The 111,138-nt window shown below is 44.4% G+C and overlaps 2 protein-coding genes across 4 annotated transcripts; one reads left to right on the plus strand and one right to left on the minus strand.

Annotated features, from left to right (window-relative positions):
• Positions 1 to 21,819: 21,819 nt before the first annotated feature.
• Positions 21,820 to 93,551, minus strand: LOC139053006 (kinesin-like protein KIF20A). 3 transcript variants are annotated; one of them, XM_070530142.1, is made up of 13 exons: positions 93,468 to 93,551; positions 91,390 to 91,522; positions 86,452 to 86,603; positions 85,261 to 85,467; positions 81,084 to 81,305; positions 78,443 to 78,976; positions 73,323 to 73,678; positions 58,575 to 58,743; positions 45,793 to 45,917; positions 44,359 to 45,003; positions 39,366 to 39,678; positions 28,171 to 28,286; positions 21,820 to 22,591 (listed from the first exon to the last, which is right to left on the minus strand). In XM_070530142.1, the coding sequence occupies exons 1-13, from the start codon at positions 93,546 to 93,548 to the stop codon at positions 22,468 to 22,470; spliced, it is 3,177 nt and encodes a 1,058-aa protein (XP_070386243.1). In that variant the 5' UTR covers positions 93,549 to 93,551; the 3' UTR covers positions 21,820 to 22,467. The 3 variants fall into 3 exon arrangements, with proteins under 3 accessions (XP_070386243.1, XP_070386244.1, XP_070386245.1); XM_070530143.1 differs by having other exon boundaries at positions 93,326 to 93,507; XM_070530144.1 differs by lacking the exon at positions 93,468 to 93,551 and adding an exon at positions 92,331 to 92,410.
• Positions 93,552 to 95,952: 2,401 nt separating this feature from the next.
• Positions 95,953 to 101,951, plus strand: LOC139053011 (uncharacterized). Its single transcript, XM_070530148.1, has 2 exons — positions 95,953 to 96,566; positions 101,761 to 101,951. Exons 1-2 carry the CDS (start codon positions 96,038 to 96,040, stop codon positions 101,949 to 101,951), a joined length of 720 nt encoding a protein of 239 aa, XP_070386249.1. The 5' UTR covers positions 95,953 to 96,037.
• Positions 101,952 to 111,138: the final 9,187 nt, after the last annotated feature.

Genomic DNA, 111,138 nt, shown 5'->3' on the forward strand with positions numbered 1-111,138 from the left:
CTCGACGTACTTGCTGGACGAGAGCTTCTTGTCCCGCCAGGGTATCGCCGGTCAGCTGTACCTCCCACCGCTCAAATTGCGTGCTAGGCGTCTTTAAGTGTTGAGGTTTGCCCCCGCACCCCCACGAGATGTGGAAGAGTGTAGGGCGTGTGTCGCCGCACCAGGGGCAGATGCCGCTATATGTATGTGGGAACATTTTACTGTATTTGTGTAGGTTAGGAAATGTGTTTGTCTGAATAAGTCGGAGAGCTACGGCATCTTCAGTGCTGAGCTTTCTGTGAGGCGGAGGATAAATCCTGCGGTTGAGTCGCTGGATCTCGAGTCGGTCGCAGTAATTGGACGGCAGGGGCATCACGAATCGTCATCACGAATCGTCTCATCAATCTGCTAGTCAAGTATCTGCTGAAGTTCGTTTGGAAGTCAACTATGTGCCATTTTGCGAATGAAAACTCTACACGGCGGAAAACACCCATGGCAGGCAACACCCATCACATGTGTTTGGTGGCCAAAGCTTCAAGGCACGTAGAAAAACAATTCTTGTGTGGTGGGGTGTCCAAATACGAACAAAAACTCGCTGGCGGCATGGTTCCACTCGTTTCCTACGAGGCCTCCTGTGCGGGCGTGACAGCAGCCATGGATCGCCAGTGTGGGTGAAAAACTTGTTGCCATGCTTTCTTTCCGACCTCTCGGTCTTTGTTGCACTCAATGTTTACACAAGTACACAACAAAGTTGATACCGATGTACCCATGTTATGGTTCCGTTTTTCCGTCGTGCAGTGTATGGACTAAAGGCATTTCGCTTAGGTTGTGAATGCTACTTGCTGCTTCTTTGCCATGTTATGTGTTGCTGCTGAGGCTTGCAAGCAGATTTTGTTGGCTTTATGCAACTTGTTAAACCGTCACACCAGCAGTCACGCAGTTCATGTTCTTGGATGAATCTTATGCATTGATTCGCACATGTTGAACTGCTGCTAGTTGCTTCATGCAAAAATGTTGATTTTTTTATGTACAAGGTTTTTTTTCCTCACCTTGCTTTTAGTGAGGCTAAATTGTGCTGTTTTTTAACAGCTTGATTCTTCTTTCCTGAGTTCAGCCTCGATATTGTGGTTACCTTTAAAGAGGTAGCTCAGGATGAGAATTGCTGGTGGCTGCTGTATATGGTGTTACTGTTTGATTCTCGCTGAAAACTTGGCATCATGTTTGTGAAGTCAAAGCTTGCTACTGTCTCAGCAGACTTACCACATAGAGTGCTTTAATTCACTGCTGAGTGCCTTTTGTAATCATTTAAATTTTTTTTAAATACCTTTTGTGGCGTAAGAGTGCAATGTTTATGCCAGAGAGGACTAAACCCGGCCTTGCTGCCAATCTACCTTGGCCAGCATTGCTCTGCCTTTAAATATATTTTAGAAGAACTTGTTGGTTGAGTTGCTGCATATTAAAAATTCAAACTGCATGAAGTAACGACCACAGAGAGAGCATGAAACAAGGACAGGTGCAGACATGCAACTCACATTTATTCCACAAGGACCACATATAAGTACCACCCATAAATACACCACTGCGCAAGTGTGGCAAAACCAATAAAAAAAAATCTCTTCATGCAACATGCAATCCAACTACACTCTTTGATAAACCTCATCTCATTGTTGTGCAGATAAACTGAGGTATCTCTAATACAATGAAGTTCCTTCTTTCTTACATGGTATGCCTTGCATATCTCCCTTGTTTTGCTATCATGGCACTGACACAAAATCTTTACTTCTTTTAGAAGCGGCTTACACTTGCAAGCCGAGAAGTGGATGAGAAGGTGCACACTTGTGTTATTCTTAATTGACAATTCATGGTCACGCAAGTGCAAATTCAGGCACGTTCCAGTTTGGCCTACGTCGACTTTGCCACACAAAAAAAGGTATTCAATAGACTACCCCAACACAGCAATCTGTGTAGAAATTGGTGTGTTTTTTTTCTGCACCCCCTGCAACGTATTTCTACTTCCTGTGTGGAAACATAATCCAGCAATCTTGCCAGGAGCCACGAATGCCACCTCAACTCCATGTATTGTTTCACAAACTTCATTAAGTTATACGACGTCTTGTGAACATGAAGCACAACTTCACATTTCTTATCTTTGTGTTCCCTTACAGTTTTCACTAACAGCGTTTTTTGCTTTTTTATTTTCTTTAGCACTGCCTCTGCTACTGCTGAAATGACTGATTGCAGGAAACCTGCTTCCTGTAACCTTACAATCTGCATATCAAAGCCTTCCTGCACTTGGTGCATGCATGACTTCTTTAAGGCTGGCGGCTGGCGCGATACAGTGGGTGGCTAGCACACATGGTTGTCACAGAAGGTTACAGCATTGTCTAAGAACTGAATTTCGTTATCCTTTGTTAGTTCATGGGCAACGTCAACCCTTTGCCAAGGTGCTGAAAGACGTGTAGTACATCTGCAATGGCACCATCAAAAGTGCAACCGGCTTGCTTTCTTAAAAGCACAATAAAATCCTCTGCTTCACGAAAAGCAGTAACAACCTGTTTACAGTTGATCCCTTCACTCGTTGCTGCTCTGTCAAATTCCAACAAGAAAACATCGCACAAGATAGAAGCAATGCAAGATCCTATGGATATGCCGTTTCTGTACGTAAAAGCTTTCTTCAAACGGGATAAACGTAGAGCTGAAGTAAAACTCAAGCAACGCTAAAAACCGAACGGTCGACCCGGCAGAATTCTGAAAAGACAATCTGCCAATAACTGCAGTACATTTTTGAACACCCCGAAACAATGAATTGAGAGGGACAGAATAAAACAAATCTTTTAGGCCAATGTAACAAGCATGACCAATGTTGTCGTTTGACTGTATAAACTTTGTATTATCTTCCAAATTATTTCTTTCGAACGGGTCAAAAACACTTGCATAAACCTGCTTACTTCGTTCTGCCAAGTTTCTCTTCTGCTCAATATAGAATGGGAGGGGATGTCATATTTGTGCCTCTTGGCCGTCAAAAATGCACTCAAGCTGTCACCTTTGCTTTTGTTGACTGAGGAAGCCAGTTTGCACAGTTCCATTTCCCTGCACATGAAAACAGCCTTTGCATTTATCTTTGAGGCCTTCACTGACGCAGGTTTGAAGTTCTTTTTGAGGGCAGTTTTTGCCTTCTACTAAAAAAAGCCCCAACGGCATTGTGACAAACGCTTATTCTTTATCCTGCCTTAGTAGCACGAGGTGGTTGTGTCTAAAATAAACATGACGATACCTGATGTAGGGTCCTTTCGTTTTGGTAGTTCTTCAGACTTCCCGACCGTCTTGGTTGGGCTGTCCACGCCGTTCAATCAACACCTTTTCTGATCCTCTGTCTCCGCTTACTTGGCCATACGCCGGCTGAGGGTCAGTCATTCATGCACTTCTTTAAATATATTGGGTGGCTTATATTTTGAGCAACATTCTCAAAACATTACTGAAAAGTTGGTCAAACTTTCACTTTGTATGTTTACAAGCGGGTCACTAAGATAATTTCAAATTGAGAAAACACTAGTGGGAAGGGTAATAGCATTGCCAGTGCAGCACGAACTTGCATTAGTATTCACCCATGCTTTTCTTTGTTGACAACGATGTTTAGGAATTTCACCATTGCTTTTTCTAGTGTGGGAAAGGAGGTGAAGGAAGCGGAAAAAAAATGTGGGAAGAAAGAATGCTCGGAAAGCCAGCGCTATCTATGTATAGGAAATAAAAACAGGAGATAAAAAGAGAGCTCTTATTTGATAACTCGCGGGGCAGCTCACTATTATTCGAAGCTTGGACGGGGGTTTTGAGAACGAAAACATAAGGGGCTAAATTTGAAGACGTGGACCTCTTGTGCAGAGCTTGCGGAGCCGAAATTGAGACCAGAGAGCATATAGTGCTGAGATGCACAGACCTTCGCCCGACCCTGGCTGAGGGAACAGTGACAGATATGGAAGGGGCATTATTTTTCCCGGGGAACGAGGGCATATAGACGAGAAAAGAGTGGCAGTAACGAAGGGGAGCCTAGAGGATTAGAGGAGGAAGTCAAGGGAGAGGTAATTCCATAAATCGCGGAGCTAATGTTTTCTATACTATTTTAGATATTTATATTGGGGGTAAGAGGGGGGTGAAAACTAGTTTAAGGAGAAGGGGATATAAAGAGCAAAAATTGGAGGGGAAGCAAAAGGCTAGGTAGCGCCAGCCGCCGCCCATTAGAACGGGTGTAGCCGCCATCCATCCATCCATCCATCCATCCATCGGTCGTGATCAAAACAAACTACACGTGCGCACGTGTCATTTTGACGTTCGGTTCAGTTTCACTCGCGATGCGTTTCGTTTCAAAACATCGAACAAACTGCTGCGTGTCGCTTTAGGAGGGAAGAAGCCTTGCTTCGAACTTGCGTTTAATGCGATCAAATCGACGACCCAAACACCGGCTGCAATGCAACGCAGGCGACAGCGTGACAGGATGGGCGTGATGCTGCTCCTAAACCATGTATTGTTTGAAGTTGGGGTAGAAACCATTCCACCGGTCACGCTATTGACTGTACTCGCTCAAGCGTGCGTTTTCCTCCAACTTTTCGAACTGCCCTGGCGCGACATCTACGGCGCTTGCATTAGTGTTGACACCGTTCTTTTCAAGAAACAGTGGATGCGCATCTTCTACGGGGCGGTTGAACACGGCGACAGTCTGCACCTGTATTACAACATGGTTTCCTTCATTTGGAAGGGAAAGCTTCTCGAACCTGCCTTCGGGAGCGCGCAATTCGCTTACATAATCATCCTCTTTACTGCACTCTGTAGCGTTGTGTTCGTAGGTTTAAACTATCTGTTGGCCACGTTCATCGACGTTTCGTTCGACTACCACTGTGGTGTCGGCTTCTCCTGCGTTATCTTCACCCTCAAGGTACTTAGCAATTACTACTTCCCCGAACAACGTCGGCGCGTTCTGGGCATCATCGTTGACTTGCCCTCCGGACAAATCGTCTGGGTAGAGCTGGTGCTCCTTCAGCTTGTCACGCTGAATGCCTCTTTCGTCGGTCATCTCGCCGGTATCCTAGTCGGCGTCGCCTACGTCTACGGAGTCATCACGCCCATCTCCGACCTCCTCTGGAACCTCCTCGGCCAACAACCCGTGCGCCTCACGCGACCGCGACATGACCGTCGGCGTGAACCTGGCCGGCTGGCTTCGTTGCCCTACGGGGCTATCCTTGTGTCGGCGGTGCTCGTCATGTTGCAATTGGACCTTGTGCCGCACCACTGGAAGAAGCTGATGAACGGTCCGTGCGTCACTTCTTCACTCGTGATAGATCATCGCCAGTGGAAGCTGTTGTTCCTCCCGGCATTGCACTCCACGGAATATCTGCACATGGTCTACACGGTGCTGTCGTTGATCGGCCTCGGCTCCTATCTTGAACGTAGGATGGGTGTCAACCGCTTCCTAGGCGCACTCTTGGGCCTCACGGTCACCACCAACTTCGCTTTCTGTCTGATGACATATTACATCCTGCCTAACTATAAGGAGATTGCCCGTGTGCATGCCTTTGAAATGCACTATAAGTGCTTCCTTGGTTTGACGTCTACGCTGATTGCCATGAAGGGCCTCTACGCCGCTTATTAGCCTAGGGACAGATACTTGTTTTTGTTCTTTTTGGTTCCAGTGCCCAAGATATTAGGCGCCGTTTTTGAAGTTGCACTACTTCATTTTATATTGCCCCATGTGTGGATAGTGGGCAACCTAATAGGTTTTTGCATTGGACCCTTGTTGGTAATATTATCAGGAATTTCTTAGTAACTGCTGTGTGCTTTTTTTTGCCTAGCATCATTGTACATATTTGTCATGTTGCAGTTCCCCTTCACACACTATTCATGGACTAATGAAGCAATGCCACTTTTTGTGATACTGGCATGATTTAGCGTGTACACTCAGTTGAAGGCCTATGCCATTTTTAATGGAGGATATATAGCACTGCCAACATGCTCGCGTTCGTCATCCGTTAAAATACTTGATGGAAACTACTTTGTGCTTCACTGAATGAAACGAGCCAACTTTTTGCACTTTTGAGTGACATAAAAAAATATTGTTGGACTTGAAGGTTACAGAGTGAACAAAGTATTAGATTCAATGCATGTTTAATCAATGATGCATGTCACATATATTGGCAACCAGGTCATGTCTGAACACAACTGTACATCATACTTCTTATGTCCAACTATTAGCTATAATTTGCTGGTCAAATAAAGACTTTGTATTTGCATTGCTGTCACAATTTGTGACCTTAATGAACACAACAAATTTTAAAGAACCCGATAGCAAAAATGAAGCCAAGCTGTGCAGCTAACAAGCTTTCCCGTAATTTATTCTCTGCGTAAAGGTGACCTCGTAGCTCAGAATAGCATGTGAAGGCACTGTCATATTCATGCATTGTAGAATTGATAGTGTAATAGCCTTGCTACATGTGTACCTTTACTGTTCTTAATGGGCCAGTGCTCACGTCAATGTGAAAGCATGATGCCTATATGTGGAGTGGCAGCTTTGCAACATCACAAACTCGCTAGAGGGTTTTGGTCTGTTCCCTTACATAGTGGATTTTGCAGAACTCTGGAGACTAAAGCCCCTTTCACACGTTTCTGCCAACCTGGTGCCTCCATGGATGGAGGGATGGATGGAAAAATTGACAGCCTGGGGACAATTTCATTGGCATTTTCTTCGAAAGATGGCACAGTAAAATAGTCACTTAGCCTCCTTGAGCTAATCAGGCATTATATATACATGCATAGCAATGTAGCATATTGCCTGTCTCTACATTACAACCTACATTTTTATATTGTAGTTAACTATGCCAGTAACATCTGATTATATGAACTTCTTGCCTGCTTTATTTCCAATCATATGCTGATGATGTCTTGCTTATCTCAACTGCTGACCAATGAACTCCTATTTATTTTTTTTCACTCTCTTATGGAATCTTTTAATCCCATTCCTCATCCCTATACAGAGTAGCATGGCAGAAGTTGTATATGTGCCCGCAAAAATGTGTTTTTATACTGTAAAGCAGTGATTTGGGCTTGTTGGTAAGACATCGTGAGGTTTATAGCGCGTTAAAAAGACAAGGACGAAGGTGAGACGTGACACACACAGGCGCTAACTTGCAACAATCTTTATTTCGAGCAAGGGACCCATACATATATACAACTTTTTCGCGACATCATACATGCGCTGTTTACAAAATACCTTTAAACATTATTGCGCAGGTACGACAACTCTTTGTGTGTCCAAACCATCCATTGCCCTTTCCCACAAAGAGTTGTCGTACCTGCGCAATAATGTTTAAAGGTATTTTGTAAACAGCGCATGTATGATGTCGCGAAAAAGTTGTATATATGTATGGGTCCCTTGCTCGAAATAAAGATTGTTGCAAGTTAGCGCCTGTGTGTGTCACGTCTCACCTTCGTCCTTGTCTTTTTAACGCGCTATAAACCTCACGGTGTTTTTATAATAGTCTCTCTCTTCCTTACAACTAGAAATATGCTCATTTTCAGTGCTTGTAGGCTTTTGTAAGTCTTGACATGTTATTTCACGACATATCAGTCACAACATATGCTGTGATACATAATATTGTATACTTATTAATGTGGTTTCAATTAAAATGATATTAGCTCAGAGAGTTGAGAATTCCTATGTGAAACTTTAAGGAAACACCAGAAGAAACGTGAAATAAAGTAATTATTTGCTACTTTTTGTATAAGTACTGAAATTTTTTAAAATCCGAAACATTACAGAATATGCACCTTGTTCCTAGTTCCCAACTTCTGTAAGTTCGACCATACCAGAAGATTATTGTGCAGATTTGGGGGCGCAAATTTTAGCCACACCGATGCCCATGCCATCCAGGAAAGCCATGGACAGCCTTTTTGTAAGTCTGAAAACAAATAAGCACCCATAATTCAGGACACATTTGTTTTCATTCATGGCAACAACCACCTGGTTACCTTACTCCATTCTTTAGTCTATCAAAATAATGGCTGTTAGGTTGGGAAGCATGCACAAGCCTCCTCATACCTGATTACTGTGTTCATTAAGCTTTTCTGTGCAAGCATGCTGGTCTAGTCGTGCACTGTGAACTACCACTGGAGCCTTCACATGCTTTGTAGAGTACCTGTACAGTACTGTGCAGTAATGAATGAGGGCCTTTGCACAAGTGGTGTTCAAAAAGTAAGAAATTGGACTGCTAGTCAAGTATCTGCTGAAGTTCGTTTGGAAGTCAACTATGTGCCATTTTGCGAGTGAAAACTCTACAAGGCGGAAAACACCCATGGCAGGCAACACCCATCACATGTGTTTGGTGGCCAAAGCTTCAAGGCACGTAGAAAAACAATTCTTGTGTGGTGGGGTGTCCAAATACGAACAAAAACTCGCCGGCGGCATGGTTCTACTCATTCCCTGCGAGGCATCTCGTGCGGGCGTGACAGCAGCCATGGATCGCCAGTGTGGGTGAAAAACTTGTTCCCATGCTTTCTTTCCAACCTCTTGGTCTTTGTTGCACTCAATGTGTGCACGAGTACACAACAAAGTTGATCACGATGTATTCATGTTTGGTTCCGTTTTTCCGTTGTGCAGCGTTGGGTTAAAGGCATTTCGCTTAGCTTGCGAATGCTACTTGCTGCTTCTTTGCCATGTTATGTGTTGCTGCTGAGGCTTGCAAGCAGATTTCGCTGGCTTTATGGAACTCGTTAAACCGTCACACCTGCAGTGACGTGGTTCATGTTCTTGGATGTATTTTATGCATTGATTCGCACATGTTCAACTTCTGCTAGTTGCTTCATGCAGAATTTTTTTTATGTACAACGTTTTTTCCTCGCCTTGTTTTCAGCGAGGCTGAATTGTGCTGTTTTATCAGAATGATTATATGCAAGTGCTTTCTTAGCAGCTTGATTCATGCCCTAGTACAACCTCGAAATTGTGGTTAGTTTTAAAGAGGTAGCTCAGGATGAGAATTGCTATTAGCTGCTGTATTGGCATTACTGTTTGATTCTCGCTGTAGACTTGGCGTCATGTTTGTGAAGTCAAAGCTTGCTACTGTCTCAGCAGACTTACCACATAGAGTGCTTTAATTCACTGCTGAGTGCCTTTTGTAATCATTAATTTTTTTTAAATACCTTTTGTGGCGTAAGAGTGCAATGTTTATGCCAGAGAGGACTAAACCCGGCCTTGCTGCCAATCTACCTTGGCCAGCATTGCTCTGCCTTTAAATATATTTTAGAAGAACTTGTTGGTTGAGTTGCTGCATATTAAAAATTCAAACTGCATGAAGTAACGACCACAGAGAGAGCATGAAACAAGGACAGGTGCAGACTTGCAACTCACATTTATTCCACAAGGACCACATATAAGTACCACCCATAAATACACCACTGCGCAAGTGTGGCAAAACCAATAAAAAAAAATCTCTTCATGCAACATGCAATCCAACTACACTCTTTGATAAACCTCATCTCATTGTTGTGCAGATAAGCTGAGGTATCACTGATACAATCAGGTACCTTCTTTCTTACATGATGTGCCTCGCATATCTCCCCCCATTCTGCTATCACGGCACTGATACAAAATCTTTACTTCTTTTAGTAGTGGCTTTTAGGAGTGGTGCGCACTTGTGTCATTCTTAATTGACAATTCATGCTCATGCAAGTGCAAATTCACGCACGTTCCAGTTTGGCCTACGTAGACTTTGCCACACGGAAGAGGCATCCGATAGACTACCCCAACACAGCAATCTACGTAGAAATTCGTGTTTTTTTTTCCGCACCCAGGTAATATATTTCTACTTCCTGTGCACAAACATAATCCAGCAAGCTCGCTGGGAGCCAAGAACACCGCCTCAACTTCATGTATTGTTTCACAAACTCCTTACAGTTATGCAACGTCTTGCGAACATGAGGCACAATTTCACATTTCTTATGTTTGTGTTCCCTTGCAGTTTCACTAATATTGTTTTTGCTTTTTATCTTCTTTAGCACTGCCTCTGCTACTGCTGAAATGACCGATTGAGGGAAACCAGCTTCCTGTAACCTTACAATCTCCATATCAAAGCTTTCCTGTACTTTGTGCATGCATGACTTCTTTAAGGCTGGCATGATACAGTGGGTGGCTATTGTCCACTTCACCATTTTCGAATGAGCCGAATGGTAGGGCGACAGTTTCTTTTGGGACCTTCGGTTATATTTCCAGCACACATGGTTGTCACAGAAAGCTATAGCATTGTCTAAGAACTGAATTTCGTTATCCTTTGTTAGCTCATGCGCAACGTATAACCCTTTGCCAAGATGCTGAAAGACGTGTAGTACATCTGCAATGGCTCATTCATATGTGGAACTGGCTCGCTTCTTTAAAAGCACAAGAAAGTCTTCTGCTCGATGAAAAGCAGTAGCAACCCGTTTATGGTTGATCCCTTCACTCGTTGCTGCTCTGTCAAATTCCAACAAGAAAACATTGCACAAGATAGAATCAATGCAAGAGCCTATGCATATGCCATTTCTGTACTTAAAAGCCTTCTTCAAACTGGATAAACGTAGAGCTGAAGTAAAACTCAAGCAACGCTTAAAACCAAACGGTCAACCCGGCAGAAATCTGAAAAGACAATTTGCCAATAACTTCAGTACATTTTTGAACAGCCCGAAACAATGAAATCAGAGGGACAGAATAAAATAAATCCTTTAGGTCAATGGAACAAGCATGACCAATGTCGTCATTTGACTGTATAAACTTTGTAATGTCTTCCAAGTTATTTCTTTCGAACGGCTCAAAAACACTTGCATAAACCTGCTTACTTCGTTCTGCCGAGTTTCTCTTCTGCTCAAAATAGAATGGGAGGGGATGTCATATTTGTGCCTCTTGGCCGTCAAAAAGCCGTCACTTATGCTTTTGTTGACTGAGGAAGCCAGTTTGCGCAGTTCCATTTCCCTGCACATGAAAACAGCCTTTGCCTTTATCTTTGAGGCCTTCACTGACACAGGTTTGAAGTTCTTTTTGAGAGCAGTTTCTGCTTTCTAGTAAAAAAAGCCCCAACGGCATTGCGACAAACGCTTATTCTTTATCCTGCTTTAGTAGCATAAGGTGGTTGTGTCTAAAAAACATGACGATACCTGATGTAGGGTCCTTTCGTTTTGGTAGTTCTTCAGACTTCCCGACCGTCTTGGTTGGGCTGTCCATGCCATCCAATTAACACCTTTTCTGATCCTCCGTCTCTGCTTACTTGGCCATACTACAGAGGCTAGAAGGTTTTCCTAGTGTCGTGAGCGGCCGCCATTACAAAGGGCCCCTGTGAAACCAGTTTGGATGCACTGCGTAGGGGGCGCTGCAGCTACCAGGCGAGTAGCTTTGGCCGCGCTGTTCTATGCGCGCCGTTCGCCCAGCCAGTTGGCAAGTGCGCGCGGGCTGGGATTTGTGCGTGATTTGTTTGTGCCTCTCGATGCACGTGTGATAATGACGACAAAAAAGGTCGCACGTGTTTCGTGCCACTCTGCAAAGGTGGCTACAAGACGTCGAAAGAAAAGAAAAAGTGTCGTTACACGCCCCGTCCGACTCATCGGTTGCAAGAAAGGGCTCGAAACATAACGCGAGATGACAAGGCTCTCGACGAAACCTGTGGCGTGTGCTCAAGGCATTTCGACGAACGCTACGCTCAAAGGACGAGATAAATTGCTACTTTGTCCCGGCTGTTCGATTGAGCGTCTCTCACCTGGCCAACATACACAGTATGGAAAAGCGTACTTCTCGAAAACCTGCACTGTGACGACGTCCGACATGCAATACTTGCCTACGATGCAAATACTCAAGAAAGCTTATCTTGAACCAGTTCAGCAGGCAGCATAAGAAACGACTAGCAACTTTGAAACAAATTAAATGCAAGGAAGCGAAAATCCCTTGACTTATTCCGCCCCCCCCCCCCCAAAAAAAAAAACTTTCAATAAGACCGTCAAAGACCTCCGGGCACTCACGCAGTCCATGCCAACTATTGTGCTGCTTTCCGAAACCAGGCAAAGAGATTTTTCTTAAATCGTGTATAAACCAGTTAGGAATTTGTTTCCTTTGTTCTTTTTTGTCAAGTGAAAATATTTGTCATGTGAACATTTTTTTTATTGTCGTATAGGAGATCCAGTTAGGATTCCCTGCTTTGTTTTTTCTTTTCTTGGTCAAGTGAACATGTTTGTAGGTATTACACATAATTAATTAGATTGATTTGAATGTACAGTGTATGTACATTGCTGTATGAATTATAATCTTCCTGTAAAAAAAAATTGTACTTCGCAACTTACCATGCCGAAACTGTGCCTGCGTGAATTCAGGGTGTCTAGGGCCTAGTCAGGTGACCACGTGTGTCACCTTTAGCCCTCTTCACCCGGAAAACTGTATATTGTGTAAATTTCAATAAAGTCAAAGTCAAAGGAGAAAATCGAAAGCCTTGTCCCAAAGCAGCGCCTTGGTGTGAAGGCATATTTTTCGAGGCAGCTTCCAGAAAGTCAACCCGGGGCATGCGGTTCTATCAGCTGTGGGTGTTGGAATGTATCCTCATGCGGATGAGGAGCCCACAGGTCCTGATCCGCATTTGCAAAGGATACGTCAGAAACATCGACATGACAGAACGGTTTGTAAAACTAATGGAAAGACTAATTTTTATAATGTCGTCTAGAATCCCATCAAAAGGCCTTCGTGCTGATTCAAGGAAGTGCACAGTTCTTGAATGAGTTTATTGTTTTTCTCAACGAATGAGAGGAATATGCTGCACAGCATGGTGACGGCTTTTTAAGTGCAGGAACTGCCCTTGGGCTGCGTGTAACGCTGCAAAGCACGCTGCCACTTGTAAAATACCTGACCACGTCCCTGCAATACAAGTACTTGTTGACAGCAAACCTAAACCAAGACAGGATGGAGAATGTGTTTGGTATTGCGTGCCAGTGCTTCGGTTGCAATGAGCATCTAATGGTGGGGCAGTTTTCGATAATTATCAACAACCTGGCTTTCTACAGCCTCGCAAAGCCTCCAAAAGGAGCAAAGGTACCTGCAGAAGTAGTGACTGCCCTCTTGCAACCATCTTACGTCCCCAAAGAAAAAAAATGCGCGAATAACTGAACTTGTCGATAATTTACTGGATGGCGGAAACTTGGCTTCTGCTGCATGCAAAGGTGCTCGAGGAGCACAGCAGCCTGAGCGATCCTCAGGGCTGTGTTGACAAAAAAAAAAGTGACAGCAGACTAATTTTTTTTATGTAGCTGGGTATGTTGTCAGAAAAATCCTTAAAAGATTTCCTTGCCTTGAATGTGCAACTTGTTTCAGCACTTTTTCTTTGCAAGCCGAGTTAAACAACAATGCCTCGCTTACTCGAAATTTTGACCATGGAGGCTTAGTTTATCCATCAAGGCCAATTGAACAGCTCATAGCAAAGCTTGAGGACGCATTTACGGTGTTTTTCAGTCGCAATAAGCTACACGCAGATAGCATGGTCAGCTTTCTGCATTTTCTTCAGGGACGTGAGCTTCAAGGTGTGAGCTGCGAGGAGCATGGAGGAGCAGCCTCATTTTCAGCTGCTGAAAATGAGGCGCTGTCGGTAGCCTCGCACAGGGCACTTCGCACAAGGAAAGGCATTAGTATATTGTTGCCATGGAACCTTGTGTAATAAAGACATTCTACCCTGCAATTTGTCCCGCTTCATTTTCTCGTTTCAGTATGATGTACAAGCTGTGTTTTTACGCTTCTTTACGGCGCAGTAGGTCGGGCCCGACGTGACGCTTGTATTTGCTCCTGCCGCGGCACGCTGTCGGTGTTACAGCTAGTCCGGGTCGAATCTAAATGACAAGAAACCCTGTGGCAGAGTTTGCGCTGTCTTTAGCACTTTAACGCCTTGTCAAGGCAGTGACAGCAGCACACACACGATCAACCGACTGAACCAGAGAGCACTACCCCTAAGGGCTTCTTGCGCCCGCCCGCGCGCCAGCGGGCGGTAGCGCCATCTGCCTTGCGCATAGCAAGTTATTTCAGCTGCGCCGGCTCGGTCGTGTCACTAGGAAAACCTTCTAGCCTCTATAGCCATACTCCGGCTGAGGGTCAGCCATTCATGCACTTCTTTAAATATATTGGGTGGCTTATTTTTTGAGCAACATTCTCAAAACATTACTGAAAAGTTGGTCAAACTTTCACTTTGTACGTTTACATGCGGGTCACTAAGAGAATTTCAAATTAAGAAAACGCTAGTGGGAAGGGTAATCGCAATTGCCAGTGCAGCACCAACTTGCGTACCCATGCTTTTGTTTGTTGACAACGATATGCATTTACGTTAAGAATTTCACAATTGCTTTTTATGTGGCGATTTTCATAGTGGTTATTTGGACAGGCCATGCATATTCAGTGGTTGCAAGATCAGTACAATGTGTGCCAGCATCGCGTCATGCAGAGTCTGATGTACATACGTACCATACAAGCCCGAGGTGGGAAGTTGAACAGTGATCAAGCTGAAGACTGAATGATAGATTATTAACAACACATTCTATAATTTACTGTTGCAGTATCTCTATGAAATGGGCTTGAATGCTTTTAGTTATAAATTTCATACTGCCGTTATGCTGCGTGGCAACCCAAGCGTAACAATGTGTACTTATTATTGACGTACAGAAACAGTAATGCAACAAAAGTAGAATGTAAAAAAAAGACAATTTAAACACGATAAGGACGCAGTCAACAAAATGAAACAGCTACATAACAGAAGTTCCACTTAGTAACTAGACTTCATTACACTTGTCTGCAGGACGCACCTGGCACGTGTGCAGACAGGGTTGTCACAAAAATCCGGTAACATCCGATACAAGTCGGCTCTCATGGAGACCCATGCCTTTCCTGCAGCTGTTACTGCAGAACAGTCTGGCACGCAAACAGAAGAGCAATTACAGCCGCGAACTTCAGCCATCCTTGCTGCAAAACGGGTCACCTTCTGCTGTCAGTCTGCTATGGCTCCTGAGCATCGACAATACTCACACAGTCTGCAAAACGACACAGAGCCCGAGCAGCCAATAAACACCCCATATTGATGATGATGTTATCAGGCGCTGCCAATTCGGACAAGCATTCCTGCTAACTTTAAAACCACATCAAAATGTGTTCTAGGCAAGATTCACCATTAATACTCCTTCAGATGTACCTATGTATGCAGGTGCACACTGGGGCACCCTGATGTGCTGCTTCATCCAATTACCATCACCCCGGGGCTGCTCGGTGCGATTTGCCAGATTTGCCATAACTGAAAGCAGCGTCTCCAGCAGTCCGGACAGTCTGGAATGACAAATCGAAGTGGTCTACTTTTTGCATGTGCAGTCAGCAAAAGCATACCTTTCGATATTGTTTCCATCGTGGGGGCATAGATTTGGACACTCTTTGGTCAAGTAAGAAGTGAAGAGAAGCAAAGCATGAACAAAACGGGACATGTAGTCCAACCGAAATTTGCGTGATCAGTGACAAAAGATCAGATTTTGAGACTTTCATCTTTTGTGCCACATACGATTCATGAGTGGTTGGTGGATGGCTGTATTGTACTTCCAACGTTTCGTGTGCGATTTGGCTTGGTTGACCTACATAAGGCAGGCTTGTTGCGGAAATAAACTTGTGGGTGGCGCCGGTCCTGTCGTTTGTGTCCTTCAGTCCTGGTCTTTTACGCCTTGCCTTTACTCATTCAAGCATGAACCAACCAGCCCAAGCAAGAGTTTTACTATCCTGTCATACACTGTACCAATTTAACCTCTCAAGATTGACATCAAGAACCTTGTTTTATTATTCTCCTTTTTCTCTTGTCTACAGGAAAAGCAGTTTTGTCTTTTTTGGGTCACTACACATCACACAGTTGACATCATCATTGGGAATAAAATTTTCTAATTGCCTTATAATTCGACAAGATCGTTATAAGTTGTCAGACTGTCCCTGGTGTCCAACTCATCTTTTACCTTTTACCTGAGTCGCCGAATCTTCCCCCCGCCTCACCCAAAGTTCAGCCGGGCGCAGGCTACCACCCTGCGTCTACTACAAACAAACACGTACCCTTCACCCGCCCGCCTCCACCTTATATTTCCGGACGTCTACACTACCCCCAACTGCCGGTGCTGTGGAATTCACCCGGCTACGCTTTTGCATATGCTATGGGAGTGCCCAGCACAGTACGCACAGACTAACACCACGACTCTCTCGTCGAGGTTGCATGAGGCTCTGCGGAGCTCCACCCTCGACGACCAAACCTGGGCGACCCAGCACGCCCGCGAGGCGGCGGCGAGGCAAGCCCTCGACGTCCCTTCGTGGGAGGCGTAGGCCCGGCCATCATAAAGTGCTGGTTTTGCAATAAAAGTTTATTCCTCCTCCTCCTCCTTATAATTCGAGAAATACTGCACCCCTTAGTGTAAAAAAATCTATTGACAACTGTACTTATTTGAATAAAAGATTGAATTTCGATACAACGAAGCAAATTACAAGTTTACTTACTTCATTACATTGAGCTTCGACTGTATATACCCAAAGGTATTACTGGTACAACTGAAAGTGATTCCCAAGAGGAATTTCAGGAACTTTATTCTTAATTATTTTGTGCAACTAATAGCTGTAGTAACATCGCTGTTGAAAAGATTATTTGGCAGTGTATGAAATTGTCTACAGCTGCAACAAAAATGTATTTTCAAAACATAATAAAAAACCATGCTTTTCATTTATAAAAGAAAGTGAGTTGACTAAGAACATTTCTACCATGGCCAAGTATTAGCAATGAGATGCAGCAAAAAAAGAAGAGCTTAGCATAGCAACTGACACTACAAGACATGCATTAACAAGAAATCAATTACAAGCTACATAAGAACATTCTACAGTTGGAACTGAAAAGAAAAACGGGCAAAAATTGAACAAAAAAAATTTGGTGGACACTTAAGCCTTGCCTTTAAGAGCGGCACATGACAGCATTTAAAGATACCCAACTGCTTCTCACGCTTGCCGGCAACTACAGCTTATGTTACCGTAATGTTTACTAGGAAACGCTCGCGGTGAACGTTACGAAGAGGAGTGGGTGAGCTTTCTGGTAGAAACGTGGCCTCTTGTGTGTCGCAGATGCTAGTGCCATCTGGATGTTGCTGCAAGGAACCGAGCGCAGTGCACTGCTCTATGAATGGTAGAAACTCTAGAAAAGGGGTTTGGTATATTTGAGTGTCCACGTAACAAAATCACGTGTTCTTTTATGTTCAAATTACAATCAAACACCATCATGCCCGTAGGTTGTGTTTAGGTTGTATAGTACATGTTTTCTGACGCATTTTACTTCGAGGAATTTATCTACGTAGTTCAGCGACGCTTCTGCACCACACTGAGGGGCCCTGCATAGTTGTGGTTTGCAATGACTTTTTGCAAAATGAGGTCCGACGCAAGATGCTGACATCGGATTTTACGAGACACAGGGGCCTTAATGTTATTGCGTTAAAATTGTAGGATAGGAGCTGCAGCTAGCTTTTACTGGAACTAACTTTGTTACAATATGTATTCCAAAAAGTTGTCATACAAATCATTTTTCAAGCAAGCTTTTTTTTCTTTAAGACAGGACAAGTGCAAAATTAAAAGTGTTACAGTTCACTTGTTTGGTTGTTAGTATTAGGTATTTGGAAATATGGTGTCAGATGCAATGCCGCTCTAACGACTTTGTGGCGAGCATTGCGAAATGTTGTCCCCACTTCAATTTAAGTAACAGCTGAATGCTGTAGTTGTGGCATTCATACTTGGTTGATCAATGGTTGCAGCACAAAGAATACGGGAACACGAAGCACCGAAGCACATGATCACGCCTCTGTACTGCATTTTGTTTATTTTGCACTCACCATAAATGCAGAACAACTTGCATAACTAAACATATATTGCAACAATTCATGCTTTGCCCTAACTTTGGAACCTTTACTCACATGCACAAAGCCAGATTTAGTAGAGCATCTTTCCTAAGACATGTTGGGCATTGTTGCTTAAGTTTAATAAGCTGTTTGAAGCTGATGTACAGTTGTATTCCCGCCAAAACTAGGCCATCTTGGAAGCCAGAAAGCAAACTGACTGGCACTGCTCTGCGGCTCCTATGACCAAATCCAAATATTTCAGAGATGTGCACTACAACAGTACAGAACCATGTACAGCTGTTTATTATTTAATTAGTTTCGTTCATTAGAGCAACAACATGTGGCTTTCTTGTTCTGACCACTTCTCAGGCAGTGTCACATGCATAGAGAGGGTTTGCATTCTTGAGCATGTTGTGTTTTTAAAACATCGTCTACATCATACACTCTAGTCAGATCATGTGACTAATGGTTAAGCCATGTGTTTTGTTGCTTTTTGCCTTGGCTTTTCTCTCTTTACCTCTTATGCATAGTGCTCAGTGAAACACTGCCCAGCTTAACAGTGCTGACAAAGTGTAACATCATTGCAAGTGGTCTACCTGCACTTGCCAGCCTTTTAACAGCCAGGAACTGCCTCTGGTACTGGCGGCACTTCTGAAACTTTAGAGTGAATTTTAAATGGCACACATTTAATGCCACTCTATGGCTACTACAGACGTGGCCTTGTTGGGTGCTCCCTTTGGGAAGTTGAGAGTTCGAACCCCTGCTGCCGCTAGTTAGCCACCGGTTATCCAAATAGGTACAGGTGTAACCCTGCCCGACACTCGGTTTTCTTTAGGGATGAAATGTCCTGGAAAAGGAGCCAGTGCCATGTAAATCTCACCGAACAATGTGGGCTCGACAAAACCCTGAAAAAGGGCATCTGGACCACTTCCATGGTGGCACTTTTTCATGTGGTGTCTAAAGGCACTTATTAAAACACCTCTTTCCAAGCACTGAGGCACTGCAATGGCGAATACCAGAACAGACGTACGTTTATACAGCTAAACCTAGGTATAACGAACTTTAGTATAATGAAATTCTCAATATAATTATTTAAGATTTTAAAACCATGTATGTTGATTATAAATATAACGAAGTTTGTTTACTCACTATTTCAATACAATGAAATTTCACTGCAGCACTGAAGGATTACGGAGACAACATATGGAAACTTGCACGAACACAGATGGTCAATTGGTTTAATTATATCTGGAAGTTGCAAAAGCACCTCTTAAATTGCATGGTGCATGACCATGAGTGACCATAGATGCAGGGCAGTGTCATGTTTCATACAAAGTCGAAGCTATTTTTAAATTCTTGGGTTTTAAGTGACAAAGCCACATTCCGATTATGAGGCAAACCGTAGTGGGGGACCGCAGATTAATTTTGACCACATGGCGTGCACCCAATGCACGGTCAATGGTCCTTTTTTTTGCATTTTGCCTCTATCAAAATGCGGCCGCCACGGCTGAAATTTGATGCTGCAACATGCTTAGCAGCACAACGCCAAAGCCACTGAGTAACCGTGGCAGGTAAAAGTCCAAGTGCGATGACATTCTAACATGCCCCGTGCATTGTGTGCTTTAGGTGAGAGCAAAAGCGTAAGAGTATGCCGGTAAGAATGGTGGCTTGACGAGTGCAGTCTTGCCACGCAAGCTAGTGAAAAGTAAGAGAAGGAACGAGCTCACAGTAACGCGATCAAGAGCACACAAAGGGGGTGGGGAGGTTAGCATTCGTCTGCATTGCAAATAAGAAACAGCTCAAACGCCCTCTTATAGTCATGTTTCCCTCTGATCGATGTTTAGCCTCTACTGAGCGAGCCGTCGCTGAAAGTTTGTGATGTAAACGTCATACCATTGCTTCACACCGCTATTAGAAGAGTGCTCACAAGTGCACTTATGCATGACTTCAGGCAGATTTGCCACACATTATTGCGATACTTGGGAGCTTTCAGAATGCTTAGACCATCCAGGTTTAATTTGAGATATTATAGCCAGTCTCATGCTTGGCAGCTCTTTTGCAAGAATGGGGCACCGCTTCAAACCTAAAGCATTTAGTAGCTCAAATGGCAATTTGAACGGATACCTCGATCTCTAACCTCACGCACAACGTTGTGCAGTTTAGGGGGAGCATCTTACTGATATAGTGCCTCACTGTTGCCTGCATTAGTGTAGCTGGCATTTGTATTTGCTTGATCACATTAGTGGCTTCGATGGCAATTTTAATCCAGGCCTTAAGCTCCAACCAGTTTAGAGTGGGTTCCCCAACATAGCAGCACTGCCAAATCCAATACCTGGACTAGAATGAACTTTTAGTCAACAGCAAATTTCCTTTTCAAGGCGTCTTTTCAGCTTTCTGCAACTACCCGAGTGGACCCCAGCTTTTCCTTTCATATTGTAGGTACACCAGAATTGCAGCGAAAGGTGCACATGCTTTAATTGAACTCGCAAAAAAACATGTGAAATCTTGGTTCAGAACATTGTTACGTAACAAAAGTTCTTGAACTCTCCAAAAGTTTCAAAGGTAGTGGCTGACTGGCACTCAGTATTGCCCAGTCACAGTTTGGGAAAGAAGCAGCAAGACTTATCCTAATGCGAGGGTTGTGGGGCTAGTTGGTGCATAGCTTTCAAAGGATGAAGTGCCAACAGTGACGGCACACTAGGAAGGAACAAAGACCAGGACAAGGCGCTACTTGCAACTTATTGAAGTCAAAGGTGGCCGATTATATAGCCATGGGGAGAGGGGGACGAAAAAAGAGGAACACTGATTATGTGAATGCACACATGCGAGAACACTGGAGATATACATGTATGAAGGAAATCACAATTATTCAAAATTTAAAACTTGTCTAAAAACATGCTTTCGTTCAGAGACATGGTGCTGACACAGGCGTCCACTCTTTTCTTAATCTCGTTGACCTCCAACAACTCGCGCACCACAGAATTTTTACTTTTAAATATGATTGTTGTATCATGAAGCCTTGCTTCACATACTTGTTTATTCTCATTCCCACAGGCCTTGCAATAAAGTGGCAAGTTTGAACCACAACCATTTTTCAATGAAAGCTTATGCTCGTGCAGGCGTTCATTAATACGTCGGCCAGTTTGGCCGATGTACTCTTTCCCACACTTCAGCGGTATGCAGTACACAACACCTTTTTCACACTTAACAAAAAGGTTCATATGTTTAATAGAACGGCCTACTTTCTTAGTCATCAGAACCAATCAGGCGGAACAAAGTAGCAAGTTTTCGGGGCGCAGAAAAAAACCACAGAAATTTTATATTTCACGGCGACCTGTTTAAGATTATGCGCCACTTTATGAGAATACGATATTACCACTGGCTTAGCTTTCTTTTCAAATGCTTGACCTTCACTGCTTATTTTTCTTTTTTCACCTTTTGCAATAACCCTTGCGAAACTGCTCTTAAAACTAAACAAGGAAAGCCAGCCTTCCTTAACTTCAATATCTGTTCATCAAAGCTTGCTTGTGCCTTACGACAGCACGATTTTTCAAGGGCAGATTCAAAGCACATAGTGGTAATCTCACGTTTTACAGTCTTGGAGTGTGTAGACTCTCACGACAACAATTCCTTGAGGGCATGAGGTTGGTACATCCAGGAGGAACCTTTGTCAGTAAGGGCTATGTCAAGATCTTAAAACTGCAAGCTGTTATCCTTGGCTAGTTCAAAAGTAAAATCTAAGCCTTTGCCTTGCTGTTTAAAACCGGACAAAATGCCCTGCACAGTATGCGAGTAAGTCATGTGAGATTGTTCCGTCAATAAAAAAAAATCAACATACCCAAAAACCTTGAGCGCCTTGCCTCCGTCAAACACCTTGGATAGCACTGTATGTCCACAAGGAAAATATTGCAAAGTACGGGAGCCACGCAAGAGCCAATACGAATTCTTTTATTTTGCACACAAAACTGGCCTCAGGTTTAGTGTCAGGTTTAAATGTGTCCGGTTTAAAAAAATAAGCGATTCTTGCAAAAGTTGCCCTCTATGTTGTTCTTCATAGAAGCATGTTTCTCAGAACAACAATCCACAGGCATGCATTTTCTTGCAATTACAGTCATTGAGGAGGTCGACAGATATCTGTGGCTACTAACTGCGTGTAACGAGCAATGAAGGAACACATGGCTAAAAAACTGCATTGAAATGTTAAATAAAAATATGGCATGTTAAAGCAATTACATGGACTATATACAATGAACACAATGCAAGAACATAATATGGCAAACAGCGAAAAAATTAGAAAAGATTTAAGGGGCAGCACCCGTGTCATCTGTCCCCTTAATAGTGTCCACTTTTCACGCTGTTTGCTACAGGTTAAACCAACAAGCCCGGCTAACATTTTACAATGCAAGGGCTGACCCAACTGGTTGGTGCCCCAGTTTCAGCTCAGACTCTTCCCTGCTGGTGTGGGATGACTCTGCCCTGCTGGTGCATGCATTATACTGTGTGAACTATATTAACATGCATGTCAATCACTAAAATTTATTTAAAATGCTTTTAGAAGCAGCTGTTTCTTCTTTCGACTCATTGCTTAGGCTGCCTCCGTGCATTTGTCCTCCGTGTAGCAGATGGCTGCTGTTCATCGCACTCCACAAGGTCGGCATCCGTGGAGAGTAGCTGGCGTCGACTGCGTGTGCGTGTGGCCACACTGCACATACCAAGCAGTTTCTTGTTGCTTATTCACAAAAAGAGTAACAATGAAGAGTCGTAACGCTATCCAAAGCATTAGGGTCTCCAAATACACAATTTTGCTTCATACAACAAATGGCGAGTTGGTAAATAAATTGTCTGCATAGTGCTCAGTCAAGCACTGCCCAAATTAACAGTGCAGACCGAGTGCATATACAGTAGCTATTAAAAGCTGGCAAGTGGTCTAGCTGATGTGCACTCACCAAATGCACTATGCAAAATATAGTGGAAAAAATAGAAAGAACTGACAAGGATAACCAGCGACTTACATATGGCTACTCCAAAATTCCGTACACATCTGGCATAAAAAAAGTACAAGTTCTTAGATTTTCACTTTCAGCCCACACATGCGTTAGTGTAGATGGCTCATTTCTGTTTTGGTTTCGCACAGTCACCGAGATCATCACAGGTAGCCCACCAATAAATTTATTGCCGTTTACTTCTATTCCTTTTTTACCATGTTCACTCTGGCAGCAAATTTTTGGAGTCTCAATTCCGTTGCGTGATGACTCACTAAAGGGTCACTTGTTATATCTCTGGTGCGTTGTGACCCACTGGCGAGAAACCAGGAAAATAACCTTTTAATAAAATTTCCACTTTTGAAACAAGGGTGGACAAGCAACAGTGGCAATGCTCAATGAAGTGCCCACTCCATGCCAACATTTGCACTGAAGAAGTAGCAATAAATATACATCTAAGCAGTCAGTGTCGATTTGCATGAATGGCGCAACTACCACAATTACCCCATTTTCCCCCCAACTAGATTCTCTAACCTATCATGCCGTCATGAGTCACAGGCAAAGCATGCGCGAACATGTGAAGAAGACAACGATGCACATAAAGGCAGATGTGCTCTGGAGACTGCTTTGAGGACCACAGACCAGAGAGGGGATGTTCGAGTTGGCTGGCGATAGCTCCAGCTCCTGAGCCCCGACTACATCGCCGTGGCTGTGCTCCATGGCCCCAGTCCAACCCCATGCAGCCGTAACTGGCCCCTACCCAGTGCCACAGAGGCAATCACGTGGCCATATCAGCAGCCCAACGCCTGACTGGCCCGCACTACGTCCTGTGCCACGCTGGTCTTGGCAGAGGACAACAACCCCGTCACCCGTAACAGAGGTCGACAACTACACCGCGTCGGAACCACGCAGGCCAACGAATTACGCAATGCCACACCAACATCTGCCACTATTGATGATGTTCAGAACATGCAATTCTTATGGACGAGGTGTCACTTCGCCAGTCAAAGTAGAAACAATATACAGCTATCGTTTTTTTATGTACGTACATACAGTCAAATCTCGATATAATGACTCACGTGGGAGTGCCGAAAATCATTCGTTATTTTGAAATATCATTGTAATGAAAAACTTGCAGTTATAAGCAAGTGGACAAACCTAGCAATAAAAATGATGTGCCCGACTGTCCCAACGTGGGAGCGACCCACAGCGCGCCGAGTCGCGTAGCTCAGTACCTTTATTAAAGTTCTGCATCCATCCATCCATCCAACCTTGAGAGTAGATGCGAGACAAGCATATTCTCAAAATAAAAATGTCCCGGACCCAGACGAATTCTCCCTCAACTGTGAAGCTTTTCTTTCGAGGAACCCGCATAGGTTTCTTTTGTAGCACTTAGCTACGTTTGGGTGGATGTCTCACTTTCCCTTTATTAATTACTTCTCTCTACCTTGGGGGTTTCCACAGAAATAATACATACAAAATGTTTCACTCCCTTCAAAGCTGCTTTATTTGAAGAAATCAGTGATTCTCTTCTGGTGTGTGCAGCATGCACGACCAATTAGGAATGCGTCTACATCTTCCACTTTACACAATACCTCATCGGGTACATTATTGCACTTTGCGATGAAAGTGCAGACTTTGTTCATGTGCACTAAAACATCAATGTTCGATGCGATCTCACCTTCTGTGTTTAGTGACCCACAGTCGTCTTCCTTCGGGTCGTCATCATCACTGGAGACGTCGTGAATGCAGTTAACTATCCCTTGGGTTGTCAGGTTTGCCGCTGTTAGTGCTGCACTGTCCCTCTCCACGTAGTCATTGAAGGAAGAGAAGGCAGGTAGCAGTTCTACAACCTCAGACTACAGGTCTCCTGTGTTGTTGTCGGTCACCTCCAGGTCACTTTCAAGCTGCACAGGCACTTTGACAAGCCTTGCTTTTCGCCAGCAGTTGCTAATGATGGATGCCTTCAAGTTCCACCAAGCTACTGTGAGCATTTTCGCAGCCTGACGAATACTGATTGCAGTTGGCTGCTTTAGGTTAAGGTTGATAATCACCGCTGCACAAGGCACTTACGAAATTCGACTTTCACACTCTTTATAATACCCTGGTCTAGGGGTTGCAGCAAGAACGTGTTGTTTGGTAGCAGAAACTCCAAGCGAACGTGTGTCAAGCGAACATTCACAATGTGAGCAGAGCAGTTGTCGACCAGTAGAATTCTTCGGTCATCCCTCCTCATTTGGTCGTTGCATTTGATGAGCCACTCGGAAAAGAATTCTCTGGTCATCCAAGCTCGTTTATTGGCATGATAGTCATATGGTAAGAACACATTTTTCGGGCAGCGAGGCTTTGCGTACTTGCCGATGACGAGTGGTTTAATTTTCTTCATGCCAGTTGCATTACAGCAGAGCAGGACTGTTACGCAAAGATGTGAATTTTTTCCCTCATTTGCACTGCTTCCCTTTGAAGTGCATCGTCCCGTCTGGCAGGAGCTGATAAAAACATGTGGTCTCATCCGTGTTGAAAACATTGTTTTCAGAGTACGATCCAGCTACCTCTAGGAAACGATTATTGCGCCAGGAATCTGCACCTTCTTTGTCAGCAGCCTTTTGCTCCCCTGAGACTAGCTACCAAGTTATTCTGTTCCTCTGGTGGAAACGAAAAAGCCAACCAGCACTGGCGTCGAACCCGGTTATTTCAAGTGCATCGGCAAATTCACAGGCTTTTTTTTTGACGCATTGGGCCAGATACGGGAACGTTTTGCAGTCTGGCATCTTTGAACCATGTGAGAACAGCTTGGTTCACATTTTGAAAGTTTCCCAGTTGCAGCCGTTTCCTTGTAGGAGTGAGTTGCGATTCCCGGTGAAGCTTGACAATCTTGTCTCGGGCTTTCAAAACGGTCCAAAAGTCAATGGAGCAATGCCACGCTTTCTGCACACAATGCTTTGTTTTTTCCCTGCGTCGATTTCCTGCAATATGTCCAATTTGTCCTGCAGCGAAAACTGCGTTTGCTTGTTCTTGGCACCGTCGCTAGCTGCATTCATCGTTGTATCTTGCCATACATCGCCAAACCTTTGTCGTGAAGTTCTCGGTGAAGTTTGTGGTGAAGCAGTTGGCACTCGACATGGCGATGGTAGCTACTGCACTCTCGGTTTCTGTTTCACGCAAGAGTTGCGGCGCTGTTATTTTTAGCCGAATTCATAATACTGATGTTCCTCGGTTAAAAGGGGAAAATAAACTATATGCGCTATTCTGAAATATGCGCTGTATTGAAATTCGTAGTTCTGAAATATTTATACATTGAAAATACAGGCAATCTGGTAGAGATTGTTAAAATAATCGTAAATTTGAGAAATTTGTTAATGTGGGGTTCGTAGTAACGAGATTTGACCGTAGATAGTTTTCTGAATGCCTCAGATTCGGGTTTATTGATTAAAAAAAATAAAAGTGCTTAACCTTTTCGGGGTTTATTTTGCGCGAGCCTAATTTGCTGGTCATCTGTGTTTTGGGCTTAAATTGTTCCTTGAGATAAATGTTCTTTAGTGCATTTGCACTGTGTCTCTATCAATTTTTAGAATGCTGAAATTCGTGACACATGCAAGTGCTGCTAAGTGGGCAAAGTGTTTTAAGTTAGTTGACCACCACAGTGGCTATGGAATTTTGCAGCTGAGCACAACGTAGTAAGTGCTATTTACAGTTGTGAACATGCAAGCTAAATATTACTGCACTGCATGCCGCAGGGAATTTGCAATCTCATGTCAAACACAGCGAAAAATCACTTGCTCTGGCTTCCAAAATATCGCTATGCCGCGTCATTGCAAGCAGCTGGATACGCCAACCCAATTCGCCGATTTCATAATTGTGAGGCCATTCTCAGTAATATATAACTGTTAATATTTAGTTAAATAAATTGAACATATATACGCACCTGCCAGCCTTGGGACTTCAAAATTTGGGGGGGTGGGAGTAAACTGACTTGACTAAAGCCGTCATTATGCAATGCATATTAGACCTCTCTGGCTCTTCCACACTCCTCAATGCATGTCTCAATCTGCAGCGAACTGAGTTAGGCCAACACTGGCTACTCACAAATGGCTGGTATATTATAATGACTTCAGGTAGCTACCTGGTTCAATGGCAATTATGATGAGCATGAAAAAAAATTGGTCAAGCAAAGACTGGCCTGCATTGTGGCTTAATTAGCAACAAGTGAAATAAGCCACTGCACACCGTCAATTTATTAGGAGTCGTGTTGCATGATGCATTCTTTTCCTTGGTTGCGGCGGGGCTGGAGTTTATTGGAAGATTTATGGCCTTGGCAGTGCCCAAACAACTGGGAGTCTCCCAGGCTAACTGGGAGAGTTGGCAGGTATGTATATATGTATGCGATCTCAAAATGACAAAAAAAAAATCGCTTGATCTTTGTACTTCCGGTCCACACATGGCAACTGCACCTGCTGCGTTTAGCCTACGATATATCAGCTGCATGCTGCATAGCTTTGTCTAGCGCGGCTGCTATGGGGTGCCACGACAAGCGCTTTTGTTGTTAAGACAATGTTATGGCGGGGCTTTATCGCCTCTGCTTCTCCCCTGTGTAGCTTCCACAGTGCTAGTGGAGACAAAAAAATGTTTGCGAAAAAATTTTTAAAAACCCAGGGGAGCTCATACTTCAATGTGTTGTTATCACTGGCTTTACTCAACAATCAAATATAACAAAAACAGACGTTTCGCCACCTATGTAGGTGGCATCGTCAGTACGCAAATGGCTACAAATGAGAAAATACATCCTATTTATGTATGATACTGCCATAAACATCCGGCAAGGGGCCACAGTTAAAATTGCATGCAGATTGAATAGTGGCCCCCTGCTGGATGTTTACGGCAGTATCATACATAAATAGGATATATTTTCTAATTTGTCGCCATTTGTGTACTGACGATGCCACTTGCATAGGTGGCGGTACATCTATGTTTTTGTTCTATTTTATTGTTGAGTAAAGCCAGTGATAACATGTTGAAAAAAAGCTGCTTGCGGCACGAGATTTGCGAGACGATGGCCTTGAATAGCGAGGCCATTCTACGATTAGAAAAGTGTCTCGGGGCCTCTTTAATGGACAGGAGAGCCTATAACAAGGCTAAGATGATAATGGATGCGAACACCTCAGGCTGCTTTATCTGTAATGTATTCGAACCAAGTTTACAATTAATGGTAAAGAAAAAAAATATATGTGAAACACCCTTAAAAAGAAGGGGGGGGGTCTTTAGCAAAATAAAAAGTCAAGTGAAGTGCACCATTCCTCACCTGCTACTCGGGCCACGGGAAAGCATGCCAACTACAAAGTTGCCAACACGTTTCAGCCGCGATGATTCTGCATTGTCATCAGCCAGGACAGCACGGCCCTTTGAGTCCTCCTCCTCCTGAGTCAGCAAGAAGCGAATGCACATGCGCATAGTCACTAAACATGTGGTCACCAAAAAGTTCGAAGATAGGCATCCCAGTGTGCTATGATGTGCGTTTGGGATGTGCGTAGCACATCCCAAACACTGGGATGTGTCCCAGTGTTTGCTATGTATGTAGTAGTCACATAATGGTTTTTGTTTTTGAGGGCAATGACTTAAATGAAGCCAATTTCTGAAGTAGCTCTGTGCTTTCCATGTATTCTGCATGTGAAATGCAACCGACTCGGCAGCAACAAAGCAATGCAACCGTCTAAAAGTTGTTCTCGCCGTTCGGCAGGAATTGCTCCCGGCTTATATTGGTGTAAGGAACGAGTCGTCGCTATCACAAATTCCCAAAGGCCGACTGCCTGCTGAAATCAACTTGACGGCCATGTTACACTATGTTATCTTGTTTGTAGTGTGGTAGCTACGTATGTATTCTGCCTTGTATCGTCCTCCAAGCGGCAGTAGCATTACAGCATTTTTTTCAATTTGTTTATACCTTCTTATTTTATATAATTTTACATAACAGAAAACAAGCTTTCGTTAGTCTTAGGTGGCAATATAAACATTGATTTTTTTTTCATCATCATCTGAACAATGTGAAATGCAGAGCGTACTGAAATGCAATAGTTTTCATAACTTCATATGAGAGCCTACACGACCACTTACATAGATGTCGCACTTCATGTTTTTATTACTAACGTATGTTAAAAATTTTTATCATATGCATGCCAATATCATGTTGAGATCAATGGCACAGAGAAAAGCTTGTGATAATTTCATTGCCACTATTAAACCAATATACAAGGAATCCTTCCGATACACATGCGTTAAAAGCCCAAAAAGGCATGCAAACTATCAATAAACAAAGTGTTTGCAACTCGTACAGAGAAAGGACTTCATAAGTGTTTCCTTCAAAGCAAAAATTTACACGATCTTGTTCTATTTAAGGCCTACTTCAGTAAGCTTATGTTGCATCTGAGATGAGTAAAGAACAATTACATGCACGGGTTGTTTACAGCAATATCTTAAAAAGAAGCAATTTAACATGGAATACATAAAGATGAAAGGCTTTCTGGTATAAGACTTGCAAATTGTTTCAATAATCACTTTGCATCCTTGGTACACAGTACACACGATCCTGCTTGTCTGAACCAACTAAGTCCTCAAAACACTCAAACTGCATTTTCTGTTCCCTACAAATTCCAATGAAATTCAAATACTTTTTCTTGCTATATGAAACAGCAGGTCACGAGAAGCACGCGATTGTACGCGATAGATTGTATATTTAGCTCTTGTTTCAAGGATGGTATTTTCCCCAAGCGCATCCAAAATGCTACAGTGACAGTAATTCACAAAAGTGGAGATAGAAATGATTTATTGAATCATTGCACATATTGATACTTCTGATATTCTCAATGTGATTGGAAAAGGTAATACATCTGTGAATGTCCATCTTTTGTGAGAAGCATAAGCAGCCAGCATGGTTTTTGTAAATCACACTTCACCAAAACAGTGCTTATCCTAAATTTATTTGAACAAAAAGAATTTGCATTTTGTATTTATGTGGACTTTTCTAAAGCATTCAACAGGATTAATCACTATATATTACTTGCCAAGCTTTGTGTACATGGTTTCTGGGGTGCATTTATTAGCCTCATAAGGTCCTATTCAAGATTTCGTCATCGACAGGTAGTAGTCGAACAATTATTGGTTACTAAAGCTATTCCTGCAGGTGTTCCTCAGGGTAGCAAGTTAGGACCACTGCTTTTTCATTTATACATTAACAAGAATGTCAACATTAGTGGTAAACCCACCTTTGTTGGTATATGCAGATGACACTAGCCTATTTTTAGAGGAACATGCGTGTTGGAGATTCGAACCCAAATTGATCCTTGCCTACAGTTCTTACACCATTGGACCCTCTAATTCCCTCCAAATTAACACTGACAAAACGAAAGCTTAGTTTTTTTTTTTAGATCCGGAATCTCGTGCTACTGTTCTTAAAGTAGGATCTGCCTTTATAGAAACTGTACCTCGTGTTAAGCACTTGGATGTTCTCTTTGAGGGACACCTACAGTGGAATGATCATGTTGGTTCTGTTGCAGTAAAAATTTCAAGAATAGGGATTCTTTTCAAAGTGCAGAAATTTATTTCCTTAGTGTATCAAAAAACTATTATTCATTGTTTAAATCTTATGAACTATTGTTTCTAGGGTGGGGCACAACTTTTTTTCCAACCCCAGAAAGCTATGTACTATCCAAGAACATGCTGCACACAATATTGTCCTCCGAACCTATTTTTGAGGCGTTTAAAATAATACCCATAACAGAATAGTGTCATAATGTGTTACTTAAGAGATACAAATTTAGCTTTAAAAAGAATTCCTTTCTTGTTGCGCTAGCCAAGATAAAACATAAAACTATGTGACATGATATGATAGATATACACAAAACTATATGTATATATATATATATGTATGTGTGTGTGTGTATGTGTGTGTGTGCGATTCCTGAGCAGCTGGAGATTGGTTTATACAAAAATATGTACAAATCATGGTCGATAAATGCTTTTTATCGATTACCCTTTCTATTGAATTCATACAATTATTCTGTCTGTTAGGAGACCGATTTCTGTTTCTTTTGTCTGTATTCAACCTTAGAAAGCAAGTTGTAGAATGCTTTAATTTTAAAAGCCTGTAGGAGGCTTTTTGTCTACGTCCCCTTCATTATCTGAATGATGTAAGTAAATATTCCTGTCTGTGGTTTTTCTTCCTGTACCTGAAATACCAGTACTGTCAAGCATCCCGGGTAAAGGGTCCATATTAAACAGCAAAATTCAAAGAATAATTTGCAATTTGTAGTATGCTCTGCTGGTGTATGCTCTTATGATGCCTGAACGCCAAACTATTAAAAAATTTTGGATGGCGTAAGACATTGCATTTCAGATATGTAAATATAAAGCAGGCTTCATGCAAAATTTCATTTTGAATAGAAGTGGATGCACTACACAAAGTTAAAAAAAAATAGATGTTTTGGTTCTGAAACTAGGAAAGAAAGAAAAGCACACGCTACCACTACTGCTTACCAGAAAAATTTAAAACCCAGAATGTTGACAACAAGTGCTACTCCTTCCCATGACCTAAAAGCTTTGGCGACACCCGCAGAGTACTGAAAATCTCAGAAGCCATGGTCCGAGATTTGCACTATATCCGCTAGTCACAATGTGTACACTTTGTCTGCTTAGGTTTCACTGGAGGAAGGCATTCCAGGGCAGTATTCTCACTAATTTTGGGGGATGTGATCGCTTTTGCATGACTCGGCACCAAACATGCTGGCGTCTATAAGCGACAGTGTTCTTGGCACAGTGCCAAGATAGCATGATTGCCACTGTGCAAGAAGCATATTGCCTAGAGATGCCAACGCTTCCAATACAGAGTCACACAAAGTCTCACGAAAGTGGTAGTATTGCTGACCGACGTGCACTGCATATATAGCATTTGTTGCATGAAGTGGTACTTAAAGTGGCAGTGTTGCCATCGCATACTTCTTCAAAAGGAATAGAAAGGATTATTTGCACTACTCTAAAAAAGTTTTACACACAAGCGCAATTTGTCTAATGCCCAATTCGGCTTTTGCACAGGAAAGTCAACAGAAACAGCTCTGGTAATGCTAACGGAATGCATACATATAAAAAAAATTCTAAAAAAAAACAAATAACGCTAGGCCTCCTGTAAACTTGAACAAAGCATTTGACTGCCCTAGTCACAATATCCTTGCAATGAAACTTCATGTATAGCATTCGCGGAAAATCTCGAGCTGATAATGTCCCATGTTCAAGCTCACTGCCAATGTTTAGGTGGCTATAAAGTTCTGTCACAAGAGGTGTGCCCCAAGGGAGCAGTCTTGGCCCTCTCTTAGTCAATGCTTATGTTAACAGCCTTGAACGTGTTGACAGGGCAGTAAGGTTTATTATGTATGCTGGCAGAAGTACTATTCTTTTTGGTCATGACGTGAAAGCATTAACACAATTTAATGATGTTCTATCACAGCTTTTGCCTAGATCCCAATTTAACGAAAAAGATTAGCTCAGCAAAAACAAAACAATTTTTCATGCAAATAATAAGCCATGTAATATGAAAACCACCTATTATAGCTTTAGCAAAGTCACTGGCCTTGTTGGTGGTTTGCATCGCTGACAGTCTCGGCAAGTCTTGTAGCGAGCGATGTCAGTGGTTAGGTGCAACAAGTAATACTTCTGTACTTCTATGTGCACTAGTTGAGGTGTTTGTAATCGTGACTGAAGTTCGTCAGCAGCACCTTCGCTTTCCCTCCATGCAATCGAGTTATTCCCCTTGTGATGGAAGTGTTACGGTCAAGCAGCAGATGTTCGTTGCCCTTGACAACGCCTATGTCTGGAAGCTATGTAGGGCAGAAGCCTCGCTGAAAAGTTCAGCATCTCGGCGGCCACAGTAGACTATGCTATGCAGTGCGCTACTGTTATCTTGGAGGCCACACACAGCAGATGCAGCTACATGCAATTGTCGCTGAGAAGCCTATTCAGTGTTATTGCTTGGTCCATGAACAGCATTGTCGACTTTGATTTTTAAAGGGACCCTGAACCACCCTTCCGGCTTGGTGAAGTAACATAGTCCACGGGTAGCATACATTGTTGTGAACATCTCGGCCAAAGTTCTACTGTCGTACGCGGTCCGTGGAGCTCGCAAGCGGAGCGCAAAGTTACCTTTCTCTCAAACACTTTCGTTTCAGAAACCCCATGATCCTCGCTCCCTTCCATGTGCTTTATTTCGTCATAAAGCACACTCCAATACGCGGCTGCTATTGGCTGCTGCGCTCGGCTACACCACGCCCGCCGCTAGGTGCGTCCACGAGTCCAGTGGCTAAGCACACTGCGGCTCTCTGAGGACAGCCGCGTTTGGCTTACGTTTCGTGCGGCATAGGCACCAAATCGGAAATTTGAATTGCGCACCTCGGTGACGTCTCCGTCGTAGCCTTCACAGTGCAAGGCATTGGAGAAGAAAGGGGAGCACAGCTGAGGCAGTGTTTGATTGCCGATAACTTCGCTTCAGCTGAACGCATTGAAATACTTTTTGCGGCAAAGTGGTTCTAAAATAGCCTATCTTTACTTCAGATGTCTTTCTCCACTTCGATAAAAAGTGGTTCAGGGCCCCTTTAAGTTTATGACTACGCCATATTGGCCCAAGAAGTCCATGCCGAGGATTACATTCTGTGAACAACACTGCAGGATTACGAAGCTCGGACGGTAAGTATGGTTATCAACAGCGACTCTTGCTGTACAGATTCCACCCAGTCAGCATCAAATTTCAGGGACTTCCCAAGCAGTCATTACTTTCCTCAACTTGGTAGCGAATGGTCCACTGACGACAGTAGCATGTTCCTATGTCGATTAGAGTGGTGTCGTGGCCATCGATAAGCTTGTCGAGGTTGGTGGTTTTCGGTTTAACTTGCAGTCAGGCTGTGGCATTGGATTACAGCTACATTGCATTCTTCAATTACCATTGAATTGTACCAACAGGTCTTTAGGTAGCGTATTCTTGAATTCAAGGCCTAGTCTTGGAGTTGGCATGTCGTTGCTACATCGTTGGGATGTTTCTTGCATAGTCTGACTTTTCAATGAAACAACAGCACCTCCATTGGTTACTGCTTTCAGTTTTCCGGTTAAGGGTTGATAGATGGGCATGGGTTAGGCCAGTTTATGGTCAGCGCTGCGTCAAGAGATAGCGACCTTGTGATGGCAAATCTAAAGGTCACCAAGGTTTCCACTGAGTCACTGCCACATAGAGCTGTAACGTGATCTTGTGGCCTGCATTGGATGCGGCACACCGACGGCAAAGCCTTGTAGTCCCATCTTGTGGTATGGGCATTGGTACATGGTTTATACAGAACATTTGACTCAGTATTCAAGGACAATTCAAGGATGCCAAAGGTCAGAATTCAAGCAGGGCAAACAAACCTTATTTGTACACATACACTGAAAAGTAGTGAAATCGTCTTGGCTGCAATTTCTTGCAGCTGCTAAGTTGGACACGCACTTCAAGCTCTACAGGCCACTTTTCCAAGTAGACTTTCCTACTGTAATGATTGCAACTGCCTTCTGGCATGATTTTAGTAGTGTCTGACTCCAGCCAAAGATACTATGCCAAATGGCAGGCTTACTTTCCTTACTTCCTTATGCCAAATGGCAGGCTTACTACCTTACTTTCTGCCAGGCATTTATAGAGCCCATGGCTCTAAAATAGAGCCATGATGTCTGCGGTGTGATCAAACTAGCTAAACAACAAAACGGTGGCACAGCTTGGTCACTTTAGGTGTCCTTGTTTAGCTCCACGATGGCAACAGTGATTTAAACAAGCCCATCATTGGTGACTGCGGACACATCACATGGCATTCATTTAGCCACACTCTATAAAAATATAAACTGTATCTACTTGATTCTAACGAGCACCGATTTTCCACGACAAAAAATTTAAAAAATGAGAACCTCGATTGTAATGCACACCCATTTTCCATGACCAAAAAAAGAAAAAAAAAAGAGTACAATAGTGCGCACCTCGTGTTTTTACACAGAAATACTATTTTCTCTCATTTGGAAAAAACAGATTTAGTCCCAATACACTAAAAGTTGCGATGAATAAAGCCGCAAATGGAAGCAGCGTACCTTGCCGCCAAGATCAGACGTCGCTATCAGGCAACTCCTTATTGCTATCAACAGACCAAAACATTTTATTCTCGGTGCCATTCATGGCATTTGAAATCCCGCACTATTTAAAGGCCTTGTTGACCATGGGAGACGAGATCATGCACCATGCATCTTTCACCCATCCAGCAAAGTCCTGCAGTGAGGCACGCTTCATTTTATTGGCGAGCATGAATTTATGGCAGCCACTGACAAGCCATTCGGTGTAGAGTGCCCGAATTCTATCATTCACTGGCTTGTTCAAACAAACATCGAGCGGCTGGAGCTGCGATATCATGCTGCCGGGTATCATGATAAGGTCGGTGTTGCATGCAGCCAGCTTTTCCTTGATGCGCTGGTCAAGGTGGCGCCTGAACACTCGAGCACAAGCATCCCACACAGACCCAAATTGCCGCCGGGTCACTGCCGCCGGGTCTCTTCCACCAAACGTTATCAATCCAGTCAGCGACCAAGTCTGCAGTCATCCAACCTTTTTCATTTGCGCACAATCATGCCACTCAGAAACACGATTCCTTTTGGGAGGGTCTTCCGCCTGAAGATAAGATACGGGGCAGCTTGTGCCCATCCTCAGTGCAACAAAGCATTGCGGTGACTAGTTTTTTCGTGGCTGGAAGACAAAACGTGCACTTGCTTCACCCCCTTCATTTCAACGGTTGTGATGGCAGGCATGTCAAAGTAGAGTGACATCTGATCGGCATTTCCAATCTGTCCGAAGTGGTAGCTGTTTCTATGGCGCAACTTCAAAACGTACCGCTGAAAATTGCAATTTCTCTTCATATTCTTCGGGCAATTTTTGGCATACCCCTGTCTGCCTTCGAAGAGAAAAGCCTTTTCTTTTCATAAAATTTGATAGCCAGCACCTGCTCTCTCTGAAGTCACTCCGCATCAGCCCTTTCCGTAGGGCTAAACACCGTCCGTACTTTGAGCAGATCGGTCGTCACAGGCCGCTGTGCCGCTTGCTGCTTTTGCACGTATTCTGCGAGCAGCTCTTCTATTTCAGCGAAGTGGCCCTGCTTTGGTCTACTGAAACTCTTCCTTGTTGCTTTGCTGGCAAATATATTCTACTTCTCTTTGCGCCAGTCCCACACGCAAGTTTCGGGAACTCCGAACGCCCGTGATGCGGCCCGATTTCCGTCCGTCTCCGCGCACATGATAACTTTCCTTTGAACCCTTTGAGGGTCTATGATGTAAATGTACGGCACCGCGAACAAGTCCAAAGTGGTTGATGCCATATATTTACAGCGCTGTCTGTACGTATAAAAAGTACTCAAATTTCCTGACTTATTCTATTCTGTCATGTGCTGCCACTATGAGGGAATACAAGGAATTTTTTTCGCCCGCCTCCCTCTCTCAGTTTTCATTGCATGGTTTATTTTAGCACTAGTTTGCTCCCGCACATCTTGATTGAGGGCGAGGACCAACGGAGTCGCCATTTGTCAGAAGTGCCTCCCTTGCGTAGGATGAGGGATCACACGGCGCACTCCTTGTAGATTTCACTTACGGCGCTCAATAAAAACATAACGCGGCAGCCCTCCTGGACATTTATGCAAGTACTCTCAAAACGACGGAAGTTGTTGACTGTCGATATAATAATCTTGGGCAAACTGAAAGCAGAGTCATTTACAGACACTATCACTTTGCCGAACGCGTGCAGTGAACGCCACTGCGCGCGGTCGCCACGATTGAGTCTCCCGAATCGGCTTCTTGCATGAAAGGTAGGCAAATGCTAAGAGTAAACTAAGTGAAATATGTTCTTATAGTGGGCTGTCTGTATAACCAAATGGAGCACAACAGAATGAAGCCTCAATGCAGCGATCGCACGAGTTCGCAGTGACCGAATGCGCGTCTGCACGCATGTCTGCACACAATGTTTTGCTTTCGCTGTGAGTGCGTTTACGTACTGTGCCGTGAGCTTTAGGCCACAGCATATGAGCATTTGACAATACACTAGCGAACCATTGTTGTGTGGACGCTATCAGAACTGTTCAAAAACAATTTCATTATAGAGACTTCAATATCTACGGCGACTGATGTGCCGTCGTGACGATTCAATCTTTTTTTTTTCTAAATTCTTGGACATTTCAATATTTCTGAAGTTACGTCGCACTGTATGTTTATTGGTCTTCTCAGTGTACGATTTCCCTCTGCTTCTTTTTCATATTCCAGTGCATTAATTCATAACATAAACATGACCATATGCCATGCCTTTTCTTTAATGTGCGTCTTACCATTCCCGTTCCGTTCCAGTGAACTTGCCAGTGTCTAATAACAAGTTCATAGACTAAACCGTCATGACAGCCAGGCAGTGGGTGCGGGCGGGCGTCTCAGTGCACATTTTCTGCTATTCACCGAACATCGTAGTCCTGGCACCGTGGCAGAAATTTCGCGTTTGTGCTTGCTGCACACCCAAGTTGTAGCCGATAGCTGTCTGCGGGTTCTAAGTTTTGCGCGCCAAGCTTCATGCAGCTCCTTGCCCTGCGGCTATGTGTGAATAAGGCTGACAGCGGGCTCCGTTGCGTACGTCCGGCACTGCAGCACTGAGCAGTAGCCTACCATGCTGCATGCCTCCAAAGGCAGCCACTACCTATTATATTACTTTCAAATGTTGTCAAGGAGACACCGACGGCGGTAAAGCCTCACTACTTAATCAGAACCGCAGTGCAAATGGGACTTTAAAGTTTCATTTTCAGCTTGCTTCGAAGCTTCTGAAGCAGCCGAAGCAGCCAACGTGACCACCGTGTCCATGTGATCCCTCCAGCCAAGTCACGTCGACAGTGGTGCAGCTTTTCCAGTGGTGGAGCTCGCCCCCAATAGTACCACTTGTGCATTGGCGTGTGGGCGGCCGCGCTGTTTTGGCTTCTTGCGCTTGCAAAACTGATGGCTATCTGGTTACTAATTGCTCAAAGGGTGACCGCTTGTTTCTTGCTTGTTTAGTGCTCACTGGGGCGCACGTAGGAAGGATGCCATCAAGCATGCGTTTCCTATGGTTTTCTTTTTTTTTTAGACTCATGAAAACTAATTGCCTTTGGTTGGCGATAAGATGAAGATTAGCGGAAGTTTGTCACACGTTTTGCTTTTTTGACGGACACACAACCACACAGTTTTCTTGAGTGCGTGCACCTACGCAGTTCTATTACGCTATGGATTAAGATTACGCTATTAGTGTAAGAGCAGGAACATTTGAGCCTTGCGAAAGATCCTAGTGTGTGCATTTTCAAAGCCTTAAACTATAACAATGCATCAAATTTTTAATTCTTATGAATTTATTTCCTTTTTTATTGTTATTCATGAATGAAGAGTACATATATACCAACGCAAAATATTTTTGTCACACTTTACGGTCACCCTAGAAAAATGAAGGTAAATTTTCTCAAAATAAGTCCCTAAGAAGAATTGGAATCCAATGAAAAAATCAACCCTCAAAGGGTTAAATGCGGCATCACGATGGACTCTGTCTTCCCAGTCGGCGCTTCCATGCTGATTGAATAAACGCAGAAAACAGGAAGACAGGTGGTACACTAGATTACACCAGCGCCTCGTTACACGTGCAACATGGAGGTATGCACATGGAGGAAGCTACGGCAGCTAGGCTAGAAGAGCGCATGAGGTTACCATTTTTCTAATGCCGATGGCGATATGGTAACGTGGATTTAGAGTTGTACTCGATTCTAATGTGCATTGAATTTTTGGACCTGTTTATCGAAAAAAATTGCATGTTCGATTCAACTAAGGTTGTTTCCTGTTGAGCAGTGTCCATGCTATAGCCTCTATACAGAGTTTGTTACTTATCCAGGTGGTGCAAATGAACAGGTTGCCTATATAAAGGCTTTCTGTTGTTTCAAAAAATAATGTTGTTCTGTGTTGTCCTGTCCTTTCTTTTCTTGTGCATCTTGCGCAGCGCAGTTATAGTTCAAGTGCAAATCAACCAGTCCAAGAAAATATTATTGCCAAATAATCTGAACCCCTAAAATCTGGATCACCAGAAATGTGCCGTTGCTGCCACCATATCAAAACAGTAGCTGAATCTGTCAGCCTCACATCTGGCATGGGCCCTTTGTTTCAGATATAAGGTCGGAGAAGGTGACTTCAAGACCAAGCATTCTGTAAGGAAACCTCGCCTCATAGTATTTGAATAAATATGTGAACAGATTTGGCCAAAGCAAAATGTCATTAAGATAGCCTTTAAAGGTACACAGCACATGATGAAATTAAACACAGATTTCACTAGCACATATGAGCAGGAGTCATGCAAGCCTGTTTCCCTCGCCCTGAAGCGATGGAAAGCCAGTAATGAATAGAAAGAGAACAGCTGCTCACCCGTCGGTCCTCCGGAGGCACCGCAGACTTCTTTGTGCTACTTGCACGTGGGGTGGGGACTGGAGTCTTGAAGTCCGCTTCACTGTCCGATGGCTCTGATGGTGCCACTGACCGAGCCTTTGCCCGAGTGGCTCGAGTTGTACGCCCGGTGTTTCGCGTTGTGCGACGAGTGCGACGCGGGCAGTTTTCATTGGCCTCCTCTTCCTCTACATTCTTCTCAGTGGCAGTGGCCGACTTGAGAGCCTGGCGCAAGCTAGAGAGCTCTTCCTCCTTTGCTTCCATGGATGCCATGGCAGCTTGGTGCGACTGCTCACTGTCAAGGAATCATGCAGAGCAAGCAGAGTCATGAAAGAGTGTCACAGTTTAGACAAATAATTGGGGTATTTCTCTACCATTGACAGATATAGCTATGACGAAGCAGTGTGAACCGACAACTGTATCGGTCAGCTTGCTTCTAGTAGTTGCAGAAGCAAGCAGCTTTAACACTAGAAGGTGGTGCTTCTCAATATTAATGACATTGTGTATAGTCCATTATGAGCTTTTCTAACACTTGCACTGAAAACACGGATGTCTACATGCTGCATTTCTGGGAAATGCGGTACCACTTGTGTCATTTCCTGCGGTACAGGAACAATTAATGCCCAAGCAACACATGCGTTATGCAAGGTACTGTGAAAAGAGGCTTCGAGTCAACTTCAACCCCGTAGGCTTCTTTAATGTGCACCGAAAGTGTGGTACACGAGAGCTTTTCATTCTTTCCCAGTTAAAATGCGGCTGATGTGACACCGAGTCTCCTGGTGGGACCATAGTGTCCCACCATGGGACACTATTCATGAATCTTGTGTAGTGCAAACAGACAGACAGTCAGACAAATCAGGTGCTACGCATTAGAGACCCCTGGAGACAAGAAAAACATACTAAATAATGTGCATGTGTACTGCAACAAATCAGTTGCAGGTGTAGCACACAGGGAGTCTGATGCCATTGTAGTGCAAAGAAAACAGACAACCTGCTTGCAAATCCAGCTTCACAAAGGATGTCAACCAACTTGCCATAGAACAAGTTATTTTGAGTTACCTCACAAATACACAGCAGACATGACCTAGGTGTGTGTGCTTGTCACTTTTACATATGAAGCGCAGCTGTTAAAAGAACCTTCTCCAAACTCCGTTGCAATAATATAGATACACACTAAAAGTAGCTTAGAGTGCTGTCCAGGAAGCTATCTACCCCAATAAATTTTTTTAAAAAAGAAGGATTTAGCAATTAGTAGAGACAGAAGCCAATGAAATGCTGAAAGATGATAGTGCCAGAAGGTGGGTTACTCGCAGCAACACAAACTAACATTTTTTTAAAACATCCTGCAAATGACATTCCTCCCTTGCCTCCTTTCATACCCAAGCTAAGGGCCACGATGATTTTTTTTTTTTTTTTCAGAGGAGATAGCTGTTAAGGTTCACATCCCTAGTTGCTTTGATATCTGCCAGTGTCTTTTGCTGGAATCTCTGAAGGCATGGGTAAAATATTAAAGAAACAAGAAAAATTCACAGTGCACAGCTGGGATCACCCACAGATTGCAAGTAAAATATTCTACCTCCAGGCCACTCCACCTATGCTATAGCCAAGAATGCTGTGCTTGGACAATACTGTCCCTGACCTCTCAAGTGCTTGATGAAACCATTGGCTGATACCATGCTCTGCTGCTTATCCAAGAATGAGCGCCGAGGCTCAAATGATGCCAGTGGCAAGGACCAATAGGCTGGATGTGAAAAACAAAGCCACCCACACAAACGAATAAAGCAACACTGAAAAATTATTTTTATTCCCAAAAGGAGACTGCTCACGCACATCTGCAAATGCACTCAGTTTATTCTGCCTGATTTATTTATTTTTTTTAACGCTTTCGGAGTCCACCTAGGGGCTCCGACAATATACACTACTTCAGTCAACCATCAGATTTTACGAAGGATACACGTATAAATAACTGACAATCTTGGCCCGGAGATCAGATTTAACAATCGATCATTGTGCTTCGAGTGCTGTTTTCCTAGGCATAGGCGAGCCAAATAAAGGATTGAGTTTAAGTCATGGCTTTGGCAGTGTCCCATTCTTCACTGTTATGACAATGTGACACTATGTTGGAGACTCAATCATCCCCACAGGATCTGCACACCATGCTTGCTTGTTTGCAATGCTCAAACCTGGTGAAGGGTGCTTTATATTGGCTTTTTCATGTGGGCAGGCTACTACAGCTTAACGAAAACAATTTTCTCCTCCCACTAGGGACTTTGTTGTTTGCCAATTCCTGCATATACAGTGTTGCATTTGCACATAATGTAACCACGAATACGGTCAAACCTCAATATAACAAACACAGATACAACAAATTATTGGATATAACAACGAAAACAAATTTTGAAGCCAATATCAGCATGTCGCAAATGCATATGCTTATAATGAATATAGAATATAATGAAGGTATTTTCGTGTCAGATCCGACTATTAAAACAAGGTTCAACTGTACTAATGTGAAGGGAAACTTTCAGTCTCTCGAAAAACTTAATAACGTAACACGAGGTGATGCTCCAAAGAAATAGAAAATGTCGCATAAAAACGGATGCCCATAGGACATTATTCATTGTTGCTGTGAACTGCCATCACAAAATGAAGTGAAGGGACAAGTATGGATGTCGTCTTGTCACCAAGAACGGCGTTGTCTCCATGACACCACCAATGTTATGGGCAAACAGCATTTCTGAAACGCCCGCGACATAAACGAACACGGCAAAGCCTTTCATGGATTGTGCAATGATGCACTGTGAGACTTCGAAGATTACTCGTGTGACGCACCTGCACAACAGTGCTGATCATCTTGCTCAAGGTGGCAATTTACGTGCCATAACTACGGGGACACGGGTCTTAACCCTTTAACCACCAATTTAACTTCCAAGAAAAGTACCAAAATTTCAAATTTTTTAAAAGTAGTCATAATTTTTTTCATGCAATTCTGATTCTGAAAATATATTACATCATTGATTTCTGCTTAGAATTATCACAGAAATTAAAAAAGAAATAAAACTGCTGTTTAGGGCTGCTTTCCCTCAATGCATGCCGTGGTAATGGTTCAGAACGTACTGAAAGAACGTACTGAAAGTCTAAGTATTCATTTGATGCAATACACGGTAACACATTGAAAATTGCACAGATGTTGCTTCATCGTAACAAAAGCTTTCATAATTAATAGTCGCTCTTTGTGTGGTAGATTTGGTTCGAATGGTTTGTGTGGATTTGGTAGAATGGTTCCTCTCCGTGACGATTATGTCAATGATGCCCCAGTCAACAAATGAAAGCAGCCAAGAATGTCATTCTCATTAGTAGGCTGCCGCAAGATTCGGGGCACTGAAGAGAAGGGAAACCGCGGAGGCGCAAGTGGCGGGTTATCGGTATTCACGCACTGCTTCACATGTGCACTGCTCAGTGCATCACCGTCGTCGTCATCGCTGTCCTCATCGCCGTCGCTCTCATCGTCATGTGAAGCAATATCCAGGGTAAAGACAACGTCTGAATCGCTGTCGGACACAAATTCCATGTCGTCACTAACGCTGCTTTCTGTACTGCTCCAAGAAGCACTTCTTTTTCTTGGAGCATCACCGCCACTGGCATTCCTGGGAAGCGCCATTATGAAATGACTGTTGCCAGGCTTAAAACACATGCGAAAGGACACGAAATGCGTTTTTTTCTTAGACAACTAACACAAGAGTCCAACACAAGAGTGGTGAGATGATGTTGAACATTACCTCGCGTGCACCACTGCTGTTTGTCTGCGTAGTAGACAAAACACAAAGGGAGAGGTGTTTGCTTGGTGCGTTGTGCGCCACATTTCATAACCTCTGGGAGGGTTCAGCATTGTCACTGCCTCACATGGCACATCGCATTGTGGAAGAAAAATTAAACTTTTATCGGATTATGAGGCAGGCCGTAGTTGGCACCATGGTGTTTTTTAATGCGTCTCTAAACCAAGGTGTACGGGCGTTTTTTATTTCACCCCTGTCGAAATGCGGCTGTCTCGGTTTCATGCTTTTCGTGTAGCTACTGCACCCCTGCTGCACATTATACAATGAACATACGAGTTCATGATGTAAATTTCACCTAAAAGCCAATCAGGCTCATAGCTCCTTGCAAAGTAAGCTTTGGTGGCAAAACTTGCTAACAATGAATAATGTGCTATATTGTTGTGCCCATTACTTCATCATACAGTTTTACATCAGTATAATGAAGTCGCATCAGACACAAAAATACATTAACTGTATCCAATATTTATTACAGTTAAAACTCGGCCTAACGAAACCCAATTTTAAGAAGTTCCCGCTCGAACAAAGAAATTTCCATTCCCCGGCAAGTACCCATAAAGTTCAATGTTATCATCCACCTGAATTAACATAACTAGCTTGCATTACACCTGATTTAACAAAGACTTTTTAGAAATAAATCAGTTAAATAAAGCTGCGATTTATTTCTACTTTTGACACACAGGTTTTTCTTTGAGCGCGCGCTCTAACGGTAATGCGTTAAAACATCTTGGAACCCTGCTCACGGCCCTAGTTTTATTTTGACGAGGCTGCACGCCACACCCATGCACGGGACAACGGACTCTGCAGTTGCTAGATTTCTTACGTACCAAATGATGCTAGGGGTGGCAGTAGTTGGGCTGCCCTTGCAGGCCTTTTACACGCGCAAGCATGGGTAAGCGGCAAATACAATGCTGTGGTACGCATTGGGTGTTGCTACGTTACAATTTTAGATTTCGAAGGACCGAAAAATCCTTACTCGATTTTCCAAACTTCCCGATTTAACTAAATGATTCGAGGGTGGTAATCACTTTAAATCGAGCTTCAACTGTATATCAATGTTTAACTGCATCCTAGGTTGAACTGTACACACTATTCTGTAAGAAAAATAAAGGTGTTGGTATGAATGGCTAGTGCCCACTCACCTGGCCAGCAGCTCCTTGCGACAGCTTTGGAGGTCATCTTGCACTGCCTTTAAGCACAACTCAGCCTCTTGCCGAGATTCTGCCATGCTCTGAGCCAACCTGCGGGCCTTCTCAAGTTCCTTGGCAATGGCACTGCTTTGCTTTTCTGCAGATGCTCTCAGCGCAGCCTCCTTTTTGGCTTCATCTTCGCTGGCACGTGCTCTCTGCTCAGCAACACTCAAGGCCTCGGTCCTGTCGTCAAGCTGCTCTCTCAGCACATCCAAGGCAAGTTCACGCTCTTGGATGTCGCAAAGCATCTGCTCAATCTTGCAGTTAGACTCTGCAGCCATCTGCTGCATGTGGTCATTGGCATGTTGTAGCTCTTCCAGATGCCGTGCTAAGCCCTCCTGCTCAGCCTCCTGCATTGCGAGCTGAGCGTCGTTCAGCTGTTCGAGAGCTCGTTCGGCCGAAACCTCAGCATCCTTGCAGGCATGCATCTCATCGACCAAGCGAGAGTGTGTCTCTCTGAGGTGGCTGCGAAGGTCACGCAGCTCGCTTTCTACTTCAGAGAGTCGAGCCTGTGCTTTCAGTGTGGCAGCTGCTGGAGGTACATCGCCAAATTCCTCAGTCTGTGTTTCCACCTCAACTGTTGTGGGTGCAGGAGGGCTGTAAGCAAGAAAGGCGCAGCACATGTTAGAATATCCAAGAAATCGTGCGTTGCTGGTTACAGCCCGAGCCACATCCTGTGATTTGCATCAACACTAGGAGCGTAAACTCCACTGGCTGCTCTGCGAACAAGGTGGCAGCTAATGGCATAATTGTGAAGGGACCTGTATGATCAAGGGTTTCGGAAGTCCGAAGAGCTTTATAAAGTCATTTTTATCAGTAACACTTTAGCAACAGTCAGGCACTGAATTTTGTTCCGTCATGCCCATTCTGCCAATTTCAAATGCTCCGTGTCATTTGCCCAAATGGCAATCAATGGCAGCTGCACAGATTAGAAGGAACACCTGTACTTTGCAAACACAAAGTGCTCAGAAGTTCTTGAGATATTTTTACTGAATAGTTCTGCCAAGTTACTAAAACTTTATTTGAACAATGCCAGCATGGTGCTATCTTCCCTCAAAATACTTGGCATGGCAGCCGAATTCCACTGCAATATCAGTTGTCACCTGCAGGCGATGTCAGAAGTGCCATCGATTTCGGAGCACTACAGCATGCTGTCTAGAACCATGCTAAAGTAACATAACCACAGATGCAATGAACAGGTTAGAACAGGTGGTCATTCAGTGGCAGAAAAAAAATGGTAACTGACGCTGAATGCTCATGCTTTCTTATCAGTCAGGGAAAAAACTTTTGCTGTGAAGGTCAGCTTAATGAACCAGCAGTGAGTCCTTTCCACTGAACAATCAGCAAAGGATCACATGCATAAATTAGCAAGAAGTGCACACTCACTGGCGCTCTTCAGCCACTGAGACATCGTGCACAGCCTGTGCGTTCAGCTCCTTCTCAAGTTTAGCAATTCGGTACTGCGCTTCTTCGAGCTTCCCCAGTAGGTCCATGGTTGAGCCTCGCTCAGCCTAGGAAAGGATGAAAGGAGCACGGGAGAATGAGACTCAGTAAACATGTTAGTGGTTCAGTTAAAAAAACCTGTGCGGAATACGACTGAATTATGCCCTTTAGGGCAGTGAGGGGCTGAAAGGTCACATATCAAATCGACATGCCAAGTCCAGTAAAACTTGGCAGGATGCTTTGTATTGTTATCAGCACATGTAAATTTCATTACCTTATTACAAAAGAGAAAAAAATTACGCATGTCCCACTGAGTGAATGAGTGCGCCTCCTTAAGAAAACCATCTTTCTAAAACCTTTTCCGAATAAGTATCTTCTGGATGCCCTATAGTACAGGATAGTAACAGCCAGTAGTAATTTTATTCCTTTCTCTGCAGTAACTGCATCACTTGAAAACTAAGTTTTGTTTTTGTTAATGTGATCCAGAAATGTAATTTCAAAGTTGCTCCATCAAGAAAATGTTAGACATCTATGGTCTTGTCCCTCACAAATCTTTAGCCTAAAAATAATTTTGAAAACAGTTTTTATAACTTTCGTTCCAAAACGATAGTTCGAAAGTGCAAATTGGAAGAAAAGTGCAAGATGAGAAAGAATGATTAAAACATGTCAAAACGTGCCATCTTATTCAGGAAATAGTGCTATTTCACCTGCTGCATAGGTTTCACCTGCTGCACTTAGCATGAAACTCATTGTGCCAGTTACGAGGGACACTCAAAGTTTGTTGAAAATTTATGGTACTAATACAGACAAACCTGGCAGGTATTAAATGAGTGCATGTTTCTAGTTTCAAACTCAATATAAAGATTGTGATTTACTACATAGTACAGCGAAACAACCCTAGGACATCATACTGACAAAAATGGCTGCATGCACCGGTAAAGTTGGTTGAAGCATTAGCACTGGGTTACGCAAACAAACGAAATCACTTAATCGAATTGAATAGCGAGCATTCAAATAATTTCATTCATAAGAGACCTACGCAGTGCCACATGTGTATGCTGTCAAGCCCACTGTGATCGACACTGTCCAAGCAAGCATTTCACTTCATTTTCAGCGCAAAATAAGTGCCAAGCACGCTACGGATAGGTCGCCCTGACTGATGCCACAGCAGATTTCATCACTGCGAGTGCTTCCCTACTTCAACCCGATGCAGGGATTGCCCACACGGCGCCCAAACGCCACTATTTCCAGAATGGCACCATGTCAGCTGGGCCCGCCTGTGTCGGTACAAGGTTCGTCCGGGTCGACAGAACTGACAGAAATGATAATGCAACGCTCACAGAGGTCACGACAACAACAACAACAACAACAATAATAATCAGCCTGGTTACGCCCACTGCAGGGCATAACCATACTCCCACTTCGTAACCACTCCCATACTTCTCCAACTACCCCGGTCATGTACTAATTGTGGCCATGTCGTCCCTGCAAACTTCTTAATCTCATCCGCCCACCTAACTTTCTGCTGCCCCCTGTTACACTTTCCTTCCCTTGGAATCCAGTTCGTAACCCTTAAAGACCATCGGTTATCTTCCCTCCTCATTACATGTCCTGCCCATGCCCATTTCTTTTTCTTGATTTCAACTAAGATGTCATTAACTCACGTTTGTTCCCTCACCCAATCTGTTCTTTTCTTATCCCTTAATATTACACCCATCATTCTTCATTCCATAGCTCGTCGCGTCATCCTCAATTTAAGTAGAACCCTTTTCGTAAGCCTCCAGGTTTCTGCCCTGTACGTGGGTACTGGTAATACACAGCTGTTATGCACTTTTCTCTTCAGGGATAATGGTAAGCTGCTGTTCATGATCTGAGAATGCCTGCCAAACACACCCCAGCCCATTCTTATTCTTCTGATTATTTCAGTCTCGTGATCCGGATCTGCAGTCACTACCTGCCCTAAGCAGATGTATTCCCTTACCACTTCTAGTGCTCCGCTACTTATTGTAAACTGCTGTTTTCTTCCGAGACTGTTAAACATTACTTTAGTTTTGTGCAGATTAATTTTTAGACCCACCCTTCTGCTTTGCCTCTCCAGGTCAGTGAGCATGCCTTGCAATTCATCCCCTGAGTTACTTAGCAACGCAATATCATCAGCGAATCTCAAGTTACTCAAGTTACTCCATTAACTCTTATTCCCAATTCTTCCCAATCCAGGTCTCTGAATACCTCCTGTAAACACGCTGTGAATAGCATTGGAGAGATTGTATCTCCCTGCCTCACGCCCTTTATTGGAATTTTGTTGCTTTCTTTATGGACTACGGTGGCTGCAGAGCCGCTATAGATATTTTTCAGTGTTTTATGCGAAGCATATTACGAGAGCTCAACCCAGCTCCTCGGGCGCGGCAGTGTCGCCTTCAATACCACGTGACACCGTGACGTCACGACAGAGGAGAAACGGGGCTCCAACTCGCGCCGTCGCTCCCGGCGTCGCAGCGGTATATAAGCAGCTGCGCTTGCCTCTGCTAGACACTCACGAGGCGAGATGCCTCCTGGATACGGAGCTGCTCGTTGGAGTGAGAAGCAAAGGTTGCGGCGTGCTACAGAGACTGATTTTTTAGGTGGCTTTGGCTCAACTCTTGCAAGATGGGCTGGGTGGGAATCGAACAAGGGTCTCCGGAGTGTGAGACGGAGACGCTACCACTGAGCCACCAGTACGATGCTTCAAAGCGGTACAAAAGCGCCTCTAGTGAATGCGGTGTTGCCTTAGAAACGAGCCGTTTCTAAGGCTCAGGCGTGCGTCACTTGCTCAGGCGCACATTTCGTTGCCGCGCCGAACGCTGCGTTGCTCGACGGTCACCGCGTCCAATGCGGGGCGCGTAGTCGCTGCGCTGTAGCCCATTGTCTTACATCCCTAGGCGGGTCGACGGGAACGCTCTCGCGTTCCACTCTTGAAGGTGAAGCAGAGTAACGCACGAGTTGTTTCTTCATCTAGCCGAACCAAATATAGCCAAGAAACAGTAGTTCACCAGGCTAAACTGTGCTTCAACAACTAAAATAAAGGCTAGTATACTTCGCATCCTGGGCTTAACCTTAGCTAAGCCACAGCCATTTTTTTTACGTACGGCTCGTCTACACCCTGATTGCGTAATGCGTCCATGACTGCCGAGGTTTCGACTGAATCAAATGCTGTCTCGTAATCAATGAGAGCTATATATAACGGTTGGTTAAATTCCGCACATTTCTCTATCACCTGAGTGATAGTCTGGATATGGTCTATTGTTGAGTAGCCCTTACAGAATCCTGCCTGGTCCTTTGGTTGACAGAAGTCTAAGCTGTTCCCGATTCTATTTGCGATTACCTTAGTAAATACCTTATAGGCAACGTTCAGTAAGCTGATCGGTCTATAATTCTTTCAAGTCTTTGGCGTCCCCTTTTTCATGGATTAGGATTATGTTAGCGTTCTTCCAAGATTCCGGTATGCTCGAGGTCATGAGGCACTGCGTATACAGGGCGGCCAGTTTTTTCTAGAACAATCTGCCCGCCATACTTCAACAAATCTGCTGTTACCTGATCCCCTCCAGCTGCCTTCCCCATTTGCATAGCTCCCAAGGCTTTCTTTACTTCTTCAGGCATTACTTGTGGGATTTCCAATTCGTCTAGACTATTCTCACTTTCATTATCGTCATGGGTGCCACTGGTACTGTATAAATCGCTATAGAACTCCTCTGCCACTTGAATCATCTCATCCATATTAGTAATGATATTGCCGGATTTGTCTCTTAAGGCATATATCTGATTCTTGCCAATTCCTAGTTTCTTAATCACTGCTTTTTAGGCTTCCTCCGTTCCTGAGAGCATGTTCAATTCTATCCATATTATACTTCCTTATGTCAGCTGTCTTACGCTTGTTGATTAACTTGGAAAGTTCTGCCAGTTCTATCCTAGCTGTAGGGTTAGAGGCTTGCTCACATTGGCGTTTCTTGACGAGATCTTTCGTCTCCTGCGATAGCTTACTGGTATCCTGTCTAACGGAGTTACCACCGACTTCTGTTGCACACTCCTTAATGATGCCCGTAAGATTGGCGTTCATTGTTCCAACACTAAGGTTCTCTTCCCGAGTTAAAGCCGAATACCTGTTCTGAACCTTGATCCGAAATTCATCTATTTTCCCTCTTACCGCTAACTCATTGATCGGCTTCTTATGTACCAGTTTCTTCCGTTCCCTCCTTAAGTCTAGGCTAATTTGAGTTCTTACCATCCTATGGTCACTGCAGCGCATGACAATAATAGCAGTGCGTATTTCGTAAAGTTTGAAAGCAAGCGCGAAGATCAGGCCGATGAGCCACTGATAGGTATGTGGATTGCGTTGAATACCCTGAGACGAACTTCAAACCTCTTCAATAGCCGTCTAACTGGACACATGGTCTCGAGACCGAGTACTGACGAGCCACCTGACCGAACATATTAGCAGCAAGCATTCCATGGCTGCTTGCAGCCCGTTACCACATTGACCAGTGGCATCGCATGAACGTGCTGACCCTTTAGATTTCAGAATCTTTGACAGGTGGCAAATCACACATGCACTGACGGCACCTGCTCTTTACCGTCAGCATTGGCTACACGTAGAGCAGTGATCAAGTTACGTAACATGCAGTCACTTTGCCTCTTGCACAGACTGACCTTATAACTCACGGTGTAAAGTTGGACAGCCCCTCTGTATTGTGCAGAAGGGCTTGAGAGCAAAACTTTTTATGGAGCAAGTAGACTGCTGAAAAACAGGTCCACTATATAGCTGAGAACCTTATTGGTATTCAGTTGAACAGAACAATACTAATTCATTAGGTTGTGAGAAAAAAAGAACTTGATTCTGTTCAACAGAAATTCCAATCATAATATAAAATTTAGAGACCTCCATATAAGCAGAACCTTGTTGACATGTTCCCGCTACATACGTTTTCCTGCTGCCAATGTTCGCAATTGAGAACACAAAAAATGACCCAATAGAGTTACGGTTATTTTTACCAGTTCATATGTTCCCAGAAAAGACGATTTTTCGGCACCAACGTTCACTACGTCGCCAAACTGCGATCGCGTCATACATTTTCTGGCCGCTATATTCCACATAAACAAGAAACTGCACAAGGCCCGGGCGACTAAGAACAATATGCAGCTGCTTGCCGTGGCAGCATCACCGCAATACTTGCCTTTGGTACCAGCAAATCTCCGCTCGGGTCATCGCACACCGCATTCACAGCCATCACCGCCAATTCAACTGTGATAAGCATCTTCATCTCTGTTCTACAGTGCATGGCGCATAGTGCCATTGGTAGTATACTGCAGGCTTTTAGTATGTGATAATCCAAACGCGCTGCCGTTCCCTTCTGCAGGAGGTGCAATGTGGGCATCACGTTTTGCTTCAGTAGCATCTAGTGTTGCCCACCAGGTCGATTTCATTTCGGTGTCCTGTCGCCCTCCTAAAACACACAATAGGAAAACAACAAAGCGCATCTTGGGCCACTAGAGCACCACCAGGTCGATGCACGTCGGCGTCTCGTGATGCAATGATCCGCGCAACGCTTCGCTTTTTTAGTTACTTCAGATCGTACATTTTCTTAGTACCTTTCTCTCGCAGGTTTTTTTTCACAACGTATGAACAAGGTTCTACTGTATTAGAACTGAGCTGTAACCAGTGCTGGCACACTAATTTGATGTTGCCTTTAATAAGAGTAGACTGTACTGAATATATTGATTGCGATGTCCCTAAGTTACTGATAGCTTGCTACATTCTTGTTATGCAATGCTAGGAGACTACCAAGCATGTGCAGCAGTGTTTTCTTGCCTTAAATTTGTAAGCATTAAATCTTGTGAAAAAATTATATTCAATACAAAATTTACTATTTGGCGTTTGCATACCCCTAATTAGCAGTGATCCACTTCCACGTTTGAAGAGACAATGCCAAGATTATGCTGAGATGGTGGCGGTCTATGGTGACTGTTATATCGTGCATATTAAATCAGTACGACAGGAATGGAAACATTACTCATCCTCTGCATTTATTCTATCTTCTTTTTCCTCTCCCTTGGGCGGCTCCAAGCGCACGCCTTCTCATAGAACTGCGGTAGGCAGCGACGCCTTATATAACATATCCCCTCATGAAAAAAAACAAAAAACAAATGGTCCGTTACTTCCTGATGTAGTCGTGCAGTTTCTTTGGTGTCTTCTTGTTGCGGGCGCTTCTCCTCACGCGTTCTTCGCATCTTGGCAAATTAGCTGAATCTTGTTGCGTGTGCCCTGCAGCACGTGGTTCAGGAATCAGGGGTGCATTATCTGCGCGTGATGTGCCAGGTTGTGACGGATGGCTTACAGCCGCACTAGTTGAGTGATCGGATGCCGGTGACCAGTTCATGACAGCCGTGGTACCTAATTTCATTTTGCTGACAGCTTCAGGGTGAACGGCCGCTAATTTGGAAGCATTCCACACCCGCCCATCTTCCAAGAGGTAGGAGGCGGGTCCGCGCTTTCCAATAATTTTCTTGGGCGCAGAAAACTGTGAAGATAACTTCCCCTGGACTGCAGGTAGTTTAACCCGCACGTAGTCACCAACGGCGAAGTTGGGTTCCTTGGCACCGCATTTTTGATCGGTGTAGCGCTTCGACGTCATTTGCTTGTTCTTGATGCGTTCTCTCAACAGCTGTAGTGCCTTTGAAGGGTCATTGGTGAAACATTTGTCAGGGAATCCCACAATGTCAAGTCTGGTGCGAGGTTGGCGTCCGTGAAGAAGAATAGCGGGTGCAGCACCAGTAGTCGCATGCGGCGTACAGCGATATATTTGTAGGTAATCAAACATCGCTGTTCTTATCTCACGACGTTCTAACAGGGCTAATTGAATATAGGACTTTAATACCCTGTTAAATCTTTCCACTAAACCGTTAGCTTGCGGGTAATACACTGAAGAGTTGTAATGGGTGATTCCGCGCTCTGTGAGAAAATCTTGAAAATTCGCTGAAGAGAATTGTGGTCCATGATCGGATACGATCCCACGTGGATATCCTTCTCTCGCGAAAAGTTCAAGTAGGAATTTGGTCACTGTAGACGTGGTCGCATCGCGTACGAAAGTCACCTCTGGCCACTTGCTGTAGTAATCAATAAGCGTAATGGCAAATCGACAGTCCGTTGGAGCTTGCGTGAAAGGTCCCACAATGTCGATAGCAACTTTGTCCCAGGCTCTCTCAGGAAGAGTGACGGGTTGCATTGGGGCTGCAGAAGTATGTGCTGATTTGTCACATGACTGGCAGGCTACACATGTGCGTACAAGTTCTTCAATGTGATTATCCATGCACGGCCACCAATACGACTCCCTAAGACGAGCTTTGGTACGACTAATTCCTGGGTGTGACTCATGCGCCAGATCCATAAGACGGCGGGTCAAAGCTGAAGGCACGACAATCCTGTCACCCCGGCAAAGAATGTCGCTAACAACAGAGAGTTCAGATCGCACGTGAAAGTGTGGTAGCAGCTCTTTTGACAAGGATTTCTTGTCAGGCCAAGAAGTAGTAGTCAGGCCAAACTGCTTAACTTGAGAGATAGCCTGATCGGCGGCACTTGCTTCTCGAAGCTCCTGCATGGTAACTACTGGGGACAAGAGACATATAAATTCTTCTTCGGGTGCATCATGGATGAAACTCTGTACGGGCAGCCGGGAGAGTGCGTCAGCCACGACGTTTTCGCTACCCTTCCTGTATTCCATGATGTAGTTGTAGCACAGCAACCGGGATGACCAGCGCGCAATCCTTAAAGGACGGTGACCTGTGCCTTTCGTTGAGAGGAGCGTCACCAAAGCAGCGTGGTCTGTCCGCAAGGTGAAAGGTCGGCCCCACAGGTAAACGTGCCAGTGCTCGCAGGCCCAGACGCAGGCAAGGGCCTCACGTTCACCGACGGAGTACTTCCGTTCATGCGGTTGAAGAGTGCGTGAGGCGAACGCGACAGTCTGCAGTGATGTTCCGTTATCCTGCTGCAGTACAGCACCTAATCCATATCCCGAGGCATCAGTTGTAACGTACACGGGTAATTGAGGATCAAAAAGGTGAAGAACTTCACAAGACGTTATCAACGTTTTCAGCTGCTCCAAGCCGGTTTGGGCTGCCGCAGTCCAAGCGAAAGGCGCGTTTCCGCGAAGCAAAGCACGCATTGGCTCCACAACATCAGAAAAATGCGGGATAAACTTCGAGTAGAAGCCTGCGAGTCCCAGCAGCGAGCGAAGTTCATTAATATTTGTAGGTGATGGTGCCTTGGTTATCGCCTCGATAGATGACATCAGTGGGAATAACCCTTTTGCGCTGACAACATGGCCTAGGAAAGTCAACTCTGTGACGTCGAAAACACATTTATAGTTGAGCCTGAGGCCAGCGTCAGAGAGCCGTTTCAAAACAGTGCGCAAATTGACCAAGTGATCCTCCCTGGAGCGTCCGTACACGATTATGTCGTCAATGTAAAACAAGACACCTTTGCATCCTTGGAGGATCATATGCATCATCTTCTGAAATGCTGGCGGTGCCGATGCCAGTCCAAAGCACACCCTCTTAAAGCGAAATAGTCCGTCGTGGGTTATAAACGTCGTAAGATCACGACTCTCTGGACTTAGTGGTAACTGATGGTATGCAGAAGCTAAATCTAGCTTGGAGAATCGCTGTGCACCAGCCAAGCTGTTCAAAAGTTCCTCAGTTTGTGGCAGGGGAAAACTGTCCACTACTATAGATTTGTTTGGCTCTTGTAGGTCTACGCACATGCGAATCGAGCCATCCTTTTTTCTGGCTACGACAATTGGCGAGACCCACTCTGAAGAATCGACGCACTCAATGATGTCCTGGGCTTCTAATTTTTGTACTTCTGCCGAGACTTGCTCACAAATGACGAGTGGGAGTCGTCTCAGTTTGCTGGCCACTGGTTGAACAGATGCGCGAACTCGGACCTTGTGAGTGAAACCTCTGACAGTTCCTAGCTGCTTTTCAAACAAGTGCTCGAACTCGGAACGTAATTCAGGAGGGAGCACAGGAGTTTCTTGCGTCGTTAGCAGACACCTGAGAGGTGACCCTTGAATCTTCATATCCAGAGCCGCGATGCCATCTAAACCAAGAATGGTTAATCCTCCCGACACAACGTGCAGAAGGACAGAAGTGCATCGGCCATGAAATGAAACTGGAGCAATGAAACATCCTTTTATAGGAATTGCTGACTTAGAATAATCGAGGAGCTGGACTGACGTGGATGTCAGGGGAAATACAGTATCGAAATGGCGTCGGTAAAGCTCTTCGGCTAGGATTGAAACTGATGATCCAGTGTCAATCAGGAACGACACGGAAATTCCTTCAATTTCCAAAACTGCATAAATTCCCTTCTTACGACTCCAGATGTGACAAACACTTATGTGATCGTCCGTGTCAGCTGTATCTGCGTCGCCTTCCGTGACATGCTGAATTTTCTTTTCAGACTTTCGGGAAGACTTGCACAACTTTTCCAGATGGCCAGTCTTTCCACATCTGCGACACTTAAGTGTCTTAGCTTTGCAGTGAGGGCTATTCGCCAGATGGTCCAAAGAACCACAACGATAACATTCTTGCTCTTTCAGAGCTCGACGACTTTCAGTTGGCGTCGTATAGCATGTGCACGTGCCACAGTGCTTTTCTCTCATATTTGAAGTGTTTGTGTTTTTAACGTGATGCACTTGTGCTTCATGTCGTGCAAGTTCTCTCGCTTCTCGTCGCCTGATCATGCTGTCTCGCAATGGTGAGGGCCCGGGAAAGCGTAAGAGACTCATCCAGTAAAAGGCGTTCACGCAAGTACTCGCTAGTAGTTTTTTCTATAAGCTGGTCGCGCATCATGTCGTCCGCCAAGTCACCGAAGTTGCACGCTGCTACGAGACCTCGTAGCGCGGTGACGTAATCGAGCGCAGTCTCACCTGGGGCTTGTGCACGTCAACGGAAACGGTGATGCGCTGCGGTGACATTGACAGAGCTCTTGTAGTGACTTTCAAGTGTCGCAACAGCGCAGTCGAACTCATCTGGGGCAGGAGTCGTCAACGGCCCTCCAGTGGCGCTCGAAGCCAAAAAGCGCGGGTCGTCCTCCGACGTGAGGGTCTGGAATATGCGTTGGCCTTCCAAGCCCAAGCAGTTGAGCAGAATCGCCTTCCGACGCATGGCAGGTAGGTCGGAGGCGCCCGACGCCACCATGTAGTTCCTGAACGCTTGAATCCATTGCTCCTATGGGATGACTGGGTCTCCAGGTGATGACAGGAATGGGGGTGGCGGTTGTAGCCCCGAAATACTCATCGTAGAGGATGATATGCAGCAATCGACGGCACAGATGAAGGGCAAGCCGGTAGCACATGGGTTGTTAAGTCCTCGTCGCCAATTATGTTATATCGTGCATATTAAATCAGTACGACAGGAATGGAAACATTACTCATCCTCTGCATTTATTCTATCTTCTTTTTCCTCTCCCTTGGGCGGCTCCAAGCGCGCGCCTTCTCATAGAACTGCAGTAGGCAGCGACGCCTTATATAACAGTGACAATGCCCCGAATTGCAATACTGTTGGGCGATGGCACAGATGATTTCATTGCAGTTGAACAAGCCTCGACGACAAAGAATGGAGTGGCCGAACATCGCTCAATCACGAACCTAAAATTGAGGCACAAGTGGAGGCTCCAGTGCTTGCTGATGAGTGGACAATGATAAGTACAGGCTCAAGTTTACGCATTTACTCGCATAATAATCACCGATTTTTTCCCGAACCCTATAAAGATCACTGAAATGATTTGGACAAATTTTGTAGATGCATAGGGTACAGCTACAGTAAAACCTTCGCGAAAAATATAAGTAAGGCGCCTAATATTAAGAAATCTACGAACGATTACAAGTTACTCTCCTCTACAGCCATGCTTTTTCTCAAGTCAATCGTCGAGTGATTGGGGATAAGCTCCGCCTCCAGCGCCATGATAAGACGTGTCACCTACTTCCAGTTTCTTCGGAGCCAGTGCGCAAAGCCTCTCCAACCTCTTCGCTAGCCGCCTGGCCGCAGGTCCCCATCGAGAACTATCCAAGCAGCACGGAGAGTGTTCGTATTCCAGTAACCACAGACGAGCAGGGCATTTTGATGGATGGACTGAGGCTTAAACTAGAGCCCCTCCACATCATTACTGTGACGGAAGAGCCTTAATGTAGACGTACGGGATCGGCCTGATCAGCCCGCATGGTCCAGCCATGTGGCGGCACAGAGCTTCACCAGCCAAACAGAGCTAATATTGCCTTAAATAAGTGTAAAACATTTTAAACAATTAACATATTCATGATAATGCTACTACCCGAAATTTACACAAGCAGCAAAGTAGAATCCACTTGGTTATTGCTCTATCAGCTCTAGCTGTGTTTGGCTGAGCTCTGTGCTGCCAAGTGGCTACACCGTGCAGGCTTTTCATGTCTGCACCACCGCTCATTCCATAAAATGCCCTGTCCACTTGCACTTGCATTTACTCAAATACTAGACACGCGATATTATTGTAGTAGCAATCGTACGGCATGAAGTGACCACCGCAAATGCGTAGATGCTGGTGCCAATCGGAAACTAACAGCCCGATGCGTTGCAGGCACTTCACTCACATGTTGCGTTGCAGAGGGATATGACGTCTCAGCTTGACATGTCACTGATTGCTAGATTTGCAGCCCACAATGTAACAAGGGTGTTCCATGATGCTCACGAAAAGAAAGCTCAAGTGTAACAATGTTTGCACAGCTCACATCAACACTGAGCACGTTGTAACACACGCACACAACACTCGCTGTGTGCGGGAAGTGCTTTAGTGTAGTGATAAATTGTGTATTCTCTCTCTGCTACTTTTTGTTTTATAGAAACAGATTAACCAACATTCCAATTATTATGAACAACATTTATCCACCATAAAGTTGGAGAAATTATTGATGCCACGACCTCAGTAGCCAACTGGACAGGTCGTCTAACTTAAACACCCTCCATGCACGCTTTTTCAGACCAGTTTAAGTACCGCCAACCTACCCTCTGCCTTCGCACATCACCCTTGCTCACCCCTTCGGTTTCCGGCGTCAAGCAGAACTTGCATAGTTCCAGTTTCTGACTTTAGGCAGAAGCAACGCGACTGCTGCATACAGGTTCGAGCATGCAACAAACGAAAATTCAGGAACTGAAAATCACGAAAGCGGAACTTGTATGACCAATGGATCGGGGCACAGTGGTGTCTATCAAAGGTTGGTACTACTTAGCAAAAGAAGCGCCAGCACGTGGATGGAAGGCTTTAGTCCGGCTGACGTCAGATGGGCAACACGTGTCAAATGGGGTGGGGCAGCACCATTGCACTCTGTAGAAACGCACATTTTTGAAACCTTATAATAAATTACATGCTTTACAGAGTGCTTAAATGCGCCACTTAATGATCAGGAGGCCATACCCTAACGACTCAGTACATTTGTACAAAATTGTCATAACCGTTTCAGTCCTTTTAACTGTAATGGAGAAGAGAAAAATAACTGATTAGAGCACACAACCATGAGGAGAAATGAAAAACAGTTTGTAGGGGGCGAAGGAAAAACATCACAGTGCCAACACTTGAATGACAGCAAATTCGTCAGTGCGCTAGAGCTGCCTTGGACATTTGGACAATGCAAAGAGCTGTGCAGTGTACAAGGTATGATTACCTGGTGGTAGAGATCAAGCCGTGTGATCTCGCAGGCATTGCGGACGCGAATTGCCATCTCCCGGTCAGCACTATCGCGCTGCTTTCGCAGCTCCTGCTCCAACTGTTTCACCAGGCCCTTGTAGTCATTGACTTGGGCTTCCTTTGCAGCAGCCATCTTCTGTGCCCACCTGGAAGGCATTGGTGTACTGCTCACACGAGATGTTGCGTATTGATGTGCTAAAGCTACAGGTCATGTGAATGCAAAATGTCTTCTGACATGGTGTCTCATTCTTGCTTAAGGGGCTCACAAGTGAATTGGCAGGGTTAAAATGCCACCACATGAACTTGCAATATGCAGACACTGGGCTTGGGTTAAAGTCTCGCTGCAAACGGTATAAGGTATATGTTTACATGCATAGGAGCTCCAAATAGATAAAAATCTCGTGCAGTTGAAATGCACATGCACAGGACGTAAAGAATACTTGCATCTCAGCTACACATGCTAAAACTATACGCTTGCATTGCATGCTACCTACCGAGAAGGACTCCGACTAATTTTGTCACAAGAGCTGCGCTAACTCTTCAGTCCAGATAGCATCAAACTTATCCCATAAGAGCACCAATAGAAAACCATGAAAACACATGGTGCAAGGGAATTTGTAGATTGAAATAATGCCTCAACCACACCATAAGGTAGTACATATCTTATGTTCGTGCACTTGGCAAAAGCAGAGCTTTGATTCTGGATCATGAACAAACTTGGTTGAGGCAGTGCCATATACTGCTAACAGAGGGTGTGAATGGGCATGGATTATGGTGATTGCTTCCGTATGTCTTGTGGAGGCACCTCCCCATGTTGACAAGTTGTTAATGCATAAAATTTTGCACACATGGAAGCATTGTGCACACAAACACGAACTTTTAAGCACATGGAACTAACTACCTTACTCTGTTGATTACTGAACAGATAACCACCATGGCCTTCACACAACTTCCCACGACTATTGTACGACGGGGTGCTGATAAGTTCCAGGCTTTGCCGTCTTCCATATGAAAGAGTAAAATGTGTGGGGGCATGTAACAGCCTAATATTTTATGTTTGCACAGTTACTTATGTTTATGATTCTTGAAACAAGTTTCCAGTGAGAAAGTGTGATGGTGACCTTTATGAATCTGTTTTGCCAAGGAAAATCGGCAAAGGACATTCCCACTGAGATGTCATGAACACTGGAGTGAAGCGTCCTTCCTACCAGCACTGTCAAAACCTGGTTATCTCATTTCAAGATTGGGCATTTCACCATTGAAGACGAGCCCTGCATTGGCTGGCCCCCCAACTTCAACTGACCTGGCAATCTGCAATGCTGTCCGCAAGCTGATTAATAAAGACTGGCAAATATCTGCAAAAAGGATAGCCCAGATACTGAAGATCTTATGGGATCGTGTTGGATTTGTTATCTCCAGCATTAAAAACCATTTTCACCCATTTTCAAGCCACACAACATTTTAGCTAGTTTGGTGACCGAGGATGAATCGTGCCTGTACACCTACCTACGATTCTGAAGCCAAGGAACAGGCGAAGGAATAGCGCCAGAGTTGGTCCCTGCACCCAAACACTTTCCACACCCAGAAATTGGCCCCAAAAGTCATGGCATTCATTTTCTGGGGCAAAGTATATACAGTCGACTCCCGTTAATACGAAGTTCACGGGGACCGCAAAAAACTTCGAATTAAACGAACTTCCAATTAAGCACAAAACACAAAAAACAGCACTTTATTTGTGGCAAAATCGAGTATTTTCTCTAAGAAAAATAGTCGGTCATCTTGCTTTGCTTCTTGCCGAATCGCGCTGCTGAAAGCAAGTTCTGCAGGCTGTAGATGTGGCGGAACGCTTCGTCCGCGTTACCTTCAGCGGCAAAGAAGCGCTCCGCGAGAGCAAGGCCCACAGCTACATCGGCAGCCTTAGGTTGCGGCTCGCCTTCAACGTCATCGTCGCTTTCCTGGGTCGCTTCCTGGGCCTAATAATCTACAATTTCGCTATCCGTCAGCGCACCGCACGTTTCGACCGCCTTGTCTACGGCGACGTAATCGTCAAAATTGACGTCCCCGAGAGCATCACCAAATTGACGCTTCCTCCAATGAAATTTCAGAGGCATCCTCCGAAGAAGCTGCCACAAAACCGCAAGCCCTGAAGCAGTTTGCGATTGTTTCTTGCTTCACACCATCCCATGCTCGCGCCAACATGTGGATGGCACTAAGCAGGCTCACCTTGTACTTTGTGGAGCTATCCATACACAAAATCATGCGCTCGAGGAGGTGCCGCCTGTACAGGACTTTAACATTCTTGATGATGCCTTGGTCCATTGGCTGCAAAACAGCCGTTGTATTTGCAGGCAAAAATGCGAGGCGTATTGCACTCAAGGCTGGCACATTCACGTAATCGACAAGGAACAACACCTTGCGGTTCGAAGCAGCAAACTTGCGGTCCAATTTGCTTATCCAGCTCTTGAAGATTTCGGCCGTCATCCACGCTTTTTTGTTCGCCTCATAGTCCACAGGCAGCGTCTTCACGCCTTTAAAACATCTCGGCTTCGCGGCTTTCCCGATCACAAGTAACCGACATCGTTCCGTGCCAGTCATGTTTGCCGCGATCAGCACCGACACTCTCTCCTTGCTGCGTTTGCCCCCATCACAGTCGTCATCCTTGAATGTCAGGGTCTTCTCTGGTAGAAGCCGATAGAAGAGTGCAGTCTCATCTGCATTGAAGAAGTCTTCCGGTCTGTATTCGGCGATATTCACGCAGCTTTCCGTCCTTCCACGTGGTGCATGTTTCCTGGTTAAAGGACGCCTTTTCACCACACACACTCTTGAAAACCAGGTCATGGCGATCTTTAAAGCGCGTCAGCCATCCATCTGACGAAACGAAGTCATCAATCCCCAACATTGCTGCAAGCGTTCGGGCTTTCATCGCAACGATGTCTCCGCTGAGAGGAAGTTTGTTGCTCCTGGCCTCCCTAATCCAAACCAGCAGAGCCTTCTCCAACTCTGGGTAAGCGCCGGTGCGCATTTGCTTCCGAGAAGTCTTGAACTTGTCGTTCTCAAATGCATCCATTATTGTGCGCTTGTTCTTGATGTAGTTTGAGAGCGTGTTCGGCTTGATCCCGTACTTCCGTGCTATGTCTTGTTTGGCAGCACCTCCCTTCTCAACTTCCTTGAAAAACCTCGACTTTCGTTGCCAGGTCGAGCGTGCGATAAGAGCCACGGTTTGCCATGGCTATAAACTGCGTGACTAGGTACAGTCAATTCCGAATCACCCGTGAAACAACCTAGCCCACAAGCTTCCCGCACAAAGGCGCTCGACCAACACACGCCTCGACATACGCTGCGCACGCTGTGGTGGTGGTGAAAAACATTTATTTGCTCTATTTACATATGGAGTTAGCGGTTCTTCAGATGGCTTCTTCCATCTTGATTTGCAGGGTTGGTGCCCCTAGTCCAGGGCCCCACTGAGGGTAGCTGCCGTGCGAGCACGCCTTACTAGCCCTTGCTGGACTTTCAGGATGTCGCTGGAAAGCATCCTCTCCCACTGTTCCGCACTCGGGTTTTCTATTATGGTTATTTCTTTTGCTTTTTGGCAGGCCCACGTGATATGATATAGCGTGGGCTTGTCCCCGCACCAGGGGCAAGTGTTCTCATATTGGGTAGGGTAAATTTTGTTTAGAATGTATAAGTTCGGGTATGTGCCCGTTTGTAGTTGCCGCCAGATTACGGCTTCTTCTCTGTTGAGTTGTTTGTCTGGCGCCGGGTATCTCATTCTGGCGCCCCTGAAGTAGTTTAGCGTGTCAGCGTATGTTTGGCCTACCGGTTCTGGGTCCTCTATGGCGGCAGTGTTCTTGGACGCCCGGTGTGTTGCGTACCCTCGAGCTATCCTATCTGCCTCCAGATTGCCCTCGACACTCGTGTGTCCCGGTATCCAAACTATCGCGTGTTTGCTTTGCTTGTCCGTGGGTCGGCCGTTAGAGCGGAGAATGTTCAGCGCTTTGCGGCTGATCCTGCCATTCATGTAATTCCGGCATGCTGTTTGCGAGTCTGTTAGAATCGTTAGGGATTTGCCTAGTCGATTGCCCTCCACTGCCGCTAGAGCTACGGCCGCTTCCTCGGCTTCAACTACCGTGCAGTTCCGTATTGACGCGCTGGTGATTTCCCTGAGGTCCGGGCCAATCACCGTCGCCACTTTATGCTTATTGCCCTCTCCTTTGCCGGCGTATGTTGCGGCGTCAACATACACCGTTTCGTTCCGGATGGCCAGTGTCCTTTGCACGTACTCTGCCCTCGCCTCCCTGCGTGCCTTGTGCAGGTTCGGGTCCATATTTCTGGGTATTGGTGCTACCCTGATGGTACTGCGGTACTCGTCCGGGATCGTCACGTTGTCTTGTACCTCTCGTAGGGTTGATTCGCCGCCGTACCTGACTAGAAGTCTTCTACCGCAAGACTGATCTCGCACAATCTCGCCACTGCCAGTATGCAGCGCTGCGTGCACCTACGGCACCCGCGTGGCCTCTGCGATCGGCTCCGGCCACGCGCGGCAGCCGCGCGTGGCCTCCGTCGCCTCCTGCCGGAGTTGATCGTGGAGGCCACGGCAGCCGTAGCAATGAATAATCGCGCCGCTCCAAGAAGGATGGCGTTGCGGGCGGCTGCGGTGGCGATGACACCAACGCGGAGCACGGAACTGTTGCAACACTTGAAAAATTGCACATTCTACCAAAGAATGACGGTCACCTCGAGGATCCCGGCTGAAAATTAACTTCCAATTAAACAATATTACTTGATGAGGACTTCGAATTATCGAGCGATTTCTTCTATAGGAAGACATGTAAAACTGATGGGACCAGCACTTCACTTCTAATTAACCGAAAATTCCAATTGGGCGGCTTCGAATTATCGGGAGTCAACTGTAGTCTGTTGGTTGACCTCAGGGCACTACTATTACTGGATAGTATCATGCTAACCTCATGGAGCAGCTGAAGGAGGCAATACAGATGAAATGTCGTAGAGTTGTTGATCAAAGAAACTCTTCCCTTTTTCTTTGCATGAAAATGCACCTGTGCAAACTTCCAACAATGCCGCTTTCAGACTGAACACCCTTGTTTTCCAATTGGTCTGCCATCACCCTTACTCACCTGATCTGGCCCCTTCAGACTATTATCTGTTCTCGAACTTGAAGAAACACCTAAAGGGGCAACGTGTTGCGGACATTTCCAATGTCAAACATGCCGCGGAGAAGTGGTTTGAAACCCAACCAAAGGACTTTATTTGGAAGGTTTAAAAAAGCTGCTACTGCACTTTACCAAGCGCATCAGTCTCACGGGAGATTATGCCAAATAAATATGTTGTTTCATAACTCTGGCTCTCTCCATTCTGGTCAGTCAGGAACTTATCAGCACCCCCTCCTATTTGTGGATGTGCCACTAAAACCACAAGGGTGAAGAGACATGTCGTTCTCTTAACCCTTGAGGGTCAAACTTTTCTTATAAAACAAACATGCACCTGTCGTCAATTTTTTAAATTGCTGTTCCAGTAGTAAAAGACTACTGAAAACTCACGAATACAGTAAAAAATTTTTGCAAACAATTTGGCAACGTTTACCTGGCAACGTTTAACGCTAGAACGTTATCTAGTGAGGCGAGTCTAGCAGTGCTATTGGAGGAATTAGAGGGCAGTAAATGGGATATAATAGGGCTCAGTGAGGTTAGGAGGACAAAAGAAGCATATACAGTGCTAAAAAGCGGGCACGTACTGTGCTACCGAGGCTTATCAGAGAGACGAGAACAAGGAGTCGGATTCCTGATTAATAAGAATATAGCTGGTAACATACAGGAATTTTATAGCATTAACGAGAGGGTGGCAGGTCTTGTGAAACTTAATAAAAGGTACAAAATGAAGGTTGTACGAACTACGCCCGTACATCCAGTCATGATGACCAGGAAGTCGAAAGCTTCTATGAAGAAGTGGAATCGGCGATGGGTAGAGTGACAACAAAATACACCATACTGATGGGCGACTTCAACGCCAAGGTAGGCAAGAAGCAGGGTGGAGACAAGGCAGTGGGGGAATATGGCATAGGCTCTAGGAATAGCAGGGGAGAGTTATTAGTAGACTTTGCGGAACAGAATAATATGCGAATAATGAATACCTTCTTCTGCAAGCGGGATAGATGAAAGTGGACGTGAAGGAGCCCGAACGGCGAGACTAGAAATGAAATAGACTTCATACTCTGTGCTAACCCTGGCATCATACAAGATGTGGACGTGCTCAGCAAGGTGCGCTGCAGTGACCATAGGATGGTAAGAACTCGAATTAGCCTAGACCTGAGGAGTGAACGGAAGAAACTGGTACATAAGAAGCCGATAAATGAGTTAGCGTTAAGAGGGAAAATAGAGGAATTCCAGATCAAGCTACAGAACAGGTATTCGGCTTTAAATCAGCAAGAGGACCTTAGTGTTGAAGCAATGAACGACAATTTTGTGGGCATCATCAAGGAGTGTGCAATAGAGGTCAGTGGTAACTCCGTTAAACAGGATACCAGTAAGCTATCGCAGGAGACTAAAGATCTGATCAAGAAATGCCAATGTATGGAAGCCTCTAACCCTACAGCTAGAATAGTACTGACAGAACTTTTGAAGTTACTCAAGAAGCGCAAGACAGCCGATATAAGGAAGTATAATATGGATAGGACTGAACATGCTCTCAGGAACGGAGGAAGCCTAAAAGCAGTGATTAAGAAACTAGGAATTGGCAAGAAACAGATGTATGCTTTAAGAGACAAAGCCGGCAATATCATTACTAATATAGATGAGATAGTTCAAGTGGCTGAGGAGTTCTATAGAGATTTATACAGTACCAGTGGCACCCACGACGATAATGGATGAGAGAATAGTCTAGAGAAATTCGAAATCCCACAGGTAACGCCGGAAGAAGTAAAGAAAGCCTTGGGAGCTACGCAAAGGGGGAAGGCAGCTGGGGAGGATCAGGTAACAGCAGATTTGTTGAAGTATGGCGGGCAGATTGTTCTAGAAAAATCTGGCCGCCCTGTATACGCAATGCCTCATGACCTCGAGCATACCGGAATCTTGGAAGAACGCTAACATAATCCTAATCCATAAAAAAAGGGACGCCAACGACTTGAAAAAATTATAGACCGATCAGCTTACTGAATGTTGCCTACAAAGTATTTACTAAGGTAATCAATCGCAAATAGAATCAGGAACACCTTAGACTTCTGTCAACCAAAGGACCAGGCAGGATTCTGTAAGGGCTACTCAACAATACACCATTATCCGGACTATCAATCAGGTGATGGAAAAATGTGCGGAATTTAACCAACCGTTATATATAGCTTTCATTGATTACGAGAAAGCGTTTGATTCAGTCGAAACCTCAGCAGTCATGGAGGCATTGCGGAATCAGGGTGTAGACGAGCCGTATGTAAAAATACTGAAAGATATCTATAGCGGCTCCACAGCCACCGTAGTCCTCCACAAAGAAAGCAACAAAATCCCAATAAAGAAAGGCGTCAGGCAGGGAGATATGATCTCTCCAATGCTATTCACAGCGTGCTTACAGGAGGTATTCAGAGACCTGGATTGGGAAGAATTGGGGATAAAAGTTAATGGAGAATACCTTAATAACTTGCGATTTGCTGATGATATTGCCTTGTTGAGTAACTCAGGGAACCAATTGCAATGCATGCTCACTGACCTTGAGAGGCAAAGCAGAAGAATGGGGAAAATTAAAGTAATGTTTAACAGTCTCGGAAGAGAACAGCAGTTTACGATAGGTAGTGAGGCACTGGAAATGATAAGGGAATACATCTACTTAGGACAGGTAGTGACTGCTTCCCTTCCCTTGGAATCCATTCCGTAAGTCTTAATGACCATCGGTTATCTTCCCTCCTCATTACGTGTCCTGCACATGCCCATGTTTTTTTCTTGATTTCAACTAAGATATCATTAACTTGTGTTTGTCAGTAGGCTCAAGACCTACCTACTACACTGCTTCAGACTCTGGCCTTTAGTCGCTCCGGGACGGCGCTTTTGCCGCCGGGGGTAGTGCTACGGGATAGTATTTCCAATAACGAAGAGCCGAGCAGTAAGACGACGAAAGACGACGATTAGAAGCTAGCGCGGGCTGTTGCCTCTTGGCCAAGCGCAGCGTATTTTCTTGCAAATATACTTGTACATAGCTTTTCGTCTGCGTCTTCCTACGTAACAATATTTTGGTGTTTGGTTACAATCGAGAAGAGTATGACGGAAGACTTTGCAAGGTGTTGGACCAGTTACACCAGGCAGGGTTTACCCTAAATAAGGTAAAGTGCAAGTTCGGTGTGTCAAGCGTCAAATTCCTGGGTGTTGTGGTCTCTGCAGATGGCATCCCACCAGACAGCTAAAATTGAAGCTGTTCAGAAGATAGAACCACCCGTGGATGTTGGAGGCGTTCTAAGATTCATGGAAATGGTAAATCATGTCGCAAGATTCCTGCCACATCTGTCGGACATGTCGGCCCCGATTCGAGAACTGATCAAGAGGACAGCCTGAATGTAGGGACCACCTCAGCAAGCAGCCTTTGAAAAAGTAAAAGGTATGCTTTCTTCGAAAACCTGCATGGCCTACTATCACTCAACTCACCCAACAGTGGTCTCTGCCGATGCATGATCAACCAAGGGGCGAAAGACGAGCGGTGGCCTTTACTTCATGCTAGCTCACTAAGCCTGAGCAGAGATACAGCCGACTGAAAAGGAGGCCTTAGCTGTCACGTGGGCCGTACAGCATTTTGACAAATTTCTTTGGGGCCTCCTATTCATTGTTGAAACCGACCATCAGACGCTAACTACTTCTGGGCGAGATGGAGGTAGATTTGCTGCCACCCAGGATACAACACCTGCAGATTCAAGTTGAAGCGCTATCAGTTCAAGGTACTGTACGTTTTGGGCAAGCTGCTAGCTACTGCCAACACATTGTCAAGAGCTCCGTTCCCCTCTTCAGACGCTGCAATTGATGAAATTGCTTCTCTTGAAAGCTACATGCAAGTGATCGTGGAAACCGTTGGCGAGAGCGTGCCCGTTAACTTGGAAACCATGTGAAGGCATCAAGTATCTGATGGCGTCTGCTCTGCCTTGGTCAAGTTCTGCAACTACTGTTTGCCATCTAAGACAAGACCAACAGTAAGCTTGTCAGTGCACTAGAAATACCGCAGTGAACTGTCGGTTGCCGACTCACTTTTGTTGAAAGGAGGTAGACTGGTTGTTCCTGGAGCTCTTAAGGCGGAGGTCTTAGGAATGGTACACGAAAGTCATCTCGGAATGGCTCAGTCTAAGGAGAGAGCCCGCAAGTCGGTATGGTGGCCTGGAATAAGCCACAGGATTAAGGAAGTGGTCGAAAAGTGTGAGCAATGGGCAACTGTGGGACAGAAGAGGGCAGAACCCATGATACGGACAGATACCCCAGAGCTCCCATGGCAACAAGTGGGGGCAGACATCTTCCATATTGAAGGTCAGTACTTCCTGTTAGTAGTCGACGACTATTCAAGGTTTCCAGAAGTACTACTGACTGTGCGGAATGTCAAGCAGATCAGTGATTATGGCCCGATTTGGCATGCCTGAAAGTCTTCGATGCAACAACGGACCACAGTTTTCGTCACGCATTGACATACAGCTTTACTCATTGCACGAGTAGCCCAGATTTTCCGCAGTCAAATGGGGAAGTGGAATGTGCAGTGCAAATGGTGAAGGAACTGTGGAGGAAGAATGTCGACGATCCCATGGCTCTGCTGGTGTATGGAACACTCCCGGTTCAACAGGCTTCAGTCTTGCTCAGCTTTTGATGGGTCGGCACCTGCGCACCCTTTTACCAAAACTTTGTGATCATCTAACTCCAAAACAACCCGACCATAGAACCTTCACAGAGCACGACAAAGCTGCTAGGCACAGGCAGACCACAGACTGCAACCTTCACCATGGTGCTCAACCACTACCAGGTCTACAACCTGGCCACAGCGTCTGGGTGACAGATGCCAGGTGCACTGCTCGAGTGCTTAGTCATAGTCAGCGTCCGTGATGCTACGTGGTGGAAAATAAAACGGTGTGATTCAGCAGAACTGTTGTCCGCTTGCTCCCTTTGCTGGTCATAGCGAGTCACCTGGTTCGAGGGTACTGTCACCAGTGCCGGAGACAGCGGAGGTGCAAGGAAACTGTCACCAGTGCCGGAGACAGTGAAGACAACTGACAGTGCAAGAAAACTGTCGCCAGTGCCAGACACAGTGGAGACAACTGACAGTGTGGGAGAACTGCTGCTGAGCCTGGCGGTGTGGTTTCTCCAGAGGCTCAGCTGGAAAATGTGCCTTCCTTACCAGATGCAGACTGCCCGGGGACGGTGCACACCCGGACTCGAAGTCGCTGTTTGCGGTACACTCGATTGGGTCAACATGCTTTTACACCAAAAAGATTGAACCTGTAATTAGTCCACCTCTGTAACAAGGCGGGATGTAGTGTAGAGGGCACTTCCAAACATAACGCCACTAACGACTGATGTTACTGATCATCTGGCCATTCTGTTCTGTTGGCCAGTATAAAATATGCAGAAAAATTGCCTGTGGTTTAGCTCTGGTTAACCCTAGTTGAATTGCGAAAGCAAGAGCTGCAAAAGCAGTCTCTTCCACAGTTGAGTCACTCCGGGACGTGGCACGACTTCTAGCCGCAAGTTCGTTACGACGCTTCTGGAGTCGTGCGGTGCGTTCTTCTAGCGTCTCTTGAGCGCGTTGTCTCTTCCTCACTTCGTTCTGCAGTTGTGAGTCTCTTTCGTGCTCTCCATAATGACTAAATACAGTGAGGCGAAGCGCATATATACCCCGCGCAAGGCGGCACCTCCTTTCCCTCTACCCCAGCGGCACATCTGGTGGAGCAAGCGGCGACGGCGTCGCCATCTGTTGGAGCGCGGCTGCGGCGCTGCCAGGCAACGGCAGCTCAAGGTCGTTGGTCGGCCACAGCATATGGCATACGACTGCCTGCATACGGCATACGGCGCGACGAGCCGAAATGGTTCGCTGGTTGGCGTAGTACAGCTATCCCTTTAATATAGCGAGCAGACATTCCTGTCTGCAGGCATGTGACATGTGATGCTGCTTTGTTTACTACAGGTGCGAAAGTGTAACGACCCTGTTAAGAGCATTTGCGCGGACGGTGGATGAACGAGGGCAGAGGTGGGGGGAGTGAGAGCCAAGAACTTGTCGTGACCGTCCTGATTTCAGAACTTGATGGGTGACAAATCGCGCCAAATCTGGCAAGGAAATGGCGTGGACGGCGCCTGCCATTTGCTGTCGGCGCCGACTACACACCGAGCAGTGATCGTGTCACGTGGTGCATGCTCTTTTCTGTCGTGCAGATTGGCCCTACAATACTCCACCTACCGTAAAGTTGGGTAACCCTCATGTATTTTGGAGAAAAACTAAAAACAAGACATTCCTTGCAATAAATGAGATTGCCGCAAAACATAGGTCCACCACTGTGTGGCGCCAGTACTGTCAATTGTGTCCTTCAGCGCTGGTCTTTTGTGCCTTGCCTTTACTCATTCAAGCATAAACCAACTAGCCCAAACAAGAGTTTTACTTTACTACCATTAAAACAGGAACCTCATAGGTATTCAGTACAACGGAATATCACTAATTCATTAGTTTCAGAGAAAAAGAAAAGTGCTTGATTCTCTTCCACAAATCCACAAAAAATATTTTCCAGACTTTCATATTGTAGAAGTGATTCATAATCGCAGCTGGCATACTAATTTAATGCTACCTTTAAATAGCAACTCAACCATCTTTCGGGCTTGGTGAAAAAAACAGTCCACGGATAGCATACACTGCTGTGAACATCTCAGCCAGATTTTGCAGTCGTGCATGGCCCGTGGAGTGCGAAGTCTTTTTTTCTCAAACTCTCCCTTTTCAACAGAACTATGTTCCTCACTCTTTTCTGGATGCTTTATTTTGCAATATAACAGATTCCCATATGCGGCTACTATTGGCCAATAGCTGTCACCAAACAAGAAGGATGTTATGATCATTGCGCTTCTTACTGTTACTATGTATATTTATTGAGTTTAGTAAAGTTTAATAAGCAGGCTGAAGTAAGTGAAAATCTGTTTTTTGATTTCAATAATAATTACGTACTTCTGGAAGAAGCCAATCATCGTCTGTTTACACTCGGCCGCCTATGTAGGAAATAAACTTTGGCCACCCTGCTTATTGGTGTTGTAGCTGATTCAGATTCCGAGTACTTTTGAACACTCAATTAGCCTCAAACCATGTTAAACTTGAGGTCAGAGCACACACACGCATGCCAGTGCGCGCTCACTCCTGGCCGCTCCTGGTTAGATGCCTTGGCAGACTTCACTTCATATTGAGCTATTGATAGTGCTTCAAAATGCGCAAAGTGGATGTGGCTAATATCTGTCGGTCAAGCTGGTGCAGGACAAAGCTAGTCTGCAGCATGCAGCACGGTCGGGCTGGAGCATACGAGTGCAAGTAGGCACTCAAGCTCCGTCGTGCACAAAGCAAGTGCTGTGCATACGCACCACACTTGCACGTGGATGTGGTCTGCTAAATAGCATAGACACCATGACCCCTGCAAAGTGCTGCGATGAGCACATTGCTGCTTGCTGAAGACAAGCGTGTGTCTCGTCATAGGTACCAAAATCAGAAATGATAGCATCTATGTCAACATCCAAAACGTGCAGTTCAAATGTGTTGAGCTACGCGCCACGGTCAGTAGGTGGAGAATTGTGGGCACCCCTGCTCTGCCTTAACCTACACAGTGCAAGTCACTGAAGGAGCGGAAACACCGTGTAAGGGACATTGACTAGGCTTCAGCTGAATGCATTGAAGTAATTTTTGTGGCAAAGTATTTCTCAAATAGTCCAATTTAACTTCAAACATATTTCTCGGCTTCAATAAAATGTCGTACAGGGCCCCTTTAGTAAGAGTAGACTGTACTGTATATTGACATGTGTGCTTATCTTTCTCAAGTGATCGTTTTTCATCAGCTAATAAATGTTAAACATTATCGCTCAGCACAGGAACGCCTGCATGTATTGGAAGTTTCTTGAATGTCATCGATGGTTCTATGCGTTGTATGTTGTCACCGAAGCTTGTGTAATCTGATTATATGCACGACTCGAATTGTGTAGTGCTTACTAGAAGACAAGCGGGCACCAGCAATTACTCTGGAACCTTCGATGACTCATGTATAAGAGCCGAAATGCTTGACCCACTGATCAGAGTTTGACGATGGCCAACTGTGCTCACCACTATCATGCTTTGAGTGTCACTTCCTTTGTGGGCATCGTGATTCACGGTTTTACTACCGCGTTCTTCACTGTCACCATAACGTAACAATATCACAGTCTTGATTTCTATATATCCAAGTTACTGATAGCTTGCTACATCCTTGTTTTGCAATGCTACGAGACTCCCAAGCTTGTTCAGTACCGTATTTTCTTGGCCAAAATGTTAAGCATTAAATTTTGTTAGAAATTTTCTGACATTCAGCTTTCTTGACTGGATTCAGTATTCAATTCAAACTATACTATTTGGTATTTGCACACCCCTAATTAAAAGTATACAGGCGTGACATGCATTACCAGTACTTTTTGGTCCAAATGCAACTGCATTTGGAGAAATGCACAGGGCTTATAACAGGTGCTGTCTCCTAGAAAGATCTCAGATACAAGATTGGAGCTCTGGAAACTGTAAATACAAGGGCTGTTTGTCATGAGTGACTGATGAAACACATGCAAAAGCAGGGTGAATGTGTGAAGATGACGACGATGCCAGTCGGTGAAACGAAGTTGGGGGCACCTTTTGGACACTTGATGTGTGAAGCACGTGAAACGCTTGAAGCACGAGAGAAGAGGAAAAAATTAAAAAAAAGGCAAAGATAGATGAGCGGGCAGTGCTGACACGGACATGGACTGGTGCAACGCATTGCCAACTGTGCTCTGGCGACGTGATTGGGATTCATTGGAGACCTAGAATGGAGAGGGGACCTAAGAGTTTGCCAGCGACAGTTCCAGCTCCTGCACCCTGGCTACGGTACCATGGCAGTGCTCCAAGGCCTCAGTCCAGCCTTGTGAAGCCATCACCTGCCACCATTCAGTGCCACAGAGGCAACCGCCTAGCCCCGTCATCGACCAGGCGCACTACAGAGTACGACCATGTCCTGCACCACATAAGCCATAGGTGCCCTGCCACCATTGTGGAAACCAGCCCCGTCAAGCAACATCGACGAAGGCTGAGGTCTGTGCCTCGTAAGCCTCGGGTGCACTGCCACCAATGCAGAAACCAGCCCAGTCAAGCGAAATCGATGAAGGCTAACGTCTGCACCACGTCTGAGCTACAATGACAGCGTCTTGTGCACGTCGTAATTGTCAGACTGCTTGTTCTTTACCTTATCAGGAACTGAGAGACTGTAGCTTAAGTGTTGGAGTGTTGTGTATTACTAATAGCTAGGACATAGATTTAGCACATGTTTACAAAGTTATTGTTTGTAGTATTTGTTGTCTTTTTTTACTCGTATTTGTTATATAAGTGTTTTTTTTTTCTATCATGTACACGCTGTCTCCTGTCAGTTTCTAGAGTGCCCAAATTCGTGACACTACTTGACAACAGCAAGCAATAACACTGGCTGAAGCAACAAGACCACAGCAGGATGAATCAAATGAACACGCACTTGAGCTGGCCTCGGGTGTCCTCCAGGTCCCGCTCGAGTGCCTCGATGGTCTCGAAGAGCTCCTCAGCATCATCTGCATCCAAGGCCGCAGGTGCTGCTACGTCCTCGGCCATATTTGGTGCAAGGGAACCAACATGAAGCCCTTCACCTCCACTTGCATGGTGCCACCGCTCAGTGAGCCGACGAACAGCCTCTTTGCAGCGAACATGGCGCGATTCCAGCTGCAATGGCACCACTTCAATGGCAACAGCCGAGAACTTAAGCGCATTCAGCGACTCCTCAAGCATGGACATGGCTGGGCAGATGTTGACTACCAGAGAGACTTGCCCACGTGTAGTGAAGTAGGCCTGCATCACCTACAAAAATCCAGAGAAAAAATATGCATATCCAAGGCACACCTTGGAATCATATCTGAAGCAACACCTATGTGGAACAGTTCATTGAATGCTACACAACTAAATAACGCATCCAATTGTACATTTTCATCCTATGCAACATGTAATGTCAAGCAATCTTTAAAATTAAATTATGGGGTTTAACGTGCCAAAACCACTTTCTGATTATGAGGCATGCCGTAGTGGAGGACTGCGGAAATTTCGACCACCTGGGGTTCTTTAACATGCACCTAAATCTAAGTACACGGGTGTTTTCGCATTTCGCCCCCATTGAAATGTGGCCGCCACGGCCGGGATTCGATCCCGCGACCTCATGCTCAGCAGATAGCCACTGAGCTACCACGGCGGGTATCAAGCAATGTTTGAAGCTGTGAGCCGTGTGGTGCATGACCATAATCTCACGGACTGGTTATGCACTACCATCATGCATAACTAATGCTGAAATGCAAATACGAATTCAGGTGGATGCGCAGTGCAATGCGCAAGCAATGTTGGATGCTTGTAAAAGGAGGAAATGGCGAAACAGTGAGACCTCAGTAAACTGTAGTTAGCCGGAAAAAGTATACGCTAAACGGTAGTACTGCTTAACCGAAATAGCGCAAGATTGCCCACTTACTTATAAAAAATGGAACTATGAGAGATTGTGATGAAAAGGCAGAAATTATGCAGTATTTATGCACTTCGCGTGACAAAAGCATGTTATTTTCATCTGATGCTGCGGTGGGCTAGCAGCAACGACGACGGCCTCAAACTCACTCGAGCCACGAGCCAGCTTTTTCACCAGCCCCCTCTTTTCGTCGAACACCCTGGCTGACGGTAACGCGCAACATGTGCCACTGCCAAGCCTGAATCACCCGTGCTGTCGCTTTTCGTGTCGTTAGGCGACACTTTGGCAATAACAGAGGCAACGATGGCGAAAAGTCGAACCTCATAGCCGACATATTTCCAGTTGCAGCAGCATTGCCCACCAACTTCTTCGTGTTTCCAAATGCTACACACCATAGTCAACGGTAGATCCCTCTCGCATGCAAGCTCGACTTCTTCATGCCATGTTCGATAGTACGAACAATGTCTAATTTTTCTTCCATGCTGAGCGTCCCATTTCTGTCCTAGCTTGCCCAACACCACAACACGGGCCACAACGCTCCGACTCTGGCAAGGCACCAAAGTGATGATGTGGCTTCACCCTTACAAGCGCCCTCTGCGTTTACGCTTGGAGGCCATTCTGATCTCTCAGAATCGTTCTGCTGGGCCGACATACTGCCATGATTTTGTGACGAAAAGTGGAAACACTATGTGCTAGCCAATACATATGCAATAAGCTGGTACGGTTTACGCAGATACAAAATGCATTATGTTCAATAGTCGCCGAGTCGATAAGTTCACTTTAACACTTTTGAAACGAAACTACTGTTTAAGCGGGTACAGTTTAACGAGGTTTTACTGCAATAGGTGTGCGCACAAAAGCATGACATATATTTGGCTGCATTAAACAATTTATATACCACTTGGATTACAATAGCATGTATCCATTCTGGACGACTGGCCAAGAATGGGCACACAGCCAGTGGCACATATCCAATGGCTAGATGAAATAAAATCAGGTAAATCAAATAAGCCATTGAATATTACGCGCCACTCAAACAGGCAACCACATGCATGCAATAATCAAGCGAGGGCAAAAGGTGACTTGACAGGTGGACCGTAATATTTTCTCGAATTCACTTTGTTAATGGAAACTCGTCAGGAAGTGATACATACTAGAAATCTTTGGTAACAAAGGAAACAGTTTACTATATTCAAAGCATCAATACAAAAACGTTTTTTCTCTGTCCCTTAGTCCTATCTGGCCATCAGTCTGGGCCACTGTCCCTCCGTTCAAGTTGGGGAGACGGTTTCCTCCTCGCTTGCGATTTTTTCTTTCTTTGGACCCCTCTTCATTCCCAAGGTTGTTTTTCAGTTTTTTTCCCGAAGACAGCCCCGTTTCATTTCTTTTCTGCATTTTTCTGCAGACCCTGTCACATCGAGGTGTGGGACAACTTCGTGGACGCAACATCGCAAAAAGTAGCAATTCATTCTTCTCTGAATAAGTGCAATCATACCACCCTTGTTAGAAAGAACCGCAAATGTTCACAAGGTCAACATTTTAGACGGAAAGTACTAGATCTAATTTTAACCCTTATAGGGTTAAATTTTTCCACAAAAGCTGTGCTCCTGTGGTGATTGTCTTAATGCAGATTCCAGTATTAGGAAGCTATTGAAAACTCATGAATACAGCAAAAATGTATTGCAAGCAACATTTTGTTTGTTTACTCGCACCAACAGTATGCACACGACTCCACTACACGAAGAGATCGAGAAAAATGTCCACCGATATTCATGGCTACCAATTTGTTGTCCCAAAAGCACGTCTCACCAGAAGAAACGCTTGAGCAGTTGCTGACAGAAGAGGTAATGCATGCGGCCATTTGAAATAACTACTGCACCCCAGTGTATGGGACAACGCATACAGCAACCGAAGGCAAAAAGAAAAAAGATTGGTACTTCAGAACTGATGCTACTGATGAACTGATGCTAAACGATAGCATCTCCTCACACTGCATGCCTTGAAGGTAGCAGACGCTCACGCAAGCATGCGATCGAGTGCTCAAGAGGTAAACACGTTGAGTCGTATGCACTGGTAAGTAGAAACAATTTTAAATAACTTTGGGTGACTCCATAGAGATGGCAGCCCCTTTTAACAACCAGTAGTGTAGAATATGAGTGCAAAATATCAAATATAAGATTGGCGCCACACATGTAGGTCAAGAACCATGTAGGATGGATCAGTGGCGCGTACATGCCCAGCAAAAACACCCAAAGGGTCAAGATACCTTCATCGCCAGCGAAAAAGCATTCCACATAGCCTACGTTACATGCTGCAGTGTCATCTGGCATACAGAAATTAAAACACTTTCGCAGCTCTCAGGTGTCTAATGATGAAACATCAGCTATTTTGTCCTCAGCATGAAATGAGACAAGTCAAAGCCTGAAGCTCATATGCGCAAGTTCCTAATGAAATGGTGATCAATTGATCTATTGCCTGAGGCAAAGCTGGTAGACCCCAGGGGTGGTGCCAGTCAGCTACAATAGTTCATGTTGAAACGAGCTTGGCTCCTGCGAATGTGACTTTCCCTCAAAAGACTAGTTTGCTTTGCATGCAAGTTCAATCACCTTTGCGTAACTCTGCTCTCATAGAGCATACAATATCTCGTCCCACATTAGGTCTGTATCTTTTAGAGAAGCCTCAAGCTAACAAATAATTGGGCAGACTTTATGGCACAATTATTTCATTAGTATGCATAACACAGGTGTGCTCATTGGCGCTACTTTAACAGTCAAAATTTCTTGGAGAGAATTTGAACCCAGCAGACATGCAACAGGCCAAGTGCAGGTGGTGGGGGTAGGCGAAAAAGGCCTTTGTTTAAAAGCACAGCAAAACCCCGTTAATTTGGGAGATTAGAACCGTCCCCTGGACCCTACAGGTGTAAGCATTATTTAATGCAATCAAACTCATTCATTTGGACTTACTTGGACAACTCTCAGATCTCGACAAGTGCCGCAAATGGGCAGCACGAGAGACGAGAAACTGCGCTTGCGCCCAACTGAAACGAAGCAGTGGAGTCTGCATCGCCTCAGTCATCAGTGGAATTCATATGTGAATGACAGCAACACTACAATGCTTTGTCCCTATTTGTGCCTTCAAAGCTTTTTCTTGCGTTCACCACCGCGCATAACACAACGTCGGCCACGTGCCTTCGTAGCTGTGTAGTCGCCGTCTATGACTGCATCGATAGCGGCTGCTTCGTCCTCAGCAGTTGCAGCAAACGGTCGTTTCGTTTTGAATAAATGCAAAGTTGTCAAGGATAAAGAGCACTGGCTCTATCGCAATGGACAGATGGTCTTTTGACGACCAGCGCAATCGCTAAAAAATAATGAAGATGTGCGCGCGGTAGTGAAAAGAGCATCTCAGACGAACACGTGCGCCGCAACCGTGCTGCGCAGGAAGTCGCAAGGCCTTTATCGCTGGGAGCACTTATCAGTTACTAGATGAGAATAGCAGCTTCCGCACTGCTTTTGAGCAAAATAATAACAGAATTTGCTGAGTCATTCAGTAAATAAAAGCGTGGCGATGTAAACACTTGTTCATTTTCTTGAAACCCTCGATAATTAGACATTCGCTTAATTCGGACACTTTTTCAGTCCCGTGAAATCCAAATTACCAAGGTTTCACTGTACTATGTACGTTTGCGTGAACGTAACTTACAGAAGCCTGTCAAACTGCAGCCATCTTCAAGAGATACACTCAGTTGAACTGGCAACTAAACCTGCCACTTATATATCTCTTCCACGGCATGTCCAAATCCCTTGGCTGTTGACTACACACTTGAAATTGGAATGCAATCAAAAAAAACTTTTCGACATTTTCACTTGCAATGTGCCTGCTGCAGGTATACATACTTTGCATAATGTTTCGATTGTGCAAGAAATAAATAAAGCAACAACCCCTCCTTCCCACTTGAAGACTAATCCATTGTTAGTCTTTTTCATGACCATAAAATGCCAGTGTAAAAGCATGTTACAAGTGGCTCAAAGACAGCAAAACGGACAAAATTGCTTGATGTCAAGCAGCGTATTACTGAAATGGTGTGAACAAAATCTAGACACGTTACAATGCAATCATACCTGGGTGAGCTTGCTCTCTCGGAACGGCACTGGAGCCTTCCTGGATGCATCCTTGTTGTTACGCAAGCCCTCCAGGCAGCGGCTGAGCACCATCAGAGAGGTGTTGATGCGGCCAGCTTCGCGAAGCCGTGACCCAGCAGTACCAGTTTTGGATGGCCTCTCCGAACCCGCCAGGTCGCAGAGCATTAACGTGCTGACATGCCAGTTCCGGCTACCATCCCGGCTGTCCACCCCAGAGGCTACGAGTCGCACAGTGAAGACGCAGTGGCTACGGCTCGAGCTGCAGTTCAGCTGCGTCTCGGCAAAGGTCTGGTTCTCGCGTGCCAGGCAGAGCAGCCGATGCGCTTCATCGGCCGAGTGCACAGGCACTTCGACAAGCCCACGCACAAATGCACGTTTGGCCCGGTCTTCACCCAACTTGAGAATGGTACGTCGCTGGCCCCCTTTTTTCTTTGAGGCTGCCTCAGCTGATGGCAACAGCAGGTCATAGATGCCCTCATTGTAAATTTCATAGAAGGAAAGCCACAGCAGTGCCTGTTGACAGATGTGGTAACGACAACTATAGAGAGCAACCCTGTAAAGAGCAATAACTAACATACCTCAAACACTTCCCAGAATGTTTCCGCCATGAAAGCATTTAAACCTGTTATCCATGTAGCAATCATACTTTTTGAATTTCAGAACCTACCCACAAGCTTGATGTACACATGAAGTCTAGGATTTCATAGCAATTCCACTTATTTGGGCCACCTTTATGCAAGATAAGCGGCAAAAATGTTACTAATGTTTATCCCTTGCTCACTTTCGAAAGGAACACATGTTGGTTACCTGATGAAGTTTCTTAGCCTGGTGCACATACTGTCAAAAATTGTGAGAATTGCGCAAGAAACACAAACTAGGTGCTGTCTTTATGCCGCCTTTAGCTTCCTCCGCCCATGGCAGGTCATTTGGCACACAAGAAGCATAGCGCTTTCACCACTCTAGATTAATTGATAATAAAACCGGTTTTCATTAGACACAACAAGAAAAATAATTAGACTATCAAAATTACCCTTCTACAATACCAGAAAAGCCACTTTTACCATGAGAAGAGGCATGGATAGCCAGAAAAGACAGGTGGTGACACTAATAGTCTTGTCCTGCACCAGCACACCATAATGTCATGAACTGACACTGTCTGCTCAGGCGTGGCTAGTCCACCCCACCCTGCCCACCCCCCTCTTTTTAATCAATGAAGTTTGCCTATACTGTATGAACCACTTCTTCAAAGCAATACTAAAGAGAAACATAATTTAAGCTGTATCAATAGAAAACTATTCTACAATACCAAAAAAACAACTCTTACCATAAATAGACCACAAGGGCCAAAGACTGAATCTAGCAAGCGTCAAGAACTTTATCGAGCCACAATGGGCCAAATAGGGGAATATAACTTAAAGATTCACGATTTCACACTGATATACCGGCGCAGGGGTTTTGGCCTGAAATTCAAACGATAGAAGACTGGTCTTCATTTTCTCTTCTAATAATTGACCTCTTACTGCGAAATTATTGAAAATGTTTTGAAAAAAATACCATAAAATACCAATCAACCCCCCCCCCCCTCCCCTATGCAAGTGCCCCTTCCCATGATCCAATTTCAAGTTTTTGTTCACTGCCCCAACATTCCCTGTATTATCCTTATGTCCAGGGGGGTGAGAGGGCATTTGATTGGTATTTTACGGTAGTTATCAGCCTAAACTGATTTAGTATCCCTTTAAGAAATACATCTAAAAACGTGACATCACCCAAAGTTGTTCATCTGATTTATGCCAGTACAACTGCTCCAATTTCGGAATTTATGGCACCTCATCACATCCCAACTTTGGAAAAAGGAAAGCACTTACTGATTAAAATTCTTATATGCTTACTTCCCTCACAAAAACTTAAATTACCTACATGCTGTATCTGCAATTTCACTTAAGTCAAATGAGCCACCGCTATGATAGTAATCTTGTTCACTTCTTTTGCGCACTAATCTTTCGAAATGCTTGTTTAGTGCACAAAATTATGTAATTACGGACTGCCAGCCAATGCTGCACATTTTCAAATTTTGAAGAAAGTGTTTTAATGTGTAAGGTATTAGACAGATAGTATAACCAACTTTCACAATTTATTACTTGCATTCGGATACCTCTTATAAACCACTACTATACCTAAGATACACTGCACTGAATGTGGCTTTCCCATTGTAATTTTTGTAGACACTGTCAAATTATAGCAATTGCTACTTTTACTTTGAGTTCTGATCAGTCCTATAAAAGATTGCCCCGCTGCTTAGTCTTTAGACTGTTTTATGTTCTAAATACATAAAATAAGTATTCTAGAAGAGCCAAAGACTTTACTTGACAAGATTACAAAGCATACGTTGAGCCACAAGAGCTCAAATTTGGGAAAATACTTTGAAATCCACGACTTCAATATGATGAAGTGCAAAATTGATCAATGTGCGAAATTTTTTAAAGAGAAGCTGGCCCTCATTTCCATTTCTGGTGATTAACTTCTAACTGTAAAATTAATGAAAATATTCAGAGGATAATTTACCAGTCCAAATTGATTTATTGCCCACTGAATGTTGACACCACTGCAATAGCAAACTCACCTGTGCGTTCTCACCACAGCCACCGTCACTGCTACGTGACAGGAACAGTGACCCATCACTGTCATTAGCAGGCAGATGGAAGGTGCTGAAGTCTGCAGCACTGCGGGCTCCCTTCTCACCCAACAATTTAGCCTTCTGCAAGAGCACCGAGGCCTCCTCGTCTGCACTGAGCGAGACAATGTCGTCAAAGCAGTCCGGGCGGACTGGTGCACCCTTGCACACCTGAGTGGAGCAAAGGAGAATTCGGGAGACATTCAGAAGATTACAAGCAGATTGTTGGACTGTTGGGAGCTGGTGCCAAACAAGCAAGAGGCCTGCGAGACACAGTAGTGGAGGGCTCCAGATCGATTTTGACCACTTAGGCTTCTTTGCAACCAATGCTCAGCACAGAAGCATTTTTTGCATTCCACCCCAATTAGAATCTGGCTGGGTATGAAACCCAGAACCCTATGCTCAGCAGCACAAAATGTGAAAGCCACTGCAGTAGGTGGGAACACTGGCTCTATCTTATGCACAAGGGGTCCACCAGCCTTAACAGAAAACTTACAGACCCTTGTAGAAATGCGAAGGTTGTGGGTTCGGTTCCCACCTGCGGCAAGTTGTTTTTTTCATCCACTTTAATTTCCATTAATTTATCGTTTCTTTATTTCATTTATTAGGCACAAGTAATTTCCCCTATGTTGTCCTTGGTGTCAGTGTTTGTTGGCTTCTTATGATATGACTAATAAAAATCGGGACTCTCGGTTAACCCCCTCTCTTCTCATTTAGAACCTTGTAGAGTAACAGCTTAGAGAACTAGCAAGACAAGGAAATGTTGAGGACAGTAGCCTTAAACAATGTAATGTTGTGCCACTACAAAAAATTGCTACAATCTTGGCTAGAGGCCCTGAAAAAAAATTAGCTTTTCCATTTTCTTTGTGTTTAATGTGAAGACTTGGCTAAGCGTGCACCAATTTTATGCGTCACTGATAATAAGCGAGTGTATAGCCTGGTGTTTACAAAATAAATGCAAAGACACCAGCTCTCTCCAAATCTGCCTCATGCGAGCTACAAACTGAATCGCGGATGCTGTGCGATAATTCAGTGGTTAGCATTCCAGCCACAAAAGTGCACATTGCCACGAGATCAATCCGCAACAGCAACAATTGGCGAATAAAGTCTTTCTATGCCAAATGGTGCTGTGGCCTGCCATGAACAGGCGAAGCTCCAACATGCAATAAGTGGCTGATAGATGTCCGAGTGCTCCAACTTAAGTCCCCATCACAGACTTCACCAGTAAAGCAAACATTAAAATAAGACTGGCTGCAATTGAAACCAGGGGTGGAATTGCTGGAAGAGCTGTCGAAATAATTTTTGGCACAAGAAAAGCTTGGATTTTATTGAATATTTTCATTTTGAAGCAGAACATCCCAAATCTGAAGCACCATAATGGATTAAGTCATGGTCATTTTTACACTACTCCTAAATGCTTACAGGTAAAGCACATCGAGGGGGGTATTTCAGCAGAACCCAGCATCAAAGGGCACGAAGTGTGGCTACTGCAGATGAAGTTTCTCTCGTGCACTCCTTGGCATGAAGGCAACAAGGAGAAAAGGAGGCCAGTAGCTGCTTTAACTGGTAATTCACATGACATGAATGATAACTTTATGTGCAGGCTGCTCTGCTGACTGAAGTTTCTCTCGTGCACTCCTTGGCACGAAGGCAACAAGGAGAAAAAGAGGCCAGTAGCTGCTTTAACTGGTAATTCACATGACATGAATGATAACCTTATGTGCAGGCTGCTCTGCTGACTGAAGTTTCTCTCGTGCACTCCTTGGCACGAAGGCAACAAGGAGAAAAAGAGGTCAGTAGCTGCTTTAACTGGTAATTCACATGACATGAATGATAACCTTATGTGCAGGCTGCTCTGCTGACTGAAGTTTCTCTCGTGCACTCCTTGGCACGAAGGCAACAAGGAGAAAAAGAGGCCAGTAGCTGCTTTAACTGGTAATTCACATGACATGAATGATAACCTTATGTGCAGGCTGCTCTGCTGACTGAAGTTTCTCTCGTGCACTCCTTGGCACGAAGGCAACAAGGAGAAAAAGAGGCCAGTAGCTGCTTTAACTGGTAATTCACATGACATGAATGATAACCTTATGTGCAGGCTGCTCTGCTGACTGAAGTTTCTCTCGTGCACTCCTTGGCACGAAGGCAACAAGGAGAAAAAGAGGCCAGTAGCTGCTTTAACTGGTAATTCACATGACATGAATGATAACCTTATGTGCAGGCTGCTCTGCTGACTGAAGTTTCTCTCGTGCACTCCTTGGCACGAAGGCAACAAGGAGAAAAAGAGGCCAGTAGCTGCTTTAACTGGTAATTCACATGACATGAATGATAACCTTATGTGCAGGCTGCTCTGCTGACTGAAGTTTCACTCGTGCACTCCTTGGCACGAAGGCAACAAGGAGAAAAAGAGGCCAGTAGCTGCTTTAACTGGTAATTCACATGACATGAATGATAACCTTATGTGCAGGCTGCTCTACTGACTGAGAACTGAAGGCCAAGGTAGGGCAGAAATGATTAACAGTGGTTTAACAAGGGATGTCATGGGAGCAAATGTTTTGACCAGGGGACTTCAACAAGGTTTCGGCAAGTCCCCCTAGAGTAATTTTACAAGCGAGCAAACATGCATGTCTGCTTGATATTTTTTTGTCTGGCGTATTTATCTGTTCTGCAGACAAATTCAAAGTGCATGGCACTGACAAGTTGATTCTTCCCAAGAAGCGTTCTTTGCAAGCAAAAAAAAAAAAACAAACCCTGAAGGTGGGCTGTGGGCATCTGGCAAGCTACTCTGAAATAGGTGGGCGTTTTCTTGCTTCATGGTTGAATCCAACGCAGTTGTGTCGAAAACCTCTCATTCGTTTTGATATGCTTGAATGCAAATAACTTCCATGTGGTTTTTATGCTGTTCACAAAAGAAAAAAATGTTTAAATATTCCGATCATAACCCAAATGTGAAAAGTTTTGTACCATTGATGTGCTTTCACACATTTTTTTCATACAGGAACTTGAAGAGTGTCAACTATAAAGTGTTGCCTTACAACATTTCTGCAAAAGATTGTGTCCCTACAAAAAATACAAGGTAAAAAAGGAAGCTAAATAAACAAGTTTTTCCCAAAAAGATCATTTCAGAGAAAAACCTCCAGTCCCAATTTAAAGATTCTTTTGGATGGAAGTCTGCTTATGTCTGGCAAAACATGGGTGAGATAATTTCCTCATTCGCTTTGTTCACAAAATATAATGGACCAAAGTGGCTCATGTTGAGCATGCTACCTTCAGTGCCTTTGCTGGTTGTCTATCAGTTTGAACTGTACATATATCTACAGTGCTGATTTCTTTGCTGCAAAAGAATGTCGCTCTGGTAACTCGTTTTTAATGAAAATGTATTCTCCAAATTTATTTGTGTTGTGTGCATGCTGCCACAGGGCATCAAAACCAGCACCTGCAACGTCTGCCAATTTGGCTTATTGCATTTTGTGAAAAAAGCAAATGAGGAAATATTTTACCCATGTTGTGCATGGCATGAGCAGACTTCCATCAAATTTTTTTTTTATTGCGACCAGAGCTTTCTTTTCTTTTATTTTTTGAAAATGAGTTTTTTGGAAAAACTTGTTTATTCAACTATTTTTCTTATCTTGTATATTTTGTAAGAACACTCTTTTGCAGGAATGTTGCAATGGAAATGGTCTATATTTGACACTGCGTTCAAGTTTCAGTGAGAAAAAAGCGTACTAAAATGAGCAGGAAAGCTTTCAACTGAGCTTTTTTTTAATATGCACTGAATTCGACCATGAAGTAGTAAAATATTGCAGTAAGCAGTAGCAGGATACTCACTACCACCTTCAAATTGTGTGTGTGTGTGTGCGTGCTTGCTAGGAATGCTTTGTGGGAATAAAATTATTGGTTCCATGCTGTTTGAATATGCCTTTATAACACATAAATAAACGAGACAAAATAAGAATATAAAGTGGACATGCATGTCCGATCTCTTGTGGAATCCCCTGCTTGTCAGAACATTAGCTCCAGCAATATCCATTGTTTGAACACCGATCACTTCAAGCCTTCATATTTTTCCGATCCTCTGTATAGTGTGGGACAGTGCAAGGAAAGAGATAGAAAGCGAACAGTCCCTGACCTGAGGTCCAAGCAGCTTGAATAGTCTGTCAAGAGTGCGAGGCACCACTCCTGGGTCAGTGGGCGGACCCTGCATAGTGTACGTTTTGCCCCCAGCAGTGGGACCATATGCAAAGAGCAGCACATTGGCTCCATTTACAAAGGCATCCACTGGATCTCGTACAGCCTCCATAAAGAGCTGCTCTTGACTGCTGCCTTCTGGAAACACCTGAGCACATGAATGGGGAGAACATAAAGACGGAGCATGAGGAAACAAGGCCAAGAGTGGAGGCTTGTTTTTGAGGAATAACTGAATGAAAGCTTTAAAACGCTGCACATAATGTTTCCCAAATGAAAAAGCTGACAATGGAGAGGAAAGACAAATAAGAAGAATGCTGCTCTCTGTGCCATGTCTAACTCATCAGTTTTCACATTGGTAAATCCCCACCAAACAATCCACACTGCTGGAATAAAGGGTGCATGCTTGCACATTAAGTGTACAAACAGACATGACAGCAAAGAATACAAGACAAGGTGAAACCTGTCTGCCTTGCTGTCATGTTTTCTTTTGGACTTAGACAACAAAGTGGTACCTCACCAATTCAGCTTGGCCAGAGAAAGCCTGGCCAAGCTGAACATTGAACTGCTCCTAGAGCAATCAAAAGAGTCACGCAGCTTGAATTCTGCCAGGTCTAAGTTACGTTCCCAGGTCAAGCACAAGAGTACTGTCGAGCGCTCGATATTGACCAGCCAAATGTATAATATGCTGCCAGAGAATTCAAAAGCTATCACTCAGGCTTACCAACAGGAAAGCCCAGTTAGCATAGTGGAGCTCATCACAAAGCATTGCCCAAGTTACTCTCGAAAGATAAAAATAGCTTATGCTTGAAAATGCACAGTGGCAGCAACAGAAGCACTTCTAGCCCATTGAGCCCCCAACTCATGACAAACAAAGGTCCTATGACATCGACAACACTCAATACAGAAAATTTTGTGCAAGGTGCTAACAGTGGGAGACAGCAAAATCCTTGTGCTGGTTCGAATCAACCGATAGGCAACACATTCTACTGATATCAGTAAAACCTCAATTATGGAATTTTTCCCAAAATTAGAATAAATGAACCAGACTGATTATTTTTAAGCAGCTTCATGCCTACATTCTGCCATTTGCAAACTTATTGTTCACTCGGTAGACACTGGTTGTGAAACCCACCTTCGTAAAAGTAAAGCGTTTTTGATGCTGATGTTCCAGAGTCGCAGTTGTGGATTCAACAGTTGTATCATCACATGGCTTAAATGCAGGATTTGTGAATGACCTGCCTCCAATTCTAGGTCGAATGCGTAGATAGACCTTCAACACTGAGCCTGCAAATAAAAGCAGTGTTCCCATTGCATGCGCCAACTCACAGTGGACAACTTAGTTCAACACTTCATTTGCCTTGAAAACAATGCCCTTTCCCAGCTTGATTATTTATTTATTTATTGAACATACCTTACATGCCCCTTGACAGGGCATTGAGTAAGGGGGGTAATAAAAAGTACAAAGTAACTTGTCGGTGTACAACGTATGGCTCAAATTTGCAATTTAACACAAAGGAGAGGAATAGACGATAATGTGGTATGACGGCAAACACAAGGTTAGGCGGGAAAATGGATAACACGAAGAGAAAAAAAAATATTGGCTGGCATTATATATGGCAAAACTGCACACAAGAACTCTAAAGTATACCAATTACAATGACAACAGTAACAAGAAAAGAAACTACAACCAAAGGTAGACTGACAAATATACGGAATCTAGGCGCATGAACAGTTGGCAGGGTTTAAAGGACGCACACTGGTAGGGCATGATAAAAACGCAGGAAATAATGATGTGCACAGTAAAAACATTTATCAATTTAAGAAATGCAGTTGGGCACAAAGTGGGATTCTGGAAAAAAAAAAGAAAACACGTGCAGTGGTACAAAAAATGACGTAATCTTTGGTTTTAAAGCTGTCAAAATAACAAATAAATATATGGGTGGTATACAGAACATGGCACCGGACGTAAAACAAAATTGGAAAAACTAGTGGCAAGTTTTTATTGCGAAAAGAAAGAGTGCAGGAGTTAACGGAAATTATTGTAAATTATTATTTACGGCCCTGGATTAGAAGCAAGCATCTCGAATTTAGCTGCCCTTTCTGAACCAGCTCTTAAGAGTACTATGCACACTGCTGCACAATTTCATGACGAGCAAGTCCAGAGCAACTCCCACATGCCTCGTAACCCTGTTGCAAACTGAGGAGAAAAGTTCGGCCACAAAGGAGCTCCGTCAATCTCTGTGGCCAATTAAGGCTTTTTTGGCAAAGTAGCATGTAACAAAGGGTAAGGTATTGCCTTTTATTTATTTAAATAATCGTGGCAGTTCTACAAATGTCAACGAAATAATGGCTGTGGGTGGCGTCTTTTCATCACAACATGCATCTTAAGAGAAAGCTGTTGAATTGAAAGCTAGTGAGTGCATTAGAAGCCTTTTCAAATCAAACCCAGGCATATAAATACTGGCATCTATCTTGTACCTTGCCTAATTATGCAAACAAGAGTAATTGTTGAATCTAAAACGGGTAATATACAAATCTGCATGCCACAAATCAAGTAGTGCTGCACCATGTATGCTACCAAGAGCTTGCATGTCACCTGTACTGGCCTCACATCAAGTTGAAGAGCACAATGCAAGGCACACTCGCTGCACTGTCAAAATGAGGGCAAAAGTGTTGCACTGTCTGAACTAGCGTAGAGAACACAGCCAAATCGAAGAGACTACGTGTGATGCTGGGCTCAATACAAAATGGGCAACTACACAACATAACGATTAAGGGAGCCCTGAAAAACTTAACCTAAGAAAAATTTGATGATTTGCAGACTAGGCTCGTGTGAACGTGAGCTAAATATGATTGCACTGCATGCAGCGGCACAGGGATATCACAATCTCATGTCAAAAACAGTGCAAAATTGCTTAATCTCTCGTTTGCAGTGTAGTGAACAGCTACATTACGATCAGTCAAGCAGGCGCAACAGGTATTGGCGGATTTTGCAACTGCGAGTAAATTCTCAGTAATACTGTAATAGTTCATATTGAGTTAAATGAAGAATACACGTTTGCGATCTCAAAGAGACTAGAAAAATATCTGCAGTTCTGGTCCATATACATCCGTTGTATGTAGGTGCCTCTGTAAAGCATGCCCTCCATGATTGCATTGGCGTGCTGTGTTGCATGGATACCGTGGCCAAAATGATGCAACAAGCCCTCTCATCGGCGAGATGATCCGACAACTGCATACGCTGACTGGTCTCTAAGCGACATAGCTTCAGGAAACCAAGCACCCATCTCATCTCGCTAGAGTACCTTACACATCTGAACCTCAAGTAGCATCAAAAATAATAAAACGTAAGTGTTCAACTTTCGCTCACGGCCTTGCCCCCCTGTGAGCTTCCAGTGCGCCAGTGGAGACAGAAAGAGAGAAAGCCATGCATCGGTGTGATAACTATATTCACTTATACTTGAAGGATTCAAAAACATTTTTTCAGCAGGCAATTTGTGAGGTGATGTTCTTTAATAGTAAAGCCATTTTTCTAATAGTATAGCCTTTTCTAGGTAAAGCACCTAGAAAAGCTTTTCAGGGCCCTTTTAAGGCCTGCAGAACGAAGAAGTCCAAAGTGCAGAGCAAGCAAAAACAAAGAACTGAACACTCCCATTGTGTAAGCATAACGTTCATAGACAAAAGCACTCTTAAAGGGACACTACAGAGAAATAATTTGAGCTGTGTTAGTAAAGTATCCTCCCACAATACCAAAACAGCCACTCTTAGAGGGACAAGATGCATGGCAAGCCTGAAATGACAAGAATGAAATGGGTGACATCGCCACCTTGAAACTTCCCAGCCCTGCTAGCCGCAACATCTCCTCAGGCATAGTTAAAATTTTATCAGTAATGTGTTGCTTTGTTTTCTAAATGAGCCACTACTGAACTCAAGTTTCAAGAACTATTTCTGAAGCACAATGGCCAAAAAGTCAAAAAAAATAATTTGTAATCCATGATGTCGCACCTGATTTACCGGCCCTGGCGTTTCGGCACGAAACTCGGAAATCAAAGTTTGACCATCATTTTTTCTTGTAATATTCAGCCTATTACCGTGAAATCAGAAAAACTAGAGCAAGAATACTTGATCAATCTAAACTGATTCAGTGTTTCTCTTTAGTATCCCTTCAATAGCTGATGCTGTAAGACGAACAGTATAAAGCAATCAACTATTCACTTTGGTACAGTTACGCAGAGTTGATAATCTAATAAGGCCGATTTTGTCCTCTTTTGACCAGGAATCTCATTAACCCTTTCTGTACTGCAGAAAGTGACACAAGTGCTACATTTCTGAGCAATATACACGAATGTGGCTTCATGATGACTGCATTAAGGGTTAAAGGCAAGTATGAAGTAGAAATGCAACTGTGGGTTGCTATTGGCAAATGTTTTCCACTGCTAGTGCTGCTACATGAGAAAGTTCAAATTTTAGCCAGCAGAAAGGACCCACACATAGGGCATAATTAAAAGCTCACACCAGTTTGGCGAAGTGCACTTGGAATGCTTGAAAGTATGCAAATGTTTTCTGCACTAATTAACATTTAGTTTGGCTACTGCAGTCAACACAGGGAATACGACATGCATATATTTTCTAACTTTAAGGGCCCATACCTGAAGGAGAAAGTGTGGGCACACAAAATACAAGAACAGAATGCCAGGTGCTTCATAACTGCTCTCCTAGTGCAAGATGGAATATCACACTTTTCTCCAAGTCTTTCAAGCTGCATCCATTTTGAATAAAAAGTAATGTTTTAGATACATCGACCATATCAGCCAAGGGTGCACAGTGTATCTTGGGTTGCATTTACATGTGTGCAACTATATGCTGCAAGCATTTTGCTGCAACATGGCACGCACAGGGCAACTCAAGAAATGGCAGGGCTTTCCTGGGAAACTATAAGGCCTTGAAAGGGATTGCACTAAAACTAAACTTTAACATGATAGCATTAAGGGTCCCATGGAGGAAATCCAGTGTTGGCGTTGTCCATCAGAAAAAATCATCCCAAGTCATAACCAAGCAGGCCCTCCATGTGGTGAATGGGCATTACTAAACTAATAGAATTGCTCCGAGTAAAATGCATCAGAAAATTTGTAAAGTCCGACTTACACACAACCTCCAAACATGATAGCATGACACTGTTATTTTAGTATATGAGAAGATAATTTGAATATACGAGAAAACAGTTTTGCTATGCGGAAACTCAAGCACAAACCCCCTTTTCCTTGCTTATGGGGGTACGAGCCATTGCTCTGCCCTGCATTGCTGCCAGGATCAGCTCATCATTGTTTTCCATCGCCGTGTCACAGAATATCCAGTGTCAGTGTCAACAGGGCCTGGAAGCTTAAGCGCCCTCCAAGCTTTTTCCTGTTGTACTGGAGAAACATACTACTAGTGGTGCTGAAATAACACGTCTAAACATGCGGCCTGTAGAACCACTGAGAAGTTTCAAGCTTGTGACAAGAACCACCAAAATGATAGGATGTGCATGAGATAAAATTAAATCAAAGTGGTGCTCCAATTTATCTCCAATTAACATCTCAACAACCTGCTTTCTCACAACTCAGCTTTTCTAACCAGAGTACATATACTGCCCCATCTGCTAGAAAGCACATATATGTGCTGCATGGCTGCCATGAACACTGTACATGACCAGCCTGTCACAAGTTGTCAAATAGCAAGCATTAAATCTTCCACACACACTTATGACAAAAGGTCACACTGCTTAGTGCTGGAATATTGCACTGATATGCCAGCCTTACCATTGTGAAACAGTGTGCAGAACGAGCTCACAGTGTCATTTTTCACTCAACAATATTCAGCGCTGAATGTGTGGTCTTTTTTCCATCTTATGTTATACCACTAAGTACCTACCTACAGACTGATAGGAGCACCGTTTCCGCCCAAGCTGCCACTTACACCTGCCGTTATGCTCCGAATAAGGTACCAGTGCGAGATGCACATTTATGAAGCTGAATCAAGCGCCACATTAAACAGTCAAAATGAAATTTCAGGAGCAAAAGAGAAGACTCACTAGCCGCAAAGTTGGCATCAAGTTGTTTACACACTGTCTCAACTGGTGGCACAAGTTCCGCGCTTGCCGACTGAGCAGACTCCGCCGAACCTGTGTAGGGTCTTCCCGGCCTTTCCATGGCTGTGCACACAAGCTGCAAGAAAACATCTCAATTATGTCAGCATTACGTTGTCGCTGCGCTTGCCAGTATTGCAGTCCTTGTGTATGGGACGAAAAAGAAAGAAGCATATTTTGCAAGCAAGCGGCGTGTGCAAGCAATGTGTATTGGAGGGCTAATTTGAAGCGAAGGCTTTTTCCCTGCACTGGGTGGCAGGCTTGCAGGTGCAAAGGTCCTGCCTAGCACACCACTGAACGCAGACTCGCTCTTGCGCAAAATTACAATTCTTTGCCTCATCCCCGAACATTGCGGGTGCACGCTGTTTTGCACAGTGGGCTAGTCTCGGAGAATGCAGAGACCGAGGCGGAGCAGCCAAGTGTGGTTTAGAACGAAAGCGAATGCTGGTTTGTAAACGCGAAGTGTACCGGCGCCGATAAGCAGCGAAGAATAGCTTGGAACACGAGCAATTGAACCTGACCGTGTCATTTACAGGTTATAGAAATACCCTGAGAAAAATTTCGCGCAGGACGAGTTCGGTTCGGCGAGTAGTGCGTGCGACATACTCTGCTTCCTGCCGGTCGTGTCTGCGATGTCGGTCCGCCCAAAGTTTACGTTGAGCGAGGCGTATCTCGGTGAAAACGCGTCCGACTTCGCCGCGAGCTAAGGATGTTCAGGAATGGTGGCTGAACTAGAAACAGCGTTTCTCGCAAACACCACAGAAAGCTTCGCTTAAACGGCCTCCCACAGCGCATGGGTTCTGCTTAATTTTTCAGTACAAAGAAAAGTGGAAGTTGGGAACCGACAAGCACCACAACGGTTGCGCCTAGGGTTCGAGACCACTTACATTCGAACGACAGTCACGGTATGGTCACGGCCAGTGTCGCCGCTCGCTCCGGCTCGCTCGGCTGCCGCGCGCGCTCGTTCCCTTCGTGTATGCTTGGGGCATGGCACGTGGCTCGAGCCGTACGTATTGAAGAATACGTCGGCTTCTTTCAGCTGCCATACCTTAACCACAGTTTCTTCTTCAAAAGCGTGTGAGTCGAGAAACTTTGCGGCTTGGATATCGCAAGCTAAGTAGCGTTAAAGGGGTCTACTAGGTTTTGCAATGCATATATGCGCCGTGTCTATCGGTAAATTTTGACTAAAAAAAGAATATCTGCAAATTCAACGCGCGAAGTTGTGTATGATGCTTCGCTAAACATTTAACATTCCTTTAGTATTTAGCTATGAGAGGCATTGGATTTTACGTGGAAGAAAAATTTGGTAACTGGCGTCAACATGTTATCTGATTTTAGAAAGACACTGCCCAGCGAAGCTCTCATCATGATTCCTATTACTCTGGTGTGTTGTTCTATTCAAATATGGCCATTCATTAATGCGTAAAAAATAGTTAGGCGCGCATTTCTTATGAAAAAGTTTGCTGCTACTTTCATCCCCCTCTGAAACAGGCCTCCAAAAAAACGAATTGCTCATGGCTGCTAACACGACGGCGCGTCATGTAGAGTATTTACATAGTTAATTCACAAACACCATAGTACCAATCACCTGAGAGAAAAGTTTCGTTGTTAAGATCGAGAGCCACTCAATTGAAAGTGATGAAATGTTTCATAGTGGCCCTCAGTAGCCTTTATCGACAATATGGCACACCCCTGATCACGTAAACGGTAGCAATCGAATGTTCGTATGGCGAGGTATGTTCGCGAAACCCATCAGTTCACTACAACTTCGAATTAAACCATAAAGCATGTTTTTTACAGCGCCAACTGGAATGGCTAAAGTATTCTTGAGCTACTACACCGCAGCTTAGATTTCCTGTATACAAAAGGAAAATTTAAGCACCTTCTGTCTCACCCGATCCAGCGTTATTCAATTATACAAACGGATAACTATTCGCTTCGTCGGTACACAAAAGAGAACCTTGCAGGCAAATTAAGTTTGCTCCAATCCAATTGCAAACATTAATAAAGAAAGCACCACAAGCCTTGCATATACTTTCACTTGATTTCTGACCCTCCACCGGGGGAATTTCGATATCTTCAATATGTCCCATACTACTAATCATTGACGCTTCGACTTCTTTCTGGCTGCAGCGATGCGGTCCAGCAGGCATACTTCACTAAAAAAATTGGGCCGAGCAGCCTGTGTCAGTTCGCCAAACAGATTCGTCTATGTTCCTCAAGCAGCAAGCACCAGTAAATTTCTCAAGTGAGTTTGATTTGATTTAATAATTTCCATTTACACACACACATGTACAGAGGAGTGGTAAGTGGAGGTGGATGAGGGAAAAAAGTCGCACAGACGCGGCTTGAGGTAACCTCACGGGCCCTTAGGTACAATATGGCAGCGCATGGGGTAACACATCAAGCGCCATATAAATTACATTTATATGGTGGCCACGAAACATTGCAGTTGTACAATATATGAAAGAACAGTGAAATATTTCCACAGTAACAATGCAAAACACACGGCGGCATTGAAATAAATAAATGATACACACTAGGTAACATATACAAAAAAAGAAGAGGAACATAACATACATTATTAATCATTAACAAACGCGCTCTAAAGAGGTGAGTTGAACGTGTAGCACGGAAAATTGAATATATATTGGTACATTCCTATTTGTGCTCTGTAAATAGCTGTAAGCCTTCATTAACTTTACTTCAAGTTTCCGCCGTTTAAAAAAAATGAACCCGTGAAGAACCGCCTAATGTTGACAAGCAGTTAAAGAAGCAAGTGAGGCGTGTAGAATCTAACCTCCAGTATTAGTTAAGTCCCCGTGCTACTGCCGAGCGTTTCCGTGAGGAAATGCGAAAATTCGATATTATACCATGAACTACTCGTCGTGAGCAAACCTGTTTTAGCGGAATAAAATCAACGTAACTGCTGTACGTAGAAGTCATACATAGCCAGCTTTGTAACATACTTGTTGCACCGCGGCAGGTATGGTATCATAACTGGATTCCTATAGGCTATGCTCTTGCGATTGTCTATCCGCGTATGAAAAACCCGCAATGGGCTGGTCTGCGTAGCTTCGGCTGGCACTGTAGCGTTGCCTTCGAGAGCTGCATTGTTGTCTACGAAATGAGCTCTTTGAATAAATGTTCGCAAAGGAAGACGTCGTAATTATATATTTGAGACGACCACCATAAGTATAGAAGCAGAGAGAACGAGGGCGAACAAACGAAAACACCGCAGAAAGCGCCCGGACAACGCCCGAACTGTAGCAGACGACAGGCGCGAGTCCGTGCCCTGACGTCACGCGAGCGGCGCTCGCAGCGCCGCTCGTGTTCGTTCTCGAGGCTAATAGCATGTCGCAATAATAATGTCTGCAATGTTGGTTAAACAGCTTAAATCTCGTGCTTACCGTTTACGAAATGCCACGTGACCTGCAGAGCCAAGTTTGATTGGTCCCATTGGTCCCATTTTTTTTTTCTCCATGATTGGCCCCAGAGCTGTGTGAGATAACTCCGTCAAATATTTAAAAAAACATATGCTACAGGAACTGCAAGTCAACAGTTATCTAAAAGCCTCTAAATGAAAAGAAGTGGTGTCCAAATTCACCACCAAGCGACGAATCTCTCCGAGCAACAAAATTGTATCTCGAAGGCCATACTTTTTTTGACTGGGTTGACTGCATGCGGTGAAAGCGGTTGAGACTTCCTCGCTAAAGAAAGGAAAAGGATAGGGGGAGCATGGAGGAAAGAAATAAGGCAAAGACTGCTGCAACGCGGTGCTCCCCAGACGACCCCACACAGTATCGACTCCTGCAACGCACGGAAGTGACGTCACTAAATGTCAACGTCATATGCACGCGTATTTCCGTTTTTTCGAGGGCGCGCGGTTTGATTATTTGTTCGCACGTGACATTCAGTACGCATCCCGTGTGCCGCGCTTGCGGGTCGTGCTTTTCTGCTGCCGCTGGTGCTGGACCTAAGGCCTGGTTCTGCTGCATTCACGCAAGCCTCTGACATCATCCTTTTATATGCGCGAAAGCTGCTTTGCAGGGTTATTTTAGATTTGCTAGCGTTATTTATATCTATTCTAATAAGTATTTTGATGGTATTTTGATTGTGTTAGTCGCGTATTTGCCGATCTTGCTGTCCTTGTTCGCGACCGCTTGCTTTGTTCAACCCTAGCGCGGATTTCACGGATTCAACGTATATATAGTGCTGACTAGAAGGTAGCCTCCTTTCGTTTGTGAAAAAGCTCAGATTTGATTGTGTTAGTCGCGTATTTGCCGATCTTGCTGTCCTTGTTCGCGACCGCTTGCTTTGTTCAACCCTAGCGCGGATTTCCCGGATTCAACGTATATATAGTGCTGACTAGAAGGTAGCCTCCTTTCGTTTGTGAAAAAGCTCAGATTTATTTTCTCGCAGTCTTTTTTTTCTTCTAGGTGTCATTTTATACTGCACTGCTTGCAACATGACACGTGTTTTGGTTGCCGGTGACTCGATGGTGAAATACGCGGACCAGTATTTCCCATCGCGTCGTAGTTTGTCAGTCACTGTTGCCGCGCATAGAGGAGTAAGGATTGAGCATTTGCTGTCAATGATTGCTGACAAGCTAGCTGGTTTTGATGTTGTCATTGTGCACGTTGGCACTAACAACACTGTTGACAGTGTCAGTGTGTGCATGGACAAGTATCGCCAGCTCGCTCAGGGGATCATTGAGAGAAATCCCATGGTGCATCTAGCTTTTTCTGCCATTCTTCCTCGGGAGCAGAATCAGTACAGCTCATGGGAAGCTCGGTCTTCATGGTTGCATGACCTGAATGGTAACTACGAAAAGATTAACAGTGCCCTTATGCAGTACTGCCACGAGTGCGGCTACACATTCCTGGGTGGTCTCGTGGACAACTGGCCCAGTTGCCTGAGCAGAGATGGTGTCCACCCGAGCCGCTTTGGTAACAAGGTGCTGGCAGACTTCCTGTACCAGGGGGCCTGCACCCTGTCCATCCATCTGGAGAGAAGCCGCATCCAGCAGTCCTACAAGGAGACCCAGGCACCTTCTTCATGGACCAGTTGGACTCGGCAGGACAGCATCCCTGCCATCTCCGAGGCTGACTTTCCCCCGCTTGGTTTGCATACTTTAATTTCTTCGCATGCAGCAAGTGGACCTTCCACAGCACCAGCTCCTGTCTGGAAAGCCAGCACTGCTCCCTTGCAGAGGCACGGCACCAACCAGCCTACCAGAACCCTTCAAGGTGCTGGATTTTCACTTGTTGGCGGTGTCCGTGTCCGTTGCAAGGGAAGCAAGGCTTGGTTCACCTGGGACAGCCTACCTTCCCCCACTTTCCATGGCACAAGTGTACCAAGTAGGGGAAAAGCCGAGGGGAGGTCTGCTGAGCCAATGATCCCTGGTCGAGGTGCAAGCACCACTTGTGTCTGGAAAACTAGGAGAGCCGCACAAAAGCATGAGAGTGCTCCTGTTGTGCGCTCACCTGTGGGGGAAGGAGAGGCCAGTGCTCAAGAAGCAGCTGTGCCACAGGCTGTCCCCTACTGTGGCGACGGGGAGTGGAAAGTGGTAGTATCGAGGAGGAGGCGGAAGGCTGCAGCACTGCACAAGCGAGAATGGAGCTGTGACCTGGCTGCAGACAGGAAAGGCAAAGTTCTTGCTGTGACAGCTGCCAAGTTCTTGAAGTTCGCTTCACCTTTGAAAGCAGTTGTAAGCCAGAAACAGACATGCATTGACAGTATAAAGTCTGAGTCTGCTCCTTCTGCTGTCTCTGGTAGCAAGCTTGAAGGACAAGCCAGTGCCCCTCATGACGCCATTTGTGATAGTTTTGGCAAGGTGCAGCATGTGGCTAGCAGGCAGAATAAAGAGTGCTTGGTAGTTGCTATGGCTGAGTGCAGACCTGTCATAAATGGTGTTCCAAATGAGGTCATTGTCTGCAAATGCTGTAGGTCAGAAACAATGCAAAATGGAGGGCAGATGACGAGCAATCCTGGCACAGAGGCTGGTGACCTTGACAAAGCTGCGTGCATTGCTCCCACGCGACGTAGGTGTTGTGAGGCTGCTTTGACATCCAGCTGCAGGCCTGCCAGCTCTGATGCCCAGGCTGTTTGGGAAGGAGCTGGTGCTAACACAACCAGAGTTCCTAACACTGTCACTTTATTGCATGGTGGAGGCAGCAAAGTTTATTTAAATGCAACATTTGATAATTTTATTTCTTTTAGGCAAAGCTTTGATGAATGGTGCAGGGAGGGCAAGCACATAGTCACAATAAGTAGGTCTCATAGAAGTCCATTTGCAACAGAATCTAAAGAGTTTGAGTATATTAGGATTTCATATAGCTGTGTTCATGGTCATGCTATAAAACCAAGAGGCACAGCAAAGCGACCCAAGCAAGCATACAATGGTACTGGTTGTGAAATGGCAGTTTCAGTAAGCCTGTGCAAATCACCTACTCTTCACTACAAAATAACCAAGCTGCAAGCTAAGCATAATCACGCCACGAAGTATTATGACTTGTATCTTCAAAGCAGGCTTCTAAACGATGCAGAGAAGGTAGAATTCTTTGATTTTGCCAAATGTAATATTGGCCCAAAGTATTTTAAAAGTTTGGTCGAACAGAAAACAGGCAAGAAATTAACTACAAAAGATGTTAACAATTACAAGCAAAGGTTTTCTATTCCTATTCGCAATGAGCAGGCTCACGGAGAAATGGTCTTGCAAAAAATAGACACCTTGTTAGCAAATAATCCAAACTGGGTCATTCACTATGAAAAGAATCAAAGTAATAACCTGCAATTTGTGCTACTTCAGACAACGCACATGCGTGAGATTTTGGAAAAGTACCCAGAGATTTTATTTATTGATGGAACATATAAAGTAAACATTGAAGGCTATATCTTGTACTCTATATTGGTTGAAGATGGTGGAGGCCGCGGGAGACCTGTGTGTTATGCCTTTTTGCGGAATGAAACGACTGAAATTGTGCAGGCTATGTTTGCCAAGTTTGCAGAGTTTAACCCGTTCATTGTATCTGCTTGCAGAGTAGTCATGATAGATAAAGACATGAACGAGCTACGCATTTTGACTAAGATTCTTCCTAATTCTGAAATTTTGTTGTCTACATGGCATGTGCTGCAATGCTTTCAGCAAAAAGTCAATGAGAAAGCTAGACTGCAGCGTGATCAGTTACTCCCTCTGTTAAAAAAAATTGTTTATTCCTTCACTGTGCAGGACTACTTAGGCAGGCTTGCTGAGCTCGAAGCTATGGCGCCTAAAGATTTTATTTCTTATTACATGCAGAACTGGCACTCCTGTAAAGAAATGTGGGTACATGCATATCGGCAGAAACTTCCTACATTTGGTAATAACACGAATAATCGCATTGAGTGTCACAATCAAAAGATTAAAAGTTATCTCACTTCAAGCATGCATTTGGTTCAAGCCATAGAAGCATTAGTAAGTTATATTGAGAAGGATTTCTTATCTCTAAAATTTTCCAAGTTTAAGGAAATGAAGCTGAACTTAAATGTAAATGATGTCAGTGAGCCATTTCAACTAGACTTGGCCCGTAATTGCACTTCTGAGGCCACAAGTAAAGTACTTGAGCAGTATAAACAGTTTAAAGAAGTAGGTTATTTGGTTACTTCCACTGCTAATTCTTATGTAGTGGCTTCAGCAAGTTCTGAGCACAGTGTTTCATTATGCCTGACGCGTTGCATGTGTGCTTTTTATAATCAGTACAGTTTGCCTTGTGCACACATTATAGCAGCTCGCCATCTTGCCCAGCAAGACCTTTTTGACAAAGCATGCATACCGGACAGGTGGTGTAAGGATCATTTCCTGAGTGACAGCTGCATGGTCTCAAGTGCCACACCAGTGGTGACAAGCAGCATTCAGCTGCTGCCATCTGTGAAGCTCGACACTGCTCAAGAAAAGTATTCTTACACCTACAAGAGGCTCTGTGAAATGTCCAAGACTGTGGCTAATGTATTATCTAATTGTGGTGAGAAGGAGCTAATAGAAAAACTTGCATCATGCGAGGCATTCTTCAGAAACTTAACCACCTTTCCTAGTAATCAAATTACAGTTAGCTTACAAGGTACACCAGCTCCATTACCCCAATCGACTGCTACAAGCAGTTGCAGGCATTCGAATAGTACAAAACTTGTTGTACCTTTGGTAAAAGCAAGAAGAGGACGGCCAAAGAAAGTCAAAGCTGTTAAGCGTAAGTTTTTGCCATCGCAAAAGCAAGTGGTAAGCCTTGCAATGGTGACAGCAGACATGTTAAATGTCTGCAAACGCTACTCTCTTTCAGATGCCGATTTAAATGCCTTAGTACAGGGCACCTCAATATCAGACAGCGTGATTAACGTAGCACAATACTTGATTCATCAAAAGTTTCCTTACTGGGATGGCTTTCAAGATGTGCTACTTGGCCATCGTTTACTATTTACTAAAGTAGAAAGCCTTTTTATTCAAATCTTGCATGTCCGAAATCCTGATCACTGGCTTACGGTAACCAATGTTGAGGCTGATAAAAACACAGTCTTTGTATATGACTCAATTGACCAAGGTACTCCTTCTGATGCCGTCAGGCAAATCTGTCACATGCTAAAATTGCAGTCACCAACGCTGACCGTTTGCACTAAAGGGGCACAAAACCAGTGCAACACGCTTGACTGTGGCTTGTTTGCAATTGCAAATATGTATTATTTAGCATCAGATAGGAGACCAGAAAATTTAAACCTTAATCAGAGTATGCTGCGCAGACATTTGCTGAAATGCATACAAAAAGGCAACATGGAAGATTTTCCACTCACAAGCTCCCCCACTACTCGTGTGCGGCCAAAAGATTGTATTTATGAGTTGCATTGTGTATGCAGGCAACCGCTGTATGGCAGAAAAGTACTGGGCATTTCTTGTGCATACTGTTCAAAAACCTTTCACAGGGAATGCCTTCGCCTTTTACCAGATGATATGGATAAAAAAATAATTGTGTGCTCTAACTCATGTTTGGCTAGTGCCAAGGAAAAAATCCACACTTGTAGTACGTAGCATGTTTCTCTTTGTACGGCTTTAGCCAAACCTGACTATAACAAACCAGCATAAAGTGAATTATCCTGTATATTGTACACACAAAACTTCCTGACTGATACTCATGCAAAACACTCACTTGTAACAGAAGCCTTTTTTTTTCGAACTTTATTTATTTAAATAGTGCTTAAATGTTAGAATACTTGGAAACATACCAGCAGTGTACTTCAAGCAAGCTCCTATCGAGTCTCTATTTTGAGTGACTGGCTAACTGTTTAAGGCTAAAGATTGCTGTCTACTATGCATGGTTTTGTTTACAAAAATGCAGGTAACTCTGACTTAATTTTTCCACTGAGGACAACAAATTCATATAGGACAAACACAATACAAAAGTTTGTTTCCTTTCGTTATAGGCGCATTTGGATTTAAAGAATTACCTGATATAGTGAACCTATTTTTAGTGCATAGGCCAGTTTGTTATTATCGGGTTTCAGTGTATCTACAAGCTACCAGTAAACACTGACACAAACCGGTGATGTGAAACTTTTGTTGTTCCAGAGCCCCGTTAGCAATATGCCTGTATACTTCGATGCTGTTAAGAGGTTTATTTGTTCATTATCAATGCATTAACTTAGATCCATTAGCAGCTGTGCAACTGCTTTATGGTTACCTGCGGCATCGGGATTGCTTACGCCCAACCACAAGGAACAAGTTTACAATATATTTTTGGCCGGCTATTTGATTTGATGTGGGCACAATTCAGCATCTAGAGCATCAACCCCAGCATCTCATCGTTCTTGACGATGGCAGCTGGCGTCAACAATCCGTCAGGAATGTGTTTCTTGTGGTTGAAGCTTTAATGTGGGCAGGTTCACTTTGTATTATTCAATTTGAAAACCTGATCAATCTGCTTCTAAGTAGTAGCAAGTATTTTGGATATTCAACTGTGTTATAAAATTTGCTTGCCATTGGTCTGGTACTGCTTTAGCAACCGAAATCTGTACTGACATTGCCCCATTACCTTCCCGTTGCCGCAAGTCTCTCGGTGGAGCCTGACCGCTACAGAGCGCGTTCTCGGGTGGCGGATAGAGAAAACTCTTGTCAGGAAGCTGCGCTAAGCAGCTTCATGCAAGACAGGCACTTGTGCCCGCGGACCAACAGGCTAAGAAAATCCTAAACAGCAGCACTCAGGTTGTCACAGTGACATGTTCATCTGAGAGTGCAAGTTGCAGATTCTTTTTAATCCTTTATACTTCACCTGCGTTTTTTTCCCTCTTGTACAGGTCCACTGATGTACCAGCTGCATGCATTCACACTACCATCAAGTCATCAGGAGCGTCTGTACCTCTATCTAAATATTACACTATTGTCTAAGGTGGAAAATCAGACTTGTATATTTTGCTGTAATGGTTCTGCCAATAAAAGATTGATTATACATATTTATTTTCTTGCAAAGCTGGCATTGTGTATGTAACAGGCCAGTGCAGCATATAAGCTATAACTTTTTTCTTGCAGATGCATAAAACTCACCTGCTATGAAACCAACTTGCACTGCATAGTTAATATGAAACACAGAAGATGATTGTGCACCATCTTGAGTGCCTTCGCATTTATTTAGTAGTATTTTGGATCAGCTATGCAGCAAAACTTGGCTTCCATGTTGAAGAACAAACTAGCCTACACACAAGTTTCTTTTTGCACTAACTACGTTAAGTATGTGCCAATTAATTCCTAGGCAAGTCTTTTTAAATACTGCTCCTTGATCAAGTGCTTGTCACTGTCAAAATTGAGGCAAGGTATAGCTTTGTCTACAATTTTTATTGATTATGAACACAAATGAACAGAGACAGCGTTTAAAAAATTCATGCTAAAGGGCAGCACTCTATGACAACCCAACACTCAAGTCCAGATTACACTGTTTTGCAATAAACTCGAAAAGCACAACACACATTTACTGTTCGATTGTCTTTCACTGTTGCATGGGTGATCAAGTATTGGGCCCCTGTACCTAATCTGAGCATACCCTAAATAGTAACACAATTCAGTCATCCAAATTACATTTTTGCGTGCACTATGCGTACATTTTTTTTTTCTAGGACATTTTCTGGGTATCCCATAGACATTTCGCTGCAAGACATGTGCATATCACATGGATGTTCAGTGAACGTCTAGAAAAGGGCATTTTGAATGTTACCTGAAAACAGCCTCAATATTAATTCAAAGTTATTCTTAGTTTGTTTGACTGAAAGAATACAGCACATTTTTATGGTGTACGACAGTGTAGCCCATCTAAATGTTACTTTAATGTAGCAGAGAAATCTGCGCTGATTAAAAGAGCTATGTAAAGGTAACCTGCTTCACTACATGAAATGGGTATGAAAAGGTGACATATCTGAGGGATAAAAATAATTTCAAGTTCACAATTGGTATAACTTGGTGTAGAGCACTCACCTAAATAAACCTTCCCATTCTTTGTTCACATACTGACTTCCACTACACTATAACACTGTTGAGCACGCAACAATTTTCAATTATATAAGTAGCAAAGTGAAAGCTCATTTGTATTAAACATCTAGAGGAAAAGCTACAAAAAAAAATGTGGTGTGGAGAAAACACGTAAACATGCACAACTCAAGCATTTCGTGATTAAGCGACTAGAAATTTATGGCTTTTTATTATTTCGCTGCAGGCTAAGCTAACCAATAAAAACTAAGATTTACACAGCATGCTTTGCCACATTGAAATTCATATCACCCTGTTTGGATACTTCAGGTCACGTGTAGGTGTTCTAGGTACTCTAAGGCTTCCACCATAAAGTGAACCCGTATGGCTTGAAGTGCCTTTTCTCTGCACCAAGAAAGAAATGTAAATAATCATGTGAAAGTTACTACACACTTCTTTCCTTGGCATTTCAAAGTTGGTAGAGCACACTTAACATACACGTAGCGCAGAAATTTATTCGTTGACTGCCCCACTAAACATCCTACCATGCTGCGGTGAAACTATGCAGTTGACCCATCCCCTTTCCCCCGTGCCTAACCCCATAGGTCATGTGCAGAGTGTCACAGAATTCTGTTTCGAGGATTCTTTGCATGTGCTAATGTTTCTCCAGCCATTGAGCATAAGCAAATTAAAAAAAGCTAGACTAAAACATAGCACTGCTAACTGTCTCAAGTATGCAATAGGTTGTGATGATTGTGACATTTCTATGCATGTGTAATCTTGCACATACTCATTTATCAAAGTGACCTTCCTATAACTTGTACCTCCCCACAAACTTGTGATTTCATGCACACTGTGACACAATCGTACACACTCAACCCACCTCCAAGGTGGGTGAAATACATCCATAAGGCTATAAAGAAGTGTGTGACTGTTGGTGGGATTGAATCCTTCTAGCAAACGGCCCAATGTTCTAGCCATCATCATCATCATCAGCCTGGTTACGCCCACTGCAGGACAAAGGCCTCTCCCATACTTCTCCAACAACCCTGGTCATGTACTAATTGTGGCCATGTCGTCCCTGCAAACTTCTTAATCTCATCCGCCCACCTTACTTTCTGCCGCCCCCTTATACGCTTCCCTTCCCTTGGAATCCAGTCCGTGGCCCTTAGTGACCATGGGTTATCTTCCTTCCTCATAACGTGTCCTGCCCATGCCCATTTCTTTTTCTTGATTTCAACTAAGATGTCATTAACTCGCGTTTGTTCCCTCACCCAATCTGCTCTTTTCTTATCCCTTAATGTTACACCCATCATTCTTCTTTCCATAGCTCGTTGCGTCGTTCTCAATTTGAGTAGCACCCTTTTTGTAAGCCTGCAGGTTTCTGCCCCGTAGGTGAGTACTGGTAAGACAGCTATTATATACTTTTCTCTTGAGGGATAATGGCAACCTGCTGTTGATGATCTGAGAATGCCTGCCAAACGCACCCCAGCCCATTCTTATTCTTCTGATTATTTCTGTCTCATGATCCAGATCCGCCGTCACTACCTGCGCTAAGTAGCTGTATTCCCTTACGACTTCCAGTGCCTCACTGCCTGTTGTAAATTGCTGTTCTCTTCCGAGACTGTTAAACATTACTTTAGTTTCCTGCAGATTAATTTTTAGACCCACTCTTATGCTTTGCCTTTCCAGGTCAGTGAGCATGCATTGCAATTGGTCCCCTGAGTTACTAAGCAAGGCAATATCATCAGCGAATCGCAAGTTACTAAGGTATTCCCCATTAACTTTTATCCCCAATTCTTCCCAATCCAGATCTCTGAATACCTCCTGTAAACACGCTGTGAATAGCATTGTAGAGATCGTATCTCCCTGCCTGACGCCTTTCTTTAGTGGGATTTTGTTGCTTTCTTTATGGAGGACTACGGTGGCTGTGGAGCCGCTATAGATATCTTTCAGTATTTTCACATACAGCTCGTCTACACCCTGATTCCATAATGCCTCCATGACTGCTGAGGTTTCGACAGAATCAAACGCTTTCTCGTAATCAATGAAAGCTATATATAAGGGTTGGTTATATTCCGCACATTTCTCTATCACCTGATTGATAGTGTGAATATGGTCTATTGTTGAGTACCCTTTACGGAATCCTGCCTGTTCCTTTGGTTGACAGAAGTCTAAGGTGTTCCTGATTCTGTTTGCGATTACCTTAGTAAATACTTGGTAGGCAACAGACAGTAAGCTGATCAGTCTATAATTTTTCAAGTCTTTGGCGTCCCCTTTCTTATGGATTAGGATTATGTTAGTGTTCTTCCAAGATTCCGGTACGTTCGAGGTCTTGAGGCATTGTGGATATAGGGCAGCCAATCTTTCTAGGACAGTGTTCCCAACATCCTTCAACTAATCTGCTGTTACCTGATCCTCCCCAGCTGCCTTCCCCCTTTGCATAGCTCCTAAGGCTTTCTTGACTTCTTCCGGCATTACCTGTGGGATTTCGAATTCCTCTAGACTATTTTCTCTTCCATTATCGTCGTAGGTGCCACTGGTACTGTATAAATCTCTATAGAACTCCTCAGCCACTTGAACTATCTCCTCCATATTAGTAATGATATTGCCGGATTTGTCTCTTAACGCGTACATCTGATTCTTACCAATTCCTAGTTTCTTCTTCACTGCTTTTAGGCTTCCTCCATTCCTGAGAGCATGTTCAATTCTATCCATATTTTACTTCCTGTGTTCTAACCGTTAACACATCATTGCACATACACTTCTCTTGTGCCAAAGTCACTCTTTGAAACATCTGGTGCGTGCAAAACGTGCCAGTTTCTCGCATTCTTCCCTCTTGACAGCTGGTACTTTGAGATGATGTGTTAGACTGCACTGCCTTTGGAATCAGACTCCATTTTCTTCTAGATCCTTCAAAGCGGTTGAAGTTCACCTACAGTGATATCACATTCAAAGTAATAAACTAACATTGTCCCAGTAAAATCCCATTAGTGGGTCCTTGCAGCTGTTTATATTATGCATTAATGTGTCATGCACATAATATGTCATGCTATCTCTTAATGTGTCAAGCACCTAGAAGCAGTGGCGTAGCAACAGGGGGGGCCGGGGGGCCGTGGGCCCCGGGTGCAAGGGGCCAGTGGGGGGGGGGGGGATGTTGTCATACACGTCTGAAGACACCCCTCTCTGCCGGCTACACCTGGGGGGGGGGGGGTGTCATACACGTCTGAAGACACCGCTCTCTGCCGGCTACACACGGGGGGGGGGGGGGGTGACAGAAGACCTATGGGCCCCGGGTGCCAGACGACCTAGCTACGCCACTGCCTAGAAGTGACACCACTGTTTTTTAAGTCCAACCTTTCACCTGTCTGCCAATCATGTATGTCGGCATTATGAGCAGAGAAGAAATCATGCTCACTCGACTGGCACACCCAGCTTAGCCTGCTCAAGCTTAGTGGAGCAAGGTCTTGTTAATTCATCAATATATTAAAAACTCCATCAAAATGTGTTCACACTAAATCAGGTGTCACACTTTCAGAATGGATGGCAGGGTGCGAAGTGGAAGAATGGTAGTAGAACAGTCACGATACCACTTTGCTTGAGCAAAGTTTCAGTAGAGCTAAAACCGAGTTCAAGCATGCCTAGTGCATCAATTAATGCAGCTTTCACTGGGAAAGACATGACAGGGTGCTGAGTGCAAGCAGGACAGAAAAATGAGTTGCTGCATCATGCTGTATGAAATGGTGCCACTGTGGGCAGGGGGAAGTGGCTTGATGCAGAAGAAAACGGTTCAACGAAGGATTACTCGGTTGCATGGCGATGGAGCAAAAACAGCGGCCGAGTGCACCCGCGTCTAGGGCAAGCTGCCTCGGTGTTCTCCAGTTACGGATACTAGAACTGAACATGTTGCACCATCTGGGGCGGTATGCCCCATGCTATGAAAGAACTCAGCCATCAGCAAGAGCATGGAGTTTCCTACTAAACTGAGTACAGGGACTTCCCTTGCACCACACATCGGCACACATTTCAGTGCGAACACCTAAAGCGCGCAAATTCGATGTTAGTTTGCAGTGGCGGCGCTGTGGACTCATTGTTTAGGAGCAGCAATAACTATTCGCTACTACATAATAAGCGCAAATTTTCTCGGGCGCAGTACCTAATCCCGCACTAGAAATGCTGTTTGCAAAACGCGCTACTTGTCCATCCAGACGAGGAACAGTTATAGCAAGCCGAAAGCAGACGCACTTGTTTAGATAAAAATATTGTAAAACTTGTAACCGCATCGTAAAACTCACCGTCAGACTCATCATTGTGGAAACGCATTAAGAAGCGACTCCCACGCTTCAAATTTAAACAACGCGCATAAGAGACGCGAACTCACGAACACTACGATTCGCTAGGACATAAGAGGATTGGATTGACTTGCAATGCTTGTCCGGATCTCTTTCGTACCTGAACAATGTGGGTGTTACCGCTAGCTTCAGCATTTCATTTGTTTATTATTACGCGCCGGTTCGGCTAGAAGCGGTGTCAAGCGAAAGTTCTGCGACATGGCTACCCGCTTTGCATATCCAATGCTCGGTCAGCTACGTACGATGCACAGCGCCAATGCGTACAATACGTTACGTTCCCTCTCGGTCAGTCATTGTTTACGGCTTCTCAACGCACAAGCCTGCTAAACGCTTTTCCTGTGAGAGAATCACACTCAAGATGTGAAGCATAAACTCGAACGTACAGGCTCAGTTTACAGAAGCATAATAAAACATTCGAAAAAGTGCCGGCTATGGCTGAGGACTGCTGCTGCACGCTTCACAGCATGATTACCATTCATTACGTAAAGAGCACTTATTCATTCATCAAAAGAAACCTGCACAGCATTATCATTGATCTAAAAAATAGCCTATGCCTGTGAAGCTGCGAGCGCAGTATAAAGTTTCATTGCCTCTCCACACGTAATTAAACGCTTTAGTGCATGAAATTCTATCAGACCATGCGCTGTTATTAGAATTTATGAAGCTTCACCGCACCGCCAAAGCGTTGAGGTAAAGCCCTCGACAGACGCAAACACATCGTGGAATCGAACGAATGACTCCACAGTGCGCTTGTGCTTGAGGTGAATGTAACCATTTGCTGGCACTCCGCTCAAGATGCCGTCTCAAAGCGTGAAATTCGGTCATATCGTGCGACATAATAACAAACTTGTTGAACTTCACCGCACCACCCAAGCGTTGAGGTAAAGCCCTCGGCAGACGCAAACACATCGTGGAATCGAACGAGTAACTCCACAGTGCGCTTGTGCTTGAGGTGAATGTAACCATTTGCTGGCCCTCCGCTCAAGATGCCATCTCAAAGCGTGAAATTCGGTCATATCGTGCGACATAATAACAAACTTGTTGAACTTCACCGCACCACCCAAGCGTTGAGGTAAAGCCCTCGGCAGACGCAAACACATCGTGGAATCGAACGAGTAACTCCACAGTGCGCTTGTGCTTGAGGTGAATGTAACCATTTGCTGGCCCTCCGCTCAAGATGCCATCTCAAAGCGTGAAATTCGGTCATATCGTGCGACATAACAAACTTGCTGAACTTCACCGCACCGCCAAAGCGTTGAGGTAAAGCCCTCGACAGACGCAAACACATCGTGGAATCGAACGAATGACTCCACAGTGCGCTTGTGCTTGAGGTGAATGTAACCATTTGCTGGCACTCCGCTCAAGATGCCGTCTCAAAGCGTGAAATTCGGTCATATCGTGCGACATAATAACAAACTTGTTGAACTTCACCGCACCACCCAAGCGTTGAGGTAAAGCCCTCGGCAGACGCAAACACATCGTGGAATTGAACGAGTAACTCCACAGTGCGCTTGTGCTTGAGGTGAATGTAACCATTTGCTGGCCCTCCGCTCAAGATGCCGTCTCAAAGCGTGAAATTCGGTCATATCGTGCGACATAATAACAAACTTGTTGAACTTCACCGCACCACCCAAGCGTTGAGGTAAAGCCCTCGGCAGACGCAAACACATCGTGGAATCGAACGAGTGACTCCACAGTGCGCTTGTGCTTGAGGTGAATGTAACCATTTGCTGGCCCTCCGCTCAAGATGCCGTCTCAAAGCGTGAAATTCGGTCATATCGTGCGACATAATAACAAACTTGTTGAACTTCACCGCACCACCCAAGCGTTGAGGTAAAGTCCTCGGCAGACGCAAACACATCGTGGAATCGAACGAGTAACTCCACAGTGCGCTTGTGCTTGAGGTGAATGTAACCATTTGCTGGCCCTCCGCTCAAGATGCCGTCTCAAAGCGTGAAATTCGGTCATATCGTGCGACATAATAACAAACTTGTTGAACTTCACCGCACTGCCCAATCGTTGAGGTAAAGCCCTCGGCAGACGCAAACATATCGTGGAATCGAACGAGTAACTCCACAGTGCGCCTGTGCTTAAGATGAATGTAACCATCTGCTGCCGCTCCGCTCAAGATGCCGTCTCAAAGCGTGAAATTCGGTCATATCGTGCGACATAATAACAAACTTGTTGAACTTCACCGCACTGCCCAATCGTTGAGGTAAAGCCCTCGGCAGACGCAAACATATCGTGGAATCGAACGAGTAACTCCACAGTGCGCTTGTGCTTAAGATGAATGTAACCATCTGCTGCCGCTCCGCTCAAGATGCCGTCTCAAAGCGTGAAATTCGGTCATATCGTGCGACATAATTACAAACTTGTCGAACTTCACCGCTCTGCCAAGCGTTGCGGTAAAACCCGCGGCAGAAGTAGGGCTGCATGAAATGCCATGAAAGCACAGGTGGCGCTTTTGCGCGTGATGTGAAGTGAAAACATTTTGCGCCACTGTGCACAAGTTTGCATCTCAATGTGTCTTTTTCAGGCAGACCAGGTGATGTCGTTACAACTCAGTCAAGCTTAACAAGACTACACAAGCGTTGCCATAAATCTTGCAGCAGAAGTAGCTAAGGTATTGGTAAACTTAATACATGGGCAACGCTGAGCGCCGATGGTAAATGCAAACATTCATTCTGTCATCGCACGCATGTCTGTGCATAGCTGCTTGAAACGAAGGAAGTGCTGTGCAATGCAATATTAGTTATATCAACATTTATGCATGTCACTGCAAAACTTAAGGATTCTACGGCTTGTATGCTTAGTCAAAATACAAAAATAGTGAATCAATAAAAAGTGGTTTTATTCATAAGATGAACGAAAACATTCCATGCCTTTTTGCACACAAATCACAGCATGTATAAAAAAAACTGAAAATCTCAAGGAACTCCTAGTAGATATGTGCAACTTTCAGATAATAGCATGTATGCCAAGATAGCATCAGCTGTCAAAATTAAGAAGTATCTTTCAACTCCTCACAGTCTGTCACTCCCTTTGTGCAAAGCACTGTGAGCTCTCTCTACTGCAGCCTTCTTGGCGCAGCGCTCCTATGTCACTTCGTCAGAGCCACTGAGGAGAAAAAAATAAGACAAAACCAATTTTATACCTGAGCTGGCTGCCAGCCATCACTATCATCTAGGGGCCCTCAACGCTTGACATGATGTCAAGCAAGCTTCACTTTTCAGCTGTCCCCTGCCTCCAAGCAATTTTCTTTCTTGCTTATAATATAAGCGGCGAAGTTATGCACACAGTACGTAAGCCACAACATTCAGCAATTATAAGTGACATTATTCTCATGCACTGAAACCTAAGCATTTTATTGTTGCAGCTTTAATATTGAATAGGCATGCTTGGATAGTGAAATTTTCTGATTGAATCGATAGCAATATTCAGGAAAAATTACCTCTGAATATCGAATCAAATATTGAATATTCCCAATTTCTAAAATAACGAAATGAAAAATGCGGTAGAGTCTGTTAAGGAAAAACAGACTTGCTGGCCTTTTTGGATGCATATAGTGCCATTAACAACTAGATGTCAAGTCAACTAAGAAGCTTGTAAATGAGAAGCAAAGGAAAGCACAATCATATCTGGTGCACAATGACCATGACACAAATAAAAGAAAATGAACAGCATGTCCCAGACACATGTAGTAGAGTATAGTAGAGTATACAGCTCACTGAAGGAGTTAAGGGCAATACTGCAGCCCTGCATATCATTTTGAAGGAATCGAAGCATATCGAGAGATTGACCAAACAACAAATTGCTTTGTCTAATTAGACAGAGCAAATGCAAAGTCTTCCTAAGGCACGACATGCT

This window comes from Dermacentor albipictus, unplaced genomic scaffold (genome assembly GCF_038994185.2).
Source record: "Dermacentor albipictus isolate Rhodes 1998 colony unplaced genomic scaffold, USDA_Dalb.pri_finalv2 scaffold_54, whole genome shotgun sequence".
NCBI classification, from domain to species: Eukaryota; Metazoa; Arthropoda; class Arachnida; order Ixodida; family Ixodidae; genus Dermacentor; species Dermacentor albipictus.

Excerpts from the sequence above, each read along its gene's own strand:
- LOC139053011 (XM_070530148.1), top strand. The coding sequence starts at position 96,038 with ATGATTGCTGACAAGCTAGCTGGTTTTGATGTTGTCATTGTGCACGTT. Across the intron at positions 96,567-101,760 it reads GGCTGACTTTCCCCCGCTTG|GTCCACTGATGTACCAGCTG; the intron begins GTTTGCATACTT and ends CCTCTTGTACAG.
- LOC139053006 (XM_070530142.1), bottom strand. The coding sequence starts at position 93,548 with ATGATTAGTAGTATGGGACATATTGAAGATATCGAAATTCCCCCGGTG. Across the intron at positions 78,977-81,083 it reads GCTGTGGTGAGAACGCACAG|GCACTGCTGTGGCTTTCCTT; the intron begins GTGAGTTTGCTA and ends ATCTGTCAACAG. Across the intron at positions 45,918-58,574 it reads GGCTTGATCTCTACCACCAG|GCTGAGCGAGGCTCAACCAT; the intron begins GTAATCATACCT and ends ATCCTTTCCTAG.